The sequence below is a fragment of the Danio aesculapii genome, chromosome 11, assembly GCF_903798145.1.
Source record: "Danio aesculapii chromosome 11, fDanAes4.1, whole genome shotgun sequence".
Lineage (NCBI taxonomy): Eukaryota > Metazoa > Chordata > Actinopteri > Cypriniformes > Danionidae > Danio > Danio aesculapii.
In genome coordinates this window covers 22541853-22686031 of record NC_079445.1, presented here as the reverse complement: position 1 = coordinate 22686031, position 144179 = coordinate 22541853, and the positions used below count along the sequence as shown (strand labels likewise).

General features: G+C 36.1%; 3 protein-coding genes across 5 annotated transcripts in view; 2 read left to right on the top strand and 1 right to left on the bottom strand.

Annotated features, from left to right (window-relative positions):
• Positions 1-14962, bottom strand: part of ppfia4 (PTPRF interacting protein alpha 4) — a 187616-nt gene extending 172654 nt beyond the window's left edge. The window contains exon 1 of the mRNA XM_056468039.1: positions 14693-14962. Coding sequence (XP_056324014.1) covers positions 14693-14941 — 249 coding nt within the window. The 5' untranslated portion in view covers positions 14942-14962. The remainder of the gene's footprint in view (positions 1-14692) is intronic.
• A 3386-nt stretch (positions 14963-18348) lies between these two features.
• tmem183a (transmembrane protein 183A) lies at positions 18349-27356 on the top strand. Its single transcript, XM_056468628.1, has 8 exons — positions 18349-18545; positions 18632-18721; positions 20679-20843; positions 21125-21284; positions 22601-22781; positions 22885-22965; positions 23040-23195; positions 26138-27356. The coding sequence occupies exons 1-8, from the start codon at positions 18482-18484 to the stop codon at positions 26333-26335; spliced, it is 1095 nt and encodes a 364-aa protein (XP_056324603.1). The 5' UTR covers positions 18349-18481; the 3' UTR covers positions 26336-27356.
• Positions 27357-30261: 2905 nt separating this feature from the next.
• tfeb (transcription factor EB) lies at positions 30262-102617 on the top strand. Of its 3 annotated transcripts, none has more exons than XM_056467957.1 (10): positions 30262-30475; positions 55263-55356; positions 79797-80062; positions 89455-89742; positions 90394-90486; positions 93919-94036; positions 95774-95824; positions 98598-98673; positions 98776-98923; positions 101607-102617. In XM_056467957.1, exons 3-10 carry the CDS (start codon positions 79862-79864, stop codon positions 102111-102113), a joined length of 1482 nt encoding a protein of 493 aa, XP_056323932.1. In that variant the 5' UTR covers positions 30262-30475; positions 55263-55356; positions 79797-79861; the 3' UTR covers positions 102114-102617. The 3 variants fall into 3 exon arrangements, with proteins under 3 accessions (XP_056323932.1, XP_056323930.1, XP_056323931.1); XM_056467955.1 differs by having other exon boundaries at positions 95768-95824; XM_056467956.1 differs by lacking the exon at positions 30262-30475 and adding an exon at positions 51717-51862 and having other exon boundaries at positions 95768-95824.
• Positions 102618-144179: the final 41562 nt, after the last annotated feature.

Genomic DNA, 144179 nt, shown 5'->3' with positions numbered 1-144179 from the left:
ACGTTTTTCCAATCTTCTATTGTCCAATTTTGGTGAGTCTGTGCGAATCGTAGCCTTAGTTTTCTGTTCTTAGCTGACAGGAGCTGTAGCCCACCTGCCTCAGGGTTTGATGTGTTGTGCGTCCAGAGATGCTCTTCTGCATACCTCGGTTGTAACGAGTGGTTATTTGAGTTACTGTTGTCTTTCTATCAGCTCGAACCACTCTGGCCATTCTCCTCTGACCTCTGACATCAACAAGGCATTTGCGCCCATAGAACTGCCGCTCACTAAATATTTTCTCTTTTTTGAACCATTCTCTGTAAACCCAAGAGATGGTCATGCGTGAAAATCCCATTAAATCAACAGTTTCTGAAAAACTCAGATCAGCCCGTCTGGCACCAACAACCATGCCACATTCAAAGTCACTTAAATCCCCTTTCTTCCCTATTCCAATCCTCTAAACAGCTATTAATGCATAAGTCATTTTTGCATTGAAAAAAAATTATGATACAAGGTAATAGAAGAGAACATAAGCAACAACCTGTAAATAAACTAGAACTGTAAGTTTTCTGCAGCATACATGTCTAAAGTTCCAGTTTAAGTTCCAGCTCCAAATACAAAAACACAGGGCACCTAATGGGATTTTTTTAGGTTTGTTCCAGCAAGGAGCCTTCAAAATGCTTCTGATTAATCAAATAACATCTTTACTTAAAGTTAGACTTAATTAAAACAGCTTGACGCAAGTTATTTTTTCAAGGAACACAGAAGCATGATTCTTCTAACTTAATTGCACTTGCAAAGCTGTCTGGGTAAAAGACCTTAATGGAAAAGTGTTGTCAGAGATCATGTTAGAATATTGTCCTTTTCTCCGGCACTTCTGTACAGTCAGCTGTGCACTACAAGCTTGACTGCACAAATGACTTCAGACATAAGCCGACCACACGCTTCGGGGTGCTCCATTTTAATTTAATTACATGCAAAAGGAAAAAAAGACAACAACATAAAATCTTGAGATTTAGCAGCAGAACAAAAATGACATGATGGGGTGGAACCAAATTTATTTTCCTTTCAATCTGCTGCAACAGACGACCAGCTGAAAAAGATTCCCAGGGCTAAATGCCTGAGATACTCTAATGTCAGGGTGGTCTACTTTAGGCTGGCTAGTCACACACAAATTGTGTACCAGTTTGCACACACTCCATTGACACATGGCCAAGAGAATAGTCATGGAAATTCTCGACTGATTTCTTTTGTATTTGTTTAATAAAGTGAAACATTTAGCATCCGTTCACTGTCAGTTAAATGAGCAGACTGTAATATAAAATCGAGGGCATGTACGGGATTTCTGCATGTACTGTATCAGCAAGTGTGTAATGTTTTTAATGTTCACGTGTGAATGGGCAGACTTCTTATATTTACAATAGACATATGCCAATATTCAATAATTTAATATATTAAATAATTAATATGAAAAGTAATAAATCAATAATCAATAGTAATGAAAAAATTATGCACAACATTGATATTGTGACGTTAAACGTTTGAGTTTGGGGTGCAATGAAAATTTGTTTTTATTAATAAAGTGATACAGGGACATATAAAGCCAAATTATGTAATTTACGTAAATTCAATAGGTGCACAAGTTTGTTTTTATATTATTGATGCTAAACAGAGTATAATCTGAGAACATAATAACTGCAAAACGATGCACGCTTGAGTTAAAAACTATTATTAGAATTTAATCAAGAGGGAATACCAATTCATTTTGAAAATAGAATTTAAGCACAATCACACTTTTTTCACCAAAGCTCGAATCCATTGTTTCCCAAACATATTTCTAAAGGGGCATTTTTCATGAGATAACTATAACATCTAAATTAATGGAGTAATAACGGCACAAGAAAAAAAAAAGTATTGAGCACACGAAGAAAGGAAGTTGTAAGAAGCATGGAAAGCCGTTATGCAGTTATGCAGCAACTCTTCCACTTGTCAGTGTTAATGAATATTAGCTTCTTTAGTCCCAATCCGGACAATACCAAAAATTATGAAAAAGAAACCAGGGTGGAAATTTCAGCAAGACAATGATCCCAAACACAACCAAGGAAAATTTCAAAAAGGTTTCAGAAAATAAAATAAAGCTGCTAGAATGACCCAGCAAATCGCCTTATTCTGAAAACGTAGCCCTATGTACATTTCTGGAGATTGCAAATTATGTAGCCAGAAGTACGTATGGCTTCATTTTGTCTTTAAACCGAACGCTATGGGGCGGGATGACGGCGTTCTTTTTTGTGCTTACCTGCTGATTGTTTAACTCCATATGGATGGCTTTCCCGCTGTTACCAGTTTGTCTAGTTAGCTCGTCATGTACGTCGGTGGACATGAGACACATAGGGGAGTTGACCGCGACGATGGGCTCCGAGTCCGGCAAAGAGTGGTTCCAGAAAGTAGGTAAAACAAAAACGGAAGCCAAAAAAATAAAATAAACAAGTAAATAATAGGGTGAGAATGTGGTAAAATCTAAAAACGCAGTAGAAATCAGGCGAGGGCTTTTCTTTTTCTGGATTGCATTTGAAAACTGTTGGTTGGGTTTAGGCAAGAGGGTAGGTGGGTCAATCGGTTCTTTTGAAAATACTATTGGTTGGGTTTAGGGGAGGAAAAGGGTGGGTCAGTTGATCGGTCAGTCAGTCAGTCATTCAGTCAGTCGACAGTGGTGGATTTATGCAAGAACAGTAGGCACGAATGGCACTCACAAAAGAAATCCGAGATCTCAAAAAGCATACTAGCGGCCTCTGGTGGATTCGCGAAACCAAAAACTGGATGTAATTGGTGCTCTCCAGAAATGTATATAGCGGTATGTTTTCAGAATAAGCCTGGGTTGCAATTCTCCATTCAAGATATGTCATCAAGCTGTCATTAGCAAATATGCCTTTTATACAAAACATTAAATACATTTCAGTAGTTCAGTATAGTCTCATTTTATTGTTATTAAAATTAATTAACCATATTTTTAACAAACTGAAATGTTTTGTTTTGTTTTGTTGGGTTTTATTTGCATGTTTGGATTTTTTCTTACCAAAATCATTGTCAATTTCATGTCAACAGCTCCTTATGAAATATATATTCCAGCAAAAATCCTGAGTGCTCAATACTTATTTTACATGCAGTATACAGTACACCGTGCTTGATGAAGCTTGATGAAGATTGATGAAATATTAGTAAATGTAAACCACTAAAATGAAAGAGTGTCTGTTTGTCCAAAACAAAGAAACAAATTGAAACGTGTGCATGTGAGGTTAAATCAACAAATCGCCCGCAGCTGCTGTGGGAGGGTCCGGCAGCTCAGAGGTGTCATGCTGGAGATTACGGCAGCTGCCAAAAGCCATGTGATGCTGTTTTCACACCTGTGCTGGCACCATACCAGTCTGCAATAGTGTGTGAGGAAGGATACTTGAGTTCAAGCAAACAAAGCCGGTACTGTTCCTTTCTCAAATTATAAACAAAATTAAACAGCACTTTTTTGTGGGGAGGGATTTGGCGAAACCTAATTATCAGTTCTCCCAGTAAAGAGAACAGCAGTGGCATTTTCTGCATCATTGTCTCAGCTGTCTAAAATTAAACTGTCTGCTGGGTCGCACTGTTCTCTGGGAGTAGAGTGTACATTTTCAGAGACTCTGCAAAACTGAGACATCCTCCAATGAGGGCAGTGATGAGAAAATAGCATCTATTGATCAGGCTCATCTATCACTGAGAGCTGGGGAATGCTGAGTCGCTCAATGACGGGGGACGAAGTTCTGCTGTTAGTCAAGTACAGCAAACGTTATTTCAGGGGTTAACAGGACAAGAGATGTTCCATGGCTTGGTATTTTGATAAAAATATTAAAATCATGACAGCGGTATTGGATGTAAAGATTTAGAAACGCTGAAATAAATACATAATGTTGTAAAAACTAAATAAAATTATATATCTATGATCAAACGCTGAATATCCAGTTTCAACTCTCACGGTCACAACTTGACAGAGTGCATTTCAGACACAGCACCACAGATCATGCAAACCCTGCTAGGACGATAAAATGCATCCCTTTTACTTAGTAAAGGTTATTATTTGATGTCATCTTTGCACAACTGCTTGGTGGACAAATAAAACAAAACAATCCCGCACTTGACCTCCATTCTACATGAGTGAGCAGATGAGTCAGGATTTAACTGCTCAACTCAAGAACCATCTCCACATGCCAGTTCCCCTCAACATCACCCAGATAAACAGCGGGCAGAGCTCCGCCTTCAGCTGACAGAGACAGACTGGCATTTCTCCTCGCTCAGTGCATGGCATTCGGCCAGTTCACCAGCCCTTCTTCCCTGAATGGACAAACGAGCTTGACTGACAGCGCTGCTGAGAAGCCAACATCCCTGATAGACTATAATTCAGGAGCGAGGAGGAAGCTAACTCTGCACTCCAAAGCCCATGTGCCCACAGGACACATTTTTCAGTCAGCTGTCCTGGCCAGTTGTCTTTAAGATGACTCTGCAGGATGAACCCAGTATCTGCCTTTTTACAATGTCCCATGATGCTTTGCGCTAATTGTGAGCGTAGCTTCCGATAAATTGCAAACAATCAGTGTAGGGTGTAAATTTTTTTTAACTTTGTACAATGAGGTGGTGTTATTCTCTTCACAGTTTATCCATTGAATATAAAAAGGAAACATATCTAAATTAACAAATTACTAGGTGATGGGATTTTCAGATCATTTTACTGACTCGGACTAGAGTCTCATTAATTGAGATAAACAAACCTTTAAGTCATTACGTTAATTTCAGTCAATTTACCAAAATAGTATTAAAATGTTACAAGTTGCTTCCGAACACATCTACAGCTAGCCCAAATGTTGATCACACTACAAACAAATCTTAACTAGAATACTATTAGAAAGAGAAAATAATCATTCATTGTTTACCTGGGCTTTTTGTCTTTGTTTAGCTCAGCTCACCTCTTCTTCAAATTCGAGTCGTTCATTCACCTGACACAGACAGTCCCATACTGTATAAGCTCAACCAGTGCACACAGTCTGAGCCGAAAGGACCCATGATTAGTTCACCTTTTGAGTCGTCATCACATGACAGCATGTAAAGAGAAGACTCAAAACCGAGGACTCAAGAAATGAACATATCAAATGTTATTCCAACTCTGACTGCATTTGATTGGCCTCTTTTTGGTCTTTTTCATGTGTTGAATGAATGACTCAAACCGAGGACTCGAGAGATGAATGGATCAAATCTTTTTCTGGCTCTGACTGCATATGATTGGCTTATGTCTTTCACTTGATGAACGAATGACTCAAACCAGATAGGAATGAACTAATTTTCTTCCCCACCCAGGGGCAGAATAAGCGAGGTAGGCAGCTGCTTAAGGCCCCGGGTAATTGGGGGGTGGCGAACAATGCCAAGAAGCTAATATTAATCATATAGCTCTTTTATAAAATTTCTATCATGTGTTGTAAAATCTATAACCATTAAAGGGCTCCTATTATACATTAAAATGGGGTCATATTTCGGTTTTATGGGTATCCAACAATATACTGATATGCATGCAAGGTCAAGAAACACTTTCATGGTCTTACAATATCAATATATTTTTAGCTAATTATCCCAGCGACTCCCATATGAATCGTTCTGTGATTCATTTGTTCCCAAACCCCTCCTTAGCGCGAAGCTAATCTGCGCTGATTAGACCGATGACAGCCTGTTGTGATTGGTCGCCAGCGCGAGACAGTAAAATGCCCAGCGCGGTTTGTCAAGCCCCTGGTTCGCCAACATTGGTAAAGCATCCGATGGCAGCGGACGCTCGAAACACGCTTCATAGTAAAACTTACTCAACAGTGTTATTCAGACACCTTACCACCAAAAGCAGCGCAGTTAAACACCAGCATATTGCTCCATTTTTTACCATGATACACATTCAGTATTAATCCACACAGCAGCAAAAGCTAAACTATTCTGAACCTCGATAGCTGGACGTGTGTAGGAACAGCTGACGGTGGCCATAGCAACGACAAACGGCAGTGGAACGAGAGCTCACAAACGCATAAAAATCCGTAAAGAAAGCGGCACGCGTCGCATTTCAACGTGGCATTCGACATGATATAAGAATATAAAGAGTTAACCTGATACAGTACAAGTGGTTACAAGGAACAAAACACAATTAAATACATCATTTACAAGCTAGAGAAAACAAGGAGGCAGCCATTTACTTACACTTATGGAGTGTGTCGTGGGCCAGGTCTGATTTCTTTAATTATCTTTTATTTTTTTCTCCCTTCTCAGCTGTGATTTAGATCATTTCTATTTGCAATCATCGCTGTGGCACCTCTTGTGTGAAGTGTTAGATGTTCTCAGGGCTTACCTGTACTCTGCTTTGCCCAGAGATCACATCCCCAGCCTGGGGTTGTAGCGCTCACTCCTCAGCGTGCAGCAGCCTACCTTTGTGCCTAATAAACTGGCCTTATTTTGCACACACCCCTGGTGTATTGTCCGTCCATTCGTCTCACAAGTCTCATACATCAGTAGTCTTTTCTGATCCTTCCTCAACAAACAAATGAATCACCAATTTCCCTCACACTTCCAATAATATCCAGGTAAGGACAGCGTCTTCATGACTCATGATGACTTCAGGATCTGTTAGTATTTGCTGCTGGCTTAGTGGGCAAGGCCGCAGGTTTAAATTTTCCCGGGTTTGTGTGCGCAACAATTGGGCGGGGCTTATGTTTTGCAGACGATTCATTCTAACCACTGTAAGTCGACTCTTTTTTTAGATGAATCAATATTTTTAAAAACTGTCCACTTTCAGATTTAAGCCTTAGCTGGATATTTCACTCTACTTAGAGCTGTGTTACACACTACATGGAATGTCATTATCAAAAACGCACAATAGGGGCTCTTTAAGGTGTTAACATTATTACTTCTTTTCAAAACCAGGGGCCCCCATGAACAGCCTAGTGGAACGTTCCTTCTGTATTGCACATACAAATGTTAAAATCTAATCACTAATATGGCTATTGTTGTTGAACTTGTTTTTTATTTGAGTAGTTATTTTACATTAAGAAGATAAAGTTACACTTGAAACATATATTTTAACATGCAGTTTATTTCCAAAAAAAAAAGAATCTACAGAGAAAAAAAACATATCTATAGAGAAAGAGAATGTTTTGAGTTTCAATGCTAGGGCCCCATACCTGGAGTTGCTTAGGGCCCCTGAATCACTAAGTTCACCCCTGACCCCACCTGCACAAATGTGCGCATATGCGAATGAATGAATTACTCCCTGGGAGGACTCATTGTTCTTGAGTCACATAAAAGATTAGTTAAAAAACGACTTGTTGAAGAATGACCCATCAATTCAGCAGACCAAGAATATGCACAAAAACTCCAAACGACTCTTACTACTGCAATATTATGAACATGTGGATTATGTCCCCATGTAAACGCAAAAAAATGCATTGTATTGTCAAAGGCATCCCGAATCAATGTACAGTGATAAATCCTCAGATTAAAGTCATGTTGGCTCACTTTAAATCACTTTAAACAAACTATACATTTCAAGAATGATGCGCAGCTGTGGCTGGAAAACAATGTTTTAATACATTGCAATTGGCGAAGGCGTAAAGAGGAGGCCTGAATTAATTTAGCTAAACTGCGACATGGTCATCTTCCGGAAATATTATCAACGTTTAAAATTTACAACTCTGTTTAAAATTGTTGGTAAAGAGCTGTCAACAAGTATTTTTCCTCCAAACCCTATAAGATGGGACAGCGCATAACGGACTACCACAGCTGGATTAGACCAAAAGGCTCAGTACTTTTTGCGGTTGGGTCTGTTTTAGTTCGGATCATGTTCTCACCACAAACGAACCGCTCCAGGGTTCGTTTGAAAGCGTACCCAGACCACCTCTTCAAGTAGGTCTCGGTACGCTTTTTTGGTCCACTTTTGGTGCGCACTCAAGTGAAGGGCCTTACTTGTGATACCAAGTGTAAAAGTATTTTCAAATTTCCAAACATACCTCTCCCTCAGTTTTCACTGTACGGTATATGGGTAATTTGTAGCACAACCTCATTATCTGAAATGATTAGTTTAATTTCTTTCAAACAGAATATCCCCAAAACAGCGCAATCCATCATTTGAAATGCAGTGACATGCAGAAAAATGTGGATAGTGTTTATGCATCTTCACCACCATTAAAATGATCATCCCGTGCATACTCATAATCAATAACACAGTGGCAATGGATTTCCAAGGCTTAACCAAAAGAATAAAAAGCACATGATTTGTGTTTGAAAACCTTACTCATACTTGCTGCTGAACAGCAATTACAGACCACCAAAACAGAAGTGATCAACCATGGCAAGGTATAATTAGCTTTATACACTATGAACAGAAAGAAACGTGGAGAGCACTAAATGACTATCAATGAAACAGTCTACTGCCTCTACAGCAGTCTGTGAAACTACAAAACTGAAAACACAAACTTATTCATTGGATCATAGAGCGACAAAATTGACAGACCAGATGTTTTAGCTTTACATGGAAATAAAATAGAATCAATAACTTAACATACGTGATGCGTACAGATTTAAGGGGTTTAGCTGCGGTCACTCTAGAGTTTAAGCTTCGAAATTCTGTTGTACGGCTCTGCGAAAATGGGCGAGATTAAACAAGATAATTAGACATTAAAAAACGCAAGCGATTGGTCCATATTTTACATTTCTGTCCAGGGGTCATGTTTTGATCCTCGGTTGGTCTCACGTAGTCAAGTGATGTGATTTCGCAGGTCAGAGTTCACCAAGCTTGAACTTTGCACTGCAGCGACCTGCGAAACGTGACGCATGACCCTGCGTTTCTGGTCTGACGCATTCGCGTGTGTATGAATGTAAGTCTATAGGGAGAAAAGCCCAGTTTGACCGCAGATTTAGTGTCATTTTAAACCCCTCTGTTCGTCTTTGGAACACAAATTAAAGGTGCAATATGCAAGTTAGACACCGAAAGGGTGAACTAGGTATTGCACACCTGGTTCAAAACAAACACAAGCGCAGGTTGCCAGATTGACGACACCAACGGTAATGTGCCGACTGTCGAGCCTAAAGGCTGATTTAAACTGTTCTAAATAAAAGCAACGGCACCAGATAGAAGAAATATTTTCCATATTAAAAGGAGTTTTTGTTCTAACCAACACCTTAAACCTTATATTTTAGAAACGGCTTCTATTTATTGTAGCTGAACAACAGAAAACTGACAATGATCACCTCAGGTACGCCTCGTGTGCTTTTTTTAGTGTTAAATGTTAATAATGCGAGTTTGAATGCTATTTTACATGACATGTATTGCCATACTACTGAAAACAGCAGCAGATCCCCTTAATAAAATAAACCATTTGAAATGGAACTTCAGTGCAAGACAACACAAATCAGTGATTCAGCATGTATGTTTAATAATGTTAAAGAGGTTTAATATGTATTAATTAGATTATAAACCTTTCTATTTTATTGGAGTGTAGTAAATGCACATATTCTGTGCTTCTAAATGGCTGGATTTAAATTTCTGTCATGTTTTGTCTGGTGCAAACAGCCGAACTGCTTATCACTGCAAATCTCGTCATGTAGCGTGTTGTTAGGACACGGGGTTACAATGTAACCTGCTCACCTAATGTTTATGCTAATTAATAACCACCTCAAGTGGAACTCTGTGTCTCAATTAGGAGGCTGCTACTGTCCACCGGAGGTCGCATTTCAGTCATGGATGCGTACTTTGAGAGCCTTTCTGATTGAATGAATCAAATATGCTATTTTCCACAAAAACATTCCGGGGTATTGAAATATAATTGGCTAAACTAGCATTGGCTAAACTACCAAAACATAGACAGACATTCCGGCACTTAACGCACATTTAAAATTTAGCTAGATTCTTAAATATCTGTGAACATATTATGTTATTTTTATGCTTCAGAAGAGTCAAAAACTTACATACAGCTTACATAAAGCAACTTTAACATATTTTGCATGAAATCTGAGAGCTTCTTTATATTCCATCGACAGCTATGGTCTTTTCTCATTCAAATCCATAATAATTTGGAAAATATCCTCTTCAAAACAGACCACATGGGTTCTGTTCAGACCAATCTTCTGTACAACACAAAAGCAAGCTATTTTAAGGAAAGCTGAAAATTTGTAACCATCGACTTACATAGGAAAAACAAATACTCTGAAAGTCAATGGTTACAGGTTTCCAGCATTCGTCAAAATATTTCCTTTTGTGTTTAACAGAAGAAAGAGACAAATTAACATTTGAAACAAATAAAGGGTGAGTAAATGTTAAATTTTGTGTGAACTATCCCTTTAAGCTTTTCATCCTTATATGCATCATCTTAGTACCCTGTAACTCTAGATGGAAAAAAAAATAATAAGAAAACAAATAAAACAGAAAACGTATGAAGATGGCCAATAGGTTTAGAGCTTGCCAGGTCAAGAAAGTGCTAAGTTTGCATGTCATTTGAGGATAAAACTATACAGGCAGTAAGTTAAATCAGGGGTTTAAAATGTAAACGTTGGCTGTAAACTAGATTAATTGGCCTCTTAGCAACAGTCTCACATGCATCAGAGCATCAGATGAAAGCAGGCATTTTGCTTTGAACAGTCCTAGACATGCAAGCACCAAGAGAGGAAGTCCAATTTTCCTCCAGAGACAGAACGGTGAGGCGTCTATCAACTACAAAACCAGTCCCCGTCTCTGTTCCCAGAGTTCAGTCACCTCCTTTTTAAGACTCGTTTGCATTCACTGAAGTCATAAAATTCCCCCACAGGCAGAGAAGTCTTGAAGATTCGTATTATCCCATCTATTAAGTGTTGAGATGAGCTGGGTGACGTAAGTGGACAAGTAAGCTGCTTTTGCATCACTTGTGTGGGGACGAAATTAAAGAGAGGGTGATGGAGGGATGATTGATGCGGGATACTCAGATGAATCGATAAATATCACTTGTGTCCTTGGCGAATGACCAAAAGAAAGATCATCTGTGCATATAGCCCACTTTTATATATGTTTTGCAAAAATGTAAGGCTTTTATTTAAATTGTAACCTTGTTGCCACTGACATTTCTGGGGCACAAGAAATTCAAGTCAATAATGCACCTTTGTGAAAACAAGCGTTTACCGGGTGCCATCAGCTCCTCAATGCGTGCCCTATAATTGTGTGGATGCCAGAAAGTGCAGCACAGAGCACATCCAAAATGAATAATAGATCCCTTTTAGCTATTCTGCCGAAATGGTTCAATTGGAAACATTTCTTCTGAGAATATTTGGTTTAAAGAACTATGCTTGCAAAATATTTGCTCAATACTGGAGGCTTGAGGTGGCTATTCAGCAGGGACGTGCAGTCAGGGGAGACAGGTGAGGCAGTGCCTCATCCTCACCTGCCATCATAGGATGTATACTACTGATAAAATCAATATTTGTGCACTGATCTATGCTATAAATGCAATTTCTGTATGAGTTAAATAGTTTTAATCATTCTTATTATCAAAATCGATGTATTCTGCGTATTTTCTGTTCAATTAAACTGGGTTAAGCAAACTGGGTTAAGCGCCTGCCTTTTGCTTACTCAGTGAATGCGTCATTAAAATGTTTTCATACACTGTAGACATTTTTATTGTATGTCCTCACTTTCCATATAATAGGTAATGTATTTCATGTATGGATCTGACATGCAGCCGCACTGAAAAGACATGAGGTGAGGCAGGCAGTAGCTCTGCCGCGATGAAGAGGGCGTGTGTAAGCTCATGGTTATTCTTCTTCGGTGGTTGCTCTTCTTAAGTAGGCAAGTAAAGTTTAAGTTTATGTTTTCCCCTGACTGACTGCAAAATGGCGGATGTTAATGTTAATATTTCAACTCAAAACTGATCAAATCTGTACTTTTAATCAAATCGTGAAGTAATAAATAATTGACGACCAATGCCGGAGCTAAAGGTCTTGTTTCAAAGGATGGGACAGAACATAACTCAGTCATTTCAAGACTTCATTTACAAGTAAAAGTAAGACCAGTGTGCGAATCCTGTGTGTTAATAAGAGAGAGAGAAAGAAAGTGCATCTGTGTGTTCCTTGATATTTGTTGCTTGAACTTTGTAGTTTTTGGGAGGTTTATCAAATCGCTATACATTTCACATTGTTCCTTGGCCCAATAGGCCTAAGTACCTGCTATGTGTATAGAAAGAATACTGATATGAGATATGAAACGCAATCATGTTGGCAAATATATTAAGTGCATAAGTCAGTGCCTCACCAGCCACAAACCTCACCGCACGTCACTGCTATAGTATGTAAGACTTTTCATTAATTGTTGAGTTATTATTAGGGTTCTTACACCTTTTCCAACTTCAAATTCCAGCACTTTTCAAGCACTTTCAATGTGTATTTTTATGCTTTTCCAGCACCTAACAACCATGGTAAATTATGTTTACTGTATATATGCCGCATGTACTTTTTCACATTTAAATCCATTGTGCTATTTTATAAACACAATATGACATTTCAACTTAAAGTGTTGAAAAATGAGCTTACAATCAGATTGAGTTAGGGTGTAGTACCAAACTTTCATGACCAGTCATTCATGATATTTCATGGGCATTGCTATTCAAAATTCATGTAACAAAATAAATACTTATGAGTTGAATATTCAACAATTTGCACTCACACAAATGCAAAGTCTGTTACAAACCTTCTATTCTATGTTGTCTAAAAGCTAGTAGACTAGACAGATTTTCTTACAGTACAGAAATATGTACACTACCGGTCAAAAGTTTGGGGTCAATGGGATTTTAAATGTTTTAAAATAAGTGTATTTTGCTCACCAAGGCTGCATTTATGTAATCAAAAATACAGTATAAACTGTGAAATGTTATTGCACTATAAAATAATTGTTCAAAAGTGGTTTATAATTTAATTTAATCATTTTTTCCAGTGATTTTAATGATGAATTTTCAGCTTCATTACTTCAGTCTTCAAAGTCACATGATCCTTCAGAAATCACTCTAATATTAATTATTATTGTTATTATTATTTTATTTTTTATTTTATTTATTTATTTATTTTTTTGCTGACACAATATTCAAGATTATGCAGAAAATGCCCATTAAAAAGCATTGCATGAAGCTCAGAGGCTGTTCCTCTCTGAAAATGCAGTTATGTACAGTAATGTCAATGTGCCACGAAAAGAATTGAGATTCGTTCTAACTGTAATCTCACACAGCCAGGTCTACAGTTCTCATCCACATTTGCAGCGGACACCACCCATTCTAATCTATAGGGCAATTTTGAAAAAAAAACTTTTTTATAACCATTTTAAATGTTGACTACTGTATTTATTCTATAGTCTCAAATACAATTCATAAAAAATGAACTGTGTAAAAATAATGTTTCTAATCTGTCAGAATGTGAATTGATGAATTGAAGAGCTTCTGCAAACACATCCATACTGCTATGATCAGATCATTTCTCACCACGGTCTTTTTTTCTTGAGCATTAATTTAACTAGAAAAGAGCACATCACATATGCATATATCCATCTAAACACTGCTCTTAGCATTGTGGACAGCATTTTGATGTTTAAAAATGTTCATGACTCATCTCGCACTTAGGGGCATACCCAATTTTTTATCCAAGAAAAATGCTGTCTAAAATGACATCATTCAGTTGTCATTTGCATTATTTCACAGACTTGTAGATCCTACCCTCAGTAAAATCATTAAGTACCTCTTTTTGTTGTATTTTCGTATATATATATATATATATATATATATATATATTTGTTGTTTTTGCTTCAACTTAACTAATGTTATGATTAGCCTCATATTCTGCTCGTTTTCATTTTAAAAAATCCTATGGGAAAAATGGAGCCAGCATGGTGGCTCAGTAGTTAGCGCTTACAGCAAGACGGTCACTGGTTTGAGCCCCGGGTGTGTCAGTTGACATTTCTGCGTGGAGTTTGCATGTTCTTTCGTCTTGGTATGGGTTTCCTCCGTGTGCTCCCATTTCCCCCACAGTCCAAAGACATGCACTATAGGTGAATTGGGTAAGCTAAATTGTTCGTAGTGTATGTGTGTATGTCCTGGTCCTCCAGGTTGGGGGTTGAGCATTAGGCTAATGACCCAACCTTATAAAAATTAGACATTTCGAAACACCAACATACTGCATTTAAATATCAAATTCGATATAAGCAGCCCTGGGAGTAAGCAAGCAAGTATGGAAAAAATGTATCAGAAAATAAATACACATATGTACTTCCAGAACCAAGGCTGCTCAAAAGTGATTTACAAAAAGGAGCAAACCCTTCAGCACACCCAATCTCATCTTACTGTTTCAACAGGAAATACTGTACATCAAAAACAAAAACACACAGCAAGCGATATCACTGGACACATCTGTAGGCTGAAAAAAGAAAAGACCTTTTTTTGAACCTACTTGGCTGATCCGTTAGTGACCATACTTTCTTTTTAAATAACATTTCAATGACACTGCGCTTTATATGACAAAAGGAACACTAAAATGATCTTCTTGCACTGATTGAACATCTCATACTAATGTATTAGAGATTTACATAAAAAAAGAGCAATAAAACATAAACCGTGCAAGTCATTACGCAACTTCCCGTGCACCTGTGTCAGGTGTGTGCGTTTACCTGTGGTAAGGCGGAGTTGAGCTGTCTCTGAAGCACATCCCTCTCGTGAAGAACATCCTGGAGTTTGGTCTGTGACTGGATGAGGGTCTCCTGCGTCTCCCGTAAAGACTCCAGCAGCTTATCTCTCTCATCCAACATATTCACCATCAGCTGTTCAAAATTAGACTCGGCATCCGTGCCATTCTGGGAGCCTCTCTGGGAACTCACCGAGTCACCCTCATTTATGGTTGGCATCACTTCGCACATCATATTGCTTAGTGTACTACAAAGTCTAAATCAAATTAGAAATTGCTTTGAATTTTTTTTTTTTTTTTTTTTTTTGTATATTCAAGATTGAGGTGCACTACTGATATTTAGTGCCATTTAAATGCACATCAAACATGTCCATGTGTTTTAAAACGCACATGCATCCTTTCATTTGACTAATTGCATCCCTCACACACCTTGACCTCTCTGGTCCATGACTGTCGGCCTCTTCCGATCTGACATTTTCCACCTAGTTTGACTTGGAACTCAATGCATTTCGCTGCACGCCCATCACAGCGCTCGCCACATACATATTCCGATTGGAGTTGATTAAACCTCGCCTTAACATCCACCAGTTGCCATTAACCTTTCAGAAATCGATGAAATTCGCGTCTGCCGCATCCTCCGGATCCCTCAGCCACCACCATCATCATCTCGGTGCACGGCGAGCCGAGCCGAAGCGCTCCTCCCTCTACGAGCTCATTCCCCGCTTACAACACAGCGATTATTCCGCTATCTCCACAAACATCCGAGCATGTTTTAAAAGATGAACGCACCGACGCTTTGGGTGGACGTAGAGGTTGAATGCCTCCCACGTCGTCGGCGAAGATTAAATCCACCCGGCGTGGCTTTGGAAAGCTCGTGCAAACAGCGTAAAATCGGAGTTCCTCACATCAGCACCACGCGACTACATGACTGTCATGCACGAGACGCCAGTGTGAGAAATGGTGTCACGCGCAGCGCCCTCTGGTGGAAGGCAGGTGCACAGAAATGTTTTGAGTTTTTTTTTAAGCTAAAGATTACACAAAAAAGCATCCATTTTTTAAAAGAATTCTCATGTCAGTGCTTTTGAAAAAACTATTAAACTATCAATTAAACTATTAAATATTAATTATATATATTTAAAATATATTAATTTATTTATATTTAGATATTTTTATAGTATTATGTTTATTTGGACAATTTATATTTTAATATATTTTTATGAACAATTTTAATCATTCATTCATTAATTTTCTTTTCAGCCTTGTCCCTTTATTAATCAGGGGTTGCCACAGTGGGTTTAACTGCCAACTTATCCAGCATATGTTTTACACAGCGGATGCCCTTCCAGTCGCAACCCAACCCTGGGAAACACCCATACACTCTTGCATTCACACACATACACGAAGGCCATTTTTGCTTATTCAATTCACCTATTGTGAATGTCTTTGGACTGTGGGGGAAATCAGAGCTCCCGGAGGAAACCCACGCGAACACGGGGAGAACATGCAAACTCCACACAGAAATGCCAACAGACCCAGCCGGGGCTCAAACCAGTGACCTTCTTGCTGTGAGGCGATCGTGCTACCCACTGCGTCACTGTGACACACTGAACAATTTTAAGAGCAATGTCCTGTAATTCAAAGCTGATTTAAGCATTGTTACAATTTAAGACTTCAGTGTCAAACAATGCTTCAGAAACCGTTCTAATATGACGAGTTGCTGCTCTATTATCATTAAATTTATTGGTTTATTATAATAAATGTTAAAAAAAATTCCTATTTCTGTGAAAATCTTGATACATTTTACTTTTAAGGATTCTTTGATTTTAAATAAAAAAATCTTAACACTACAAATCTTTACTGTCTCTTTGAATGGTCTTAACAAATAAAATGCTACTAATTATGGTAATCATGGTTTCTAAGCAAAAAAACAAAAAAAAAGCTTTCACAAGCGCAACTATTTTCATTGATGTAATCAGATTTTCTTTACCCCTTTTTGGAGAAGTAAATCTTTTAAGATATTTAAAATGTTAAATGCACATTTTAACATTTTTGTAAACATTTTAACTGAAATACTGTGGCACAATATTGCTGTATTTTATTTATTTGTTTGTTTATTTATTTATTTACTCTAACAAAAACATGGCGAGTAGAGGGGAAAGCTAAAATAAAATGTTTAATAAATATACAACAGCTTAGTTTAGCCAAAACTGATTTTGTTTACTATCTGCATATTCATAGGAAACAATTGAACAATTTCTAAATAAAATGTTGCTACATGGTTTCATGTAAAAAAGTGGTCTCAAACTCAATGAAGTCTTGAGAACTCACAGACTTTTAATTTCAGTCAGCCCTAGGGCTTCCGGTTATTTGTCATCCCATACAAAATTGCCGCGTTTAAGATCTGATTTATTTAAAAAACAGCGATCTTCACTGTCTGGCTGAGATGCGATATAAAGTGGGCATCACACAAAACAAGAAGCATAGCATTAAATTATATTTTTCCATGTCATGTCTTTAAAATAAGTTCTACCTTATTATTTTCCAAGGAATTTTGCACACATCTGCGGCTAATAACGGTGCCTGCATTTAAAAGCTCTTTTGTCTCTCTTTACACTTTAACAATTAAACGGATGATTACATCTGTTTAACTGAATGCATTGTAATTACATTACAACATCGCTGCTGTAAAAGAAACCGTATGAAAGTGAAAAAAGTCACATAAAGCTCTCACCAGAAGTTCATTATTGGCTGAAAAACACTAGCAGTGCATATTGACCTTATTCTACAATGCGGAAGTGCGCTCGTTTTTGCAATTATTTTAGGACTTCCGATTCAGTTGCCTATGGGAGAAATGACTAGAAATAATAAACGGCAACATAAAGCAGCATTACGAGCTGTTTTTAACCTCTAAAAATGAATGGACATGAACAAGACCGGAAGTCTCGAGCCAAAAAGATTCAAATGGCTGCGCCCACTCATACGCAAAGAATAAGGTGAATAGCCTATTCCTGGAGGGCCGCAGATCTGTGTAGTTTAGCTCCAACCACCTCCAACTCACAGCTGCTCAATAGTCTCTAGTAGTCTTGAACACCTTGATTAGTTGGATCAGCTGTGTTTGATTAGGGTTGGAGCAAAACTGCAGAGCTGCGGCCCTCCAGGAATCGAGTTTGAGACCTATGATGTAAAACAACTTGCATTAGTCTTTGTCAAATGTTATTATGCTGAACCATCATTCGATGCCTCCCATGAATTTTTAGTAAAAATGCAGATGTCATTTTAATACAAGGTCAACAACAAAATTAACAGAAAAAAAAAAACAACAAAAATGATGCAAAGATGAATTTTGGATGGCTCAATCTTATTTTTTACTGTTTTTACTCTCGTCCTATATAAGCTGTTTGTTATTTATATAATTCTTTGTGCTCCAAGACACACACATCAAAATTAACAGCTGAGATTACGTCATTGTTTGTCGTATTCAAATATATCCATTTTTTTCTCTGAAGCCTGGAGTTATGAATATACACCGTCTGATTGGAGGAATCTCCTCACATATGATATCTGCGTCCAATAAGCGCCCAGTCTGGTGATTCGTTTGCTCGCTGAGATCTCGCGAGAATGTACGCGACCTTGAGCGTCAGTTCCATAATGGCTGAAGATCCTGGAGGTACTTTCTTTAATTTCACCCTCATTTTAACCGATTTTCCGTTACCTCTGCTGGAAAGATGGCAGGGCTAACAGCCTCGATAAACGGCCACAGACCTTCGCTGTCGTCATGCCCAAGAAAGGGTACCGAAAACGGCTGAAATTTAGAGCCGAGGATGTTTGCTCGGAGTCAGGTAACGTAAATGATAGAGCAAGGCGGGCTAATGTCATGAAATGTATCATCGCCTATAACAAAGTATTCCTTCGTATGTTTTTACAGTAACTGTGGCTGACTATGCCAATGCCGATCCCGCCATCGTGAAGTCGGGAAGAGTTAAAAAGGCTGTTGCTAATGCAATTGAAAAAGAAGGTAAATTATGTAATAATTACGTATGAGAATATTTTCGATAACTAATCTTATAATAGAAAAACTATGCTTTTACATATCATAATATGACAAAACTACATTAAAGTTTGTCCCAGGTATGACTTGTGATAGAATCAGACTTTCTCATAGTCCTATAAAAGCCATTTATTACAATTTATCTTTTAAACTTAATTTTTTAGTCAAAGTTAACATTTTATTCCAGACATCTATAAAGTAATTAGCCCTTTAATGCTTCCTCACAACAAGTGGAACGTTTTTCAGTACATATTTATTATATATTTATTTTTGTATCTAAACCTGAACCTATCTGGACAAACTATATATGATATGCACTCAAAAAAGTGGGATGGCAGTTAATGGGTTAATAAACTCAAATAAATAAATGAATAAAGTCATTCATTAACAAGGATAAACTCGTGTAGCTCTTTAGTTTAGTCCAGTCCTCTCTTTTACACACCTGTCAATTATTAACAGCGACCCCAAATGCATGTCATCACTTCATTAGCTGATACAGGTGTTTTAAATTTAAACTTAAGCTAAAACTGCATGATGATGAAGCTTCAACAGCAGGAATGATCAGACTAGCTCAATGATGTTTATGTCTGGTATGTTGAAATTATAAGTATGCATTTATTGTATGACATTTGATGCTTAATGGGTTTTTAATTACTGGATAGGCTTAGTTTGATTGTATACTAGCACTATTAGTGTGGTTCATTTGAATAAGTATGAACGCTGCCATCTGAACCTTGTTCACAAAAACAGAACTGTTTCGGGAGTCATTGACAACGTTTACATGGACATCAGTAATCAAATTATTTGCCTTAATCTAATTAAGACAATAATAAGATTAAGACGTTTACATGAGTTGCTTTTTGAATGTTCCTTTCATGATCCCGTTTTACATGTTACAGCACATAACTTGAATAATATCATCGCATCACCACGCTATTCACATTTCCTCTGGAGTTTCATTTTTTTATTTGTCGACTTTAACTGCAGTTTGGCACTTTCATTCAGGATCATTTCATGCATGAAATGCCGTGAACTGCTGGAAGAGTGTTGTTTTAATGCAAGTTCATACTGCATGCAGAATGGAAGCAAAAAACTTCTGCATTTCACGATGCAGGTGTCTCTGGACTGCACTGACTCTGTGCAGAGTGTCAAACAGCCGTGTGTGTGTGGACTATCCTGTCGCAAAACACGGCAAATAGTCCTATAATGACGATAATAGTTCGACTAAGGTGTTTACATGTCCCCACTGCCCTTCTGTAATGCGACTAAAATCGGCATACTCCACATGTCTTAACTCAATTTCTATGTATTTCGATTGTTATTAATCAGATTAAATTAATCAAAAATCGCTGTTTGCATTGTAGACTCTTAATCAGAGTATTGTCTAAGTCGCATTAAAATCAAATTATTGGTGTCCATGTAAACATACTCCATTACTATGTGAACAGTGTGAGCTCTAATTGAACCAGGACTTCCTTTCTTATGAGTGCTAGAAATGTCATTTTTGCTGTCATAATAATTTGTGAATAAATAGGTAATAATAATTCAACTTAAGTTTTTCTTTACATTTTAAAATATGAGTAAAATGCAATATGTGAAGTTGGGTTTGGGACAAACATGCTATCAAAAATAAAATTCTAAACTAAACCACTATACTGTACTTCAGAATACTGTAACAATAGCATCTGGTATGAGGTATTATGAAGTAAGTAAATATGTAATTTGCCACACTTGTAATGGTTTGAAAATGCATCTGGAAAGTGCTTTTACATTTCTTAGATTTGACTTTGAAAAATGTGTAAGAACTTTTTTCCTATTTAAAAAATATGTATGTATGTTTAGACCAAAGAAACTTAATAAATGAGCCGAGCTGAAGTGTTATGAGAGCAAAAAAAAACAACTCTTGCTCTTTATATTGATTCAGTGAAATTACTCTGTGGACTTGAGGCATCCCAGGGTCCTGTGCAGGAAGTGCTCTCCTCTGCAGACTGTGTCAAAAATGTAGCCCATGAGAGTAGTGATGAACAGGACTCGGAGGAAGGGGACGAAATCAAAGGGTCCCGCAAAAAGAAAAACAAAAGACGCAAAGGTAACCACATTGAATTTTACAGTGAGATTTTTTTTCCTTTGCAAAAACAATTGGGAAACCAAAATATATGAGTTGTAGAAATGTTAAGAATTACTTAAAGTAACAAATATTACCTGTGTGTGATATGATAACTTAATGGCAGTCAGATGTGTTGAACTGAAATATTAAGATCCTGTCAAGAGTTACTTTAGGTGACTAAAAAGTTTGGGAATCCATGTAATGCTCTAAATGTATATTTTCCTGAGTTTGGGATTTTAAATGACTTGTTTTTTTTATGTTAGAAAACAGCGAGAGCATAAATGGAGAGGAGTATCCCATCGATATCTGGCTTGTGCTTGCTGCATACATTCGTCCAGAAGATGTCTGCACATTTTCTTTGATCTGCAAAAATGCTTGGACTGCCACTTGCACGGCTGCATTTTGGTCACGTCTCTATAAAAGGTAGGCAGGCAAAAATTCTAGAACTTTATTTAAAAGAATTTTGAACGTACAGGAAAATCTGTCACATGGAAATATACTTGTCAATAAATCATTGTAAATGTGAAATTGATTCTGTACATGTAAAACAGGAAGGTAATAGGTGAGTTTTATTTTAAACTTTATTTTTGTAAAGCAAGCCGGAGTAGTATTTAAAGAAAAATATTTGCAATAAATACTCCTGTTGTCTTCTGTGCCTATACTTTAATTTTTGTTTGATAGATTCAAAATGATTGTTTCTTTGAGCAGGTAAAACATAAAGATGCAATTCATATATCCGACTGCTTGTATTAAAAGACAAACGTGTATTCTTGTGTTGTGAAGTAAAAAAAAAAAAAATTAATAATAATAATCATTTTTACATAAAAAAAAATTAAACTGCTTTTATTCTAGCTGAAATAAAACTAATAAGACTTTCTCCGGAAGAACAAATATTATCAGACATACTGTGAAAATTTCCTTGCTCTGTTAAACATTATTTGGTAAATATTTAAAAAAGAAAAAAAAAAATCAAAGGGGGGCTAATAATTCTGACTTCAACTGTATATATAAATTATGTTATATTATATTGATAGTGGATGGAAAGCATTGTCCCGAGATACCAAATTGATGACATGAAAATTGTAACCAAACCGAAAAATGAGACCAGTGCACATTCACACCCCTAGTGTTTAGTTATTGAATTTATTCATAATTACAGTGACCATTTAAAAGTAATGTTTGGTTTGAATGTGATCTGGCCGTATTGCATTCACATTTTCATTATTATAACATGACCTACAGTTCTAGAAGTCAATGTGTAACTTCACTGCTATTTGCAAATAATTTCCTGTGGTCTCATGAGACTGTGAGGTGTGCGTTTATGGGCAATTTACAACTAACCGGAAGTAGTGATCAACATCTTTTTGCATACCCCTTAATCAGTGGAACTGAATTCAGACACACAATGTTTGTGAAATGCATATTGTTGTCTACTTGAAATAGAGAAGTATCCTATAAAATACTGTTGCATTAATTGTAAAGTATGCTATTGATTGCATTAAAATAGGGATTTCCACTACAGGCCTAAATCAGCCAAGATACTAACAAAAATAATAAGCAAAATTTTATTTATCATTGCAAAAATATTGAGATTACTTGTTTTCAATATTGCACACTTGTGTTTTGGAACCAAAGCCACTGGAGAAATTGGACTGGCACTTTATTAGAAATTGTTCACCAACCAGAACATTCAAACATGACAAAAATCTTGTGTTTGTGTTAAATAAACCTTTCCCTAGGCACTATAATCTTGAAGCAGACCTCCCTGATCGCCTTCAGCCTGATTCTATCACAAGGATGCATTGTCTTCGTGCCCGTGTGATTCGCTCTCTCTTTCACTTATATGAGCCCTTCAGCTCTCGAGTGTCCAAAAGCCCTGCTCTCCCCGAATCTACACCCACTACACTCCTCAATTCCAAGGTGTGTATACATACATTCTCTTTTAAACCCCTGTGATTTGAGCATTTTTGTGTTGATGTGTTTTTCTTTCTCTCTCTCTCTCTTTCTCTCTTTCTCTCTGCAGTGCTTGTTGTTTTGGGTCAACAAAGTGTCTGGAAGTAGGTCAGAGCAGATGTGGGAATTCAACTTTAAGTTTGTGAAACTGGTATGCTCACTATACATCCGTAAAAGATAAGAGATGACTCTGTGGTCTTAATTTGATCGTCTTTCAATTTTCAGCCAACCAAGGGCAAAAATGGATGTGATTTTGCTCTTCAGCTACCCAAGCAGTATAAGGATGTTCACACAAATCCAGACTCGGACTGTTATCTGTTGCGGGTCACTACCCTCAATTTCATTTTCACTTCTGTTGTGATGGGCATGACTTTAACTTTGGTGAGTGTTGAGAATCTGTTATGTTTTAAGATCATGATTTTTTTTACTAGGGATGCTTTGATCAGGATTTTGCAGACAATAGCGTGTATAGATCCCTTGTCATGGCGATCGGACAATACTGAGTACCGATTCGGATGCTTTATAATGCATATAGCACATTTTCCCTCTAAGCATGATGCTTAAATACTTACCTAAGATCACAAATTAAGGATGCTACATATAATCCCTTAAACACATCTCTTATAATCATTTAGATGTGAACATGTCATGGTCAGAAGCAGCTTTACAGAAAATAATGGATGGCACAGATTTTTTAAAAAATGCGAAGAAAAATTACGAACAATGCTATTTGGGAACTTCGCAAACAATTCAACATTTGGAGCACATATTTGATGCATAATAAGTTAAAATGCACACCTATGAACCGATTACTTTACTAAAAGGAAATGGGTCAATAAACTGTATAAACAGAGGTCGTAACACATCTGTATATAGTTTAGCTGCTGTGACATGATCGCTCACGCCCCCACGCATCATTTACCTCCTTGCGAGTTGCACCTGCTGTATGTATAACCCGGGTGCGCATGTGCATATTCCCCTGCTTTTAAGCTTGTAAACAGGGACTGACTTAGGGCCCTAAGCAATTCCAGCTATGGGGCATTTTTGAAAAATAAACTGCATGTTAAGTGTGTATGTGTGGAATGTGGATTTATTTTATATTGTTTAATAAAATACTATTATAAATGAAAATGGTATATTTTAATAATACTTAAAGCAATAAATTTACAAATTAATTCCCGACGTACAGTTAATTGACCCTTTTTGTGATTAGGCTTTAATAGTAATAATAAAAAAACATTTAAACAAATTAAATTCACAATCCATCAAACTAACCATTTTTCATATGAATTGAATGATTGCTTTTTGTGAATCGGTGGCCAATTCACTGGGAATGTTTTTTTTTTAAATGGGCCCTTTTAACAAGCTCGTAACGCTCATTATCTGACAGGTGTTTCGGCCAGACAGCAGAATCGCAGAGGAAGCTGAGTTTCGTTGTTTGTTATATTTTTACTTTTTTTTCCCCCAAATGTTCTCAAAATTCTCACTCCTGCACACTATACCTACCTCTACTCTGATCACTGGCAGACTGGTGTCACTAAAATCTCTGTGATTTTTTTTTTATTTTTTATTTTTTTTTTTTTTTAACAACAAGAAAATAATAAATGGTCCATTTAAATTATTACATTTAAAACAAGGAGAAGCAGACCAGTTTGATCGACCAGGGTAATACCTCACAGTCGTGGAATGATCTGATCTCAGTGCTACAGATGTGAAAGGCGGCTGCGTGGCACTGTGCTGCCTTTGAGTGCTCTGAGGCGGGGGAGAGACCAACGGCAGCTTGTTGCGATGAGTAACGTTAGGAACAGTACAGCATGGGCACATGAGAGTCTCTAAAAATCTCCAGCAGCACTTGAAGACATTTGCTAGTCACTTTTTTATTTATTTATTATTATTATTATTATTATTATTTTTTGGCACTGGGAGGGGCTGAAAAGTCGCTAAGTTGCTAACACTGGCTGGCAGTGTCTGATTGAAGCACTCACACCTCGCACATGTGCAGTACAGAAAGAACATTCCATTATTCATCTGGGCCCCCGGTTTTGAAAAGTAATAACGTTTAAATCTTAACAGTTATAGACATATTTTACTACATAGGATAGAAAATGTATAAAAGAGGTATATAATTAATATAGGCTTCTTGGAATTGGTCAGGCCCCCTAATTCCCCGGGACCCTAAGCGACTGCTTGCCTCGCTTATTGGTTAAGTCTGCCCCTGCTTTATAAATAGACACGTGTGATTGTTTCATTCATGAGATCGGCCAGATCAATGAGTACTGATCGAGTTAAAAATGTGATTATCGGCCGATAACGATCTCTAGACGATCGATCAAAGCATCCCTAATTTTTACGTTCTTGAGTTATATGTGGTAACATCATGTATGTAATTTAATACGGTGTCCATTGAATTTCACCAGAAGTTAAGAGTTTGTTTTGCCTTTTATTTTTAAACACTGCAGATTTTGTCATTACTCTCTTCACAATACGGTTTGGTGTTTTTTTTTTTTTTTTTGTTTGTTTTTTGTTTTTTCCAAAAGTTCAGAGACAAATTTATCATTTAAAATTAATTGAAATATAATGTCATCGTTGTTGTTGTCAATAATAGTAATAATAACGATAATCACCTATATTATAAAATACCTCATTTATATAGTATTTTACATATTTTTGTTGCCTGTATAATTATTTGTGGGCAAAACATTTTCTTGAGTCTTTTTTGCCACATTTGCCAATGGTTGACTTAAGTAATCTAATATAAGCAATGAATCATCCCAATAAATAAAAAAAATTAAGTAGAATAAAGCAAATTAAAAACAATTAAAATTGAATAATTGAGAAAATGACTTAAGAGTTGAGAATTTAGTAATGCAAGTTTAAAAAAAAAGTATAATAAATATTTATAATTGTTTATTTAGATGTATAAAATAAAGATAAAACACTGGCTCAGTTATACAATAAACTTTATTGGGCGCCCCTTGCCATGAAATTGATCGTATTTCCAGTGTCCATTTAGATGATTCAAAAAACTTCTGGTGTTGTCAGTTTTACCCATAACCATTTACAAAGTCAGCAAATGCCTGATGTCTAATTTTTGAAAATCTGCTCCGATTTAGTAAGCTAATATTTGGTCTAAGCTGCATGGTTGTCCCTTGAATTTTGCAGTGTTGAATCTTTAGCTTCAGAGGAACTTGGAAAGTGGAAGTCGAGTCTGATACCCAGCAGCATAGACCAGATGAAATGTCCACATTACTGCTTTAGGTTTTACTTGTAGTGAAAATGCAAGTCATTCTGCTGTCATAAAGGAATCATTCTTTGTCTTTCAGTTCACCATTAATGTGAGCACAGACATGAGGCATCACCGAGTTCGCCTGGAGTTCCAGGATTCACCAATGATTCGGGGAAAGAAGCTCAGGGGTGAACAGGGGGTGCAGGTGGTGCTGGATCCCGTCCACAGCGTGCGTCTCATGGACTGGTGGCATCCTCAGTATCCCACATCTTTTCAATCGCATCAATTAAACTGATGAACTCTCATCAAGCTTTTCCATTATAAAAACAATGCAGAAGGCAATTCAGGCCTGTTTCAACCAATCCAAAAGTCTTGAGTAGTCTTGACATTTTATTTTTTTGTTGATAGTACTATTAGTGCGCTGCTTTTATGGACACTTAAGTTTTGATCGCTAGTCTTACCTTAAGGTTTCAAGCATTGGAGATGGAAATTGACTTTTGAGTAGTTTGGGTAGGTGCCATGTTTAATTCCACACCAGTTACAACCGAGTTGATGTTCAATGGATTCTGTAGATTCACCGATTTTGTTTGTGGTAAAAAGCTTTTAAATATGGCATCCACTTCTGAAGTGCTTGACATGCTTTTCTTGCCATTGTAGGTGATGCAGAAATACTTTCAGCAAGTTATAACCATAGCAGTGTAGGGTTTTGCATGAACCTAACCTTGAATCATGTGATATAAATAGTCAGCTCTTTGTGTTTTCTCAACTATAGCATTCCCATGGTTCATCTGCATCTGATTATTCTCATTCTGTCCCTGCAAATGTAGGAAACTAGATAAATAATAATAATCAACTAGATAAAACAATAATAATAACTAGATAAATATAATATAAATATATCAGTATTAAAAAAAATACAAGACCTGTTAAATCTGGACAGATGACTTGTAGCCTGAATGCCTTTAGCTTGGTGTTAGATTTAGGGTCAAAAAGTCTGAGATGATTTTGTGTTGAGATTTTTCTTTGGGGCCATAATGTGTTCAGCTTTGCTACAAAGCATGTTTGCCATTTCTTCTAATTGAATGCTTTGGAAAAAGAGATTCTACATTGTTGTGGACATTAAATCATAGATAAGAATGATGTTCTCTGTGATTAAAGTTATTAAATATGTAGATGAAATCAATTGAAATATATTTTATTGGTATCAAACCTGGAAGTTATACTCCTTGATGTAAAATTCTTTTTTTTAATGTGTGTATTTTGTTTTAAACTGCAAAGTTGCATCAGTAGATCTGGGATTAAATTGATATATCGTTTATTATTGTTATTATTATTATTTAAATGGCTAATAAACAAAACTCCATAATCAACATGTTTTATAGTCCTGTACAAAAATAAACCGGATTAATACTGACACCCTGTGGCCTAATCTGAAACAACTATTTAACTAATCTACAAATGGAGTTTTTCAAATGATGAGACGTTTAGGCTGCTTTATTTGATTTGTGGTACCACAGATATGTTCTTTGATTTACACACAGGCACATGTAATTGTATAATTTGAGAGAAGTATGGCTAAGCATTGTGCCTAAAACAAATACACGTAGTACTGCAATTGACCAATCAGAATGAAGTATTCAAGAGGTTTGTGTAACAGCACAACAAGTAAAATCTTAAATTATCTCCATAGGAAAGCAGATGTTTAACAATAACTGATAATCCTTTAAAGACAGCTGTTGTGAGCTCCAAGGTTGTAAATTGATTGTTGTTTTGTTGAACACATTTTTCTCATTAATTCAGTATTTTCGTAATAGCACTTCAATAGTGGAATTTGTAACCGCTACAGTCCCCATGATTCTATACAGAAAGTCTACCAATCATGTGGCAAAATATATTTAACCCCACCCACACTAGAGCTGGGTCATTAATCGAAAAGGAAATGAAATTGACATTCTGAACCAATAATCGATCAAATTTTTCCAGGTAATTTTTTTTTTCAATTAATTGTCTTCCTGCGTGTGGAGTCACGTGACCCTCCTCTGTTTGATACTATTGTGTTACATTGCACTACATTGAAGATTGACAAAGCTGCGCCAGAGATGCCTTGAGATGGCATACTTTCCATTACATTAAATGTATTATTTACAATAAAATATTTGTTTATAGAAGACCCCAGAAATGCACGGTTTAAAATATTATTTACAGAATATGCAAGAATTATTTTATTTTAAAAAAATGCTGCTTATTTTCTACTTTAATATGAAAAAAACATTGGAAATAATTTATTTTGTTTCCAAAAGTGCAAGTTATTTATTTACACTTTTTTTTTTTATAAGAAAAAAGTGACTGTTGGTTTTAGGCAATGTGTGTTTTAATTTCAGTTGTTCAACGTTGATGTTGAAATAATTATAGATAGTAGATAGTGTGTTTGTGTATTCTCCTGGTCTATTATAGCCCCTCACGTCCACTACACTCGATTAATTTTGCACAATTGATTATTCCTAGAATATCAAAGTCAGCTGTAGGTAGTAGATCTTCCTCATATCTGGCACCTAAACTCTGGAACAGCCTTACTAGTACAGTTTGGGAAGCAGACACCCTCTGTCAGTTTAAAACTAGATTAAAGACACATCTCTTTGCATTAGCATACACATAAAACACAAATGCTTTTGAAATCAAAATCATTTAAAGGATTGTTAGTCTGCATTATTAGGGTGACCGGAGCCGGGAACACTTCCCAAAAGACATAATTTGAACAGCATCTGCGCTTATGTTAGTCTGTTATTTCCGAGGTTTCCATAATCCTGGACCCGGCTGTATCCTGAGCAGCTGCTGTGATGGTCATGGAGGAGTGGAGAGCATGAGACTGATTCCTGTAAGACCCCAGCGACAGACGAGTTTTTGCATTGATCCTGAAGGGCCAGCTTGTACACCAGCCGGTGACCACTCCCACCTGCAGCTTCTCCATGATGGACTTGCAGCATTCTTCAGCCTCCGGCACTTAGACTGCAACTCTGCACAAGACATATTGCCATAGGAGAAATGGTCGTGCCCAACTGAGCCTGGTTTCTCTCTAGGTTTTTTTTCCTTCACTTTCGTTAATTGGTGAAGTTTGTTCCTCGCCACTGGTTTGCATGGTTCAGGACTTGTGGAGCTGCGCATCGATGAATTTGCTCTTCAGTGTTTGGACTTACAGCAGTGAAAATGAAACCATACTGAACTGAACTAAACTGAACTTCAACTCTGAAAACTGAATTGACACTTTTTCAATTAACTATAATCTTCTATGTTAAGCTGCTTTGACACAATCTACATTGTAAAAGCGCTATATAAATAAGCATGAATTGAATTTAATGAATAGTTTTCTTCAATTATTTTAAAATCAAGTAATGTGCCCTTCATTCAAAAATCTCTCACTTGTAATATGTGAGCATTTTTATAGGACAAAACCTGTCAGTGAAGGGCAAAAAAATGTTTCATTAATCGTAATCAAGTTAATATTTTTAAATTTTTTGGCCAAATCGCCCAGCCCTAACCCACACCAATGAAGCACTTCAAATGATGAGTTTGGGTCACCCACGAAACTGATATTACATATTAACATGTCCTTTTGCAGTGCTTTATGCAAAAATGCAGCATTTGAAGTGCATCAAAACAAATCTAAATTGTCCTAAGAATGGGTGGTGTTCAGTAGTTTTTGGAATATTTTGATAAAATGTATTGATCCACTTATACTGTTGTCTATTCTGATAATAGCAAAGTGTACAATCTCACTTTGTCACTTTATTCACTGTCTTGCCAATTTTTTTAATGTTTATTGCCATAAAATGGCAGCATTTAACTACATAGGCTACAAAAAGTCAACATTACTTTGGCAATTAAGTGCATTATCTGACAAATTTGATGAAAAAGATATATGAATGTGGTACATACTGTATATGTACCAATATGTACAGTTTGTACCACACTCTCTGATAGCTATATTTAATTTTTTATATTTGTTTAGCCCAAAATATGTTTTAATATTTAGATTTTTTTTATCCAAGCATATTACACATGTTCCATCTACAATGTTTTTACATGATTTATTCAGTAATCTACTGTCACATATTGTTATGCGAATGGATGAACTACGTTACCCATGATGCTCTGATCACGCTGTGATTGGTTCCCGCGGCTGTCACAAGCGCTTACAGGTGACTGGAGAAGAGCGCTGTCACATCACATCGCAGCGAGAAAACAAATCGCACATCACACAGGGGAGTGAGTGAGAGTTCTGCTCAAATTATCGAGAAGTTGTAAACTCGGCTCTTTCGCAGTTTCGCTTCCATACGAATGTAGAGGGAACTGATACCAGCTTGACTTAAAAATCTGCACAACTGCCGCTCCTGCACCAAAACTACGTCCCAACTTTGTACTTTCTGACCTTCAGCGGGTAAGTGATACAGCTCATTGCGCTCCACTCTTGAGTCTAAATAAGTCTGCCTCTGCTTGAGTTGCGCTCTTTTCCAGATTATTCCATAGCGACAGTATTTGACATACTTTACATGTTAACAAAACACTACCGCAGTATGTAGACTTTTTTTTAATTAAAGTCATTGAATTTCGCTTGAGAGAGATGACTCAAAACTGGATAACGCTAACCACAGTTATGCTTGTAATTAGTATTCAATACATTAGGTTTCATATATTTGGACGTACAGTAAACGTATGGTTCTTCCAAGTTGAATATGCTTTTATTGTTGGCACAAAGCCATATACTGCTGATACCTGATCTGTATAAACTCCAAATATGTATAAACAGCGTTGGCGATATGTCTTATGTAATGCGAACAGCGCAGTTAAAACCCCCACGGATGTGTCCCCTATAAAAGTGTTAGCTAGTTACACTTAATGTTCAAACATAGAGCACAACCTATTTATAGGGAGCATAAGTAAGGCCTGCGAACTGTGAATATACTTCCTTGTCTAAATGAGACCTTGCCAACAACGTGTGTGTGCAAAAATGTAAATATTATAAATTGTAATATAGCTTATAGTTGTGCATGTATGTACTGTAAGTGCTTTCATTGTTGGTCATAGTTTCAGTATGTTTACATTAATATCTGTAGTGTTTCTTTGCATAACGCTGTCACGATTTCATTATACCTGTTGTAGAGGTTTCTAATAACTAACTGTGTTTTCATGGAATTGCTTTTAGTTTATTCAAATATCAGATAGCACAGTACAAGCTGGTATATAAAGGTGCCTACAGTATAATCCAGTATTCAGATTTAGTCAAGCAAAAAGGTGAACAATGTAGGTTGTTTTTTTTTGTTTTGCTCAGTGCAACTGATAGTATCAAGTTGATCTTTTGTTTGGTCGTGGTTTCGTGTATTTCCCTTCTGCTATCATAATAATCATTCAAAACCAAACTTCATTAGTTACCCTACAATAATAAAAAAGTATGAAAATTCACTCACCCTAATGTCATTCCAAACTCGAAAGACATTTGTAAAACAGATTAAGGTGTTTTTAATAAAAGACTTCCTCATTTAAGGTCTGCTCATGCAAAACACTCAAAAATATATAATAAAAAAAGTTCTATGTAAGATAGGATAATATAGATTTGTATACTGAACAGGTTTATTTTAGCCTTAAACATTAATTAGCAAACATAAACTGAAGATTGATTACCTGCCTCATTTGAATGCTGCAAACATTGTTTGGTGGTCACGGTTTATACTGTATTTTAATAAAAACCTAAATTAATTAAGCATTATAAAGGATTTACTATAACTGAACTGACTTATTCATATTTGTTTAGCTCATTACAAATGTTCTGAACCATCAGTGTTTTCTGGGTATATATATATAATTTTTTCAAATTATGTTTAACAGAGCAAGGAAATTTTCACAGTATGTCTGATAATATTTTTTCTTCTGGAAAAGGTCTTATTTGTTTTTTTGTTTTTTTTTTAGGCTAGAATAAAAGCAGTTTTTAATTAAAAAAAGGTCAAAAATATTAGCCCCTTAAGATATATATTCTTTGATAGCTATTATTATTAGTATTATTGTATTAGTATTCAATAACGTGCCTAATACCCTAACCTGCCTAGTTAACCTAATTAACCTAGTTAAGCTTTTAAATGTCATTTTAAGCTGTATAGAAGTGTCTTGAAAAATATCTAGTCAAATATTATTTACTGTCATCATGGCAAAGATAAAATAAATCAGTTATTACAAATAGGTTATTAAACTATTATGTTTAGGAATGTGTTAAAAAACATCTCTCCGTTAAACAGAAATTGGGGGAAAAAATAAACGGGTCTAATATTTCATGGGGGCTAATAATTTTTATTTTTTATTCAATAGATGGACAGAAATTTCTCAGATTAGGTGAAACGATATCTTCATTGGTGTCCCAGAGAGGAGTGATTTTCTCATGGGTTTGGAATGACATGATGTTGAGTAAATGATGACACCATTAAAATTTTGAGTTGAACTAATCCTCTTAAGTCAATGCAGTTTGACTTGGCTGATGCAATAAAGAAAATACATTTTTATAAAAGCTTAAGACGAGGTATATATGGGATGATAACCATTTTCAAGGTATATCGCGGTTTGAAAAAGTCAAGGTTTTAAAACCGCCAAATTTTTCTGTAATATTGTTATGGTATATGTATGATTTTTTTTTAGAACAACAATATTTGTAGCAGAAAAGATATTCAAATATGCTGTTTTAAATTGTAAAGAAATCTGTGTTTTTGAAACTAATGAAGACAGCAGAATCAAAGATTCATTTGAATTATTTAGCCTGACATGTTTACTGCTCCAAAATACTATAAATGTTTCTCAAAATAAAATATATTGTGTACAAAGAGGAAAAAGTTTTAGTTTTTTACCCAGACATTTAAAAATAATATATTTTAGAGCAGTAAATGACAATACTGTCAAACCGTGATTTTTATCGGAAGGTTATCATAACGACAGAATCATATACTGGCCCATGGCAACTTAAGACCCCCAAATACATATTGTGATTAACATGTCAGATGGTTTAATGTTGATTCAAAAAGTTTTCTTGTTAATCAAGTGGAAAGAAAGCCTCCTGTACTACTTATTGAATAGGGTGGGCTTGTCCAAATGCTTCCTACTACCACTAATATAGTCAAGCTGAATCATCCATAAGAAAAAATTTCTGACATGCAAGAAAATCAAGTTCACCCGCAGGTCATATCAGAAAGAAGCCAGTAGCTTATCTGTCCTCTCTGATGGTAAGAGATAAACACAGGTGTGGCCTTGTCCGTCACACGCGTCGCCACGTTTGACAGGTGCATAATATCCAATCAGGGCATTAGGCGTCAGTTAGGTGTTTGTTTTGATGCAATTGAGTGACTCAAATCAGATATATCAACCGAGAGGAAGACAGTATGGCTGATGAAAGGTAACTCCAGAACTCTCCCACGCATATAAACACTTAGCAATGATGACAACGGTAAACTCATTTGTTGCTGTGCACTGGGATTTTGGTTGGCTTGCTTTTACTCTGTTTCCATTACATTGCCTTTGGGTCGAGCATTTTGGTTGAACATAAACTACACTTGCGTTAATTGTAGACATGACCCCGTCGGCTAGGTTGAAAATGAGCTGCTACTGAATGAAGGTACTTTAGTGGAACGATACGTTGGCGTACATGAACAATGTGCTGAAATCCTTCCTTTTTTCCAGTATTGGCTGTGATGTAACAGACAAAAGGAAAATGACATTTGACTTGTGCTTAGATTTACGATTTGATGTGATTCTGTATTGTATGGTTAATCAACCGACACCAAATACTTAGACCAGCATCAATATTTTTTTAATTCTTGCACCAAATCTTGCCCCAAAAGCCTGCTTTGTCGATGTAACCCTTTCCTGTAAATGTAAAACCAAATTTTGTACCTCTCTGCTTGTTTTCACAACGCTACTCTGAGGCGATACTTGAAGCTGATGGAGCGTGGAGAGAAAGAGCAGTGGGCCATTTAATGCAACAGCTGTTCTCAACAATGACAGAGGCATTGCTGACTGAGAATGCAGAATGTAATGTGGACATGTACAAATACAGGTTGCCGTTCTGTTTCTGAAGCTCAGTGAATAGATTTAAAAAAAAAAAATTTCAAATCTGATACAAATTACAGGAGCTGTAAAAAATTCTGGTCAAAAATTTGCGGTCTTGGTGAGCTGAGTGATGTAGGCAGCGTTTACATTGTATTAACTCTTTCAAATGTAAGCTCTAAATAATTCCACTGACCCCTTGCATTAGTTTTAAATGTGAACGTTAATTAGAATGCATCCTTTTAAAGCAGTGGTCGCTAACATTTTTAAGCACAAGATAACTAACATTGACTTTACCGAAAGGCAAGATTTACCCATTAAAAAAATCAGACAAAAAATTAAACAAAGATTGCATTTTCAAATTGAAAACCTTTATGAACAATGTAAAGTCATCAGTTTAACCTAGTTTAAAATTGTAGATTTATGCAACCAAGAATATCAGTGATAATGCACATGGATGACATTTGGAGGATTGAATATTTGCATGACAACGCACTGTGACATTAGTAGTAATCAGATTAAGGGCCACTGCAAATAACAACAAAAATGATTTTCTATTATAATTCTGCAGGTACTATGGCATTTTATAAATGAAAAATAATACATTTATAATAATAATAATAATAATAATAATAATAATAATAATGGGCATCACAGTGGCACAGTGGGTAACACAATCACCTCACAGCAAGAAGGTTGCTGGTTCGAGCCCCGGCTGGGTCAGTTGGCATTTCTGTGTGGAGTTTGCATGTTCTCCCGTGTTCGCGTGGGTTTCCTCTGGGTGCTCCGGTTTCGCCCACAGTCCAAAGACGTGCTATAGGTGAATTGGGTAAGCTAAATTGTCCGTAGTCTAAGTGTGCGAATGAGGGCATCCGCTATGTAAAACATATGCTGGATAAGTTAGTGGTTCATTCCGCTGTGACAACACCTGATTAATAAAGGGACTAAGCTGAAAAGAAAATGAATGAATGAATAATAATTATTATTATAGTAAAACCAAAAAAATAATAATATTGCTAAAACATTGTACATAATTCATGAATTGTAACTGTAGTTTTGTAGCCTACCATATTCTGCAGCACCAATTCACAATGTGATAAGGCGCAAACTGCTGCTTGCATCTAGATATTATTGTGGTAGCTTAGAACCTGATCACACCGAATGCATTGTGGAAAAAAGAAGTGCTTTTTTTAAAAGTTGTTGGTAGTATTCTATTGGTAGTGGGAGTTTTGTGCCTGTGCTGAGCTCCCACATAAGCGATGGACATCATTTTTGATTATGAACCCTTTTTACATTTCCGGGTTTCTCAGTAGCGGAAGTTGCCAAAGTTGGGTAAACCTAGAGCGCAGTGAATACAACAATTATTTTATTTACAATCCTATTTGCTGAAATAATAAAAGAAAAACTCTATGATGGTGTTACCGAGACTTTCAGAAAAAGGAAAAAAATTGTGGGAGACTGATAACGGCAACCAGAAGAGAGAACAATGTTAAATTTACTGTCTCATACTGTCTCATAGACAGTTCATTGCTCATTACAAACTTCTTGCACAAGCGGTAATTTGTTTTTGTCTAATTTGATGCAAAGATGATATAATCCATACATAAATACATCTAAATGTTCATACATTAAAAACAAATCAAGATCATAATTTATTTAAGGATTTATGATTATGAATTATAAATATTAAATGCATCATAACAGTCTTGTGAAAAGGGTCCATCAAATTTTCAAACACATAGTTAAAATGTGCTTCAAATTCCTATCAGGATGCATGAAGTTTGTGGCACTCTGTACACCCAGGGAGTTATAGATGTTGTTTTTTTTTATATTTGATATTCCAGTTCTTAGATTTGTGTAAGAACACGTTCTACATTGTTTAAACAGCTTAATAATTATCATATTATTTGATCTATGACAGCTGATGGACACCATCATGTCAGCTCACACTGCAGTGGAGAGATTAGAGCTGCATATGTACAACATGCTAATTCATCAATTTCTCCCGAATTACATGAAAGTGAGTGGCTGTGAATTTTGTAGTGTGTGTCTGAAGTGGACAAAGCACATCGTCAGATCATGTGTAAAATAATTATTATGACCATCTCCATAGACATCAGCATGTAATTTACAAACGCTAAATGTTATGTTTTCCTAGTACGAATGTGTATTTCAATGTCTGAAAGTTCAAATACACGTTACTTGATTGAAAACATTGATGAATTGTGATTTATGACAGGCGCGAATTGTGATTCTAGCTCAGCGCGAGTCATCATGGGAATGCAGATTTGAATTTAGCAGCTGATCACATCGCATTAAATTGCACTGATTGTGTACTTCAGGAGCCCGCCAGGGCTGATCACACCGATGTGATCGTACACGTGTAAAAGTGTTAAGATGCATTTTCATCAATCCAATCACAAGTGGCATTAAAACAGATGTTAACAGATGCTAAAAACAGATGTACACAACGTCTAAAATGTCAGATTTGAGAAATTGAAATCTACAATAATTACTTTGTTAGCGCACGTTACTATTTTTGTATTAAACAATTAGTCAATGCAAGTTATTAATAATAAAAAGGACTTGCTTCCATTTGTAAAGTTGTTTGTTCTATAATTTTGTCAGTTTGAAGATTTGGGAAAACGTTGACACATGCATTCTCTGTGGTGAAAAACAGCAGTATATTGTCATACAAGAAAGTCCATCATACAACATGGCTGATGTCAAATAATTTAACATGCCAATCAATCAATTAATTTACAGTGCACACTCATTGTAGGTGATAAAATTGGACCCTAAATAGTGGTCTTACCCAAAAACTAAATCATCATGAACACTAAATCATCATTTAATTTCAAACTTGTATAAGATTTTTAATTATATCAAATTAAATTGCCTCAGTGTTTATTCAGTTTATGCAATAAAAGTGAAAATGATCCAATGTTGCTTTGGAAGCCACCATAAGGACAGAATCCACTGAACTAATCTATTGTTTAATTTTACTTAATGTGCAAACTGCATTATGGTTTCCTCTAGGCAGATGTTGCCATCCTATTTGAAACGAGACCAGGCGGTCCTGTTCTTATGTATACAGGAACGTAATATCCTGTTTAACTTTTAGCCTCATCCTCACTGTATGCATTAGCAGGGAGTGAAGATAATATGATCAGTTGCATCTTCAGTCTTTAGGATGTGAATGATAAGGTAATGAAAGTGAACGTGTAAAGCATGGAAACAGCAAGGGATGTATTGTACTCTATGTACTGGTGAACGTGAAGGTCACGCTGTGCAGAATGATGTTAGTTCCAGAGGCACAGGGCCAGACTTTGTACAGTGCATGCCCTTTCACAGCACATTCAGATGGATCCTGGGACACTTATTAGTGTGCAACAATAATTCTAATGTATTTTAGGTTTATATAGAACAATGATATATTGATGTTGTTCCAGTTTTTGTAGTTGGTATCCTATTCCTCTAAAATGCAAAAAAAAAGAGCCTTGAATGTAGCTGGCATATAAACAGCTGATATGACATCTGTAGTGATATCAGTACGTAACTTAATTTGAAGTAGAAGATAATATGGTCATTAAAAAGGTCAAACATATGTGTTCTATAGTAGTTATACATTGTAAAACCCAAAGAGTTAAGGTAACTCAAACCATTTGAGAAAACTAATTGCAACAAAAGTTCAGAAACTAATCCTAATGAGTACTGTGAACTTAATCTATTTTAGTAATCGAAGCAATTTGAGCACTGTAAAACTCAATAAATGGAGAACTCAAACCAAGTGGGTACTGTAAATCTCAATAAGTTAAGTCAACTCAAACTGTTTGAGGAAACCGATTACTACGTACAAACCATTTGAGTTAAAAAACTAATCTATATGAGTACTGTGAATTTACTCCGTTTAATCTGAAGTAATGAGGTATTAAATTAACTCATTACCTTCAACACTGAGTTCAAAACTCTTTTCAAATGAGTAGAATGAACTTTCGCCAAATTCTGAGTTAACTAAATAATTTGATAAAGTTGACTGTTGGGTTTTACAGTGTAAGAATTATAATTTCTGCATTGTGTAACTGTGCAAATCTGGATTGGTGGTGTAGTCCAGCGTTTCCCCAACAATACATGGACAAAGGCCCACTTCATGGGTGTTTTTAAGATGATTTAGATTTGATTGATTGATTGATTGATTGATTGATTTTATGTATGAATGCATGTATGTATTCATGTATGTACAGTATATGCATGTAGAGTTGAAGTCAATATGATTAGCCCCCCCTGTGAATTTTTTTTTTTATATTTCCCAAATGATGTTTAACAGAGCAAGTTTTTTCCACAGTATTTCCTATAATATTTCGTCTTCTTGAGAAAGTCTTATTTGTTTTATTTTGGCTAGAATAAACGCAGTTAAAAAATTAAAACAATTTTAAGGTCAATATTATTAGGCCTTATTATTATATTATTGTCTACAGAACAAGCCACCATACAATGATATGCCTACTTACCCTAACTTGTGTAATTAACCTAGTTAAGTCTTAAAATTGCAGTTTAAGCTGTAGAAGTGTCTTAAAAAATATCTAGTAAAATATTATTTACTGTCATTATGGCTAAGATAAAATAAGTCAGCTATTCGAAATTAGTTATTAAAACTATTATGTTTAGAAATGTCTTGAAAAAAATTCAGAAACCGGATAAAAATATATACAATAGGGCTAATAATTCAGGAGAGACTTCAACTGTATATGTGTGTCTATGTATTATTGAGTAGAAAAAACTGTTTGTGATTATCAGTATCTAAGGGGAGCTACAGTGCGAATATTGCTTTTGATAATAGAGAGCTCAAACAGATAAAGAACCAGCGATTTAGTCTTTTAGGGCATGGTTTGCCCACAGTCTATTTCCTGACCACCTGATGTGTACAGCACACAAAAATGGAAAGTGTTGATTTAATCTCTAGCTCCTGTCTGATTGATTCAATACAAAACAAACTGTGTTTGGCTTTTATCCAGAATAGGCCTTTACAGTTACCAGAACTTATGCTTTTTAGTCAAATTAGCATAATCAGTGTAGAGTTGTCCTCCATTGGCACTGGCTTGCCATGTTGCATAATAATAACAACAAATGAAATGTAATTTGTTTGTCTTCATCCTTATGTTATCTATAACTAGCGTGCACAATGTTTATGTCCGTGTCACCCTGTACATTTCACAATGGCTAAACATGGACATGGTTGCTTTCTTTACCCTCTGACTAAGGTCCCAAAGCATCCTCTCTCTCTTTCTCAGCCTTTCTCTCTCCACACATGCCAGATAGGCCAAAGGCTGGCATAGTTGCCATACCATCAAGTAAACGCTGTTAGTTTTGAGTGGAGGAGACAGGGAAGGGAGGTGATCTTGTGTTGTAATTCTAATGCTGCACACGTGAATTAGAGACACTGACAATCGCAAACAGTGTTCTGCCACAACCAGCACTCCAATAACCTCAAAACAGATCTTACAAAGACTCTGATGGCTGATCTCAAAGCATTTCTTTGTTTGAAATACTTAAAAGTAAGTTAAGCCTGTGGTATTCCTCACTTAGTGTTCATATGATCATTATTGGTCAAAAAAAGAAACGGGTCTCGGTTTTTCTCGCAGAATTGCACAGAATGTGTGGAGGCAAATTAAAAAGCTTATGGAAAATCAATTTGTAGAAGTTAGTTTTGATATTATGGTGGGCTGCCACAAATAATTCATTGCATTGGAAACATAGAAGCTACAGCATAAGAATAAGAAAAGAATTTAGCATAGTATATACACTTATGGAGGAATCATATAAGGACGCAAAGACTTGCAGAACATAACACAACACAGTAAAATTTGATTCAGAACATACAATATAGCCTAGTTAAGCAACATGGCCAGATGTCTGTTTTTGCAAATTTCAATATGATTGCGTAGTTGGCTTTGATTTCATGTAAGTTTAAGTGAGTGGTTAATTAATATTATATGACTTAAAATTTAGACATAATATACGTTGACTGTGTTATATATTTGTTTCATTAATTAAAATGGTTACAAACAAAGATTACAAGAACTGCTGCACTTCCTGAGCAACATAGTGGTATTTTGTCACTGAATGATTCAACATTTTAAAGCAATGAAGTCACTGATTCAGTGGCCCATTTATAAAGACATGCACTTGATTCATCTTTAAATGTATCAGTCATCTGAACGAATCAGTTGAATGAAAGATGGACTTTGTTGTTCTTATTTGATTGATCCAATAACCCTGTTGTGTTGTCAAATATTAAATTAGATTACCAATACAACTTAGGAATTTGACATGAAAGATGACTCAAACATTTATTAAGGTTAAGTCAATTAAATATTGAAAATAAATATTTAATTACATACATTTTAGTGCACAACAGTCTACTTTAATCATACAAAACCTAATTTCTCAACAAGAATTTCCCAAAAACATTTGCCCAGTGATAATGCAAACATCAAAAGTGAAATTGAAAACCTAACTCAACCAAACCTAGCTTATGATTCTGACATTTTTATTTTAACAGTATGTACCCCCTAATAATTATGTTTTTACATACTGTAATGTTTCAAGTGTGACAGTCACATTTAAATACAAGAGTAAATCCCTTAAATTATCATTACATATGTGTACAGAACACAATTCACTTCCACAATTATGATGATTGACATCTTATTTGATTAGTGACCTGAACTGTTATTTCTGACCAAAGTAATATTGCATCAACAAAACCTGTTATGGTTGTCAATTTAAACTACGCCACCATCGACGGGGGCATCAAGTTTTGTTTATGTTAGAGCTGCTATGCTAAGCTCACTTTTGAAGTGTTGCCAGGTCCACATACTGTATAAACAACGATTAGTATGTGTATTCAAGCTTTTTCTATCCATTTAATGGACTAGGCAGGTACAAGTTGGGGTTTTTAAGTAAGTGACATTTATTTCTATGACCATTTGAGTTTTAAGTACATTATAGGCTTTTTCTTATTTTTACATTTTATTCCAAGAAAGATCTGGCAACACTAAGTAATGATGTATTTCAATACCACTGACTTCTAGCACTCTGTACAGTATACAGAATACAATAACAACTCAGATGGCAATTTCAATTTCATCAATAACTAGTTGTTAAGCTCAGTTCTGTAAACACTGCACAGAAAATATTTTACCTGCATATTTTTTTTGAGAGTTAATGTGGTTGTCAAATGTGGTTCAAGTCAAGTCATCATGGATTTATTGTCATTCCACTATATGTGTAGACATAAAATGCAACGAAATGACATGTCTCACAGGACCACTGTGCTACATAAATAAACATATAAGCCCTAGTCTATGTTACAGTTTTTGTCTTGCTTGTGTACTGTATTGGGTTTTTTATTTATTGTTACAGTATGTCAGTTATACCTATTGTTATGTCAGTGACTGTTATGTACTGTATGTCAGTAGCTGTTTTTTATTTGTATTGACTCCTATTGCTCTTGGTCTATCTTAATTGTACAGTATAGCACTTTGGATCAGTTGTTTTGTGAAAGTACTTTAGAAATAAGTAAATTAAAATGTAAACCTATAGATAGCGAACAAAATGGAGTGGTAAATTATAGGGCTGCATGATATTGGAAAAACCTGATATTGCGATTATTTATTTCTGTAATAAACATTGCTGAAATGAATACATTTTCAAAAGATGGTTGGAATCCACTGTAAGTATTTGACAGTGTTTAGGTAGAGATATTGAATAATCAACACAATATAAAAATGCTTTTCTTGCTTTGTCTCGTTTCTAGTCCAAATATTAAAAAAATTCTTGGTTAGAAAAAAAATATGGTTTGTTTTCAACTTCAGAAGAAATAAACCAAAATTAAGAGTTTCCTTAAAACAAGCTAAATTATCTGCCAGTGTGGTAAGTAAAATAAAAGTAAAATGTAGATATTTGGACTAGAAACAAGACAACAATTCGAAGCAAGAAATAGAGAAACATATTTTTTTTTTGCCATAAATCGGATAAACTCCCTATAAATAGAGTAATTAAATACAATTCTGTAGCTCATGGTCAACTATAATTCAGACTCAACATCGAATATCTTACGATGTGATTATTGCGAATGAGCACATCGAAATTTCGATGCTGAAAGAATATATTGTGCAGCCCTAAACTGAATACCATACAGTAAATAGTTAACTATACACATAATCTAAGACAGACAATAGTATACAAATACTATTACATAATGCAGTACAACATTGTGCATGATAATGTGCCAAAAAAGTTATTTACATTTTAAAAACAAGCAGTGCAATATTATTACAAGTAAACAGTAGTTTGTTTTTCTTAATGAGTCCTTAAAACATTTACGAAAGTGTCTGGTGCATATGGAGAGATGTTTCTACAGGTGGTTAGTGATTTTTGTGATTTGTGCTGTCACTAAAGGTATAGGATTAGGCACTAAAAAATGACGTGAACACAAGTGTTGCCAAGTACTGTGTTATATTAATTTTTATTAGACAACAAAATGATTGCCTGGGTGCCCCATTTTCGAAGTTCTAAAATCCAACAGGTTAAAATGGGAGGTTTTATTTCAGATAAGATGTGTACTTCAGCTCCCAGGGTTGTGTTTTATCTCTGTTATTATTTATTTTATATATAAATTTTTGTATAAGTTCATTTAAAAATAGCAATATTGTAAAGTATGCAGATGATACCGCTTTGGTGAGCCTTTTAGATGAAGAGAAGGAAGAACACGGGCCTGTTATTTACTTCTTTTTAGACTGGTGTGAAAATTCTCCTAAACATTCCTAAAACTAAGGAGATGGTTATTGACTTTAGAGAGAGAACACAAAGTAAAACTCATCCCACATTAATTAAGCAAATTCAGTTAGTAACAAATAATGAATATTTGGGTGTGATGTTGGACAATAAACTTAAGTGGGAGGTATGGACTGACTGTAAAAGGAAAAAGCTTCAAGAGAGAATGTACTTCTTAAAAAAAATTATGTCTTTTAATGTTGACAACACATTGTTGATCATGTTTTATAGTACTTTTATTGAAAGTATTGCAACGTTTTGTGTGATCTGTTGGTATGGAAATGCTTCTGAGGCCCAGAAGAGGTCACTGGGGAAGGTGGTAACAACAGCCAGTAAGTTGTTGGGAATAAAGTTAAAGAGCATTGATAGTGTATACAAAGAAAGAGTACTAAATAAGGCTATCGTGATTGTCAATGTCATCGATGTTGTGTTCCCAGGTGTGTAAGAAATCATTTGTACCCCAAGCAATTCAAAATTTTGAATTCCTCCTCCCTCAGTAGCAGTTGATGGCTAATAGATACAGATAGATTTATATGCCAAATGTGAAATGTCAGAAGTGTCTGTAAGTGTATGCTGCAAATGAAAATTCCCTATGGGGACAAATAAAGTGAACTAACTAACTAACTAACTAACTAACTAACTAACTAACTAACTAACTAACTAACTAACTAACTAACTAACTAACTAACTAACTAACTAACTAACTTACTTACTTACTTACTTACTAACTTACTAACTTACTTACTTACTTACTTACTTACTTACCTACTTACTAACTTACTAACTTACTTACTTACTTACTAACTTACTTACTTACTTACTTACTTACTTACTTACTTACTTACTAACTAACTAACTAACATTTCAATTTTTTTTTTTTTTTACAAAATTAATTAATTAAAGTGATAATAATAATAAAACATTGAATTTTTGTTAGTCCAAAATGCTTAAATACCTCCTGAGGTGCAGGAAGTACTGTACAAGGTGGGCTTTAAAAAAATAACCAAAATAATACTTCTGGTCACACTGGTCACACAATAATGTTTCATTAGTTATTGTTAGTTAATTTATTTAGTAATAAGCAATACAGCATTTATTAATAAGTATAGTTCAACATTTAATTATGTACTGCGAGTTAACAAGAACTAACAACAAACAACTTAATTTTCATTAACTAACATTAGTATAGATTAATAAATTCAGTAAGTAATGTATCGTTCATTGATTGTTCGTGTTAGTATATTAACTAATAAAACCTTATTGTAAAATGTCAGTTTAAATAACTCTTTAAAGCACTCTTTAACTAGCGGACCATGAATACGTAACTTTGGCATTCCCCTCATGCATCTTAATTGCAAAATGCTTGAGTAAGTTTTTAGTTCCCTCCTGATCAGAAAAGAATAGAAATGCCAGAGCAGCCGGTTTTGACACAGTCAGGTCTAGAAATATCCTCCTTTCCATAGGCTATTGTCAAGAACACAACAGCTCCTTGGTCATAAACATGACCTCCTACACAGGAGCCGAGCACTGCAACAGGCCCGCAGCTGTTCGGACCAATGAAATACAGTTTTGTCTCTGGCGCTCCTTCTTCGGCATAAAATACTAACTGTAAATACATTGTTGTCTGCATTTAGTTTATTAAACTGCCTCAGTGTGTGCGCACAAGGCTGGTCTTGTCTCGCATGTTGAATGTCAACAAGCCGTTTAAACCGCTTTTGCTACACTTCGCATCTGCGTAACTCTTTCTGTCTGTGTTTATCGTTTCAAAAGCCCCCCAGCGAGGTCTTTTTGGAGGAAAGGTCACCGGTGGTTTGAGTTCTTTGCAGAGGTCACAGCACATGAATGGAAATGCATGGAGCCTGGCCTTTTATTACCCATAATGCACCTTCTAAACAAAGCCATGACAAAAACAGCTTTGAATTGATGCTAAAAGCCCACCGAGAAGGGAATCTTAGATACTGTGGAGATTTTAAAGGGATAGTTCACCCAAATCTGAAAAGTCTGTCATCATTTACACACTCTTTACTTGTCTGTTCATTTTTTTATTCTTTTCTTTATTCTTTTGAACACAAAAGCAGATAGTTTGAAGAATGCTGAAAACCTGTAACCATTGACTTCCATAGTATTTCTTTTTATGGAAGTCAATGGTTGCTTCTTTTATATTATGAAGATATTTTGAAGAAAGTTTAACATAAGAAAGAAACTCAAAGTTTTTTGACTGAAGCAAAGGTGAGTAAATAGTGAGTAAATATTCATTTTTAGGTTAACTATCACTTTAAGAATTAAATAATAATTATTTAAAGAATAATTACCTGCATTTGAGAGTAATATGCTTGCTTTGATGGCCTTTTATTACCCATAATGCACCTTCTAAACAAACCATGACAAAAAAAAAAAAACGCTTTGAATTGATAAAAGCCCTCCAAGAAGAGAATCTTAGATAGAGTGGAGATTTTAAAGGGAAAGTTCACCCAAAACTGGAAACTGATTACACACACTTTATTTGTTCAAAACCTTGTGTTCTTTTCTTTTTTTATTCTTTTCTTTATTCCATTGAACACAAAAGAAGATCATTTGAAGAATGCTGAAAACCTGTAACCATTGACTTCCATAGTATTTGTTTTTCTTTCTATGGAAGTTAATGGTTGCTTCTTTAAACTTTCTTTAAAATATCTTTATAATATAAACATATCTTTGTGTTCAACATATGAAAGAAACTCATGACGTTTTTGAAACCAGGGTGAGGGTGAGTAAACTTAATTTTTTAGGTGAACTATCCCTTTAAGAAAGAAGAAATCTATTTAAAGAATAATTACTTGGATTTGAAAGTAATCTGCTTGCTTTGGTTCGTCATTATTAAAACTTCATGACATTTCAGAGCTGTGTTAAAGGGATAGTTCACCTGAAATACTTAATATTCTGTCTTAGTTTACTCACTTTTTGCTTGTTCAGAAGTGTTTTAAGTATTTTTTTCTGTTGAACATGAAAGCAGATTTTTGAAGAAAGATGAACCCTGTAACCACTGACTTTTCATCTATGGAAGTCGATGGTTACAGGTTTTTCCTTTTCATCAAAATATCTTGTTTTGTGTTCAGCAGATTAAAGAAACTCAAACAAGTTCTGAATAAGTGAAAAGAGAATAAATAGTCAGTAAATTTTCTCTCCTTTTTGGGTAAACTATCCCTTTAAGCAGTTTCACAATTGTTTGGCAACAAAACAGAATCTGAAACTTCCATAAATGCCCACAGACGTTCTGCTGTCTCACTGTAATTCTGCTAACTTTAGTTTGTAACCATGCTGAACCAATCTTTGTTGCGTGTAATTCACCTAAAATGCTTGTTTAACTTTTCTAGAAAGCAATGCATACACACAATTACAAAGCAGTCTTTGCAGTTTCCTAATATATTTAAGCATATGTTTTCTTTGATGTAAAAACAGAATATTTAGCAACAATTTTTGTCAGTCTGTCACATATTTTTTTTTTTAAATCATTCTAATATGCTGATTATTTCTGTTATTTTTAATGAGAAAGCTATATTATTCAGCATTTAATGATCTATGATTCTATTCTATGAACAGAAAGATCAAAACAATAGTATTTATTTAAAACAAAAAAAGTCATACATGTTTTTATTGTCACTTTTTAAATGGTATTATATGCATTGCAGTCCATCGTAAACTTAACATTACACACATACTTTTAAATAATACATTTTTTTCTTTGCCTAAAAAAATAGGGGTGCAGAACTCTAAAAAAGCTAAACCCAAAACCCCAAACTACTAGTTTACAAGCAATAAATGGTTTCATAACAAAATTCGTAGTTTTAAAATGGCAATCTAAATGTCACAGAACCCCATAATGCTGAAATTAATTCTTTTTTTATTTGCACATGATCTAAAGCAGAGGTGGGAATTATTCAGGCATAATGCAATACTCATTTCTTGTAAATAACATCTAGCTTCCTCTTCATTCAGTTTATCACAAGTCTTTGCTTTGTCTGATTATGATTCATTGGTGGCAGTGGTTGATAATCTCTGAGTATTTCTGTATTAAATTGGTAAACTGATGGCCCACTGCAAATCGTACTGTCATTCCTTTAAATGCACATCTGGCCTTTACTACTTGAACAAAATAAATATAAACAGCTTATATAAAAACATTAATGTCTGTTTTTATAACCACTAGGGGGAGACACGGTGTCACAGCTGTCATTTTTATTCAACAGCAGTTTCTTTTAACATTTCACAAGGTTTTGGTTTAATCTCACATATTAGAAAAGCACTCTTTGTATCATGTTTCTTGCCTTCCAGCTATTGAACTTCCATTATATCAGACTTTTCATTAGCATTTCTTCGCCTTAATAGATAAATATTAAAGCATTTGCCAACTTGGATTTAGAAAGGCACGTTTATCTAAAAGAACATTAAAAGTTCAGCAGAATACTTCGTTTGTTGAGAAGTTGTTTGTCATATTTTCTGCAGAAAAAAAATGTATTTTATATATATATATATATATATATATATATATATATATATATACATATATATATATATATATATATACATATATACATATATATTGAAGAAGGCTAATGTAAAAACAGGAATAAATCACCTTAACTGTCGCCTCACAGCAAGAAGGTCGCTGGTTCGAGCCTTGGCTGGGCCAGTTGGTGTTTCTGTGTGGAGTTTGCATGTTCTCCCTGCGATCGCGTGTTTTTCTTCTGGGTGCTCCGGTTTCCCCCACAGTCCAAAGACATGTGGTACAGGTGAATTGGGTAGGCTAAATTGTCCGTAGTGTATGAATGTGAATGAGTGTGTATGGATGTTTCCCAGAGATGGGTTGTGGCTGGAAGGGCATCCGCTGCGTAAAACATATGCTGGGTAAGTAGGCGGTTCATTCTGCTGTGGCGACCCCAGATTTATAAAGATTTTATAAATTTCTCTGTTTTTATTATTTATTTATTTATTTATTTATTTTTGGTGTACAATCTCTATTACATGGAACTCTATTATATTTCCATTACATGGAAAAGGCAAGGCAAGTTTATTCATATAGCACATTTCATACACTATGGAAATTTTAAGTGTTTTACATAAACAGGAAAAAAAGAGACTAACAAAAACAATAAGAAAATAAAAACAAATTAAAATGTGTTAAAACAGGTTATAAAAAAGTGAGAAAGAAAAGAAAGACATAATAGTGCGATCTGTCGACGTAGCAGAGTGCTCATTCAGTAAAGGCACAGCTAAACAGATGTGTTTTCAGTCTTGATTTGAGTGTGCCTAATGTTGGAGCACATCTGATCATTTCTAAAAGCTGATTTCAGCAGTAGGGGGGCAGTAGCTGAAGGCCTATTTACCCTGCTTTGACTGAACTCATGGTATTTATAATTTATTTGATCCTAATGAACTGAGGGATCTGTTAGTTTTGTATTCAGTGAGCATATCTGTAATGTATTGAGGTCCTAGGCCATTTAGTGATTTACAGACAAGTAATACTTTAAAATCTATTCTGAATGTAACTGGGAGCCAGTGTAAAGACCTGAAGACATGTGTTATGTGCACTGATTTTCTGGTTCTAGTCAGAATTAAATTAGAAAAACATTTTACAACGTTGCTGATTAGTTGCTGATTAGTTGCTGATTAGTATTTTGATGTAATTCCTCAAAAGATAATGGGTTCTGAGCAACATGAAGAAGCAGAATATTTTTTTTAAGTTGTGACTGAGAAATCACTGAATGATTTCTCATTTTTCAGAAACATTCTTTGAACTTTGTGTTTATCAAAAAGTCCTGAAGAAATGCCATGGTTTTTTCAAAACTATTAAGCTATTACTATTAAAAGGATTTTTTCAGGATCATGTGAAGACTGGAATAATGATGCAAAAAATTCAGCCAGCAGAAACTGGACCATAATGTCATCTATTTATTATGTAAATGAAGCTAGCAAAACTAGGTTCATGGGTTTTCACAGGAACTGGATTTAATTCTCTCTTGTTATAAACTTCTCTGCTAAAAAAATTACTAGTGAAATGTTTGTGTCAGTAGCTTTTGATTTGTATTTTATGACCACAAAGGACACAGTTTGTGATTAAAAAAAGAAAACCATTACAATTATTTCTAAAAATGCTAAATATAAGTTATAAGCAAATTACAGCAAATTTTTGGTTATTTAAAAAACTAAATTTATTGGTCATCTGTTTAAGACCAAATTCCCCAGTAACTCAACATCAATAAATGAGTTTACATTGGCCTTTTAGCTGAACAAACTCCTAAGATGCACAGTAGGTTGACAAACTAACAAACCCAACCTGACATCTGGGGCCTGTAGTACCAAAGCTAGATTAGCTGGCTGGCCAGTTAAGTTTCAGTTTAGTTTGAACCAACCTTTAGGGTTTTAGGTAACATGAAGGCAGCTGGACATTAATCACTTTTTGTTGCCATGGTATTAGGGAGCAGCTGTGCTACCTTCGTGGTACCTAAAACCCGGAATTGGTGCAAACTAAACTGAAACTTACCTGGCTAGCCAGCTAATCTGACTTCATTGTACATCTTTCGGCTTTCTTCATAATATCTTCCTTTGTGTTCAACAGAAGAAAGAATCGTATAAAGGTTTATACACACACAAAGCTAAACAAAAAGTGAGTAATTTTTGTATGTTTTTGGATGAATTATCCCTTTAACTCAAGGTTTAAGTCAGAGTTTGTGATTAACTCCGGACCACATGCACCTGAATGCAGAACACATGCAGAAAACAGCGAATCACTCAAAATATAAGCATTACAATTGGCTTCATTTTTCATGAGAGAGTCGGTGCAATTTACTTTTATGTTGAAGATCAAGACATACTGTAACATTATCTGAAATATAATAGATCTACAGTAAACACATTTACAAGGCATGAAACAAACACTTGAAGACAACTTATATCAAATATTGTTATATCAATGCAAATCAGTCAACTGATTTTAATAATGGAGGTTCACAAACAGCTCAAAAGAACATTTAAAAAACTCTATGAATTAAAGCAAATTTATGTGTAAATGCTTAAATGTAAATTTGGTCCCATTTTATATTAAGTGACTAACTACTTGCATAAAAAAACGTACAATGGACTAACTGTATTCAGATTGTATTGCACAGCCCTTATGGTGCTGTAGAGGAGAATTACGGGTAAGTTTAAGGACAGGTTTGGTAGTTTGAATAGGTTTAAGGAAGGGTAAATGTGTAAGGGACGGATCAACAGTGGAATTATAAATGTAATTACAAAAATATTAGAAAAACATACATTTTTTATAAATATGAATACCATGTAAAAACACGTATCTGCATAGTTTTAATGTGAGTACATAATTGAGGCCACTTAATATAAAGTGGGTCCATACATTTTAATCAAAATTTAATCTAATACAATAGATGTAAAGTAATGTAATGTAATGTGTGTGTTTATTTAGCACATTTATTGTGTATGACCATACACCTAAATCGATTCACAATCTTGAGGGGGGGGGGGGGGGTGTCCTCTCCACACCACCACCATCCACTTGGATGATGCAACAGCAGCCACAGGACAGCGACGCCAGTGCGCTCACCACACACCAGCTATAGGTGGAGTGGAGAGACAGTGATAGAGCCAATTCAGTGGATGGGGATGATTGGGAGGCCATGACTGGTAAGGCCAGATGGAGCAAATTTGGCCTGGACACCGGGGTTACAACCCTACTCTTTATGAGAAGTGCCATGGGATTTTTAATGACCACAGAGAGTCAGGACCTCAGTTTAACATCTCATCCAAAAGTCGGCACTCACTGACAGTATAGTGTCCCCTTCACTATACTGGGGCATTAGGGCTGCAGGTTGAATGCCCCCTGCTGGCCTCTCTAACATCACTTCCATCAGCAACCTAGATTTTCCCATGTGGTCTTCCATTCAGGTACTGGTCAGGCTCTGCCCTGCTTAGCTTCAATGAGTAACTGGTCTTGGTCTGCATGGTGATATGGCTGTAAATCTATACAATTAGGTCCATACAATTTAATCTAAAATTACTATTAATGTTATTTGACCATTCAAAACCATTTGAATATGCAATGTAATTGTTATAATATTAATAGGATAGTAACAGTATAATAGTAATATTATTAGCAATAGACATCATATACACTTTACTCACAGCTGATTGGTCATGTTTAGGTTTGCAATCACTAGCCTAGAATAAAACCTTCTCCAGAGCAGGTTAGCAGTGTACTAGTAAGTTACCATGGCGGTAAAACCAACCCACCTTCTTGAGTTTGCTTAAACTAAATTCAGACTTACCTGGCTAAAGTCCGAAACTTACTTTGTGCGACAGGCGTCATATGTGGTGCTGGTGTGGTGTTGTGAAGCATGTTTATACACGCAATTCACATGAGTGTTTTGCTGACCCAGCCGAACCAGTGAATCACCGCACTCCTCCAGACTCATTACATACAGCGGCAAAGTCAGATGAGGCGGAAGAGGACTCGAGGAAAGGGTGCGAGGGGACAATGAAGTCCCCTTGTTCCTCTCTCTCAGAGACGCTCACAAGGTTTGGGTCATTTATGGGAAGTGGAGGAAGCAATTGACCAAAGTAGAGAAGTTGTGGACACTGTAATCTAAGACTTCATGACTAAGGATTTCCCTGTGACTCTTGCTCGCTCTCCCTCTCTCTTTTTCTTTGGCTATTGGTCACGAGTGATGGCGCTGTCAGCTAACACAGCCTCTGGTATAAGAGAACCGCTTCAACATGAAGGCTCAGTCTTCTGTTAGGACGCCACCGGGGTTTGGACTTACATGAGGATTGTGTATTATTTTCGTGACGAATAGGACGAGATAATCAATCATTGACCGGCTTTCTTTATTGGCACTGCCTGTCTACGGCTTCATTTAAGGTACGGAGGGTGAATCATTACTAAGATTTGGGTATAATTTGATATTAACGGCTCATAACTGGCTTGATTATTGACTTGGTGGACACACATACTGTATTTATTGGAAGGCCTGTCAACGGTCAAGATAACTGTTTTATTTGGCTTGACTGAGATGTTCTTGGCTTGTCATTCAAGTGTTGCATTGGGTTTTGTTTGGCATGTTTGGTCTTACCATGGTTGTGCTGCTATTTAAATAATGTTTAGGTGAATATGAATGAATGGCTTTTTTAGAATAAATCTGTGACAGTGACACATAAACATGCAAGGGAATCCGTAAGTGCTTGTTTTGGACAGAAAGCTGCAGATTAGGTTTGAAGGGAACGCTCACTGAGAACTGAAATTTATGTCATCATTTACCCAACCTCAACCTTGAAACTGTTTAAGTTTCTTTCTTCTGTTGAACACAAAAGAAGATATTTTGAAAAATGCTTGAATACTGTAGCCAATGCCTGCAATAGTATATGCTTCTCCTACCATAGAAGTCAATGATAACATGTTTATATATAAAAAAAAATACAATATTTTGTGTAGAAAGAAAATCATAAAGGTTTTGAGTGATGTAAGGGTGAGTAAATAGTGAGTAACTTGATTTTTTGGGGTGAACTATGCCTTTAAATAGGGTAAGCTGAGAGTTTGACAGTGATTTATATTAATTTATTCACTTTGGGAAAATTATTGTTGTCAATGCTATTTCATTTGTACTCACATGGATGTAATATTAAAACACAAAAGCATAAAATATGAAAAAGCACAATGAATTCGGCCAAATATTAGATAGACAAACACAAAATTTCAGCTGAAGTGCCTTTTGTTTTTGTGTAACTTCAATTAATATAGCGTTTAAATATTTCTAGTATTATTTAAGAACTGTTCGTTAATCATATATCAAGAAGTAGAAATGTGCGCACATCTAGGATTCTCAAAGGCAGGTGCTTGATCAAAAACAAACACAGTGGCAAAAGATCGGCACACTGCCACTTTAGCTGTCAATTTTGTTTCGAGTCATGGTCTTCATCAATTGTTTATCCCCTTTTACTTTCATAAGTATTATTTAAATGTTCTTTAATTACTTCTACAGGGAACATTCGCTAATACTTTTTATTTTATTTTATTTTTTTATTAGTGTTCAACAAGACAATACATCATAATATACAGTCCAACATAGGAATAAAGATTACAGATTGTATTATTTTTCTGATTTTCCCTCTATCCCCTCAAAATAAAATAAATAACATTTATGAATTATAAACAAACATATCCTCTGAAAGAAAAAAATAAATATTAATAAATAATAAATATAAATTAAATTAAAAGAAATTCTTTTAAAAAATAATAATAAATGTGCAAGATTACAATAAAAGCTATTTTTTTTGTTCACATTATAGAGTCAATATTTCCTCTTTCCAATTAATTACTGTGTATTAGATCTGATATCAACTGAACAGGGTAAGCCTTTGATATAGTCTAAAACAGGCTCCCAGGTCTTGTAAAAAGATTTGAGAGATTCTGCAAGTAAACATCTTAATTTCTCAAGTTTTATGTAACTACAGATTTCTCTGATCCACATGTCATGTGATGGAGGAATAACCTGTTTCCAGTTGATAAGAATGGCTCGTCTAGCTAAAAGAGTAGAAAAGCAATAACCTGGCGAGATGCAACAGTCAACTCTCTCTGAAATTCCAAAAAGGGCTGTCAAGGGTTTGGGTCTAGATTTATATGAATAGATTTATTAAGTATGTCAAAAACACTGGACCAGAAATTTTTCTTTATCATTTTCACATTTTCGTTTTGGTCTGTGTTATTAGCAGTGCATTTTTGTATTCGTATGTGTTGAGAGTATTTTCATGCATAACAATCTATAAATACAATCAAGAAAAAGATACAATTTAAATAAAATGTTTTATCGTTTCCCGAGTCTAAGAGTATTCAAGTACTGTAACTGAATGATAAATATAATTCAATAAACTTAATCATAGTTAAGAACACAAATGGTACAATTTCTTATACCTGAATGCTTTTAAAATCATTATATAATCACATGCATCAAAAACACATGAAAATGATCAATTATAATACAAACTCAACATTGCGTATATCTTGCGATCTGACTATTGCAAATGATCAAATCAATGCTAAAACGATATATTGTGCAGCCCTAATTTAAATATTAATAATGTTAACTAAGAAGTACATTTGCAACAATGTAGTCCCTTTAATTTTAACTTATTTATTTATAATTTTACTACATATAAATACATGTACATATGTAGAAATATTAACATTTCATATTTAGCAGTACAATTTAAATTGTAGCTCCTTTTGATGACATATTTTATACAAAAAAACATTTTATTTTGCTTTTATTGTTTTACATGCACGTATTTACAGTAAATATTAGCATATACAGTTGAAGTCAGAATTATTAGCCCCCCTTTAAATTCTTTTTCTTTTTTAAATGTTTCCCAAATTATGTTTAATAGAGCAAGGAAATTTCACAGTATGTCTATTATTTTTTTCTTCTGGAAAAAGTCTTATTTGTTTTATTTCGGCTAGAATAAAAGGAGTTTTTTAAAACCATTTTAAGGTAAAATTATTAGCCCCTTTAAGCTATATCTTTTATTAATATTCTACAGAACAAACCATCAATATACAATAATTTGCCTAATTACCCTAACCTGCCTAATTAACCTAATTAACCTAGTTAAGCCTTTAAATGTCACTTTAAGCTGTAGTGTAAGTGTCTTGATAAATATCTAGTAAAATATTATTTACTGTCATCATGGCAAAGATAAAATAAATCAGTTATTAGAGATGAGTTATTAAAACTATTATGTTTAGAAATGTGTTGAAAAAATCTTTCCGTTAAACAGAAGTTGGGGAAAAAAAATAAACAGAGGGGCTAATAAATCAGGGGGGCTAATAAATCTGACTTCAACTGTACATATTTGCAGTATTATCTAAGAGATACAACTTTTTAAAAACTTTTATTTATTTAAAACATTTTAAAATAAATTATTAAAGCATTATTGTTATAGAGAGTAGAAAATATACATATATCTACTTTTTAATATCTATTAACATGAATATTAATATGGCTTCAATCGACCTCACTGTCTAGAATATCTTGACTTTAATTAAACATTTCACGGTTTAACCCAGATATCAAATGTACGTATAAATAGCCATATCTGCAATGCACCTGTTGCCCTATTACGTTGACCGCTAGAAAAAGCACAAGCACAACTGCAGCCTTCCCATCATTCCCATTCATCCAGTCACAGCCAGGCCGGACACCTCTTCATGTTACTCACAAATGGACAAACGATGACCCCTAATGCACATCTCTGTGTTTCTCTTCCAGTTTTTCAGCCCACTCATAAGCAGGCACCCAGTCATGTAGAGAGCAGCGCGTGGAGGACACCCAGATCACTTTCAGCAATTTTCAACACAAAGAGGTAATTGTGAGTTATTTCTCACAGAGGGAAATGAATAAAGGCACAGAAAGCGCTGGAGAATACGCCATTCAGCACATGTCCTAGCACAGCTGGGCCTGTCTGTTAGGAAAATCCATCGGGACGTTTGTACATTTTACCGTAAGCAGCGTCAAAGATGGAAGTTGCTTTCGGTCGTTATTGATTTATGATTTCCTGTTGAGTAATCGGTGACATGGGTTGAGTAAATCTAGCGAGTCATCTAAATGATTTATAGGTTAAATACATGTAATAAGTCAAATATATAGCTTTTAATTAGGGCTGCACAATGTGTGCATTTGAAATAGTCACATTGCAAAGATATGCAATGTCCAGTCTGACTTATAGTTATCCAGGAGCCACAGAATTGTATTTAATCACTGAATTTGTATGGAATTTATATGATTTATGCCACAAAAAAAAAAAATGGTAACACTTTATAAAAACTACACACTATGAACCATTTATTAAGCATTAGCATATAGTAAATTCATTATTTGTTAAGCATTAACTCTACATTAAAGGGCCATGAAATCCCCCTTGTCTCAGCAGGGTGTTTTCACACCTCTAGTTTGTAAAAAGTCAGGAAAGTGGGTGAGTCCAGCTTTGTTTAGGTGGGAGTGTCGGGGTTGGGAAAGAGGGAAGTGTTTTCATAAAAATGGGAGTTTTCGGTTCGAACACGCGTTGATTTTCACAGAGGCAAAACAGCACACAGACGTAGGGGAGAGAGAAAGTGACTGTTTACATGGACATCAGCAATCAAATTATTTGACAAATTCTTAATTTGTTACCTTTAACTGCAGTTTGGCACTTTCACTTTCATTCGGGAACATTTCATGCATGCCCCCGTGGAAAACAAGTTATTGGATGCGAGGAACTGCTGGAAGAGTGTTGTTTTAATGGAATGTTTGCGACCGCATGGCAAATCGGAGAAAAAAAAAATCCACATTTTTCGGTAGCTTAGATGCACTCGATAGGTAGACAACGTCAGAAAGCCATGTGTGTTTAGACTATCCTGTCACAAAATGCTGTGAAAATCCTACACGACAGTAATAGTTTGATTAAGGGGTTCACATGTTTACACTCGGAGAGCAGAATTTACAGCGAATCTAATATTGTAGTGATTTTAACATACAGTAAACTTAGTAACTAAATCATTTTGACTAAGGTATGTCTTGAAAGAGTACTGCTAACTTTGCCATCTGAATAAACATAAATGAAGCACACTGATCACACACTTACCAAATCTGTAGAGACAGGACAAACAACACCAACTGGAACCGCATCTTTTTTTAAAAGAAGATGAGCAGCTAATCCGGATTTTATCATTTCCAGATGCGAAAAGCTCTTGTGTAAAACTTCACAGTTTCCTTATAAACATATTTCTGCGCTCTCATAGCAGGAAAAACAAAACCTTGGTTACAGCAAATATATAAACACTGACGACCCATGTCTCCAAACAATTCTTCTTCTTCCACTTGTTTTAATTATGGTTGGCAACACAACATGCGTCTCCCTGCCGTCTGGACACTGTGAATTTGCTCGAAATAACGCATAAACAACCAATGTTTGCTTTTTTTTGTGAAATATATGTGTACTAATAGTGTTTTAGCAGCGTGGGACACATATAAATGATATGTCTTCTGACGGTTAAAACTAAACAATATTTTGACTTGGTCTAAGATTTGTTTTTTGATATTTGGACAAGAAACAAGACAAAACTAAGTAAGAAAAGCAATTTTTGCATTGTGATTATTCAATTTCTGTACCTGAATACTGTTAGACTCCCCAGAAAACCGTCAAATAGTGCTTTTCGAACTATCTTCTGAAACTGTATCACGATATTTATCACAGAAAAATAAAAGATCGAAATATCAGCTTTTTTCCAATATCATACAACTCTAAATACATTAGAAAATATCAAAAAATAACATATTAAGGTGAAACTCGGCAGGCAAAAAACACTTTTTATGATTTATCAGTCTAATTTAAGGAAAACTTTTTATTGCACTTTATTAATTTGTGTTAATACACTATTTTAAAACTCTCAAAATGAGCTTTTCTCTTGTTCTCGGCCATAAATCTCCACTTTAGCAACGCTTGCTGTACATCAGGGTTGCCCAAACTTTTTCTTATTAAGAGTCAAAAAAAGGTAAATTTACCAAACTACTGCATTAAAACTGCCATAGTAATTTAGTAATATTGAAAAATAGATAGAAAAAAACTTCAATCATATTAATAATTCTACATTTTAAATTTTTTTTATAATGAACTTCTTTTTTTTGTTATTACATTTTTATTGATTTTTAAAATTTTATTGATTTCATGTGTGAGTGGTCACAGAATATTTACAATTTTCGTTCAATAAACAAAACAAGATTTACTCCTCAACCCCACCAGCCCACCCAAAAAAACGCCCTCCCCACCCCCAGCGGTGCCGAAGTCCATGCCATCCAATATAATGAACTTCTTACAATAAAAACATAAACAAACGTTTATTATAACACAAAGGTGTTCAATGCTAAATACACGAGTCCCAACCTGCCTTTGCCTTGATTTGCTCGTTGATGTCTTGTGTATTGTCCTCTATCTTGGAGTGACAGTATTTACCTTTTTAAAAATCTGATTCACCACATTTCATTGAAACATTTCATTTAATTTCAGTTGACTTTTTTTGTAGCTCAACAATTAAACAAACAAGCAAAAACAAAAGGTTACAATAAATATAATTGACGATCTCTGTTGAAGACATTTGCTGCAACCTTCGTTTTATTTCTTCTCAGATGGGATGGCGGGCCAAATGAAAGATTACCATGGGCCAACTTTGACCCGCAGGCCCTACTTTGGGCATCTCTGCTGTACATACAGTACACCAGACTTCACAGTTGTATCCAAATCTGCTTAAACATTTTATTCTGTAAAAATTGTGACAATAAATTTGTTTTCATGCGTCTTCGCAGTACTGTTCATTGAGTGATGAAGCAAGATTCTGGCGGCACAGTGGCTTAGTGGTTAGCACTGTCACCTCACAGCAAGAAGGTCGCTGGTTTGAGTCCCGGCTGGGCCAGTTGGCACTTCTGTGTGGAGTTTGCATGTTCTCCCCGTGCTTATGTGGGTTTCCTCCTGGTGCTCCGGCTTCCCCCGCAGTCTAAAGACATACACTATAAGTGAATTGGGTTAAACAAAATTGACCATAGTGTAGGAGTGTGTGTGAATCCATGTATGGTTGTTTACCAGTGCTAGATTGCAGCTGAAAGGACATACTTTGCGTTAAACATATGCCAGAATAGTTGGCTGTTTATTCCGCTGTGGCGACCCCTGATAAATAAGGGACTAAGCCCTAAAAATATTCCAAATTGACTCCAATATGTCAAAAAAGCCAAAAAAATAGAATTTTGAATCTGACTTCATCCAGCGTTCAGATTTTATGCTAAACAGATAAAATGTGCTAAAACATATTTATGCTGTATAACATTTAATGAAATAATGCCTCTATTTGCATATTTAAAACAATACTTAAGAAAATATGTAATACAAAAACTTTTACATTTGTTTTATTAACTGACAACCGTTCATTTTTTTACATTATTCACCTGCAAATTTTTAAATATAAAATGACAAAATATAGCAAACAACGCATGGGAAAACAAACCTTTGTGGTTGTTTTTAAGTCTAGAACAATCTAGACCTTTACTTCGTTGTTTCTAGCCTGTGAAAAGCTCTGCACGTGGCTCTGACTGCACGCCACTGCATTTACCATGTTGGATGTTTTTATAAACAAACTTCTCAATAGCAGCATTGTTGGATAAGAATACACAAATATATGAGAGTCAAGAGGTCAGATCGTAATTGGCATGGTAAAGACTGTAGAAAGCAGGCGGTCGTGTTGTTTGTGTATGTTTTGAACATTTTGAAAGAAGTCACTTACAGGTCATTATAGTTGATGCGTTAGAATCTAATCAAGTTAGACTACACACTCTAATTGAGCCTGACAATGCTGTAGATTTTATTAAGCATAACGTGTTTACAACTGTGACATGTCAAGAATTTGAGAGCGTCATCCTCATTTTTGTATTTCCACTTTTTTTAATATAACTTTACCACTTTTTATTGAGAGGAAGCTCTCGGTGCTATCAAAAAATATATCAGTATAGTAGTTGTTGTTATATAATGTTATATATAAGATAATACAATTAAATTCAAGCAAGATATTGCAAAAAAAATTCAACTAAATTTTTTTATTTGTTTGCTTCTCTTGATTTTTTAAAATTTGTATTTAATATTTTTCTATATTATTGGATGTACTAGTTTTTGGATCGTTATCTTAAGTTATTTTGTTGGATAAGCTCCAGATTTGGCTTCAGTACTGACTAATCTAATGTATATGCACTAACATAATATTCATAGTATAACTTCCTATTAAAAATATTAATTTAATAGATAGATTTGTGAGGGGTGTACCTATATATGCTGAGCACTGTATATAGAATTTTAATAAAGTTTGATATAAAACTCAGCATTTACCCCCTTATTTTTTGCCATATTGGCAATTTTTTAACCAACAGTAAAACGAAACTGGGCAGATCCGTTTTGTAGTGGAGTGAGAACAGCAGAATCAGTGGCTATAAAAGCAGAAGTTTGAGTGATGTTTATTTACTTGGTTGCAAGTGTTTGTGAGTGATGTAATCGCTGTGTTGATCCCTGCCCAAAAGGCATGACCGTACACATGACATACGCATCATTTGGGGATTTTTTCTTTATTTTCTTGAAATCACGGGACAGGAAATGATATTTTCTGTGCATTAATGAAGTGGAATGGTTTTTTTCTGCAATAACTGTTATTTATTGTACTATATTTATAAACAAACATGAGATACAGTATCCTTACAGAAAGAGCACATGAACTTAATGATATTAAATTCATACATATTGTTAATAATTACCTTAAAAAATCAAACATTCAAGAGAATAGTTAAATGGTGATTATAAATATATAAAAAAATATTCTGCACAATATGTGTATGTTACTATGCCTTCTGTCTGTATTTAATGCAAGAATAATTACTCCATTATGCTTTTTCTGATGCTACTTTAGGGCATTTTCACACCTGTAGATTGTTTGCTTTGTTGCATAGCATTACTTCCTTGCCAAACCTATGTAGGTTTTAACAAATTTGCATAATTCAAGTCTCTGGTAATCCCTGACTGTCTGCAAACAACACATTGTTGAACTCTCAAACACTGTAGTTGAAGCTGAGGCATGGAAGAGTTTGCAAAATGCAGAAAAAGATGCCAATTTCTCCATTGTGAATGCAAATTTGCCTGCACCCCGAATGATGTGGATTCAGTGTTCAGATTGACAGTAAAACCGGCACCATTCTCACTGTTCCTGTCAATGTTCACAAGTGAAATTCAGATATTGTAATGAGCATATGGTTTCCAAAATGTGCTGTAAACATTCGGCCAATCACAACAGATCGTGCCCTCTGACCAATCAGAGTAGATTATGCTCTTAAATAAAGAGACTAGATTGTTGCCCAAACTTTTTTTTTTTTGGGGGGGGGGGGGGGGGGGGGGGGGGGCAGTGTCAAATACTGGCTTTTTTTCTGTTTGTGCAGATCATTTTTTGAAAGCATTGATGTGTAGATGTAGAAAACAAGGGATAAACTTTTTTCTTTTCTGGCTATGTTGTTGTCATGTAAACGTAGGCTTAAGCTGCGGAAATATGGCGCTTTTCACCCTATCGATTTCCATTTAATTGCACGTGAATGCGCCAGACTAGAAAAACGCAAGCTCATTCAACAAGTTTTGCATGTAGCTGCGTTCCAAATCTGAACCTGGTGCCCTCTTACCTGTGAAATCGCATCACATGATCAAAATGTGACCTCTTTATTAGGGTGGCACAATATATCGTTTCAGCATCGATGTCGCAGTGTGATCATTCATAGTAGTCACATCACAGAATGTTCAATGATGACTCTGGATTATAATTGATCATTCAAGGCCTGTCATTGTATGAGGATTTTAGAAGCATTCAGGTATAAGAAATGGTACCATTTGTTATAACTAATTAATTGCAATTTAATTTAATTGTTTATACAACGAAGACTATTTCAGTATTATTTTACATTTGATTATTCAGTTTCTGTATACCTGAGTCCTTAGAAAACAATGCAACGCTGTTATTAAATTAGTATTGTTTTCTTTATTGAGTTTATCTATGTAGATTGTTTATTATATTTTATGCAGATTCACCCACATACAGAATCATCCCAAACAATCTAAAATGGTAAATTCTTTCCAAATAGTTCTTCAAGTCATTAAGTGAAATTGTATTCACATCACAATATATATCGCAGAATAAAAAATATAATGTTAGATTTTTCCAATATATACCTACTCTCTACCATTTTATCGGTGTTGCGTAATCTTGTTTCATCCTACTCTTTTTCACAACACCATACGACAGAATTTTGCATGCTCAATCTCTAGTGTAACTGCATCTTTAGACATCTTGTGACAAATAATCTGATGTACAAAAGAGGCACTTTAGAACAACTGACATTTTAACCACTTTTTATCAAATATTAATATCTGCATTGGTCATTATCAACTACAACTTAATTCTTTTCATTGTTTCTGACTTCAAATCGAATCTCAAAAGGAAAGCTTTTTAGCAGAATTCCACTCTTGTTTATCTTGAGGCAAAAGAGGAAGGAAATGGGTGCTGTGAACGCAATACCTAAGGGTTCACCAATCGACTTGAGTTCTTCTTTCTCTACCCATCCCAACTAGCACTATCCCGCTGAGTGTCAATCCCCCTGTTTGAGTGTAAATCCTTTGAACGTGTCAGATAAGTTGGCCAGAGCATGAAAAGTTCACTGTGTGCTGCAGAGGCCTAGAATTTACTCAGTGGCAGTCAGTTACCCCCAGGGAACAGGGTGTCTCTGCAAACAGGAACAGAAAGTGTGGGTGTTATTTTTGGTTCCGCTTGCCTTGTAGACAGGGCGAGTGGTAAATCAGGGGTGGGCAGAAACAGAAGAACCAAAATAAATTGGATCTTTGACAGACCCCTCCACACCCTTTCAAAACCCTACAACCACTGTCAATTGCTAAAAGTTATAGTCATATTTGCATATTAACACAATGTTCAGAGCTGGGGTGGAGTTTGCTCTCAGGCCCATAAACAGTGCTTAGCCTAAACCTAGGCCTTTGGAAAATTAGGATATTTAAGCTGATTTAATAAATTTGCATTAGAAAAGTACATTACTATTGTACATCTTGAGACAAAACAGCCCCTATTATTCATTATAAAAGGTCATATTTTGGTTTTGGGGGTTCAGAGCAAGACAAACGCCCAGAGCAACTCGGAGCAAGAGAAACGCCCACCACAGCTATGTAGTAGCACAGAGTATGTAAGAGCCCAATGCAGGAGTGCAATAAAGCAATGCAGTTAAACAGCAACATATTACTCTACTCTTAACCCTAACCCCAAGTAATAACAATAATAACTGGTCCATATGAACTGTAACAGTTACTGACAAAGTCCCTGTCAAAGTCTGACAAAGTCCCATACATAATAGTCTCTGCTGCTCCTTCCTTCAATTGAAAATGGCCGACGAATCCTGCACTGCAGCGTAGGTTATTGAATAAAAAAACAGAAAATTGACAGGAACAAACACAGCACTAGGTTGGCTATACTGTGGTATTGTGAAAATGAATTTTACCCCTTTATTTCCCCAGCCAAATCTCCATCTGTCAGTGATCATCATCTTCATGTCATGATCAGTCCTGTGATCCCCGCACTCTGCAAGTGTCTGAAGGGAAAGGCACGTTCACGTTTTACCAGATCCGGCACTTCATATTTGATGATATATTTGATGATGTACCATATGGACGTCGACACATTCAGGCAAAAGATCCAAATCCAATACGGTTTATTTATTCGACTCTTGAGTCGGCTATTTCATTAAAGAATAAATAGCTTTGCACTTTCAGATTTAAACCTCAGCTGGATGTTTTCATGAACTTAGTGCTGTGTTACACACTGCATGGAAGGTCATTTTCAAAAACCCATAATAGGGGCTCTTTAAAAGGTATCTGTGCAAGTTGTTTTAGGTAAGACAGCTCAAACATGCCATTTAGTCTGAGATTAGCCTTAAGTCTTGTCTAAGAAACTGGGAGTTAATAACACAAACTCAAAATAATTTTTCTCCTTTGATATTTTGGTCAGGAAACAATACAGCTCATTCTAAGTAAGACCTGTCTATGCTAGCAATTAGCATTTCCATTCCAATGAAATGTCTACTGTGCTATGTTCAAACAGTTGCTAAGTTGTTATTTGTTTCAACTGTAAACTTCTGACTGGTTGTCAGTCCATAATGATGTGTTTGGTGAGGTTATGAATATGATATCTTAGGGCTAGCTGGAAAAGGAATTTATGTGTTTTGATTGTGTTTAAGACTCCTTTTTTTGGAGTATCAGTCTGGTGATGCGTGTGCTCTTGAGCGTTGCACAATGATGCTTGTGTAGGCAATGCTAGTTTTATTCTGAAGTCATGATCATAGTATTGTTTGGTGTACTGAAATCTTTATAATTTACTTATATTATTATTATTTTGCTCATGCAGAAAGTATAAAGTTTGAAATTACTAAAAATAAGAATAGGGGCTATTTAAGATGTGTCTGTGCAAGTATTTTTGAGTTAAGACAGCTCAAACATGCTTTTAGTCTGAGATTAGCCTTAAGTCTTGTCTGAAAAACTGGGAGTTAATACCACAAACTCAAAATAAATTTTCTCCTTTGATATTTTGGTCAGGAAACAATACATGGTGTTATAAGTAAGACCTGTCTATGCTAACAATTAGCATTCCCATTCCTTTGAAATATCTACTGTGCTATGGTCAAACAGTAGCTGAGTTTCGAATTGTTTCAATTATAAACTTCTGAATGGTTGTTGTCAGTACACGATGATGTGTTTGGTGAGGTTATGAATATGATATCTTGTATCAGGGACTAACTGGAAAAGGAATTTGTAGTTCAATTAACATTCCCATTCCAATGAAATGTCTACTGTGCTATGTTCAATCAGTTGCTAAGTTGTTAATTGTTTCAATTGTAAACTTCTGACTGGTTGTCAGTCCATAATGATGTGTTTGGTGAGGTTATGAATGTGATATCTTAGGGCTAGCTGGAAAAGGAATTTATATGTTTTGATTGAGTTTAAGACTTCTTTTAGGAGTATCAGTCTGGTGATGCATGTCCTCTTGAGCATTGCTCAATGATGCTTGTGTAGGCAATGCTAGTTTCATTCTGAAGTCATGATCATGATCATACTATGGTTTGGTGTACTTAAATTATTATATTATTACTTATATTATTATTATTTTGCTTATGCAGTAAGTATAAAGATTACTAAAAATTTGTATTTTAGGTCTGTAGATAGATCCATAAAGTATTGTGTCATCAAATTAATCTTGTTCCCAATTTGACTGACACGATTTTTGCTATTAAAAACTTGCTGAATTACATTTTAGTGGGTGTCTACAAGGGTTTATGTGTGATAGAGACATACATGATAGATCCTCGTTTATTCACAGAAGCAAAAACAGGGCACATTGTAATATCTGGGGGAACCTATATATATATATAAGCTGCCTTACACACTTATTGTGTTAATGCTTGCAAATCCCTATTCATCTTTGACCCATGTACTGTAGCAATACTAAGTTTAGCTGTGATGAATGCAGCACACAAAACATAGTTATTTACAGAATGTTGTGAATCTTTGTAAGCATGCAGGTGTGCGTGTGTGCGTAAAATCTTTGTGGCCAACTTTTTAAAAAAAATTTCTAGTTCTTTGATGTAGAGATGCCATGAATTCACTGGCTACTGTGACAATGGGTGACTTTGATAGCTGGCTCTGTTTGGATGCGTCTCCATCGGGGCAGTGTATGCCTGGCATTCTGTGATGGGTGGTGTGGGAGAGCAGCGTCACAGGAGGAGGTGGTGTTCGCACAGAGCAGCGTCAGTATATGGCCAGTAGATACGTCACTGAGTTCAGGGCAGGGCTTCAAATGCTCTGTTGATACAACAGTGATATGAGAATGGCCAACACGGGGACTTTTGATAAACAATCAAGCAATAAGACCGTATCTGAGCAATTCCATGCAAATGTCAACCTTGCCATGAAAAAAAAATTACGTTTTCACCAAAATAGAGAAACCGTTTCTACAGTTTTTGCCTAAGCAAGTATTTTACAGTACTTTAAAAATACTCATAAATGTATCTGTCGGTGTTTCCAAACTATTATATTTAGTTTACCAAAATCACACAAGTGGCAATTTCACAGCTTTCACATCCATAACGGAAAAGTGTCACATCCATAATGACCCTTTTTCCTCATAAATGCAAAAATGTCAATTAAAATATACTCAATCATCTTTGTTTTTTAGTCAGCCGACTCATATCTGTTTGATTATCATTGTTTCTTTTGGGTTGTGCAGCTTAATTCACAAAATTTCAACAAAGTATGTTGTATACTGTAAACTCCCAAACTTTTTTTGTCACATCCATAACACATGTTTATTTTCCTCATTTGAAATATAAAAAATGTTTACAGATTGATATTTTTCTCATCTCATAAATCGGTGATTAGTTGTTTTGGAAAATATAAACAGGTGTGGCAATAGAATGTTAACATTTACTTTCTATGTGAATTCATGTTTTGAGTTTTTACTGCAAATGTCACATCCATAATTGCTCATCTTCATCAGAAGAATAACTAATGTTTGCCAGTTGGTTGACCAGTTTTAAATGACCAGTTAGACGGAAGTAGCTACTCATACTTCCAACTGAAGTGCTTCATTTTATTTTGGACTTAAATATAAAATACTTCTCCCTAAGCCACTCATTCTCCTGATTTGTGATATGTTGATGTACTGTTACAGTAAGTGCTTTTAAGGGCTATTGACAGTGGGGAGTATTTGACATTTTACTGTGTGTTCTGATTTTCCCACTTTTACATTCAGATTGATTGATAAGCAGACAGTTGCAATCAATGTGTTGGATGCAGAACGAATAGGCAGGAAGTGATTTGACAAGGCCAAAACTGTTATGGCAAGGCAACTTAGTCAGAGGCAAGCCTTGAGGGTTTCTCCTACAGCCGTGGTGAAAATTTACCAATAAATGGTCTGAGGAGGGATAAACCACAAACTAGTGACAAAGTCCAGTGTGCCCGAGGCTCATTGATGCAAGAGGGCAACAAAGGGTGTCTCAGATGGTCCAAGTCAACAGAAGGTCTACTGTGGCACGAGTCACAACATTTTAACAGCACTTGTTGAAAGAATGTGTTGCAATGCTATGATGATTCCTGTCAACTGTCAAAGTGCAAACATATGCAAGCATCAGACATTAGAGCTCGGAGCTGTTGATGAAGTTGTCTGATAATGAGTGTCAATCTCTCTTTACAATGTGGGGAAGTGATGTTCTCCTAGGAATCCCGAGTTATTATTTTGACAGGTGCTATTGGTACATATTAAGTTCAGGAATAGACTGCATGTGATAAAGAGTTCAAGATGTTGCCCTGGCCATGTCAGTTCAGTTAAAAATATATAAATAAACATTATTTATGAAGCACAATTAAAAAGCATTCGGTGTCTACAAATGTGCAGTTGCGCTTTTCTTTTTACATTTCTATGCACATAATAAACTCTTAACCCGCACACACATAGCAACAGTCTTCTTGCAACCTATAAGTGACTTGTTTGACAACACAAATAACATTCCTGCAAACAAAAGTACACAAATCCAGTCAGAGAAAATATCACAGAAAAATAAATAAGTAAACAGACAAAAAATAACTAAATATATTCAAATAAAAGGGTAAATAAGTACAAAGAAATAAAGTATAATGTGCTTTTGTTGGTCAGTGGAGTAGCAATTTGTCATTAGGAGTATTAGGTAGTTGGTCATAAGGAGTAGCAATCCAGTTGAACATGTTTATGTTCACCACCTCGCAACTGACAGGACTTGAAGGATGTGCTTTCAAACTTGTAGAGGTTAAGACCTTGTAGGTCTTGTAGAGTTCATGGCTTAATGCACTCATAAATAACTTTTGCTGCTTATTTAATGTGAGTTGAACCAACACAATTTGTAAATTTTTTGGCGACAACGAAAGGCTGATTTATACTTCTGTGTCAAGCGCACGCGTATACTACGGCGCAGCCTACGCGTGGACGCATAGTCCCTCGCCATAGCCGTCGGCGTCGCTGATACGCACCTCTCATAAAATGTAACGCGTGAGCATAGCACAATCTCTGTGATTGGTCGACTTGGTAGCGCTGACGAGTGTGGGCGGAGGTGAGAGCTGCGTGAGCGTGATGCAGCAGGTGTTTACAAGTGTGGAGTCCCATAAAGGAGCTCCGGATGGAGACTGCTGTTTTGTGTTTACCTTATGCTTAAAGTTGTTGCACGTCCGCCGGTTCCTGCCTCAAAATGAGCGAATTTGAAAACAAAACACGCGCGAAGAAACTCGACATAGAGAAACATAGACACCTACTGCCAGCTAGCATTTCGGAAGTGTATTGCAGAGCAACAGAAACAGCGCGCAGAAGTATAAATGCGCGGCTACGTGCGAGGCTTGCGCCATAGGTCACGCGGATCACTTGACGCAGAAGTATAAACCAGGCTTTAATCGTTTTATGTTCAATCCATTCAGGCTCTGTGATCACTAATATGTTTTAGTTTTTAAAATGCATTTTTGAATGAAAACGATCCACGTCCACTCTGGTGTTTCACCTAGTGTTTCTGAAAAGATCTCCATCCACACTATGCGGCTGAAAATGCACATCACGTGACCACACACACACTCTGGCATGCGCTGCAGCATATGCGGACATCTGAGCCCCAGGCAGGCAGTCAGCGGGTGCTTTGAGCACACCTCCCCAGATGAGAGCAGCGCACGTCAGACAGTTCATCAAAGATTTTCCGTTAACATGTTTTGGCTGAGCGCAAAGATAAGTTAATATATTAATTAATTAAACCACGTACACTGATTCTGCACATTTGACTGATTGCTTGTCTATATTGTAAAAACTTGTTATTGTACGTTTTGGCCAATATTGATTAATAAAACTGATATTCAGCAAAAGAGGCAGGGTATTTTTCGGATTTTTCAATGAAAATGAAAGGAGGCAGTCATGTTGTAGGCTCCATTTTGTTAAAAATATGCATACAGTGAAGATGACAGTCATATGTAGCTACATGATGCCTCAACATTTTTAGTGTCTGTTTAGTTAATATAAAAGTGAAAATAGTAGCATTTCCTTATATCATGTTTTCATTTTATTGTTAAGATAGTGAAACAGTGTAGCCAGGATGATGTGAATGATGTCATAAAGTACACTGTTCCCTTTGAAGAGTTATCCGAGGTGTCCTCGGGAATTTGTTTTCAATATCAAACTTGCAAAGTCTGAACTTACGAGGAAAGGATGCAAGACTGAACTTTGTGCACTAGCCTAAAAGGAAAAGGCCCCAATCACAAAGGTGAATGTCTGCAACCACACCTCCGTTTTCAGATGTCTCCAACATGGAGCAGCAGGGTTTTAAAACCAAAACAGCCTCTTCAGCGTTTTCAAAATGCTCCATTTTCAGGGCTCTAAAGCTCCTGGGGTAGTGTAGACTGAAGGCATAATGATAGCAAAATGTATGCGTTTTAAAACTAAAATATATTAGTATAAACAAAGTTAACTTTGTCGATTTGTGTTGGGACAACATGAACTAATTGTGTGGAACCCACAATTTTTTTGCAGTGTGGCTTGGTGCTGTTTTAGCAACACAAAGACATCCAATAGCATACTAGGCAGGTGGCGAAAATAAAGTTTTGGTTCACCTGTGTATTAAGGAAACCTAAACATTTTACCAACCACAGTAGTAACATGATACAGTACTAGGCAAGCTAATATCATACTACTGTTGTTTACATGACTAATGTAGTTAGTGCCCCCCTAAATACTCACTCACTCACTGGTCAAAAACATCAAATACCAGCAGCAAGTTATTGACTAACCCAATGGTTCGTTTGTGAAACAGCACATCTCATAACTGTCACTGAGTTGATCTCCGGCAAGCGCCCTGGTGTTAAAGCCTGAAAGTGTCCACTGATCAGAGTCAACCACAAAGCTTGTAGTGTGTGTGTTCCCCCTCCACCACTGAAATGTACACTGTGGGCTAAAGACTGCTACAGTCCCATCTCAATAGGAGCTGCTTTGCTTATTGTACCTCTAGTACAATACGCTTTTCTACATAGGCAGCCCAGTTGTCCTTTCCTTGATTGTACAGTATAGTTCAAGATTTGAAGCAACTGAAATGTGGCTCAATTGGCTGTATCTAACATCACTTAGCACCCTATCTGTAACAATAACAACACTAAATATCCACTTTGTGTCTGTATCTTTCTCGCAATATCTCTGATAACAGCAAAGTCATGCTTCTTTGCATATTGGTCGTCAGTAGCACCCTGAAAAGAGGAACTCCTTCAGTTCGGGACTCCCCAGGACAATAGAAGAAACAGGGTGTGGGTCTTTCTGTGTAGCGGGGTGAGAGAAGGATGTTTTGGAGGCACTTCCAAATAAAGGCAACTCACATGAGCTGTAAAAGAAAATCAAAACACCACCTGACCCTCACATGACTTCCCCATCACACTCATCGTTACTTGCTTGTGGGATGGAGCATCACTTTGAAGAAATGCTATAGGCTGTTTAAATTTTTATGGGAAATTTGTAGACATTTGATGGCAATTCGAATGCATCATATGGTGGTCAGATGAAAATACCTACAATTCTCTAAATGTATTTTTGTATCATTATTTTTATTATAAGGAGGAGTAGTAGTATTTTCAGAAATGCCTCTTATGTGAATAATGTTTTAGGTTCCTCATTTCTTTATATTTTTTTCTGTTATTGATATTAACTGTAGGCTTGTAGTTTGATTGTACCTTGTAAAGAAGTTAAGCTGCAGAACACATATTATTAACATGTTTATAGAGATTATGTATATCTATTGTTCCCCTTCGGATGGGGAACTCCAATGCTATGTGGAAACTTCCACTATGGGGATTTCGTCAGAATCCAATCATCTGAAAGAGTATAAAAACGGGCCAATGAAATGCCAATGAGTTGGCAGCGTCAGCGTGCACAGCTGGCGTCAATGACAATCAGTCATGCTATAAAGACGCAGCCAGTGCCATGCTCGACATCCTTTCGCTTTCAGAGCCTTTCACGAAGCTTCTGAGAGAGTCTTTGAGGGTATCTCCAACCTGTGTCTACAGAGAGAGATCGAGAAGCAGCTTCTCCCGGTCCAGAGCGCGTATACGCAGTGGCAGATGGTCGAGCTGGGTATTTCTCCCTTGCCTGGCGTCCTTTGGGTCCGGTCCTCCAAGAGCGGTTTGTATATAGGAAAAAAGCTTTCCTAAAAGAGCAACACGGTCGTGCAGCGCGTCTTTTTCAAGACGTCACTCCGACCGTGCGTTTCTGGATGCGGTGGTTTCCTATCCCCGGATGATGGGCACGAGCACAGCGTTTTCATGTCTGGGGGTCCAGCATGTTAATGCGGTGCTCGCGGGCAGTGCATGCCATCACTGATGTCATGTCTGTTGCGCAGTTAAGATCGCGGCTCGCTCTTGCAAAAGAGCCACCCACCCCAGTTGTCCCCCGCACTGCGGTTGGCACTCGGGCAGATCTGAGGGTTTCAGTGAGAGTAAATCCGCCGCCCCCGGGCCGTGGACCTCTCGCTCCTCCACGCGCTCCATCCAAGCTTCAGGTGAAGAGAAGCGCTCCGTCCTTGGATGGTCGCTCTCTCACCTGATGACACCGGGGGTCAGATGTCCATCGCTGCATCGGAGGATGGGCTGTCATTGTCTGATGAGGATGCGAGCCCGCTCGCTCCCTCCCTCCGGGGAGGAGAGCGCGGCGTTAGCATCTAAAAAGCAGACGTGATGGCCGTGCTTTCTCGGGCTGCTTCGGCCGTGGGTCTGGTGATGGTTTATCCCCCAGCCCCGCGGCCGGACCGACTAGATGGGTGTATGTGGAGGATATAAGGAGGCAAGACCTTCAAAGCCTCCCGTCCCCTTCTTCCCGGAAGTGCACAGTAAGCTCACGCTGTCCTGAGGGCACTTTTTTCTGCCCGATCTGCGTGCGCTTCCATCCTCACCATCCTTGGAGGTTGGGCTGTCAAGGTCTGACGAGGATTCGAACCCGCTCGCTCCCTCCGGGACTTTGAGCGCGGCGTCGAATCCAGAAGCAGACTTTGCGGCTGTGCTTCCCCAGGCTGCTTCGGCCGTGGCTCTGGAGATGGTTTATCCCCCAGCTCCGCGGCCGGACCGATTAGAGGGGTGTGATGTGGAGGATGAAGGCGAGACCTTCTAAGCCTCCCCATCCCCTTCTTCCTGGATGGGCACAGTAGGCTCACGCAGTGGGCTGCGTGCGCCTTCCCCCTCACCATGCACGCTATGGCCACCTACCAGCGCTACCAAGCGCAGGCGCTGGCCCGGCTGCGCGAGGATGGTTCTGACCCAGGACTGAGCATGCGCTCCGCACCGCAACCGACTATGCTCTTACAAAAAAAAAAAAAAAAAAAAAAAGTCGGCTGTGTGTGCCCTGGGAAGGACGATGATCACATCCGTGATCCAGGAATGCCACCTCAGGCTAAACCTGGTGATGTGCGTGACGTTGACAAAGTTCGCTTTCTTAACTCACCCATATCCCAGGCTGGCCTGTTCGGCGACACTGGCGGTGAATTCGCCCAGGAATTCACGCCGGTGATAGAGCAGTCGGAGGCGATGGGCGAGGTCTCTATCGGCGGGATTGTATGACCGCTCCCCCCCGCCGAGCCATCCACATCCACTGCTTTTTCGCCGAGGACGCCCGCCCGCAGCTTTGCTTCGCCGCCCCCGCCTGCGCCTCCGGCCACGCGGCTGCGCCGAGCATCGCGCCGGCAACCAGCGTCCCCCGCCCAGGGCGCCGCTAAGTTCGGTAAAACGGACCGCGAAGCGTCCCTGAGGCGGGCCATCTGGGGAGGAGGGAATTTGCTCTTTCCCCGCTGGAGGGCGGGGCACGTTATTTAAAGGCGTAAAAAAAAAAAAAAAAAAAAAACGCCATCAAAATCCTCAGTGAAAGAGCACTTTTCCCCTCCTCCGGATGTGACAGCCCGAACACTGCCAGTCTGGGACGCTATGCCTTCCAGCTCGCAGGATCGGTGCATTTCGCCAATGGCTCATGGAGCACGAGAGAACGGTCTCCTTTCTCTCCACTCCCAGCCCCTCTCCTGGAGTTTGAGTGCGAGACGAGAACATCTCCTCTCCTGCTCTCCTGTGGGACCCCAGCGCTCCCCGGATGAGCCCACTCACTCCACGCTGCCCCGCCGCTGGCACGTCAGCGATCGTGCGGGTGGGACCATTTGCGGGGGCTCTGCCTGCCTGGTTAGCGCGGGCCAGCCCATCGCAATGGCTCATCCATACGACCAGACTCGGCTATGCGATTCAGTTCGCTAAACGGCCTCCCAGGTTCACGGGCGACCAGGGTCAGTCCTGCGTCCGCCCCTGTCTTGCGAGAGGAGATTGCTGTCCTCCTGGCGAAGGATGCAATCGAGCCGGCCCTCCAGCCGAGATGGAGAGCGGGTTTTACAGCCCGCACTTCATCGTGCCCCAAAAAAAAAAAAAAAAAAAAAAAAAAAAAAAAAAAGCGGTGGGCTATGGCTAATCCTATATCTGCACATTTTGAACCGCTGCCTTCACAGGCTGCGCTTCGGAATGCTTACGCAGATGCGCATCACGCGATGCGTTCGTCCTCAGGATTGGTTTGCAGCAATAGATCTGAAGGACGCGTATTTTCATATCTCCACACTTCCACGCCACCGGCAGTTTCTGCGGTTTGCGTTTGAAGGTCGAGCGTGGCAATACACGGTCCTCCCCTTCGGGCTCTCTCTGTCTCCGCGAGTTTTCACCAAGCTCGCGGGGGGTGCCCTCGCGCCCCTTCGGCTCGCCGGCATCCGCACGCTCAATTATTTCGATGACTGGCTGATTTTTAGCCCACTCTCGGGAGCAATTGATTATGCACAGAGACAAGGTGCTCTGGCACCTCCGCCCGTTGGGGTTTCAGGTCAACCGAGAAAAGAGCAAGCTCGCCCCCGTGCAGAGCATCTCCTTTCTCGGGTTGGAGCTGGACTCGATCACTATGGAGGCGCGCCTCTCACGAGAGCGCGCCGAGGTAATGCTGAACTGTCTGAGAGAGTTCGACAGGAAAAAAAGTGGTCCCCCTGAAATTATTTCAGAGGCTCCTGGGGCATATGGCATCCGTAGCCGCGGCCACGCCGCTCGGATTGCTCCATATGAGACCACTACAGCATTGGCTTCACGATCGGGTCCCCAGACGCGCATGGCACGCGGGCCCACACCGAGTGACTGTCACTGCGCTGTGTCACCGCACCCGCACCCCCTGGAAAGGACCCCTCCTTCCTACGGGCCAGTGTGCCCCTAGGTCAGGCGTCCAGGCAGGCTGTCGTTTCGGCAGATGCCTCCAGTATGGGGTGGGGGGGCCGTGTGTAGCGGGCATGCTGCTGCGGACCTGTGGAGGGGAACCCAGCTGCATTGGCATATCAACTGCCTAGAGCTGTTGGCAGTGTTTCTCGCTCTGCGCCGCTTTTTACCGGTGACTGAGGGGGCAACACGTGCTGGTCAGGACGGACAGCACGGCCGCGGTAGCGTATTCCATCCGGATGGGGGGTATACGCTCCCGCTGCATGTCTCAGCTCGCTCGCCGTCTGCTCCTCTGGAGTCATACGCGGCTGAAGTCGCTGCTTGCTATTCACACCCCGGATGGGCTCAACCGTGCGGCCAACAGGCTCTCACGGCAGCTCCTTCCCCGGGAGAATGGCGACTCCACCCCAAGTCATGCGTAAGTATGCACTCCCCCCAGTGAGCCTACTCGCGCAGTTTCTGTGCAAGGTCAGGGAGGACGAGGGGCAGGTCTTGCTAGTTGCGCCCCTGGCCCAACCGGACCTGGATATCAGAACTCTCCCTCCTCGCGACGCCCCCCCTGGCGAGTCCCTTTGAGAGAGGACCTACTCTCTCAGGGACAGGGCACCATCTGGCACCCTCGCTTAGTTCTGTGGAACCTCCACGTGGGGTCCATAAGACGCGACGAGGAAGACTTAGGTAACCTACCGGTGGCGGTGGTTAATACCATCACTCAGGCTAGTGCACCCTCTACGAGGCATGCCTACGCCCTGGAGTGGAGTCTATTCACTGAGTGGTGCGCTTCTCGCCGAGAAGACCCCCGATCTTGCCAGATCAGTGTTGTGCTTTCTTTCCTTCAGGACAGGTGGAGCGAAGGCTGTCGCGCTCCACACTGAGGGTTTACGTGGCCACCATCTCCGCTCATCATGATGCGGGGATGGCGGCACCGTGGGGAGGCATAACCTCATCATCCAGTTCCTCAGAGGGGCGAGGCGGATGTTTTCCCCCGCCCCCCTCTCATACCCTCTTGAGATCTCGCGGTAGTGCTACGAGCCTACGTGGGGATCCCTTCGAACCACTCGACTCAGTATCCTTGAGATTTCTGTCCTTGAAGACAGCTCTGCTGGTCGTGTTGGCATCGGTTAAGAGGGTTAGGTACCTGGAGGCATTTTCGGTCAGTGACTCGTGCCTAGAATTCGGGCCGGCCTACTCTCACGTTGTCCTGAGACCCCGGCCCGGCTATGTGCCCAAGGTTCCTACCACGCCGTTTAACAATCAGGTAGTGAGCCTGCAAGCGCTGCCCGCGGAGGAGGCAGACCCAGCCCTTTCATTGTTGTGTCCTGTTCGCGCTTTGCGAATATATGTGGACCACACTCAGAGCCTTAGATCCTCTGACCAGCTCTTTGTCCATTACAGTGGTCGGCAGATGGGAAGTGCCGTATCTAAACAGAGGTTGGCCCACTGGGTAGTGGATGCCATCTCCCTCGCCTTTGGGCCAGGGTGAGCCGTGTCCCCCGGGGGTGAGAGCGCACTCCATTACGGAGCATCGCATCCTCCTGGGCGTTAGCACGCGGCGCCTCTCTGACAGACATTTGTAGAGCTACGGGTTGGGTGACACCCAATACATTTGCAAGGTTACAATCTGCGAGTGGAGCCGGTTTCCTCAAGGGTATTAGGCAACCCTTGGTGATTGAGGAAACGATTCGGTTGAGGTGTCGAAACACGCTTGCTGCGCCACTCTCCCTAACCCGGAGATACGTGCGCTTTTTCAGCTTTGTCAGTTTAGTTCCCCATTTCTTTGGCGAACCCTGCAGAGTTCCTCCGAGGCCCCCAGCACCTGACTCAGCGGAGGAGTCAGGTGTTGGCCCGTTACGTTGTCGGCATGCCCGCTGGTCAGCCCGCGTTCTGGGTATAGGTGCCTGCTATGTGTGATCCCCGCTGGCGATCCCATACGTTCACACAGCCACGGTATAGTCCCCCCTTTTTAGGGCAGGCTCGTGTCTTCCCTCCCCGCTAACCATCCTTATGCTAGGACCCCCCCATCTCTGGGCTGGTCCATAGATTGTCACCAGGTCTCCCCTCTGGGTAGCAGGTGAGCTCCGCAGCGTCCTCCCTATCGGGACTGAACGCTTTCCCAACGTACTGTCGTATCAAAACCTTTTTACAGGGTTATTGCGACTCCCCGAAAAATATAACCGTTTCTGAACAGGTAAGTGAGGGCCAGGGGACACGTTGGAAGACTGTGTCTCGGGGCGTTGTAGGTGCGCTTGCTCTACTGCGTGGCACACCCTTCGCCAGGGGCGCAGTAAGGTTCTTTCGTTGTGGCGTTTTCCATAGATTTCCCCATAGTGGAAGTTTCCACATAGCATTGGAGTTCCCCATCCGAAGGGGAACGCTACGGTTACTAAAGTAACCCTTCGTTCCCCGAGGGGGGGAACGGAAATGCTATGTTCCTTCGCCACAACGATTGTCCCTTAGCTGTTGAGCGTGAAAGTCTCTTCAGCTAGAAAAGGATGTCGAGCATGGCACTGGCTGCGTCTTTATAGCATGACTGATTGTCATTGACGCCAGCTGTGCACGCTGACGCTGCCAACTCATTGGCATTTCATTGGCCCGTTTTTATACTCTTTCAGATGATTGGATTCTGACGAAATCCCCATAGTGGAAGTTTCCACATAGCATTTCCGTTCCCCCCCTCGGGGAACGAAGGGTTACTTTAGTAACCGTAGCGTTTTAAGAGATCATCTTTAACAAAGTAACTGTGTTTTAATGTATAAAAGGGCTGTGCGATTTGAGGAAAATATCTAATTGGGTTTTTTTTTTGACAAATATTACGATTTCGATTTTATTTGCAATTTAATTTTGTAGCTTCAGCTCAATTATCTGTATTGTAGCTTCTCACTGCTAAAATGCAGTGCGTGTTAAAAACGAAACTGAAAAGATATTAACTTACTTAAATGTTTATACAAGTTTATTTTGAATATTCAGAAATTAAACGCTCATTTTTCTCTAGAGCAAACCGTAAACATATATAAAATTACCTTTCTGTAAACAAGTTGAACTTACATTTTGGAGATACTGTATCTTATTACAAAAAAATAATAATAATATTTATAATTATAAAAATACAGAACACTTGGCTGAAACAACTCTGAAATTCCACTTTGCTTGTTACTAGATTGAGTGTCACTGGCAATACTTTCAGTTGACTTTTTAGCTAGACACTCCTCATATACAAGAGCCACCTGTGGCGCTTTTTTGGGTGCTGGTTGTTGTATTTTCTTGTGCTGTTGCAACAATTCTTACAAACTACCTGTTTTTTTTTGTGTCTGGGACTTTGAAATCAAAATATTCCCAAGCTATTAATGCTTCTGAAGCGGCAGATGCCATCATCCCACTCGCCTGTATGTTTGTTTGATTGTTTGTTTGTTTGTTTGAGGCAGAATGAAAGTGAGCTCACTCAGTTGGCTAGTAAGACTGTCACACACAGACGGCAGTCACACATTTGCTCTGGGTGAGGAAAATTAAACAATACAAATATATTTTATATCGCAGCCTCTTGCGATTAGCTATGCGCAACTTTTCAAATCTTGATTCGATTTCGATTAATCGCACATCCCTAATGTATAATGTATATTATCTCAATTCTAATACTAATGATCATGATTATTCATTCATTCATTTTCTTTTCAGCATAGTCCCTTTATTAATCCGGGGTCGCCACAGCAGAATGAACCGCTAACTTATCCAGCACATGTTTTATGCAGCAGATGACCTTCCATCTCTGGGAAACATCCATATACACTCATTCACACTCATACGCTGTGGACAATTTAGCCTAGCCAATTCACCTGTACTGTATGTCTTTGGACTGTGGGGTAAACCGGAGCACCCGGAGGAAACCCACGCGAATGCGGGGAGAACATGGAAACTCCACACAGAAACACCAACTGGCCCAGCCAAGGCTCGAACCAGCGACCTTCTAGCTGTGAGGCGACAGCACTACCTACTGCGCCACTGCGCTGCCCTTGATCCTGATTAGAATAAAAAATATTAATAATATAATAGGGCTGAGGCGACGCAGTGGTGCAGTAGGTAGTGCTGTCTGTGTGGAGTTTGCATGTTCTCCCTGCGTTCGCGTGGGTTTCCTCCGGGTGCTCCGGGTTCCCCCGCAGTCCAAAGACATGCAGTACACGTGAATTGGGTAGGCAAAATTTTCCATAGTGTATGAGCGTATGTGTGAATGAGTGTGTCCCAGAGATGGGTTGCGGCTGGAAGGGCATCCACTGCGTAAAAACGTGCTAGATAAATTGGCGGTTTATTCCGCTGTTGCAACCCTGGATTAATAAAGGGACTAAGCCGAAAAGAAAATTAATGAAATCAATGAATAATAGGGCTGAAACTTTAAATCGAATTATTCGGTTTAATTGATTACAAAAAATTATTGATTCAAATTGTAGTAATCGTCGTAAATAAAAAATCTCCATATAAGGCATCACTTCCTGAATCGGTAAATACTCGCATGGTTGTTTAATAGTAAAAGTCATGGTATCAACAGACCAGCTGACCACAGAGAAAAACGAAAGTGTAAAGAAAAAAAGTAAGACAGCCAGAGTAAAGAAATAATCTCAAGCATAACACGAGATGAAAAGCCGTTTAAAAGCAAGCACTGTGTCAGTTTGGCTGAAGATCATTTGGCCACTATATGTAATAGCCAGCCAGTGTTATCTTTTTTCCCTTCTTTGGCGCTGTGTTGCATGTTTAGGCTAACGCTAGCATTATGCTAACGAACTAATGTAATGTCATGAAGTTTTTATTTCTTTCGTGTTGAGACATGTTAAGGCTAAATGCTAATATTATGATCTAATGTAAAGCTGTAAAGCTTTTTTTCCTCCGCACTGTTGCGTGTCATGGCTAAACGCTAACATTAAGATCTAATGTAAAGTTATAAAGCGTTTATGTATGTATGTAATGTTTTAATTGTTATGTATGTGATGTAGGACTTATTTTAATTAGCATTGATTGTGTTCAGCACTTAGGGCAATGTTGTGTAGTACACAAGTATGTGTGTGTGTATATGTTAAACGTTCTGACTTGTACACTTTACTCTTCTTATCTGATTAATCGATCAATTTCAGTGGTAAATCAATCAATTATTAAAATAATCAATAGCTGCAGCCTTATAATATAATAATTATTAGTTGTGCAGTATAATACTGTTATTATTATTATTATTATTATTATTATTATTATTATTATTATTATTATTATTATTATTATTATTATTATTATTATTATTATGTTTGTGTTTATTAAAGGAAGTGAATTTAAGCAATAGATCATCCAAAAATAAAAATGTAAACACTATTTTTTTTAAACTTCTAAGAGTCTTTTTTTATTATTCTGTTGAACACCAAATAAGATGTTTTGAAGAAATTAGGAAAAACACATACTATGGAAGTCAATGGTTACAGGTTTCCAGCTTTCTTCAAAATATCTTCTTTTGTGTTCAACAAAAGAAAGAAAGTAAAACCTGTTTGGAACGTGAGGGGTGAGTAAATGATGACAGAATTTTCATTTTTGTGTGAACTATCCCTTTAATTTATCAATTTACTTCGTCTGTTTGTTCATTTATTCAGTCAATCTGATCATTTATTATTTAATAGCTGTAATGTTTTGAGCTGGTGCTCAAGAAAACAATACCTACTTTTTCATTACCATTTTTGTGGAAATAACAACTTAAAATTTCCAGATCCATACCAACAGATCTGCATTATGTTCTGTATTGTAAAATGAATTTACAATGAACTTGATGAACTTACAAATGAACTTGTCACTGTTTCTAATTCAGTGTAAATATAATTGCATCCATCCATTTACTTTATAATCATTTTCTCAAACTATTTTCTTGACAGACACCCCACCACTTTTCGGGCTGGACTGCGCGGCGACAGCAGCCCGCCCCCCGCGTCCCCCAGCCATGTCGTCACGCATCGGCCTGCGCCTGCAGCTCATGCGGGACCAAATGCAGCAGGAGGAGCAGCGGGAGCGGCAGCAACAACAAGCAGCATCAATGCATTACATGCAGCATCGCATGCCAGGCCCACCTGCGCCCACGCCAGCCATCAGTGCACCAACACACTTCCAGGCCCCCATGCAGGTTCCTGTTGAAGTGCTAAAGGTATGTATCCATCCGCCTGTGTATCTGAGTTTAACTTAAAGCATATTTTAAATGAATCTTACATTTATGAATTTAGTAGAGGCTTTATGCAATTCATTGAAGCCAATAATACCTGTAATACACAAAACCACGTTTGTTAGCCTGACCATTTTTAGCAGCACGAGTTATCAGACAATGCCTGTCATGAGTGCAAGAGAACTCGAGAGTTCCCTTCTCACAGGCTGATGTGTTTTCCACAGTAATTAAAATCAGAAATGTAATGCATTTTATATATAACAGCACATTTGGGACCCTGGACCACATAATCTTATTTTGCACAAGCATCATTTTTGTCAAAAGTACATTGTATGGGCCAAATTTCTAGATTTAATGCCAAAAATCATTATAATATTAAGTAAATATTGAATATATTTAGAAAAGTTTCTACTGTGGATGACGCAGTGGCATAGTAGGTAGTGCAGTCGCCTTACAGCAAGACGGTCGCTGGTTCGAGCCTCAGCTGGGTCAGCTGGCGTTTCTGTGTGGAGTTTGCATGTTCTCCCTGCGTTCGTGTGTGTTTCCTCCGCGTGCTCCGGTTTCCCCCACAGTCAAAAGGCATGCGGTACAGGTGAATTGGGAGGCTAAATTGCCCGAAGTGTATGAGTGTGTATAGATGTTTCCCAGAGATGGGTTGCGGGTGGAAGGGCATCCGCTGTGTAAAACATATGCTGGATAAGTTGGCGGTTCATTCCGCTGTGGCGACCCCAGATTAATAAAGGGACTAAGCCGAAAAGAAAATGAATGAATGAATGAATGAAGTTTCTACTGTAAATTTGTCCAAATTAAGTTCTTAGCAACGCAAAATACCAAAAAAATCTGAAATATTTAAAGGCAAGTTTTTCAGTAATTTTAAGAGCTCAGATTCCAGAGTTTTATATAGTTGTATCTCGGATGAATACTGTCCTATCCTAACAAACCCAGAGGTGTAAAGTAACAAATTACAAATACTCAAATTTTCCCAGGAATTGTAAGTTACTAAATAGTTTTAAAAATGTGCACTTTTACTTTTTGTGCTGTATCAGTACTTTTAATCCAGTATTTTCCTTCAGTCTGCAGTCACTACTAGAAAAATCAGTTCTGCGATTCCAGTCCAGTCGAATTTTAATAATGATTTTGCATCCTAATGAGCAATTTCAAGACATGTTTGGAAAGTGTCCAAGAAGATGTCCAAAATCTTTACACACAATTACCCAGAGACTGCATGTCACTAATAAGATGATGGATGCCTACTGTATGTTGACTGAAATCGTCAAATGGCCTATAACAATCACTAAATGCACTACAGAATGTTATGTTTACACACACACACATGCACAAACTGCATGTAAACTCATCAACCTTTCACAGTGTGATACTCAATACTCTCTACTCTTGAGTACTTTTAAAAGGGCTACTTTTTACTCATACTTTTGAGTTATATTTACAACAGATACCTTTACTCTACTTGCACTAAATTTTTGGGCAAGTAGTGGTACTTTAACTTGAGTATGATTTTTCAGTACTCTTTCCACCACTGAACATGTCATGCGGTAAAATCTCAATATTAGTATTATTACAGTATATTGAGTATTATCTCAATATACTGTAGTATATAAGATGTATAACTCTCAATAAAAAATGGCAGAAATGACTGGTTATGTGGTTCAGGGTCACGTTTTTACAACTCCACACTCTTTAAAAAAAGTTTATTTTCAAAGTTTCTTTAAAGAACCTTTCCTTGTTTCTTTGTTAACTTCTTAATAACTTAAAGAACCTTTGTACATCGTAATGAATCTTGGAAATGGAAGAACGTGCAATGGAAATGTAATCAAACCCTCTACTTGTCTCTATAGGAAAGCATTGCAAATTAAGTCAAATAATTACATTTTTGGCTTTTGGATGAAAATGAAATAGAGTTGCTGAATGTTTCATTCTAATAGTTGATGAGTTTTTAATGTTTTAAAGAATGCATTCAGGGAAATGTACAGCTAAGGTACTACCAGCCAGGCTTTGAGCTCTGTCCTATGTGACGTCACCCAGTGATTTGGTTCTGCAAGAGCAAAAAAAGCAAACCCACGAAAACATGCATCAAAAATCCTGAATAATATCTTGAAACAATATATTAAAAATGCTTTTAGGTGATATATTTTTATACTCTAAGACTATATCCGAGTATTAGGCCCCATTTACACTAATACATTTTAGTTTTTAAAAGGCGTTTTTTTTTACGCCTTTTACTAAAACGACCCACGTCCACACTGGTGTTTCACCTAGCTTTTTTGAAAAGATCTCTGTCCACACTATACTGCTAAAAACGCACATCACATGACTACACACACACTCTGGCATGCGCTGCAGCGTATGCAGACCTCTGAGCTCCAGGCAGTGAGTGGGTGCTTTGAGCACACCTCCCCAGATGAGAGGAGCGCATATCGGACAGTTCATCAAGGATGTACCACTAGATCTCATCTCACTACAGTTGTTAAACCTGATATTTAATTAATCTTGTGTCTATCTAACGACATCTTTTGAATCTATTACATGTACTCAGGTAACGTGTTTTATGCTGAGCGCAAAGATAAGTTTTATATAACCATGTACACTGATTCTGCACATTTGACTGATTGCTTGTTTTTATTTGTTATATTGTATAAACTTATTGTACGTTACACTTTTCTAATGGCCTATTATTGATTCTTAAAACTGATATTCAGAAAAAGAGATGGGATATGTTTCATATTTTTCAATCAAAATGAAAGAAGGCAGTTATGTTGTAGGCTCCGTTTTGTTATTATGCATACAGTGAAGATGGCGGTCTTATAAATATGTAGCTACAAACTTTTTTAGTGTCTGTTAAGTTAATATCAAAATGAAAATAGGCAGTTCCCTATATTTTTTCGTTTTGATATTAGCAGAGTAGCCAGGGGGATGTAAAAGACGTTATAAAGTACACTGTTACCTTTGAAGATTTACCCGAGGTGTCCTCGGGAGTTTGTTTTCCATATCAAACTTGCGAAGTCTGAACTTACAAGGAATGGATGCAAGCCTGAACTTTGTGAACTCTGCCTCAGTTTTCAGATGCCTTGTTATCCCCATCCACATTGACACAGAGCAGCAGTGTTTTAAAACCAAAAAGGCCTCTTTAAGCATTTTCAAAATGCTCGGTTTTTGGGAATCAAAAACTCCAGGATTGTGTAGACAGAAGGCGTAACTGTAGCGAAACTTATGCATTTTTAAACTAAAACGTATTAGTGTAAACAGGGCCTTAGAAAAGTGATGGACACACATGGTGTAACGGGACACACTGCTTTTTGTCTTTAGTGTAAATTGTACCACCTAGGGTCAACAGCTTCTAAGAACCCTTATTAGATTAATTAAAAAACATGACACAGTTGTGTATTGAAGGTAGGAAATACCCTCTCTCTTAAATCTAGCCAATTTCCCTCTAATCATAGTGCAGCTCTTTGTTCTGGGGTATCTCCATGAGACCCTATTCCTACTGTAACTTTCATTGGGAAATTCAGCACTCCGGCCACCCTAGTGGTCCCAACTGGATGAATGAATTCTAAGAAGTGCATGAAGACCAAATTAGGCAAGATTAGGTACTGTAGTAATCTCCTCTCTCGTGCTGCGGTGAAAGAGTAGTGGGCAAAGTCCAGAAGTCAGTGGGTCGTGCAGGACCGACCACAGCTTTAGCGCGCTGAATTACATTTCAACCGAGATCAAAAACAAAGCCAGAAATATTTGTGGAAGAATGCGGTGGAACGGTGGCCAGGTAAGCGGAAAAGCATAGAAAAGAGCAGACACGGTGACATGACTTATTCAGATCGAACACAAAAGAGAACATTCTTACAGGTGACAGTTTCTTCCTGATTGAATCAATGTGTGTGTGGGGTTTTTGGGGATTGTTATCTGTTATTTAAAAGAAAGCAACTTTGAAAGCTCACTTGCAAATTTGTTGTGTGTGTGTGTGTGTGTGTGTGTGTGTGTGTGTGTGTGTGTGTGTGTGTGCGCGTGCATGTGTGTGTGATGTTATGTTATGAAACTTTGTACAACACTTTCAAGATGTTTTTTTTTATTTCATTCCGCTTTCAGAGTTTTACAAAACATCCAGAGATTTATAAAAATGAAAGTTTGGGAAAGTTGTGGAAAATACAGTAGAGAGGGTTTACGTGCTGTAGCTTTCTTTTTTTGTGTTTGCTTCTTTTGATTAAACAGTAACAGTCTCTATTATCAATTCAATAACTTGCTCAACATCTTTTTGTGTAGTAGGCGACTGAAAACATTAAGGCCTGTTCAGGATCCTTCAAGACATTAATCTCTGAGGAAAAAAATAATCATTTAAACAGAGCCTCAGATTTAAGGAGTTTTCACATAATAAACAGAGACTGATAATCATTTTAAAGCAACCTAGAATTTTAGTGTACATTTACTGTACATGAATATAATGTACTAAAAAAAGTGTTTCCTAGGCATTTTTCCATTTACAGAGCAATTAGCTGTCCCCATTCGCGCAGATCCATGAAAATGATTTTAAAAAGACGGGATTATGCATGCCAGGCTATTCACTTCATAAAGAGAAACACTTCGTACCAGTGCACATGTGTTCTTTTGGTTGTCAATATGAGTGCATGCTTGAATGAGCAAAATGCAATCATATGCACATGACAGGTTTTTTAGGGGGAAATTTAGTAGTTTTCATAGTATTGTCTTTACAAACTGGGAGTTTGAAACATGCTTTCAGCTCTGCAACATATAGTTATCTTGTAAATGCATAAAAAGTTTTTAGTTTTAGTTGAAAATTGTGTAATTTAAATGCTTTTGCCATTTCATTTGTCATAATTGAAAATAACCTGCGTCTTTATTGTAAATTAATATTGTAATTGTATGTAATATTCACTTGTTAAAACCTGTTTGAGTTTCTTTTTTCTGTTGAACACAAGTTATTTTGAAAGTATTTGGTTTATCTACTAAGAAGTCGGTGGTTACCGGTTTCCAACATTCTTCAAAATATCTTTTTTGTGATTAACAGAAAAAAGAAATCCATAAAATTTAGAATATGAGTAAATACTGACTAAATATTTATTTTTGTGTGAACTATATCGCTTTAAGAGTGTAAAACCTCCACTCCAGTGTTTCCTGAGTATAAGTGGCAATAGCTTCTGCCGCTAGCATGTTTCTGCTGCCCTCTAACGCAGCCAAACATGTGTCATCCTAAGATTAAGCAACAGTGGCTCATGTTTCACACAGTCCCGTATTATTTAGATAGACATTTACCATCACCGTTCCTAGACTGAATAAAAGTAAGAGCTCCATGTGAGATGAGCTTCTAACAACAACTAACCCTCTGTAATTTCACCTCAGAGAGCTCAGAGCAGCTGGCGCTACCCGGAATGCCTTGACATAGCCCTCATGCAGAGATTTACCACCAGGGAAATGCCCTTGCAGACAGTGTCCCCACTTTACAGCTTGTGTGTAAATAAGGCCTGTATCCTTCACTTAAACTGCCTATAAAAGTTTTACTCGCTCCATCGTGTTCTTTAATCTTCCAGTTAAATAATGCAAGTGATTGGACTGGGATTGAATTCTTTTCCAAAGGCTTTCATCTGCTAATCCTGAGGCTTGCTTTCACTCAGGAATGCAGTTGCTGTATTATTGCTAATATTTTACGTCAGTATCCGCACACGAAAAAATGCCACTTTTCATATTATGGGTTACACTTTCAGTTTGGGGAACTTCCATTCAGAAGAACTGAAACAAATGATTTTAGATAATGAATTTGTGCTTCAAATAATTAATATGCATAGTGAAAAATTAATTGGAGTGCGTTTGGCTTTCTGTAGTATTTTTATCAGTTATAAAATAAGCTTGTTTTTGCTTTCCGTATTTTGTCAATCCAAATGATTTACTTGTTGTATTCCCTACAGTACAGTACTGTTCAGTTTATGTTCAGAAAGTTGTTGCAGAAATGTTTGAGTTTTTTATTTACTTTTTTCATGGACAGCTGATAGTAATTTGTTAATTCTAATAAGTTGCATTTTAATATTGGATGCATACACTGTGTACAAACAACTCTTTGTACCCAGTCCCTTAAAACATTTCACTGATTGTTTACAGTCATACAGAAGATAATCATGTAAGTTGTGCGTAGCATTATGGTGTGTGAGAAAAGGGTGAATTCAGGCATTGGAGCTCTGTTTGTTTATACTCATTCATATATAATGCGTAACTGCACAGAAAATATGTTGTTTTATAACACATGAAGCCATTCTCCTCTCATTGTTGTGCATGTTTTGGGTGCTACAGTTGAAGTCAGAATTATTAAACCCCCTGGATTATTAGCCCCCCTGTTTATTTTTCCCCGAATTTCTGTTAACGGAGAGAAGAGTTTTTCAACACATTTCTAAACATAATAGTTTTAATAACTCATTTCTAATACTGATTTATTAAAATTTTTGTTATGATGACAGTAAATAATATTTGGCTAGACATTTTTCAAGACACTTCTATACAGCTTAAAGTGACATTTAAAGGCTTAACTAGGTTAATTAGGTTAACTAGGCAGGTTAGGGTAATTAGGCAAGTTATTGTACAATGATGGTTTGTTCTGTAGACTATTGAAAAATTATACCTTAAAAGAGGCAAATTTTTATTTTAATTATTTTTAATTTTTATCTGTAAATGGTTTTTAAAAAAATGTAAAACTGCTTTTATTCTAGCCAAAATAAAACAAAGACTTTGTCCAGAAGAAAAAATATTATCAGACATACTGTGAAAATTTCCTTGCTCTGTTAAACATCATTTGAGAAATATTTAAAAAAGGAGGAAAAAAAATCATTAGGGGGGCTAATAATTCTGAAATCAACTGTAAATCACTCAATTAATCTTTGAAGTGAAAGAACGAGGCCAGTCCAATTATACGTCATACCCTTTTTGAAGCTCCATCAGCAGGTGTCTGTGTGATTCAGTGAACGTCTGGAGGCTCGTTCTGGCCCCTCTGTACCCTGTACATAACACGCATTGACTTAAACCCCACAGTTACATAACTATCTTTGACTGTGGCTCTAAAACAGTGCTGGCTCCGCCTGAAGGCTTTGGCTTGATGTTATTTGTAGTGGTGACAGTAAAAACACTGTACTTGCTGCTGGAAGTGTAAGTCATGAGACATGATGGCAATAAATGGTACTGGGATTTTGCTTAAAACAGTTTGTGGGTTTAGAAGGTGCAAGTCATTGCATTCCTGTAGTTCTTATCAAATATATAGTTCCTTTCAGAAGTTTTTCTGCTCACCAAAGCAAAATTATTATTATTATTATTATTATTATTATTATTATTATTATTATTATTATTATTATTATTATTATTATTATTATTATTATTATTATTATTATTATTATTATTATTATTAGCCTTGAATTTCTAATTATTCTTTACATTTATTTCCTGGGTGATTTTTATTACCAGATCATATTTTCACAGTACTTACTATATTTTTTTCCGGATAAAGTATTGTCTTATTACCTCTCTTTGGCTGGGATAAAAGCAGTTTTAAAATTAGTTCAAATAATTTTGAATGTCATTATTATTAGCCCCCTTAAGATTTTTTTTGTTTATAGACAGAACAAACCACTGTTGTCCAATGACTTGCATAATTAACCTAACCTAAGTCTTCTGCAATGAATAGACATTTAAAGGTTCAAGACACCCACGAGTACTTAAAAAAAAAGGAACAGGTTTGTGTGTGTTGAGCATAAGTTAAGACAATGTTAGCACCTGTCAGCTTTAATTGTGGTAAACACTGGATAATTTTGAGCTTTTGTCCGCTAATTTCATCTTGTGGGTTTAAAATAATTTTTGGGGTGGGATCAAAATAGGTGAGGTAGCGCCGATCTGCCTGTCCAGAGATGACGTTTTGGTTTTTCTTTATTATTAATAGTGGAGTTTTCTTATCCCATGAGAAGACCCTGCTTCTTAATTATTCATGACTGCACATGTATTCCGAAGGCAAGACAGACCTGCCAAGCTGTGAGACAGCGTCAGCACACAGCACGCAGTATTTAGTCATTCATGATGGGTCGTAAGTGTTCATATGACACAGAGTTTGTTGCATGTTTTACTCTGTGATGCTGTCAGGGCGATACAGTAAAGCTGTTGGTTTGCAGCAAGCATTTTTGTCAGGAGAGCTGTAAGAGAATTGTAGAATGGCAGACTTTGTCTTTTATCAGTTGAGTTTGTTACCATTCAGACACATGGCCTATATCTGTGCTGCTGTGTTTGCCCATGTTTAAAATCATACAGACTAATGGTTGAAATAGATTGGACAAGAGAGCTGCTGCTGCTCCACTATGTGTGCATTCAGACCCTGAAATTTAGGAGGAGGGAAGTCCTCCTCATTTATAGTGTTCATATAAGCATGACTATCTTTATAATGATATAACAAATTGTGGTTATATGTAAAATCTTGAATAACAAATGTAGCAGGGCATTAAGTTACTTACTGTTAATTTCATTGCATTTTAACTTCGTAAACTATACAATCATGGGTCTCCTCACGGTTTGTGTCTCATTTTGTGAGCCAACTGATAACAGTTGTTCGCTCCCCTCTTTTCCCCTGCCCTGCTGGCCACAACCACTCCTCCCTCTCCTTGCAGCACTCCACGCCCATCCGGTGGCTTTTTTTTTTTTATTCTGAGGTAGACTTGAACTGAAATAGGGAGGTTTCATGACTCTTTAACTTTGTCCAGAATTTTTGCAGAGTGTAGCAAGTAAAATGAAAAATATCTTTTATCGAAGTTGTAAATGCATTTTAAACAGAAAGTGAGTGCCTTTTATAATCAATAAAGCATGTTGATAGACTGTTCAAGCAACTCTCATAAAAAGGTTAAGGTGTTGAAGTTGTGCAATGAATACCTTATGTACACCGTGTTTACACATTGTTAGTTACAATGAAAAAAGTTACAAGCAGTCATGGTGTTGCTCTGAATGAGTTTGGAGCAGACTGACTCTGATTTGGTGCTGTTTGCAACACTGTTAAATACATTATAAATAGAAAATGTTGATGCTTTTCATAGAGCACACACAATTAATTTGTTTTATTCATTTTTACAATGAAAATATTGTATATTAAGCACCGTTCCTCAAGAAAGTAAATGTACACAAATGAGCCCAAACGATAGTTGTCATTAGTAGAGTCACTTTGCCAGATGTTATAGACCTAAAATCCAGCAAAAATATAAATTCAAATTATAAACAAGACTCAGATATACAAATAGTCACAGTTACATTTGAAAGCAACATTTATCAACTGACATACTCAGGAAACGAATAAAAAAATTGCATTCCATTATATTTTTATTGTTACATTTATATGACAGGTGCAGACCCATCTTGAGAACCCCACAGACTACCACATCCGACAGTCTCAGCGGCAGCAGCTCAAGGAATACCTGTCCACCACATACGCCACCAAACAAGCTGTACATGCCGTCACGAGCTTGGTTCAGCCCTCTCCACCCCCCATGGTCCAGGCTCAAAGCGGAAGCGCCCCACCGAACATGCACTCTCCATGCATGCGCACCGAGCAGCTCATGAACTCTGCTGGAAACAGTGCGCCCAACAGTCCCATGGCCATGCTCAACATCGGCTCCAGCCACGAGAACGAGGTACTTCAGTTTTCTTAAGAAGCATGTCTAGACATGTTTGAAATAAACACTTTTCCTGTAACATATCTTCACACTCATTGTGATTCATTTTGATGTCACAACATGTTTAATTTACCATTCATATATCCATTTTTATATTTAGTAGCACAGTTCCTCTCTGAGTTCACAGAAACCCAATGTTTCAGCAAATGACAAAGTCTTGCTCATCTCCCATAACCCATATGATTTTATTTGTGGTGGGTGTTATTTGCCCAAGCGCACACAAAGGTCAGGGTGTTAACTAACTTAACTTCATTGTCATTGGAGTTTAAGTGGCCAATTATGGCTGTGGAGGTATAATTACAGATTAAAGAGTGACAGGGAACCCAGGGAACAAAGCAGACTTTGGTCCTTTTTCCTCCCTACGCTCTCAATACCACCAAATCCAATGCGATCCTAAGCGAATATGTGCATGTGGCACAGTGACAACCTTTGTGAGAGGGATTATGTCTGTCCAGCTGTTGAGAGGAATGCATCTTTCATCTGTAATATCTGTCGATATTTCCTTAGCATAGATATATTTGAAGAATGTATAGAAAAACTCTTCAATAATCAATGAAAAGTATTCATACTTAGCGTCTAAATTCTCCTTATGTGTTTGTTTTTGACAAGATGGATGAGGTAATTGATGACATCATCAGCCTACAGTCCAGTTATGATGACATCCAGGCTTACATTGACCCTGTGGTCCAGATGCCAAACACAGTAAGTAGCCATTCGCTCAGCTCAGGCCTTTTAGTCTTTGCTGTCTCTAAGTGATACGGAATCCCAGAAGGTAAGTGAAAAATTGAGTGAATAAATTCTTGTTTATGATGCACAGGCTGTGCCTTATTGCTGCTGAATAGTTCTATTTTTGAAGCCCCCGTAACCTCTTGCTTTGACAATGGAGGAATTATTCTGGATCTATTTGTTGTGCTGCTTTTTTATCAGGCATATAGGGATGAAAAGCATCTTTGTCTGATTACCAAAAGTCACGTCTAATTATAGCGAAGCACCGTCTCAGGAAAATGATGCAACTGTTTTCTCTCTCATGCGACCTCGAAATGACTTATTTTTGACTTCAGACTCTTCCAGAACTCTGCCTGTCCAATTATCTGTTCAACCAATATTAGATCCTTGCCAGCTTTCTTCAGGGGGGAAATGTTTTAAGTATGTTTAATTGACTTAAAACTGTGGCCTGATTCACTCAAGGGAAGACATTGCGTGGGGAATCAGGAAAGTAGGAGCACTGTGCTTTATATTTAAGCAACTGCCCGACATTAACAATTAAGCTGCTCTCAGTTAGAGTTCAACTTGTTTACAAGGCATTTCGTGAAGGTGGGGAAGCAGGAGAGGAGGGGGGGGGTGGTTTGGAGAAAGAGAGGGCCGGGGAGGGGAGGCTGAAAGTCCAGATAGGGGAAAGTTCAGTGTTTAGTGCTTAGGAGAAAGTAGAAGAGAAAAGTTCCCGGTGTGGTTCAGGTTAGTCTCTTTGGAGAGGTGGAGGGAGAACGACAAGTGTGTGCAGCTATGAGAGATTCAGACGCCAGTATGAAAGACACTAATAAAACCTATGCCATCGTGGAGGTTATCGATGGAGAGAAGATTCAGCTGGTAAGGCCTTCGTTTTCCTATCAGTGAGGGGTGATATTGGGTAGGAAGCAGGGGGTGGGGTTGTTTAGTCTTGCAGCAGTTTGTTTCTGTGCTTCTTATTCTTGGAAACTGGAGGTACTTGAAAGAAACAGGGGAATGCTGTGGGCACTTTAAGGACACCTTGTCACACATTTAGCCAAACCCTTGTAGCATGTTGTGCTCGTATATCTGTAAATGACTTGTTGTTTATGGCTGTTATTGAGGTGAGACTGCAACTGAGTACTGCTGTTTCAACTGCTAAAAGGCTTGTTCACGCATAAACAAAAAATTCTGTCAACATTTTGTCACCCACGTGGGATTTCAAACTTGTGCACATAATGGAAGTCAGCGGGGTTCAATGTTGTTTTGGACTCCATTGATTTTTGTTGTACACTCTAAAAATGGTGGGTTGTTGTGAAGCAAATTTGAACCAAACATTGATGACCCACTTTTTGCAGACAAAATATTCAAAGTGTGTTGTTCAGGAGGAAAAAGTAATGATGATACAGATTTGAAACCATAATGACATGGAGTAGATGGTAAACGTTTTTGTCTATTGTCAAGTTTACACAAAAACAAATATGTATACAGTTACGGCTCTATAATCTGTTTTATTTTGGGGTTTTTTAGCAGTGATATGTTTGATTGATATTCTTATTGATTTTTTGACATCTGCTTTCTAATGTAATGGTTGATCTTTGGTTCATTGATAGCTCATGCATTTAGTGCGTAAAGATCATACATACGGAAATACTACAGTTTAATGAGTCTTGTAGTTTGCCATTTTCCTCTACCAAATCTTTTCTTGATGAATGACGTTTTATTCTGATCCACAAAACAATTAAATCCTTAATCCTGACCCAGGAACAGCAGCAACCAGTCTCAATGTTGGTGCATATAAGGTAGAGATGCGCAAACTAGGGCCTGCAATTCAAAGTTGGCCCATGGTAACCTTTGATTTGGCCCACCATCCCATCTGAGAAGAGAGGGAGAATTATGAGGATGCTTTTTTTAACCTTTTTTGTTTGTTTGTTTGTTTGTTTGTTTGTTTGTTTGTTTTATTGCTAAGCTACAAAAAACTAACTGAAATGAAAAGTTTCAATGAAATGTTGTAAATAAGACTTTTTAAACTGTACGTACTGTCACCTGACGGATAGAGGACAATGCAAAGACATCAGTGAGCAAATGAGGGCAAAGGCAAGATTCTGCTTGACTAGTGTATTCAGCATTGAACTCCACTGTGTTATAAAGTGTTTATGTTTTTTATTGTAATAAGTTATAGTTAAAATGTATACTGTATTAGTTAATACAATTTAAAATAATGTTTTTGAGTTATTTTGAAACATCCTAAAACAAATGAGGAAATAACCAGTGGCAAACTTACGGCCCATGGCTCTCAAAGATATTTGGTTTTTGGTCCTTCTAATGAAACAGTTTGTGCACCCCTGATATAAGGGCAATATTAAGCATGTAAACTATATATTGTTTTTTAATGGTGCATTAGGGGGGATTTAAAGTTTTAAAGGTTGGAAGAAACATGGGGGTGGAGAGGTGGGGTTTGGACTCCTAATGAGTCTGCAAAGGCCTCCTCTGACCCTGCTGACCATGTCCTTCCTTTGATCACTCTTTCTTTGATTAGTGATTAAAGCTTCTCAGAATGGAATTTCCAAAACCAACAGAGCGTCAAAGACTTTGCATAGTACATACTTGTATTTTCAATCATCGCCATTGTTTGTCAGAAAGCAGCGCTCGCACCTTCTCTTACACCCTCTCGTCGTGGTTTATCTTTGCATTTAAAATGCTTAATGAGCCATTTCTGTTTTCTCAGTATGACACTGCAATCCGCTTCACTGAATTAGGAATTGCAGAAAAGGTGTAATGTGATTCCACGCGCAAATTTAACGGCTTCGCGCAATGGTTTTCCCTCTTTGACTTTTTTTACTGTTGATTTGTGTTTGTTTGGCTTTGTGTTTCACAGTAGCTTCTGTGATAAGATATCTGAGCTGATTTATCTGTCACGGCTCATTAGGAGCTCAGAGATGGCTTGCTTACAATTATACTGAAACACCGAGATGGAATAAAAGATACAACTGGTATAAAATCATAAAGACCCAGATAAGAAAGAGCATAGTCAATCATTCCTCTCACCTAGAAGCAATAGCTTGTGATATTTTTTGTGTTTTATCTTCATTATCTCTAGCGTTTATGGCTTTGCTCTGGAGATAAGCTGAGTGTTTATTGGGTTTCTAGTGATTGTGATGATTTACCAGAGTTACGCTGGATATGGCTTCATAAAAATGCCATTTGAAAGACAAACTAGTTGTATCTTTTCCTGCAAGGACAGCATTAGATTGCAGCTGGGCATTAAGGAGTCTTCAAATCCATGGTCAGAGAATTAATTATGAATAAAACACTGTTTATTTTAATTTAGTTCAGTACTTACTTGATGCTAAAAAAGATTTTTTTGTACATATTGCTGTTGTCTTCCTACTTTCCAATACTCACATTAGTATTTTCTGTGCACTGCAGCTCCCATTGTCAAGCAGTCATTTGGATGTGTACACGGGGCCCGGTATGTCTGGATCCGCAATAGCCATGACCAGCAACTCCTGCCCTGCAAATCTGGCCATCAAGAGAGAGTTGTCAGGTAGTGTGATCTTTAATTTCTTACGGAACAGACAGGGCAACTCTAACTATGACATGCACTGGTATATTTAAGGGTTAAACATATTCTTCTTTTAACATTATTCGTTAGGTTTATTTATAGTTTTAGGTATTTGTTAGTATTTTACAGCAATAGCGAAGACAACAATTAAGGTAAATGATACAACAAAAATATAAGAATTGATTTGTTAAATTAAAATAAAAATTTTGTCAAACAACTTAGGTTTAAATCATTTTTTTATCTTGCATATTTTTATTTGGTCAAATGCAGTGTTTAAAAATAAATAAATAAATAAATAAATATTTTAAACTTGAGAATTTTTTTTTCAAAGAAATGTATATATAGGATCCATATATGATCAGTCTTATTTTTTTAAATAACTGAGTTACTGCTATAGTTTTATTAATCATTTACATTTTTAATAAAAAAAATATTTGTTTCTTCTGAGTTTTTTTTAAGCATGTCTGTATTATTTCAACTATTTTATTTATATTTATATTAGTTTAATTAGTATTTGCTTAAAATTTATTGGCTAACTATTATTATATTATATTATATTATATTATATTATATTATATTATATTATATTATATTATATTATATTATATTATATTATATTATATTTTAGATATATTTTATTTTATTATATTATTAGATTTTTTTTATTATTTTACATATTATATTATATTATATTATATTATTATTTTATATTATTATATTATATTATATTATATTATATTATATTATATTATATTATATTATATTATATTATATTATATTATATTATAATATATTATATTATTATTTTATATTATTATATTATATTATATTATATTATATTACATTATATTATATTATATTATATTATATTATAATATATTATATTATAATATATTATATTATTATTTTATATTATTATATTATATTATATTATATTATATTATATTATATTATATTATATTATATTATATTATATTATATTATATTATATTATAATATATTATATTATTATTTTATATTATTATATTATATTATATTATATTATATTATATTATATTATATTATATTATATTATATTATATTATATTATATTATATTATATTATATTATATTATATTATATTGTTTGATTTTTATTTTATTCTTATTTTTTATTCTTTTACTTCAAATAACAAAAATAATTTTAGTTTTGTGGTTTAGTATTAGATAACAATAATAAACCTGTAGGTCTTATTACAACATTTATCATAATTCCTATGAAATAAATTGAATGTGAAAATGTTTTGTGATCAGATTGACACAAAGTATAGGAAGCAAACAAGACATCAGCATCACAAGAGAAACTGATAATACATTTAGATCTTATTCCAAATTTTCATTGTTGTTGTTGTTGTTTTTTTCTGAATTGCATCTTTAGCTATCTTGACCCAAGTTTTAGTATTTTTTTTACTGATATTATAATGCATTGACATACTAACCTAAAAATAAATAGACAGAATAAACAGAAAACCGAGCACAGCCTAAACTACACTTCTCTCACAGGAAAAAATGAGGGAAAGTTTATTGCATAACCCTGCTGGATAAAATTTAAGCAGTGCCTCTGATCACCGCTATTGCGAAGTCTCCTAAATCCAGTTCAGACTGTATTTTGTGTGAAGAGCAAAACCAGTTGATAATTATAACAGTTGACTAAAAGTCTTTTGTTTTTGGCAAGATGTAGAAGCTCGTGCAATGGCTAAAGAAAGACAGAAGAAAGACAACCACAACCTGAGTGAGTATGCTCTTTTTTTTTTTCTCCCCTCATTTCTTTCGGTTTACAACCCCTCACAGTTTAAAGTACACTAGATCCGCTAGTGCCCTGCCATTGACATCCACCATCGCCATCACCTTCAGGCACATTCAGCTGACAGCGCACTATACTTTGGTCTATCGTTAACTAAGACAGATCCTGCTGCTGTGGCATTAAAATGTAATTGCCTGTGACATTTCACAAGTATTGGAGTTGGACAATAATTCTGCAGAGCTTCGCTAAGTTTGGCCTGCTTCCAAGTACTTTGATATAGGAGGGTAGAGCTATATCCTGTGCATTATAAAAACGGGCAGATTGCCTTATTTCCTATAATTAACAGAGGTATGAGTCAAGAAACAAACAAAGGAAATTATTACATGATGGTCAAGGTCAGGCAAAAAGAGTCTTCATTTGAATGCTTTGGCTACTCTTTTATCACATACTGTATGTACAGTTGAAAACAAAATTATTAGCCATCTTGTGAATTTTGTATTCTTTTTCAAATATTTCCCAGGTCATAGAATAGTAATAGAGCAAGGCTTTTTTACAATTATTTTTATCTTCATATTTGGGAATATTTTATTTTGATGGTCCATTTGAGTATTAGTAGACTGTCTGCTTAATATCTGTTGATACTGCTCTTTCAACAGACATTCAACGGACTATAAGAAACTTTGCAAGTACATGTCAACTTACACTAACCCTAACCCCAACCCTAACAGTTTACTTATAATCTAATGAGAATTAGTTGGCATGTAGATGCAATGTAACTTAATATCAACAAACGGGCCATCAAAATAAAGTGTGACCAAATATTTTCTTTAATTTTGGCTGAAAAAAGATTAAACAAACCACTGTTGTCCAATGACTTAGCTAATTAGGTAAGACTTTAAATGGCTCTTTAAGCTGAATATCTTACAAAATAACTAGTAAAATATTATGGACATATTATGGACTGTCGTTATGGCAAATAACTAGTAAAATATTACGGGTATATTATGTACTGTCATCGTGGCAAAAACAAAAGCAATTCATTATAAGAAATTAGTTATGATATTGTTCAAACGTGCTGGAAAACTCTTCTCAAAAAATATTTCCCATTAATCAACACTTGAGAAATATTTGAAAAGGAATTCAAATGTCAATGGAGGGCTCATTATTTTGTCTTTAATTGTTTTCAAGCATCAATACAAAATATGTAAGTGTATCATAATCATACATTTGTGTTAATATAAAATATTTGATGAAGTACTTATATGAATAATAAAAATATACATAATTACTTCTGTATGAATAGATTTGGAGACCACATAAATGACCATCGCTCTGTTTTACTATTATTATATGTACAGTAAAACACCTATACATTCTTAAACATTCTTGTCAAGCATATTTAGAGCTAGAATAATTTGATGACATATTAAAAGACTCATTTAAGGATTACAGTGCAACCCAGAATACTAATTATTAGTATTTTTTTTAAATACTTTGCCACTATCCCTAATTCAAATCATTAGGTTTTACATATTTTTCCATCAAGTTTTTAATCATTTAAAACAAAGGTGCCCAAGGTAGGGCCCATGGGCCAAAGCCCGCCATCCCATCTGAGAAGAGAGGGAGAATGATGGGGAGTTGGTTGGGACAAATGCCTTTGACAGAGATCATCATTTTGAATTGAACATAATCTTTTGTTTCTTTGTTTAATTGAGGAGCTAGAAAAAACAGCCAATTAAATTAAATGTTTCATTTAAATGAAGTAAATAAATCACACTTTTAAAATGTAAATACTGTCTGATAGAGGACAATGCACAAGACATCGGTGAGCAAATCAAGGCAAAGGCAAGAGCAGCTCGACTTTTGTATTCAGCATTGAACTCCATTGTGCTATAAATGGGATTGTTTATGTTTTTACTATAATAATTCATTATAAAACTGTAAAAATTATACTGCATCATTAATACATATGTTTTAAAGCAACATTTCTAGTTATTTTTAAATATTAGCAAATAAAGTAAGAAGTTATCCATGGCTAATTTAATGATATACGGTTTGGTATATTTAACTTCGACCCACAACCCTCAACCAACTTTGGTTTTTGGCCCTTTATAAGAAAAGATTTGGGCTCCCTTGATTTAAAATCAACTGAAGTATGAATCAAATCAAATATTATTTTATATTTTATAATAGGCATTATTCTGAATATGTATGTCGGTTCGGTTTTACATTCAAATCTTACTCTGAATGACAGCAAAACAGTACTTTAACCAAATCATTATAACATTGTACACAAAAAGTGCACTGTACGCTGTAAAAATAGCTGAGTTCCATGTGAACACAAGTTCCCCATGTTGTCTCAACACCAATTGATTAAGTTAACTTAATTGATTTTACAAATTTAAGTGGATTTAACATAATTCTTGAGTTGTTTTGGGACAACTTAATTGTTTTGTGTTGATTCAGCTCATTTTAAATAAGTAGTTTGAACAATAAATTTTTTTGGTGCTTGTTGAGAACGTTTAACATGTTCTCTATGATATTTTGAGATAAGAAGGTGCATATAAACACATTATAAACATGCAGAGATAGTCCGTTTGGTTGCCTCATTTCCCATCATTAACACAAGAGTGAGCCAAGAAGTAAACATAAAACTTATGACCACATGACTGTCAGGGTCAGATAATAAGAAGCTGATTGCTCGTTCTGTCCTAATACTGCTCATCTTCCAATTTAAAACCCTGACTTGTTTTCCTTTTAGTTGAAAGGAGGAGAAGGTTTAACATCAATGATCGAATTAAGGAGCTGGGCACCATGATCCCCAAAACCAATGACCTGTAAGTCTGATCTCTCAGATCTGTGCAGATGTGAACTTTCCGTGTGCTTTTAAATGTGATCTTCAAGTAAGCACTTGACCATCTGGAACCTCTTGTGTTCAGGGATGTTCGCTGGAATAAAGGCACTATTCTGAGGGCCTCCGTGGATTATATTAAACGAATGCAGAAGGACGTCCAGAGAACCAGAGAGGTGGAGAACAACTTCAGGAGGATGGAGATGGCCAACAAACAGCTGTGGCTCCGCATTCAGGTAAGTTTTCTTTCAACATATACACATCAAAACAAACAAAGTGTAGGATGCTATTTTTTTCTTACATTCTGATGTGTCCTGTTTAATTGTATTGTTTGTTTTTGTTTTTTGTGAGACATGATTCAATTAGTCCTAATCTACTATTCTTAAACTGATTCACAAAACAAGTGACAGTCAAACAGGCTCACAAGACACAGGCATACAAAACAGTCTGAATGAATCTTTAGGGAATCAGTCTGAATTTTAGAAGTTCTTATCCACTAATCTTAAACTGGTTCACAAAACATCCTAAAAGATTCAATAATGAAATTTATTTTGCTAATTTTGTTCAACTATTTTAAAACAGGTTCACAAAAATATCTTACTTATTCATTACTTAATCAGTCTTTTTTTTCCAAGTCATTTCCCCTAATCCTAAACAGGATCATAAAACCGAATCAGTGATTCATTAGTGAATCAGTCTGAATTTTTTATAAGCCCTTATCTGCTAATCTTAAACTGGTTCACAAAACATTCTGATTGATTCATTGGTGTATTTTAAAAAATGGTTATCCACTGATCTTAACCTCGTTCACAAAACCTAAAAGATTCATTACTGAATGAAACTCATTTGCAAGTCTTTTTCGGTCACATTTAATTTCGTTTGTGGAATTTACTGTATGTTACATTGCATCTACAAGCCAACTAATTCTCATTAGATTATAAGTAGACAGTTAGGTTGGGGTTAGGGTTAGTGTAAGTTGACATGTACTTGCAAAGTTTCTTATAGCGAGTTAAATGTCTGTTGAAGGAGCAGTATCAACAGAAATTAAGCAGACAGTCATACTCAGATTGACCATCAAAACAACAAATCTTAAACAGGTTAAAAAAACTGTCAAAAATCTGTATCCCCTAATCTTAAACTGGTTAACAAACAAACAAAAATGAAAATCACACCTATTTTCTCATGATTTACAGAAAACAACACACACTAAAATGTCTAACATATAGCTGTATTTTATATACGCAAGTTTATGTCCAGTTTGATGTCATGTGATTGCATAATAAAAGACGCCAAATGCTATTTAATGTCATTTTATATATTTATACTTTGTCTGTATGTGTTTTTCCCATTTTCAACAATAAGTGTAAATAATATAAAAAAGATACAATTAAATGTAATATTGTCACGTATTCTTTTATATATTTTAACAAGCAAAGCTCAGAATAACCGTTGTTTCATTATTTATAAATATGTTTGTTGTACTAAATTACAAGCATCATTTCGCTCGTACTTTGGCATTTTATTTGTTTAAGCAGACACTTAACTTGCTTTTAATGTGCTTTTTTTGTTTATCACACATTTTGTCGATTTAATTTGAAGCGAATAGCAAAAAATCCACTCCGTATACACATTTACTTACATAAAACTTGTCTTTTGAACTTCATGTTCATCATCACTTTTTATGTCAGAGCCAATAAAACAATAAAACAATTTTAAACAATACAAAGGGAAATTAGGCAACACATTAAAAAAATATTACATTTTGGTGTTTGTCTTACAAGTTATTATTAGTGAATAAATAATGATTAAAATAACTTTAAAAATGATTTTTAAATGCAAGCAGAGGTAATCTAAAAATAAATATGAGCGGGATTAACCCTGCTCCATAATTATCTGAAACTAAAATGCTTTACCTTAAAACAAACGATTAGACAAGCCTGAAATAATTCATACTCCTGGGTTAAATAACTAAAAACAAAAGTAAACTGTATAAAAAAACGTAATTAAAATCTAAAAACACAAAACAAATCGATGAAAAAAATGAATACTTTTTATTTAAAAATATATGTTTATAAAAACTGCCAAAATGAAGCTAGTATAGAACAATACCAACAAATTAAAAACAAAAATCCAGTATCACATACATATCATAATTGCTACCAACATACTCCAAGCCTGGGGTTCTCAAACTTTTCAGTTTTTCTCGCGACCCCCTCTATGCTCGGAGGTGGTTATAAGCATACACACACACCTATGGGAACTATATAAACAAGTTTATTGACGACACAAAAAAGTACAACAGTCTATTATTTCTAATCATTATTCATTTGTTTAACTTAATATTAACCTCACTTAATGAGAATGGTGAGCACAATGTTTACAGCACAAGACTATTCTTGGTTTAATTTGGAGACTTGGAGCCACTTGGAGATCATCCTCCTTGTTCAGTCCTGGCCTCTTTTTTTAATGTACAGTATGTGAATGCCTTTAAGGTGTCAACGTTTAACATTGTACCGTAAAATCAATCTGCGGCAACAAATGCTATTGCTGTGGTGTTTATCTAGCATAATAACCCCAGGGGTCGCAATCCAATGGAAAAAAAACTTGAAAGTCTGATGACTTTTTATTTGCATGTTTTTTTAATGTAACTATTAAATATTACCTATAAATTAAATATATAATAAGTTAAAAACTATCTTTATATTCTGCAGGTTATGGATAAAATATGATAGTTCTAATAGTTTAATAAAATATATGCGATTTTTGGAAATCACCAAGCGACCCCCAGGGGGTCCCGATCCCCACTTTGAGAAGCACTGCTCAAAACAACACAACAAAATATATAAATTAAAGTGAAAACATTCAAATAATCATCCCTAATCAACCCTAATCATCCATCTCATTCCACTCACCCTTCAGGAGCTAGAAAGACAAGCCCAAATCCACGGCCTCCCCAGCAACTCCCCGTCTGGCCTGACCAACACTGACCACCAAAACCCCTTTATCAAGCAAGAAAGCAGCCCTGAGGAGAACCACCTCCAGCACCAGACCCATCTGCCTCCTCACTACCCCCAGCACCACCCCCAGCCTCAACCTCACCCTCAGCTCCACCAGCACCAGCACCTCCACCCTCAGCCCCAGCTGCAGTACCCAGCCGTGGGCAGCTCTCAGCACTTTGACTTTGCCCAGTCTCTGGACTTGTGCGATGGAGGCATCCCGGGATACCAAGATGGCCTGGGGGATCTGGGGTCTCTAGGTGGAGGCCTCGCGCCGATGGGAAAGAAGAGCGAGCTGGGCTTCTTGCTGATGGAGGAGGCTCTGTCGCCGCTGGGTGGAGACCCACTGCTGTCCGCCATGTCGCCTGAAGCGTCTGTGGACAGCAGCCGGCGTAGCAGCTTTAGCATTGAGGACTCAGATATACTGTGAATTGGACATGCATTTAATGCACACACACACACACACACACACACACACTGATACTGCAATTAGTTTGGCATATTGGGGAAAGCCATGATAATGATTTATTAGGAAGTTAGAAATGTTGGTAACACTGTGTTTATAATGCATTATAAGGGTATTCTGAATGTATTAAATGCATACTTAATGCTTTATAAACAATGCATTGTATAATCTGATGGATAATCGTAACTTTTAGTTTAATTGTTACAATAATTGTAGCATTTTATATATTTTTATTAATATCTTGAGATATTAAGATGTAAACAGTATCGTACCGTATTTTACAGTATTTTACTGCTTAAAGTGACACAAAAGTTGTCTTTTAATCATAAAAATTGTATAACGTGCTCATGATATGGGCACAATTGATTGCTTATTAGCTGTTTATTAGTACTTATTTGACAGTTTTACACTTAATATGTATTAGTGGTCTGGTCTGCTTTAAATAAAGTAAGGAAAGTTGTTGTTTTAGACAGCCGTAAGATATCATGATGTGGTTTCAAGACATTTCCCTTGAGCTAAATTAAAATTGTGAATAATATTCCACTCATAAAAATGCAAAATAGCAATGTTTTGCACTATTATAATGCCTACATTATAATGCATCAATAACACTTGTTGATCTGTTGTTATGATTATTTATCAGATGATACAACATATTATACGGTTGTTTATAAGGGATTATGCATGCCATTATAATGAATTAAGAACACCCATGTAAAAATGTTCTTTGCACTGAAGTGCAAATTAAGAACGTGCTTTTTGTGAAGTCATTTTTAGCACCATAACTGAACAAAACAGAACTGATATGCTTGAATTCTGTCATCCAGAATTAGCTTATATTTAGCCTTTTGTACTACAGACATAGACCGATTGCCTTAAAAAAGTACAAACTTTTCCATTACCTGGGATCAAACAGTAGATCCCTTTATATTTTCATCTGAAAGAAATTGTCTTGCAGTCTAAAAAAGTTTCATCTGATTTTCAGACGTACATATTTACCCCCTAGAATTATAAATATACAGTTGAAGTCATAATTATTCGCCCCACTTTAAATTTATTTTTTTTCTCTTTTAAATATTTTCCAAATGATGTTTAACAGAGCAAGGACATTTTTTCACAGCATGTCTGATCATTTTTTTTTCTTCTGGAGAAACTTATTTGTTTTATTTCCGCTAGAATAAAAACAGCTTTTAATTTTTTTAAACAAACTATCATTATGCAATAACTTGCCTAATTACCCTAACCCAGGGGTGGGCAAACTCGGTCCTGGAGGGCCGGTGTCCTGCACAGTTTAACTTTAACTCTAATCAAACACACCTGAACATGCTAATCAATGTCTGCAAGATTACTAATTATCTATAAGCAGGTGTGTTTGATCAGAGCTGGAGCTAAACTGTGCAGGACACCGGCCCTCCAGGACCGAGTTTGCCCACCCCTGCCCTAACCCATGGGTCACCAAACTTGTTCCTGGAGGGCCGGTGCCCTACAGATTTTAGCTCCAACTCTAATCACACACACCTGAACAAGCTAATCAAGGTCTTACAAGGTATACTTGAAACATCCAGGCAGGTGTTTTAAGGCAAGTTGGAGCTAAACTCTGCAGGGACACCGGCCCTCCAGGACCGAGATTGGTGACCCCTGCCCTAACCTGTCTAGTTAACCTAATTAACCTAGTTAAGCCTTTAAATGTCACTTTAAGCTGTGTTAGATTAGTATCTTGAAAAATATCCAGGAAGATATTATTTACTGTCATCATGGGTTTAATGAGTTATTAAAACTATTATGCTTAGGAATGTGTTGAAAAAAAACTTCTCTCTGTTAAACAGAAATTGGGGAAAAATATAAACAGGGGGCTAATAATTCAGGGGGCTAATAATTCTGACTTCAGCTGAATATGTTTTTTTTGCTGAAGCATATGTCAGCCATTTCCCACATGTGAGACTGTCACACTCACTCTAAATTTAAACAGAGGTTATTATTGTTTTTTGTTTTTTTAAATGAATTAATAATTGTATAATATTATAATTCTATAACTGTAGTTAAAAGTCATGCAACGTTTAGTCATTTATTTTGCTTTCAAAATAGTCTGAATCATTCATTAGTGAATCAAACTGAATTATTCCTTAACCATCCTTAATTGGTCTGAAAGATTCATGACTAAATAAGTCAAACGGACTCACAAACAAACTTCATTAGTGAATCAAGCTGCATTTTAAAAGACTCAATAATCTTAAACTAGTTCACAAAGATTCACTGAATCAGTCTGATTTTTCAAATCTTTTTCCACTAATCACAAACAGGTTCACTAAACTGTATGATTGATTCATTAATGAATCAATATGAATCAGTTTGATTTTAAAAGGTTCTTATAATCCCAAACAGGTTCACAAAACTAGTAATTTTCTATAAAATCAATGAATAACAAACACCCACGCCACATCTGAATGATTCATGCTTCTGAATCGTTTCCCAATTAATTGCACAGAAACTGTAAGAGTCAAGAAAATTCGCTGGTCAAAGATTAGAAACTCTGTATAGTTATCAATGCAATGAAATACAAGAAAAAGACATGTTTTACCCTGTTTTCGCTAATCAGGTGACTCTCCACTAACAGAGACACACTTGGAAAGATAGTTGGCATTTTAGCATTAGCTTTACACATGCCTTTTTTTAATATAGCTGCTGTTTTCATTGTTGAGGATGAAACAATGATGCCAAGCTTGTGTTTTTATAATAGAGAGCAGGTGCTAGTGTGACAGTATGTTCAGTGGACACAAGTTAACCAGTTAGTCCCAGTAAGCAGCCACAGAGTTCACTCAAAAGTTGTTTTTAAATCATTATGGCTGAGTTTCATATGTTGAAGACACCTTGAAGAAAGCTGGAAACCTGTAACCATTGACTTCTATGGTATTTGTTTTTATTACTATGGAAGTCAGTGGTTACAGGTTTCCAACATTCTTCAAAATATCTTCTTTTGTGAAAGCGAACTGTTATGTTGGCATGCCATAAAAAAATAAAGCCAACAGCTGTGAGCACCGTTTGCCAAACTCAATCTCAATCTCATACAGCTCAAGGTGCCTTTCAGGGATCCTGGATCAACAAGAAATATGATCCAACTTTTGAGCTGTACAGTGAAGGAAGTGGAATATGTAGAAAATGTACATGTATTATTATAGGTTTATTATTATTATTTTCTTCCCAAAGCACTGGAAAAATATATATATATTTTAATTTTATTGACTTTATAAAGTTTATATTTCAAATGCTTTATACCACTAAGCCACTTAAGTGTACTTTACCTGTCCTCTTTTTATTTTATTTTAATTTGTTCCACAGAATATTACTGCCGAGCCATTAAAATGTACTATAAAACTATTTCTGCCATTCTATTATATAAATGGCAAGTGCAGAGCCATATTATATATCTAAATAAATAAATATATATATATATATATATATATATATATATATATATATATATATATATATATATATATATATATATTTCTTTTTCCTTTTGTACAAAATCATTAAAAATATTAGGCTTTTAAAAGATTAAAAGAAACTTGTAAAGTTGTTTTTATATTGATTCTATTCATTTTTAAGAAAGAAAAAACTTGTGAAAAAAGCGATGCTCTCTAATAGTGATTCATTGTTTTCATGCAATATTAATAAAACCTTTAGTTAAAACTTTTTTTTTGGAATGTGAATTTTACGTATTGTACAGTTAAACTATGGTGGCTTGTAAACTGCCTGTTGTTGAATATGAGCTTTAATAGAGTACGATACACCTCCAGTGTCTTATTGCCTAACCACCTCTCCCTGTTTTACTGCTTTATTGTTTTAAAGGTTTAAAAGTATGCTGAAACGGCGTCATACAAACCTCATGAATTAGCATCGAGAATACAGGAGAGACACCATTGGGGATAGTGTATTTTATGCATTATTAGTATTATCTAAATGCACAGCCAAGTTCAAACCAGCCAAATAGTTGGTTAACTCTATGCAAATCTTTGACTTGGTTAGCTAGAAAATAGGTGTAGTAAAAATAAGTAAGCAAGGGCATTTTAGATAGTATAGAAAAGCAGGAATGGGGCTTTTCATTTTGCTTGTGTGTTTTCTTTTTTTTTTTTTTTTAGCCACGCACCAGGAATGAGAAGGTTTGCCGTTTTAAATATGGGGATAAATCACTTGAAGTAAAGAGTATGCTTTGGTAAAACATCTTGATGATTCGAAATAATACATTTAAAAAGTATAATAATAGTAAAACTTGCTTTTGGCATTTGAGTATATACAGCGTGCTGAAAGAGGACAATACAAGCCTAATGTGTCTCAAGTTTTTTACCAAAACCCTCTGAAGGCCTTGAGAATGTTTCAGTACTGTGGATCTGTGTCATGTTTTGCTGTAAATTAAATGACACCTCACAATAAATGTATTTAAGATTATGGCATTTTGACTGTTTTGTGTGATGATGTTTTATTGTATTTGTATTGTATTGTGTTTTTGGGGACGGTGAGTATATGAGTGTTTCTCTATAGTGCCATAAGAGGGAGCCCTACACCAGCAGAATGAATTAAAATGACCTTAAACTACATTTTCTGCCTTAGAAAGATGCAGCATAATGCACACTACTGTATGTGTATATATATATATATATATATATATATATATATATATATATATATATATATATATATATATATATATATATATATGTATGTATTATATATATATATATATATATATATATATATATATATATATATATATATATATATATATATATATAAATACAGTTTAAAATTCAGTGTGCTTCAATGAAATGAGTGCAGTTAACTCAGAATTGTCTGAAAGTTAATTCTACTCATTTAAAAAGAGTTTTGAACTCAGTGTTGAAGGTAATGAGTTAATTAAATACTCATTACTTCAACCTAAATGGAGTAAGTTCACAGTACTCATAGATTTTTTTTTTTTACTCAAATGGTTTGTTGCAATCGGTTTCCTCAAATGGTTTGAGTTACCTTATCTTTTTGGGTTTTACAGTGTAGTGTGATAAATAAAAATGCATTATGATGAACAGTTAAACAGTAATATTGTCTTGTCAGACAATCTCATTTCATTGTACTAAATATTCATTTTAAACTTAAATTAAATGTAGTAATTTCTTGTTCATTCTGAATTACTTATATTTTTTAAATGTTATATTCTCATTCAGATGTCAGTTTACTTGTGTTATTTATTTATAATTTTTAGAGTGTAACCACTATTCTGAAAGACACTAGGTTTTATTCGTTTGCCAGCAAGACAAATATTAATGCTTATATTTATGAATACAGCAGAATGAACAAATACTTGAATATTTAATTAATTAAAAAAATAACAAATATTGTAAAACCATAGCAGTACAATGTTGCCACATGATCTAATTAAATAGTTTAATTCATACAGCACATTGTAAAACTATATTTATGACAACTTATGTTTTATGTTAGTTATTGTTTATTAAACGAAGTTATTCATATTTCTGACTTAATGTTTTTTTTTATTATGCAAGCTGTTTTAAGTCAGTTTAATGTCATTTAAGTTAAATGAATGAAATACTGTATATTTATATAACAGTTCTGTCTGGTTCTTGAATCGGATTGACTGATTCTGCCAGTAACAGCACTCGTCCAGCCTCCTCACCCTTCACCCTTGTGTATTACTCCGCCCACACACAGCAACAAACAGAGGACACTACAGTTTGACAAATATTGCTACTGTTGGGCAACATAAGGTAATTTGAGGCTTTTTAGTCGATAATATAGTTGTTTAGATTGCAACTATGCAGTTTATAGTGCCTATTTTATCTTATTTTTTTAAATTTCTGAGAGACAGCGCATCAGCGGCCATTAGCCTGTCTTTGAAGACGGTTGATGATGTTCATCCACAATGGCGACAGAGACCGCACAATATAAGCTCTAAGAGAAAAACTGTAATTTCAAACTACAGCTGATCAAATCATTATTAAACAGGTAAGTGACTTTCTAAGGCGATCTTTCTCTTTTGTATGTAGTAGTGCTGTTTTTGTACCATAGTAATATTGTGATGTCCCAATAGCACTTTAAATATTACGCTAGAGAATCATTCAAATACTAGGTCTAAAATGACATTGGTGAATGAGCAATGGTTTCTGCTGTTCTGACCTCAGCTGCTGATGTAAATGAATTGCGGAAGAAAGTAGTTCCTCATACAAAAGGGTTTTGAGAATCTCCGTGTTTGATTTTCTTTTTTATACACAATTTATACACACGATTATGCCGTCGAACTGTTGTATAAATGTAATATCACACTCGTAGCCGTGCGATGTTGCTGTATATCATTACTAGTGGGACACAAGATGCCTCCCACCAGTGCCGATATACAGCCACATCGCCCTGCTACTTGTGTGATATTGCTAATGCTCAAATATATATGTAAAATCCAAAAATAAACAATTAGCTTAAATATTAGAATAAAAAAACTTGTTTTTCTCATCATGTTTTGTCCCTCACAACATCATTAATAATTACCTTGCATTACCAGATTTTTGTATTACATCAATAATATAAACAGCAGATGGTGTGGTTTGACACAAACTGTTAGTTTTAAGGTAAGACTACAGGTGAACAGGGTAAAAAAATCACCATATTTCCATAAGCCTTGATTATTTGAGATTTGAGAACAGGGTATTTCTAATTTGCATATATTTCTAGCACAACTAGGCTATTTGAAGTTAAAATGTGTGATTATTTTTTTTACAGAATTCAGAAAAGGATCCAGAAAAAAAAAACTATGTAAGTAAACAACCTTTAAAAACATGTGATTTAAATCTAAATACACAAACTAACGAAGTGTGACAAAAGAAACCATTAAATGTGTATTTTGGACACACTTAAAAAGCCAAAAATCTCAAAATTGACATGAAGCATTTAAAAAGATTAAATGTGGACATGGACTCATTACTTAATTCAAGCATCAATCTTGAGTAATCTGCCATAACCACTTTCCCATACACTCATGATTCACGAGATTATCTTCAGTGGGAAGTATGACTAAAGCAGTCAAAAAATAAAAATAAAATCCCCATGTGTCCTCAAGGGGGCAGCAGAGATCCGTCAAACTCCCTCAGCGCAACCTCATTTATTTCCTGTAACAATTACAGAAACGGCACTGCAATGCAATTAACCTATTTTTAAATACCATTTTATTAGGGCAGTTTATCCCAGATAAAGAGAGGCTTAAAATAGGACGAGGTGAGGAATAATTAGCTTGCAGTCATCTTGCCACCTCACGCATACGAAGCCGTGTTGCTTCATTAAAATGAGTGAACTGTAAACAGAGACCGGAGAATTAATCTGCTCTTATTGCATGCCGTCAATTAAAATGACCTCTTGATATACCATCTAAAGAAAACAAACAGGAATTCAGCACATATCAAAGATAAACACGACTCTGTTCTTATGTAGAAAAAGATCTAGGCTAATCACATCCAATTATCGTATGTTAGGCCTTGATCTAGACCCGGGTAAGCATGCTAACTGAATACAAACATACTGGGTATTCAAGATGTAAATATAGAATATTTTATTCATTTTCTGTGCTCATATAAATATATATATATATATATATATATATATATATATATATATATATATATATATATATATATATATATATATATATATATATTGTTAATTTGAATATTGAAAATTATAATTCATTGACAAGCAGCCTCCCCTATATTTTTCGGTGATCATCTACTCTTCTCTGTTGATGCCCCTGACCTTCTTTCTGCTGAATCTGAATTTCACAATCTGAATTTCTGGTTTTGAATTTTTTGAATATTGAATTAGATTTTCGGAATGTCTTCATCTTTAAAACTTGAAACTGTATTTTTACAAACTGGGTATCTGCAGTCTATGAGTTCAGAACACAACAAAGTTTGAAAGTACACCTATAAAAAAATCAGCTTTAAAAAAATGCAGTTGTCTTAAATTTCAGATGTTCAATATTCAAGTTATAAAATTCAAATTCAAATTAGGAAATTCACATTAAGAAATTCAAATTTAAAACTATTTGTAATGGCATATAAAATGTATTAAATTACAATAGTCAATAATTCAAATGAACACAATTCAAATTCAGATTGTTTTGGCATATTATTAGCCCCATAGAGGGAGGGCAACCGCGCTTCGGCAGGGTTCAAGGCAACTGTGCCTAGTGTGAGCACACCCAAACACATGCTTTAAAAAACAGATAAACACCAAAAAGAACGCTTTGGCTTTTATAGGCTGTAGAAATAAATGTGTAAAATATGATTGATACCGTAAGCTTATTGGTTTTAGCAATGGGAATCTGATAATGAGAGAAAAAAAGTGTGGTCCATGGTCTACAATGCAAAAAAGAAGAAAAAAAAGGTCAAAAATCAGCAATTTAGAAACAAAACTGGACCTGGATGTGATGTGAAGCTAGCGTGCAGTTTTCTAGATATCCAACAGTGAAAGTGTTTTCTATTTGTCATCTGTCAGAGAATAAGGTATAAGAGATTGAATCTTTAAAACCAAGGTATTTGCTCATGCTGTGCATATGGACTAACAGGCACATTCACACACACACACTCAAGCCACCATCTGCATCAAATTGGACATTGGCATGAAGAAGGTGGTGCGTGAGTGTGGGCTGTTGGTGGTCTCGGTTCTCCCGCCCCATTATTATTCACCTTCCCTCAGACTCTGAGTGCTGAAGATGCATATCTGAGTTAAACAGCCCTTCCCGGGTTTAAATCAGACAAATCGGCTTATTCAGATTCAGACGTCCATGTGTCTTTAAGCTTCCTCAGGCCCCAGCGCCATTCTCTGCCTGTTCTTTATGATGCTAATGGACTTCCATATCTAATAAATCCCTGTAGATTTGAAGTGCGGAGATGTTATGGCTCGCTTGTAGGAATCCGACCCCCCTCAACACACATGCACCTTTATTCCTTCATTCATCCCTCCACTCAGTTTCATCCCCTTGCTCCTCGTCGTCAAAACACACAGCGAAAACGCCTGACCAACACATTGTGGTTTCCTGGCGAGAAAATAAAAAAAGCTTGTAAGTGTGAGGAAGAGAAAAATCAAACGTGAAAACATAAATTACGGTGAAGGAGGGCTTGTGTTACGCCACAAGGTTTTAGCAGCACTGAAGCATGTCTGCCCTGAAGGTGGCCTGTAAATTTCCTGCCTGCTCTGGTGCTTTGGCAGAAAAGCCTCTTTGGGGCTCTGGAAGAGCTTTCGGGTGGCATGCGGAAGTGGGCTGGAGGATAATGTGTAGGTAAACACTCAAAAAAAGGAAAATAATCAAAGCGGTTGCTTTATTGCTCTAACAAACAAGGAAATCCATTCATGGCAGGGAATGTGCTGAGCTGTATTATGTGTCAGATTAGTTTCTTCAACTTTTATTCGGGCAGTTTTCATTTCGTCCTCCCTAGAGAAAAATAACCATGGTTTTAGTCTTTTTTTTTTTTGTAAAAGTGTAGTTACCATGTCTTTGCCACATTGTTTCCCCTTTTTACAACCAGTTTTATTACAAATACTTACTTACTCCCAGGGCCGTTTATATCTAAGTTGATATTTAGCCGCACCTAGTTAGTGTTTCATAACATCTAATTTTTAAGAGGTGGGTTGTTAGCCCAACGCCCAACTTGGAGGACCAGTACATAAACACATACACTATGGAAAATTTTGCTTACCCAATTCATCTATAGTGCATGTCTTTGGACTATGGGGGAAACCGGAGCATCTGGAGGAAACCCACATGAACATGCAAACTCCACACAGAAATGCCAATTGACCCAGCCGGGGTTTGAACCAGCAACCATCTTGCTGTAAGGCGACAGTGCTAAACACTGGGACTCCGCACCGTGTTTTTTTTTAGTTGTTGTAAATCCATGCTTAATTTCTGTAAGGGTCATGTAGGGTCATAACACAACATGTAAATGTGTTGACATTAGGTGCAAGATGCTGAATATTACCTGCAAAAACAACACTAATATGAGCAGTTTTAAGTCTACTATTCTTATTATAGCTGGCTTTAAAGGAGTTTTGACTACTTTTTTTTGTGAAACCAGACGTGAACTAGCTAAGGAAGTTTTGCCAGGTGGCAAGAATGAAAACTAGTTAATTCCAGCCTAAACCACACAACACCAGCTTCCTTTAAAGTGAAAGCTTACCCAAAAATAAAAATCCTGCCATAATTTACTAACCCTTTACTTTAAACACAAAAGAAGATATGCAGAAAAATGCCAGTAGCTGGCACACATGAACTTCCATAACGTCGACAGCAACCAGCAGTCTTTAAAATATCTCTTTTGCATTCAACAGACGAAATAATTCTATAAAGGTATAAAACAGCATGAAGTAGAACAAATGATGAGGTCTTTTTGATTTCTGGGTGAACTACAGTATCACTTAAATGTGTTAAATATTTGTATAATGTCCACACATGCAGTATTTAATTAAATTTAATCTATGTACTGTAGTAATTCAGTTTTATTTTATTTATTTTTACTTCAACTGTATTTAAATATTTCATGCCCACTAATTAATGTATTGATAAATAAATTTGTCTATATATGGAATTACTTAAATTATGTTTATTGTACAAATGTCTTTCTTTCTTTCTTTCTTTCTTTCTTTCTTTCTTTCTTTCCTTCTATTCAACATATTTTATATTCTGTATCCACATCCTTATTTCATGTATTTCGTTATACATGTCCACATATGTATTTATTTAATTTGTATTTAAAATACTTCATAATTTATCGACTGATTCATTGATTCATTCATTAGTTTGTTTATATGTGTATTCATTCATGCATTCATTCACTTTCTTGTCGGCTTAGTCCCTTTATTAATCCGGGGTCGCCACAGCGGAATGAACCGCCAACTTATCCAGCACGTTTTTATGCAGCGGATGCCCTTCCAGCTGCAACCCATCTCTAGGAAACATCCACACACACTCATACACTATGGACAATTTAGCCTACCAAATTCACCTGTACCGCATGTCTTTGGACTGTAGGGGGAAACCCGGAGCACCTGGAGGAAACCCACACAAACGCAGGGAGAACATGCAAACTCTACACAGAAACCGCAACTGTCCCAGCCAAGGCTCGAACCAGCGACCTTCTTGCTGTGAGGTGACAGCACTACCTACTGCGCCACTGCATCGCCTTTATATTGTCATTTAGTATATTTAAAAGTTCAATTACCATGAAATTATTTATTTAAACTTTATGGAATACATTTCAGTTTCATCCATATGTATTCATTTATCAGTAAAAAAAGGAGCATCTGTGTTTATTCTGTCACATCCTGATGCTTCAAGGGCTTCACTTGAACTCTGTCCATCCTCAGTAGAGCGGTGTGTATCGCTAGAGTTTAAACCCAGAGAGCAGAGGGCAAAAATCTGCTGATTGAGGTAATTTAGCCTCATGATGATGCATGGGCACTGGAGACCACACCATCTTTTTAATAGGCATGTGTCAAGATTAGTAAGGAGGAGGAGGGGGGTGCTGGAGGCCATAAAAGCTGACAGACTGGGATCAATTTATTACGTTTTGTTCACAAGACAGTAAAAAAAACTTTTATGAACACAAAGTGACATTGCGAAGTTCGTAAAAGGTTTATGCATACTGCCTTGTTTTAAAACTTGTGATATTGCTTATTGATCCAACACTTATCCATTACCGCACCATTCATCAGGGCCCTTTTTATGATCTTGTCTTGAGAAATTGACAGCTCATTTTCTCCGCCATGACACAAAGCGCCGAGCGTCCGGATTCGGAGCAAAAATTGAAGGTTATGTATTCTTTATGGCGTAATGATCAATCGTAACCCCTGTCTGTCTGCCGAGGCCTATTTTAATGAGGGAGACGAGAGCAAACTCTGTGTCCTGAGAGAAGAGCCTCAAAAAGAGAATAATAAAGTTGGACAATCGACACATGGAGGATTGTGTCAGGGAAGTAAATGGGCCCTCTTTTTTCCTCTCAGAAAGGTCAATTATGTTCGGTGACAGCTTCCTCTCAGGTAGTTACCCTGTCATCTTCCTCTCTTCCCTCACTACATATTTAATACTTTTTTTTTTGCCCTGACTTATTTCAATCCACCATCAGACGGAGGCCCAAATTGGCAGGGGTGAGAAAAGAAGGTGAATAATTCCCTTCTGCATTAACATGGTTGGGAGACGGATTGCCCTTTCGCGTCTGGAGAACGTAAGTGGAGGCCAAAGGAGCAGAGGTGAGAGAAGGTAGGAAAATGACATTGTTCAGCCTTGAGAATGCTGGCGCTCTTTAATCCGGCACAGATCGCGATTCTCCCTCGCGACGCCGACCACGACCCGCCGATGTCTCGCGCGGTTCTTTCTTCTTTTTCGTATAGGCTTAATTAAGTAAGCCGGGCTTGGAAATCAGGAAATAAGAGGTCAATTTACAACTTACAGAATGGAGAGATCAAATCAACTCGCCGGCAATTAACAAGGGAACGAGCGAGAATAAAAGATGGGATTCTCTTTTAACGCGAGTGCCGTTAAGGATTAGTCAGAAGGTCATCTGAAAGCGCAGAGTGACCTTGAAGATTAGACCCCCATGTAGACTCTATTCTGTCCCAGTGTAACCAATCTAGGCTGGCCCGAAGATGGATCTGAGGGCCTATATTGAAGCTCTTCTGTGTGTTAGATCCTGCGCTGATCAACCTCTGTCATTGTGTCGTTTATTGGATGAGTATTGCTGAAAGGTTTTAAAGTGCATAAATGCATTTCTGTACTTTTTTCTTTTGCTTCAAATCAAGTTTTTGAAAATCAGTGAACACTTCAGGGCAAACTCCTGATCTAAGCTCATCTGCACAAGCATCATGTGACTAAATCTGTCTGTTTATACTACATACTTGTGCATTGCTACATATGTGTGGCTGTCATAGTGGTGAAAATGAAAAGAGAATCAAATCTTTAATTTTTCATTTATTTTTTTGACATGAAACTGTATGTTTAAAATGTTAAGTTTTGTTTAAAATATTCTAAATATTAGGGGTGCTCAAACTTTTTCTTATGAAGGGCCAAAATCTAAACTTCATTGAGGGCTGAGGGCTGAAGGCAAATACAGCAAACTGTATAACATTAAAGTTATTTTTCCCCCAATTTCTGTTTAACGGAGAGAAGATTGTTTCAATAGATTTCTAAACATAATAGTTTTAATAACTCATTTCTAATAACTGATTTATTTTATCTTTGCCATGATGACAGTAAATAATATTTGACTAGATATTTTTCAAGACACTTCTATACAGCTTAAAGTGACATTTAAAGGCGTAACTAGGTTACTTAGGTTAACTAGGCAGGTTAGGGTAATTGGGTAAGTTATTGTATAACAATGGTTTGTTCTGAAGCCTATTGAAAAAAAAATTTAGCTTAAAAGGCTAATAATTTTGCCCTTACAATTTTTAAAAAAAAACAGCTTTTTTCATTCTAGCCGAAATAAAACAAATAAGAGTTTATCCTGGAGAAAATCGATTATCAGACATACTGTGAAAATTTTCTAGCTCTGTTAAACATCATTTGGGAAAAAATTCAAAAAGAAAAAAATTCAAAGGGGGGCTAACAATTCTGACTTCAACTGTATAATGAATGTATTACAGTAAAAACAACCAAAAAAATAAAAATGTTTACACAATGGAGTTCAATGCTGAATACACAAGTCGGGCTTTTGCATTGATTTGCTATTTTTGTCCTCTGCCCACTAAGAGACAGTATTTCTTTTTTTTTTTTTTAATCTGATTCATTTACAACATTTATTGAAATGTTTAATTTTAATTTTCTTTTTTGTAACTCAACAATAAAACAAACAAACAATAAAGGTTATGTTAAATTCAAAGTGACGATCTCTGTTAAGGGCATTCTCCCCAATGCTCCCCATCATTCTCTTTCTCTTCCCGCGGGCCCTAGTTTGGACATCTCTGTCTTAGAACAAAATGTCCTTGAGTTATTTAATGTGCCAGAGTTATACATTACAAACTAATAAGCTTATATCCCAGTCTTCCATAACAAATGGTACATTGTGGCATTCCTTTGAGGGGAGAAAAAAAAAGTGTGATATTTTATATATCCCATAAAATGCCCAGGTTTAAAAATCACAGAATTTCAAAGTGTCTGTTACATTTATGAATGAATATTTTTAAACATATGCACATATCTGACTGTTCCAATGTGTAAAATGTACGAAGTATTATTTGTATCTTGTATATATATATATATATATATATATATATACATTCATTTTTCTTCAGCTTAGTCCTTTGTTTATCAGGGGTCGCCACGGTGGAATAAACCGCCTTATATTTTCAATTTATTTATATTTTTGCAAAGTGATATAGTTCAGTTCAAAAGTCTGGGAAATAAATTTCATTTATTCATTCATTCATTCATTCATTCATTTACCTTCGGCTTAGTCCCTTTATTCATCAGGGGTCACCACAGCGGAATGAATCGCCAACCTATCCAGCACGTTTTACACAGCGGATGCCCTTCCAGCTGCAACCCAGTACTGGGAAACATTCATACACACTCATACACTACGGACAATTTAGCTTATTCAATTCACCTACAGTGCATGTCTTTGGATTGTGGGGGAAACCGGAGCACCCGGAGGGAACCCACGCTAACACGGGAAGAACATGCATACTCTACACAGAAATGCCAAGCGACCCAACCGGGACTCAAACCAGCGACCTTCTTGCTGTGAGGCGACAGTGCTAACCACTGAGCCACCGTGTCGCTGAAATAAATTTCACATTTATTTAAAAATGTGGATTAGTTTAAGAATTCTAAAATATTTCTTTAAATAAAATAAAAAATGTTTAAAAAATAAAGAAAAAATAGTCAAATTGGTTATTTACCTACATACATTTATAATTATAACAATGTTTGCAGTCTAATGTGCATGATTTTGTTTGTTTGTCTGTGCGTGTGTTTGCGTGTTTAAATGTTACATGATGGATGTTTGTGTATATTCTCAGACGAGCCTCCAGCTGTGTTTTCCTGGGCCTCTCTCTCTCTCTCTCTCTCTCTCTCTCTCTCTCTGGATGAATGAATCTCCAAACTAAATAAACCAGAGCGGAGCCTGATTAAGACCCATATTCCTCCCTGTGGGCCTTCCAAACAAATCTTTTCACCTGAACAACAATATGCAGATGAGAGACTAAACACACCATCTAACTACCAGAAGACCAGAAACAGCATTCAGAGATCCAACAGGGGGAAGCAGTGCTCCGTAATTCACTGTGTCTTTGAGGTCAGTAAATGATGGCTGAGGGCAGAATGGTGCAACTGTATATATTACACATACATGTTTTATAGATGTTTGTTTTTAAATTCAGTTTAATGGATATATACATCTGACATGCACTTTTTAATTGTTTTTGCAGCACTTTGTGAATTTTTGGCAATATATTTAAATTACAGTACATATTTTGAAGGTGTTTTTACCTTACACTGTGCTATAAATTTACTCTTCAGCAACAAACTTTTATCTGTATCTATATTCAGAAGGTCCATATGTATGTCTGATTATATACAACATTATATTCTGATTTTTTTGTCCGGCTGTTCTCAGTATTTCATATATTATAGAGTTATTATCTGAATTAAAGATATTTACAAAATCCATATTTGACTGTTTATCCCTCTAAAATATGCCAAGAACTCCTTTATTTATTTTTTTATTGATTTATTTTTAAATTTAAGGTTATTTTTACATTGATTATTATTTTAAAGATATTTATAATAATGCATTTGAACATTTAACGTTAAGATTTTATAAATCATGAAATATAAAAGAAAAAAAATAAATAAATAATTGCAATTGTTAATGACTGGGGAGGTATGGTGAAAAATATTAATATTTTTACTCTACAAGTATATTCACCTGTTTTATCTAGACACCAGACATAAGTAATGCATTTTTTTCAGTAGTAGGTTATCAAGACTATAAGATTGAACATATAGGTGTTTGACCCTGAGTGGATAGACAAAGGAAAAGAAAGGATGATAAAGTGCTCATACTGTATTTATTCAATTGATGATTGACCTCAACCACTGCTTAAAGTTGAAGAATGCAAGAAAATAATTGTGCAATAGTGCCTCTGCCAACTCTAACAGAAGCACATGAAATATCTTTCCCAATATCGCCATTGCTAAAACTTTCTCCAATAATTACTGTTTACACTTGATATACCATATTGAAGTGGAAAAGAGAAACAGCTGTCCAAGCTGAACCATGAATGTTATATTGCATGGAAGATGTGTACAAATAAAAATAAATAATGGCTGTCAGTTTTACACTTTAAATTGTGAATAGTTTGTAAAAAAATAGAAAAAGCCAATCATGCCCCAAACTGTATGCTTATGGCTTTTTTTATCCCATTACAATTTCCTATGTTCAATATTTTTCAAAACTTGAATATATATATATATATATATATATATATATATATATATATATATATATATATATATATATATATATATATATATATATATATATATATATATATATATATATATTTCAATATAAATACAGTTGAAGTCAGAATTATTAGCCCCCCTGATTTATTAGCCTCCCTGTATATTTTCTCCCAATTTCCGTTTAACAAAGAGAAGATTTTTACAACACGTTTAAACACAATGGTTTTAATAACTCATTTCTAATAACTGATTTATTTGATCTGTGCCATTATGACAGTACATAATATTTAACTAGATATTTTTCAAGATACTAGTATTCAGATTAAAGTGCAATTTAAAGGCTTTGACAAGTTAGGGTAATTAGGCAAGTCATTGAATAACAGTGGTTTGTTCTGTAGATAACTGGAAAAAAAGCATAATAATATTGAGCGGAATAATATTGAAAAACATTTCAATTCAAAACTTCAATAATATTTAAGAAAACATTTTATAGAAAATCCTTTTATAATACTTTATAAAAAAATCCCCTGCTTTGTTAAACATCATGTGGGATATATTTGAAAAAGACGAAAAAAAATCACTAGAGGGCTAATCATTTTAAATTCAACTATATATATATATATATATATATATATATATATATATATATATATATATATATATATATATATATATATATATATATATATATATATATATATATATATATATATATAAACACCACATACGACACCAAGAAGCTCTTCTCAACTATTATATATATATATATATATATATATATATATATATATATATATATATATATATATATATATATATATATATATATATATATATATATATATATATATATATATATATATATATATATATATATATATATATATATATATTATGTATTATTTTAACTAACGCTAAATGTTTATTAGACTTTTTACTTAATTATCGTTTTATAAGCAGTTACTGAATTATTTAATAAACAGATTCGTTCAAACAAGATTTTAATTATAAATGCATATTTATGAACGAGTCATTAATTCATTCACATAAATGATTCGTTTAGACTCACATTTTCAGGCTATTCAGAAGCAAAACCATACTGCTATATACTTTGGTCTCATCATTTCTGCCATACAGGCTACAGTTGTTTCAGAAATATGTAGTATTCCTTGTTGTTTATCGCATTCAAATGGTTAAAATCTGAGCGAGTCTGTGAACGACTCATTTAGAAATGAAGCTCCAGTGACGTGTTACTCGTGGACGCGCACGTGCGCAGCAGTTGGTGGTTTTGTTTTTAACGTTAGATCTGTTTGGAACTATTTTATCACGCGGAGAGAGAACAGACGCAATTATTAAACATATTGTGCCTAAAACGTAAGATAGCCAATATTAACGTAGTCTTTGTTGCGCTGCTTACTACAAATTTGTTAAAACATTTACTACAATGTGTTCGTCTGAATGATGTCACTCAAATCAAATTTCGTGTTGTCAACAACTTATGTGGTAACATATTCTGAAATTTTCAACGTTTTGTTTAGCAAATTGTAGTAACTTTTAGCCACTTTTTTGTGGTTTCTCTCTGATACGTTGTTGGCATTGCTATGTTTCATAACGAAATGTAATGTTATGTAATGTAACGTTAATAGCACGCTACCTTCTTTTGAATGAACACTTTAGAGGTCAATACACCATTCGACCTTGGTACTAAATCGGGAATCTGAAGTTGGCCTTACAGTGATAAACCTCACTTATTTGAGTAGCAATCCTCAAATAAAATTAAGCATAATAAAGTCTCCTACATAATCCCTTTCTTATTTCTGTCGATTTAAAGTCTTGGACAATGCTGCCACTGCTGGGATCCCACTTAAACCCCCTTTTTCTTTGCTCAGGAGCTCAGAAACCAAACCTCCAGAACTTCAGTCAGAGTCGGTGTGTACCAAAAGTGTTGGGCCGGATCCAGTCTTCCTCGGAGATACGTGGCGACTTAAAGTTGGATTCCATTTTCACTTTCCAGGTAATAAGAAAAGTTTCTTCTTTCGTCTGTGCCGCTCGCAGGAGATAAAGCCCTGGAATGACTTTGTGGCGAAGAGATCTTAACACCACATACGGCACCAAGAAGCTCTTCTCAACTATTATTACAGCTCTCGAAAAAAGAAAGGGAGAAGATATGGAGAGAGAGAGCGCGGAAAGGGAAACAAGTTAGTTCATAAATGCAATGGAACCTGGTTACAATTAGAGGGCGATTTCCAAAAAGGTCAATGAATTCAGATAATATCCTTAGAGGGAGGAAATTTAATACCCTTTTTTGCTGAATTAATTAATTGTAATATTAGGCTCACTCATGGGGGCTCTTTCTTGAGTGATTAAGCGAGCACATATCTTTAAAAGAGTCCTCAAACCTCATGGGTGTTGTGCCTTTGAACCCAGGGTGTAGGATATATTTATATATAATGCATGACTCTAAAATAATATACATAAATGTGATCTCACCTCCATCGGAGAGATGCTGAAATTATTCAGATGAATTTCTTTTCCTCCTTTAATCTTCAGCTTTATCTGGACACATTTTTGGTTTGTTGATTCATTTTTGCTTTTCACACTGATTTGTTTTCATATCAGAATGTTAAATGACACAACCCAAGACTTTGAGATTTAGTGGATTTAGTTAAATAATAATTTCTAAATAATAACTTTAGTAATAATATTAATAATAATAATACATTCATTCATTCATTTTCTTTTCGTCTCAGTCCCTTTATTAATCAGGGATCGCCACAGCGGAACGAACCACCAACTTATCTAGCATTTGTTTAATGCAGCAGATGCCCTTCCAGCCGCAACCCAACACTGGGAAACATCCATACATTTTTGCATTCACACACACAAACACACTACGGCCAATTTTAGCTTATTCAATTCACCTCTACCGCATGTCTTTGGACTTTGGGGGAAACCGAAGTACCTGGAGGAAACCCACGCCAACAAGGGGAGAACATGCAAACTCCACACAGAAATGCCAACTGACCCAGCCAGGGCTTGAACCAGCAACCTTCTTGCTGTGAGGCGATCGTGCTACACACTGCACCACAGTGTCACCCCAATAATAATAATAATTTACAACTGAATAATAATTCACTACTAATAAATATTGTTACCATTAAATAATGTTACAAGTGAATCATGCAGTCATGTCACTGTTGTGCTAACAACAACCTGAAATCTCAAACAGAACTTTAAGACATTTCAAGACTAGATTTGATCAAGAGATTTTTATCAGATGTCGTATTGGACATACAAGAATAACCCATGGTTTTTTGGTCAAAGGTGAAGACCCTACTTAATGGTTGTACTGCAGAATTCCTCCCACAGTAAAACACATTTTACTGGACTGGATTTTTTTATGAAATGAACTCTCTTAAGGACATTTTTAGTGACACCAAGAAAATGTTTAGAATTTTTATCATGTATTAGTGCTAAAATATCTTATATAACTTATGTATTAATTTGTTTGTTGATTTTTAATTATATATTAGTTATTATATATATTTATTTATATTATATTTATTTATTGAAATGTTCTTGCCATGAAAATAGCTTTTGGTATAGCAAAATTAATAATAATGATTGTTTAATTATTACTGATTATTATTAATCAGTGTAAATAATCAATTTACAGTGCATTCGGGAAGTATTCATAGCGCTTCATGTTTTCCACATTTGTTATAGCCTTATTGCAAAATGGATTAAATTAATTTATTTCCTCAAAATTCTGCACACAAAAATTGCTAATTTATTGAAAATAAAAAAACCTGTAAAATCACATGTACATAAGTATTCACAGCCTTTGCTCAATACTTTGTTGTTGAACTTTTGGCTGCAATTACAGCCTCAAGTCTTTTTGAATATGATGCCACAAGCTTGGCACATCTGTCTTTGGGAATATTTGCCCATTCTTTTTTGTAGTGCATCTCAAGCTCTATCAGGTTGGATGGGAGGCGTCGGTGTACAGCCATGTTCAATAGGATTTAGATCTGGGCTCTGGCTGGGCCACTCAAGGACATTCACAGAGTTTTTGTGAAGCCACTCCATTGATATTTTGGCTGTGTGCTTTGGGTCAATGTCCTGCTGAAAGATGAACCGTCGCCCCAGTCTGAGGTCAAGAGCACTCTGAAGCAGGTTTTCATTCAGGATGTCTCTGTACATTGCTGCATTCATCTTTCCCTCTATCCTGACTAGTCTTCCAGTTCCTGCTGCTGAAAAACATCCCCACATCATGATGCTGCCACCACCATGCTTCACTGTAGGGATGGTATTAGCCTGGTGATCAGCGGTGCCTGGTTTTCTCCAAACATAACGCCTGGCATTTACTTCAAAAAGTTAAATTTTAGTCTCATCAGACCAGAGAATTTTGTTTCTTATGGTCTGAGAGTCCTTCAGATGCCTTTTGGCAAATTCCAGGTGTGGAGTGGCTTCCGTCTGGCCACTCTACCATACAGGCCTGATTGGTGGATTGCTGCACAGATGGTTGGAGCACAGACAGAGTGACTATTGGGTTAATGATCACCTCCCTGACTGACTCCCTTCTCCCCGATCACTCAGCTTAGATGTCCAGGCCAGCTCTAGGAAGAGTCCTGGTGGTTGCAAAAATCTTCCACTTACGGATAATGGAGGCCACTGTGCTCATTGGAACTTTCAGAGCAGCAGAAATTTTTCTGCAACCTTTCCCCAGCCTTGTGCCTTGAGACAATCTTGTTTTGGAGGTCTAGAGACAATTCCTTTGTCTTCATGCTTGGTTTGTGCTTTGACATGCACTGTCAACCCTTGGACCTTATATAGACAGGTGTATTCCTTTTCAAATCATGTCCAATCAACTGAATTTACCAAAGGTGAACTCCAATGAAGCTGCTGAAACATCTCAAGAATAATCAGTGAAAAGAAAATATACCTGAGCTCAATTTAGAGCTTCACGGCAAAGACTGGGAATACTTATCTACATGTGATTTTTTTAGGTTTTTTTTATTTTTACTAAATTTTCAACTATTTCAAAAAATCTTTTTTCACATTATCATTATGGGGTATTGTGTGTAGAATTTTGAGGAAATAAATTAATTTAATCCATTTTGGAATAAGGCTGTAACATAAAACGTGGAAAAAGTAAAGCGCAATGAATACTTTCCAGATGCACTGTTATTGACTACATTATCCACTAAATAATAATAAAAGTTTCACAGGTACAAACTATTTAGTAATTTTAGTATTCAAACAATTCATTTTATTCTGTATCACTTTCTACACTTTGAGGACCCTGCTCTAAAAGCCATGGGTCTAAGTATATAATATTGGCTTTGATCATTGAACAAACTTAAGCATTATTTAGTGAAAGTGTCAAACTCAACTCAAACTCTTCTCCTCATTTAATAATCAAACTTAATATTCTAAACCAGCCAACCTATGTGTTTAGTCCTGCCTGGCACATTCAAAAAACTCAAATACAGCAAAGCATCTCCTTGATGTTACTTTCATGTTTCCATCATTGTACGCAGCCCCCATTTTTTTCACCCACTCTCTGTTTTCAGGGTTCTGTGTTGTCCCAGTCCCCCTTTCCTGTCAATTGCTTTGCCCTGGGGAGATTTACACAAAGACCTGCAACATGACAGCTTCCTTAACCTGCTGCCAACAGTCCCCAATCAGCCTCTCATAATGCGTCATGTCCAGCAGGAAAATAACCTCACTCATTCCCGCAAACGCGTCAGTCACTCCCGACCCACTGATATGTCAATCAAACAGCTGCTTTTGAAATGCTGCTGGGCCTTTTTTTACCATCCTATGGCTTTACAGAACTATTACAAAGTATCATCATTCAGTTCGAATTCTGTTGGCATCTCATCATGGCACTCTTTTTGAGAGCTTGATCTCTCTGTTGGTTGTCAGGTGGGATTTTATTTGTGCTGGGTACAAATAGACTCTGAAGGCTGGAGGCATGCCATGCTCCTTTCGCCCACATTTATGGGTCCCAGGGGTACAGCAGGTAGCTTATTTATATGAAATGTTCCAAATATTAGGGCTGAAATGGGACATTGAATTGTATTTAGTTAAGAGATGGATGTCTCAATGACATTGCACGCAGTGGGCTGTCTTGGTTGGGGGGTATTGTCTTTCTTTTTCTAAGTTTGATGAAAATATAGTGAAAATAAAACTCTTAGGATATAACTCTCAGGTCGATGGTTTCTGTGATAAAATGCTGGGCTGTTTTAAAGGGATAGTTAACCCAAAAAAGAAAATTGTCACAATTTACTCTACCTTTACTAGTTTCAAAGCTTTGTGAGTTTCTTTCTTCTGTTAAACAAAAAAGAAGATATTTTGAAAAATGTGGGAAACTGCTGCATTGTAGGAAAAACAAACAATATGGAACTCAGTGGCCACAGGTTTCTTCCAGCTTTCGTCTAAATATCTTTTTTTGTGTTGAACTGAAGAAAAAATTAATAATGGTTTGAAACCACTTGAGGGTGTTTTTGAATTTTCATTTTTGGGTCAATTATCCTATTAACCCAACTATAGGTAAAATATGAACAAACCCAAACATTTGAATTAAAATGTGTTATTTAAATTTAATTGAACAATGTTTTGTTTTAGCATTGGTCTGACATCCGAATGAACACTTAATATGTCTTGTTTTGGTCATAAAACAGGGTTGTTGCTAGATCAGATACGGTTGCAGCTGGAAGTTAACGAGAATTATATATATTATTTTATATTATTAAATTTCTCATTTATTGTATTTTATTAAAATCTACCTTACTAACGTCTGCCCTAAACCCAACCATCACAGTACTGTAAAAAATATTAAATATTGTTATACAGTGTTACAAAAATGACGTTATATTGATGGTATATCAGCAGCTGTATCTTATTTAGACTATACCATAAAACAGTAGCCTTGTTAAAATACATAAAGTCATAATTTCGGGGTATTTGTACAAGTCAGGATTCGAACCCAAAAGTAATTTGCAGCACAAAATCTTTGTGTACACACACAGTCCACTAGACTATATGAGACAGTTTTATTCCGATCATGTCAGTCAAATCCAGTTTCGCCAGGTCTTGAAACGCTTCTGAAACGATGAACGCTTTGAACCGCTTTAGTCACGTGATCTGGTGTTTCGAATCATCTTAGTCACGTGACCTGTGTGTTTCGGATCATACTTCAGTACAGTGTTTCGAAACACTTGCGCTTCGAGATCTCGACACTGTGTCGAAACATCAGTTTCACGTCAGCCATCCCTACAAACCAATCAATCAATCAACCAATCAATCAATCAATCAATCAAAAACGCTGCACCAAAGAGGAGCTCTCAAATGTCAACAGCTGTGTTTTTAGGAGACAATGGTGTTATTCCCTAGCTAATAGTTCTTTAGTGCAGTTTTTCTCAACCAGGTTCTGTGCTTGGTTAAGGAGACATGGAAAATGTGCAGAGCTGGTGGTCCTCCTGGAACGTGGTTGAGAAACACTGCTTTAGTGGACACGCAAAAACCAGCCTACATCTTTTAAGTCTAAAACCTAAATTAAAATGGTTATGATAACTTTCTGTAGGCCTAACAATAAACAGCAGCATCAATATTAACTATCCTCTATGACAGTTACAGTGACTTTCTAAAACCCAGTTCGGGGTTAATATTTTGGTGTTATAAACTTTTCTCTTTTGAATGAGCATTTGTTGAGCACATTCCCAACCTTACATTAGTTGTTTTTCCTCTTCACATATCCTCTTCTCCACTTTCCACATCTGACGCATCAGGTTTCTTCCACCGGTAATGATCAAAGTCATATTAAAACGATGCTGGTTTCACACAGAAGGAGGGTAGGGGCCAATGCGTGTGCCTCCAGCTTCGGTTCCTGAATTAATTTCTAGATGAAAATGTTGGTTTAGTGCAATCAAGTGATGTTATAAACATCCCTCCATACCTCGGGCGTTGTGCTACCATTCTCTGACCTTGCTAAACATTCAGGTGCAATTAATTATTTCAGCGAGATCTAGCGACTGCTTCAAAATGATTAACCTCCCTGGGGGGGTTGGACATTATTTTAAAAACACTTTCTCATCATGAATTTTAATCATCCCAAAATGTATCGATTAATTATTAATTAAGCAACTTTAAGTGATGCCAGGTGGGTATAATTTCAAAAAGAATTGGAAAAATCCTTTTGGGGGTGAAGACTTTAAAGTACAGACGCTGTGAATTTATGAACCAAGTGTTGGCACTTTGGTTTCTTTCATGTTCAAAACACTTTTTTCCCCTCCCCAAAGTGGTTCTTTGGTCTTGTTTGGACAGAAGAGACTAACTATGGATATTTTTTCACTTGTTTGCACGGAGCGCCAGTTCTTCGCTTTTTAGCCCCTGAGATATATTTAATATTGAGTGCACTCGCTGTAAATGACAAGAGTTGTACTATTTAACAGGTGCCACTGAGAGCCAATATGTGAATATGGGAACTTGTCTGAAAGTAATCTTGTCTGAAATGAGTACTTACATAAAATTAAATACACACACGCTAGCAGTTTTTTTGCCCCCAATTAATTGAAGGTGTCCTTATAATCTACATTTTAACCGTTGAAGCTTAAATAAAAGAAAGTTCTCTGTCGTTTTATAAAAGCCATCAGATGCCTATCAGTTTGTTTTTATTTTTTATTTTTATTTTTTTTTTATTTTAATTTATTTTTAACCCTCTACTGCACACATTATGATACATCTATGAAAAATATTTCACTGTTTTTCTTTTCTTAGAAAGGCTTAAAAATTCTGATAATTTTTTAAGGTACTTTATTATATGTTGGCATATGGCAACAGTGCCCAATAGTGGAACTAACTTTGAAATTTCTAACTTATAACTTTCATTTCAATTAATAACTTTGTTGAAATTTAATTTAATTTAGTTTCATTTAATTGGTGTTGCAGTATTATAAGCTTTAACACAGAACTTATAATTAACACCTTAAACATGCTTTCCAACAACTTCCAACAATTTATTCCATTCTTTTTGCTGAATACTATTGAAAACAAACATAATATTGTTTTATCATGTATACAACATACAGTAGATATAAATATTTCCTCCAGTAAATATTATAGCAAATAAATAACAAGTCTAATATATCCAAATGCATCAGAATAATGTAGCTACTAGCTAACAATGTTTATATACTATACTACGCTTATCTGCCTCTGAGCTAACTTACTTGAACTGTCTCCATCACTGCTCTTATCAAATGTCCAATCTGCATCATTCTGATGGTCACTAAAACCCATCCCATCCTTACTTTTATCTGTGGGAAGAGCCAATTCTGTTCTTTTTTTTCATTTACCATGGAACATAGTGGTGCTCACTAATACACTGTTCCCTGTATTTATATCTAATCAAATGTATTGCCTTTAAAATGTAATTGTATCCATAATACAAATCAATTAACATATGAATAATCACCATTATATTACGAGCATGGGCTGTTATTGTTACAACTTAAAAGATTACAGCTGACCTTGCTATTGCTCAATGTTGCCATTTGGCAACACATACATTTGATCGATTTACAAAAAACGAATCTGATAAAAACTGGTTTGAGTTGTGAATATGCCATCATAACTTACTGGAGGTGATGTCTTAGACTTGTTTATTTTTTGTGGATCTGACATGAGTTGATCCTTTAGTTTTATTGATGCTTTCATTTGCATTTAGCAACTACTGAAAATGCACCACAGAAAAACACTGCACGTCATGTGACTTAACCAAAGCACATCATTGGCTAAACTAAGGTCTCCTCTTTCTAACAAAAAAATTAGAATGTTGGTGTTTAAGAAACAGTGGCAGGGAAATTAATATAAATATCATGTTGCCATATGCTAACACTGTGCGGCAGAGTGTTATATGTACATTACAATTTAAAACATAGGGGCTGAAAAGATTTTTAAAACACATTGTTGAAAGAAGAATATTTATAGAAACCATGATACATTCTTGATATACCATTTCATCTTAAACAAAATAGAAGGATCAAAAGAATGATGTGATTGTCTTGCATTTTGATCAATGCATCTTTGCTAAAAAATAGATTAAAAATAACATTACAGTGTTGTAGCACGAACTTGAATCAGTGTATACTGTACAAATTATATGTGTATATATACAGTTTGTATTTTTAAAATAAGTTTGGGATTCTTTCTGTTTTTAAATAACACTTTTAATTTGAAGACCAAATCCAAACCTTTAATTATTTAAAACACTGCATTTAAATCCTGTGTGTGCAGATGTATGTCTAAGTAAGGCTGTTGACAAATATTTATTAGATTCTAATCCACATTTCTATGTCATAACTTGACTGATTGTCCTAAAAAATATTTTGATTTGGTGCAAACACTAAATGACAAGTTATTGAAATGTTCCTAATTGCATTATAAATAATAAATATATAAGAATCCCTGGTAAGTAACGGTACTTGTACTTCAAAAAATCCCCCAAGTTTTGTTCAAATAGATGTATATTAACCTATGCGGCAGGTCCTGGGTGAAAACACAGCAAATTACAAATTACCTGCCTGATTATGGCTGACCCCAAATATCCTACAGGCATGAATATTCATTATGAAATATATCCCAGTCTGGAAAAATTATTAATTTCTTCCTTCTCTATCTCCCCTCACTCTCTCCCTCTCTCTTCTCATCTGGCTGGACTGTGAATAAGAATGATTAATGAAATTCTCACACATACAAATTCATCATTCTCAGGGAGCCGGAATGGTAATAAGGATCCAATTAAAGACACAGTAGGAAAAGAGCAGTGGGGGCTTTAGATTCACACTGCACTCTGACTGCGGCGAGGGCAAGTGAGATAAAGAAGCAGAATCACTTAGTTTGGCACAATATGCTTCGAGGTGCTGTTGAAATGCTTCTTTTATGATACACAGCTGTTTATGCTTCAAGGTGAGTTACTGCAAGATAATAGGGTAAAGAAATTTAGGTAAATACTGTATTTTTTCAACATAGTTGCCCTGTTGATTGATTATTGTCAAGAATTGCAATGTGTTTTTTGGTTTACACATTTTATAAAATGTTATATTTAAATATGCACACTGTTTTGTTAAATATGAGCTAATTGGTATATGTTTCTAGCACAAAAATCTGGACATTGGATGAAGTCAGGTTCAGAATTCTTATTTAATTTTTTGCCATATTAGAGTTGAAAGTTTTTTGAGAGGGGCTTTTTGGGAATCTCGTTTTATCACTGCATAATTTGGAAAATACTGCTAACAGCCAGGAAAATAGTAGAATAAAATGCTGTATATAATAAGGCAGAACATTTATAAACAAATGGTTTGGTTGGAATATATAGAAAGTAAAGTTGGTGTGTAAATACGTTCTCATAAATTATGGTTTCATATCTCACTGCAGTAGAAAAAAAAATATTTTATGAAAAAAGCTCTTAAATATCTGTATAGTAAATGAAAGCTATAGATATGGCCAATGAGAACACTCGTTCAATGATGACTATCTTGCCAGTATGTTCACTGTTACATAACTGCCCCCTGCTGGTCATGTGTTTCTTGTGTTTGACCATTTTGTGCTGTGCCGCGCAGTACTGCAGCACTGCAGCACTGCGTGTGGTCACGTTCATTCACTCGCACATTCTCAGTAGCCACATCTGTACAGTTTCAGACTGAAACTGTGTCTTGTGGGTGTTTTTTTTTTTTCTTGTGGGTGTTTTCTGTATTTCGTGATTCTTTTTTTTTTTTTTTTTTTGCTTTAAAATTGCATTATGGGATCTTGATCTTTCCTCCAGCAGCTTTTGATATTTAAAGTTGTTGTTGTTGAAAAAAAGCTTTTTATTGAAACTTTTATATGCTGATAAAGTATGAAGTAATATTAATTGTGTGTATTGGTGTTATAAATTATGAAAAAAATACCTGGTAATACCTTGACAAATATTTATGATTTTCTAATTAAAAATTTTATGTAATAACTTGACCGATTGTTCCAGCTTGTAAAGAATATTTTGATTTGGTGCAATCACTAAATGACATGTGTTGATGAAGGAATATTAATTGTATGTATTGGTGTTCTAAATTATGGCAAAAAAATACCTGGTAATAAACTGCCAGCACTTTTATTTTGTTTTACAGACTTAATTCTTAATTCTCTCTCTCTCTCTCTCTCTCTCTCTCTCTCTCTCTCTCTCTCTCTCTCTCTCTCTCTCTCTCCCTCTCTCTCTCTCTCTCTCTCTTTCTCTCTCTCTCTCTCTCTCTCTCTCTCTCTCTCTCTCTCTCTCTCTCTCTCTCTCTCTAATATGTCTATCCTCTCTGTATTTGTATAGTATTTCAAAACTACTTAAATGTCAAAAGTTAACACAGCAAAGACCAATGTCCCATAATGCAGTTCATAACTGTAAATAAGCAGAAAATAATTGTTATTCTAAGAAAAGGAAAGTGTTAATTAGCAGATGTTTTTACAGTGTAAAAAATCACTTTAGGTTTTCTTGGTTTTCAGTGTCTTTCCCTAAAGTTTTAACTCAAAAAAGTAAGGCATGCCATATAGTAAAATGGCAGTTATTGTGCATGACACCTTCGACCTCCTCCGCTCCGCACCTTTACCACCCACTTCTGTTGTGTTTACCGAGGCCTAAATCATGTTTTCGGTTGCTCTGCACCCCTGCCTGTCTGCACACCGCTTAATTTCATGTTCGGTTGGATTCTAAGATGGCTCATCCGCCAGCCAAATATTTGTTGTGAGTCGGCAGGGTAATCTGTGGCTGAGTACATACACTTATCTTTGAAGCTGCCACCGGAAAGGAAGGACACTGGAGTCATGGAGGGTAGGAGGTTGTGTGCGTGCTGAACCCGGTGATAACAGCTTTTTGGATAAATCCTCTGCACTGCCAGTACTGCTTCATCCATGAGGCATTAGGGCTGAAGCACTCTTTGAGACCGCTCTCAAATAAACCTCAGGGTTCGCAGTGGGATGCTGGGATGATGGTGCTGTGGCAGAGCAAAGGTTATGTTATAGTCCTATTTGGTCTGTTCTGTACTTTTAGGTTGGTTATTATTTTTAACAATATATTGGGATGTTTCAATCTCGATGATGTGATTTGTGTGTATATAAAATGTCAAATGTGCAGCATATATTTTTGTATTAATTTTAGTATGTACAATAATACTCTAAAAATATTAACAGTTTCCCTAATTTAAGATTTATGAGTTGCACACTGTAATAAATGCCTGGTTCCACACAATCGATTAGCGTTGGGACAACATGAAGAAATTAAGTTAACCTATTAGTTTTTTACAAAATTAAATGGATTAAGCATAAAACAATTAAGTTGTCCCCAAAAATTCAAGAATTGTGTTGTTTCAGCTCATTTTAAATAAGTAGTTTGAAAAAAAACATTTTTGAGTCCATTATGGGACCTTGATTTCTGCTTCAGCTCAAAATACCTTTCAGATTATTTATTATAACCTCTAGAGTTTGCCCGTTTTGATGTCTGAGTATATTATAGCTGTTTTTGTAGCCTGTGGCTTTAAATGCAAATGAGCTGCTTCTCCCCGCCCACCGTTCCCAGGTGCTTCTCATGCGTTACGTCAGGTAAATAACAGTGACAGAGACAGACTCGGATAAATCTGAAATACAGCTCGTTAGTCAAAAATACCATGTAAGATTATTTCATGTATTTGTGGTGGACTTTATTCAAGCCTTTCTGAAATGATGAGTCTCACACAAATGCCGTTTGCAGTACACACATGAACATATTAGCGTTTACTGACTGTTTACGGCTGTGGTGATTATAGTGGTTAAGAATGACATATCGATTTTAATGTCTTTATTACAAACATGCTCTTTTAAAAATGTTTTAAACTTATAAAACTTATAAAAATCACAGAGAGTTGTAGCAAATATTTGAATCCCAGTTTATTTGCAAAAAAAAAGTTCTGTGCACAGATGTATACATGTTATTATAAAAAAATGACGCCTGTTAATCAATTTGGTGGGTGAGGAAAACCGCACTCCTACGTCACGTTGTGGTGGGCCTCACAGTTGTGGTGGGCCTCACAGTTGCAGGGATTTGGGTTCTATTTTAATATTAGGAAATTAAAAAAAGAGAGTTGCTGGGTTTATATCACTCCAATATGACTGTGGACACACTATACCTACACACAGATCTGTCCAAACAGCTTATAAAAGTTGATTTTCATCATAAGTGCCCTTTAACAAAGTGACTGTTATTGACATTTTAATAGTTTGAAACAATATATTGTGTAATATATATATATATATATATATATATATATATATATATATATATATATATATATATACATACATACATACATACAGTAAAGCTTGACTGTATATAAAAAATATGTCTGTAAACCTAAGTAACAGAAAAAGTACTGGCAGTTTATTATCGGGTTTTTGTACCAAATTTTACAACACAAACCCAGAAAAGATATCACTTTAAACTATTAAAAATATAAATAATTGTTAATATCAAGAGATCAAAGTCCCATAATGCAATTCAAAAGCATAACTAAACTAAACAAACAGAGATCACAAAATTTGGAAACTGATAATAATAATAATAATTATAATAATAATAATAATAATACATTTTTATATACCACCTTTAAAACTTAATTCTCAAAGCACTTTATGAATGAATAATTTATGGATTTTTTTACAGTGTATATGCACATGTTCGATTCTTCCATCTGAGCAAAAACAGAACTATATAATGTATTATGAATTGTGATGATGAAGCTTATGATGCCACGTTTCAAATAACTCAAACTTAAGCAGAAAATATGAATGAACAAAGTAAAAAAGGATGTTAAATGAGAGATATTAACATTTGTTCTGTTGTGTGCCTCTTTCTGCCACACACACAATAACTTTGCCTGTGCTAATTAACAATTAGCAAAGACTCGTTGGCTAATTGTGTTATTCCTCGTAATTAAGGGGCTAATTACTAGAATGTCAATTTAGATTTAATTACTAAGTGCTTTGGTAATTCCCAGAGAGCATAAGTTACCATTTTCCGACCCTTTTCCCTGTCTGTGCTTTTGACGGGTTTTCCATACCTCGCTCCCTTTGGATAAAAAAAAAGGAGAGAGGGGAAATATGTAAATAAAAATAAATGAGAGAGGTGTTTGAGATTCCCGAATCTGTTATCAAGACTGTAAAGCGTAATGATTAATGAAAGGCTTTACCTCTGGGCCTCCAATTAGAGATCTTTTTTTGGGCTCAAATAAAAAGAAGAGTGCCACCAGCATTTTGCCAGCATCTGTTGAGGATATTAATCCGTAACGCTTCGTTTCCACTAATTCTGCAACATGTATACGCAAAACCTGTCCTCCCAAACTCTCCAATTGACCACTAATGGGTGCTATTGCCTTAAACATGGTCCGGTCCACGTGAAATGAGCAAATTGGCACCGTCCTACAATTCCTCCAGCGCTCCTGTTCCTTCCGCATAACGGCTTTGATTTTCATCCTAACTGTCTGACTCCCTCAAACCGCTGCCAAAATACAATAGGACAGGGTATAATATATATAATTACACCCACTTACATTAGCCATTATGCCAGTGAAGCATTCCTTGGAAAATGACACACGACCTGTCAAGACTTCATTCACGCCATTAATAAGCATCATTAGTGTCTAGTTTGAATACCTCTCTTGCACATTGCAGTCATTTCAACATGTCATATATTTTAATTTGAGGCCAAAAATAGCTGTGTGGATATTATGCACTCTCACTGCTAGTCTTTGTGATCTCTTAATGGCCAGGAAGTTCAGAGTTTGACCTTGGATTTTTGCTCACATTGGAATAAAAAAATATATATATATAAAATTAAAGAGATGTGTCCTTGTTGTTGTTTATGCCTTCAGTTGTAGTGATCAAAAAACCATTTGCATCATAACCGTTCGCTCACTTTTAAGGAAATGCCCTTGGGAATTGCTACTGTTAAATCGAAGAGGAAAATAAGATTTCGTAAACCCTCCCTTGAGCTGGTTCTCAACGCTGGTTCTTTCTCTCTCTTGAAATCTCTCCATCCAGCGTCTCTGTCCCCCAGAAGTGGCTCCGCTGCCCCTGATGACGAACTGATGAAAGGAAACATCTCCGTTCTGCCGAAGCGCAACCGAACCTCCCACAGGTACTGCTGAAAAATAAAGACAATAACTCATGCTTTGATCTGAGTAAGTCATTAACTTCTCTTCGCCTTGTTTACCGCCTTTGACAAAAGCAGCTTAAGGGGCTAATTAATTGTAAAAGTGGCGCACAATGGTTAATTAGCCCAGCGTCTGTTGTCAGTGATGTACCTTGGCGGACTTTTGTAAGAGGCCTCTCTGTCGTTTTCCTCGTCCCCTGGTGAGGGGTGCCATTTTTCATTTTGGGAGGGGGGCGGCATGAATGAGGCTGTCTGACATTTTGGCTGGTAAACCCATGGGACGTCAGCATCAAGAACGCTGATGTGTCATGAACACGCAGGGCATCTGAGGTTCAGGGGTAAATGGATTCACATATGCAGTAATTGACTGGCAGTAACTAGGTTAGAAGGGCAATTGCAAGTGCTGTTTAAATGTATAGCACATTCAGCCGTGTGCTCCTGCTTTTGTTGAGAGAATGAAATGTGGGATGGATGTACTGTAATAGTGTTATGTACTGTATACTTCGTTTAAATATCTGACTGGTAGTCGTGTGCGTTGATGATTTCGGAGTGGATCTTTGATGTTGATGGTAATAAGTAAAGATAATGAAAGTAACTAAGATCTTCGGCTGGACGATACTTTAAAACATGGGTCTTCAAGAGTGGGTCACACATATAAATTACAATCATTGTAAGAATACAAATATACTTAAATGAAATATGAGCCCATGAGGGGGAAAAAAAGTAACCCCGAAAATCCCAATAGACATTGATTTCTAGATTAGAGTGTCCTAAAAGTTTGGGGGTGGGCTCATTTTACCCACCCCATCAAGTTGGTATTAAGTAGTGACATTACAATTTTGTAGACACTACCTAGCAACCACTTATAGCACTCCAACAACCATATAACAACATTAACAAACCTTATATCAACACATGAATGTCATAGAAAGACAGGGTTTGGGGTTTGTTTTCAATTAGGCTGATAAAATCTAATGTTTTCACCCATTAAACTGCATTACTACAACCTAGCAACCATTTCAAATACCCTAGCGACTACATAAACACACATTTGGCCATTTCTTAGCACTTCATTGCTTTTGGCCATTACAGTAATTCATTTTACCCCAATGATTTGCCACAATAAACACCACTCACATTTTCTTTAGATAAATAAATAGAGCTATGGAAAAAAAGAGAGCATGGAAAGGTTCTTTGAATTTGTTTAAGTAACTCGATATTTCTTTTATAGAACACAATTCTAGGTGTTATTATTATTTTAACATTATACTCATTCATTTTATTATTAAATACAAGTAATATAAAAATGTCACAATTTAAAAATAAAATCAAGATTTAAAGTTTCCTTTCTAAAATTTGAAGCCTAAATGAATGTTACTTATTTATATTTTTAAATATTTTATTTATTTATTAAATATTTTTCATCATTAGTTCATTCTAAAAGCTAATATTAAGGAACATTATTAAAGAGTGTTAGCATGAATAGTTAAAATAAATATGTTAATGGCTTTGCAATTATCATAAACTGTTAATATAGAGCAGAATTTAAAATATAAAACTCGATTTGGTCTCTTGGCCTGCAAATGATTGAACATCTCAATTGAAACAGCCTTTAACAAGAGCAGAAATGCAAAGATAAGTATGTGTGACTAAATATTGCAGTTAAATAAAATTAACCAAACTGCTAAAATTAATAAATCTAAATTTTATTACGTTTATTTTATTACTAAATTTTTTTACTTTATGTTTTTTTTTGTTCATGCATCATGTCCCTGTAAAGTCAGGTATGGATACCTATAAACAAAATAACAGAAAGAACAGTTGCTGTTTGCATTCTGCTAGACTCCTTCAGCTCTGAATGAGTGCCAATTAAGCTGTTATGACTTATCACCTCTGCGCTCATATGCTCGTACGTCCCAGCATGCTCTTACCCTTACCCTGCCCCACACTGCATATTACTGCTTACCGCCCACTGTGGAGAGCTCATGTCTTTCATTAACCCCCAGTAAAGTGCTGTTGTGTTTTGAGGAGCCATCTATAAACAGCTATTAGTACACTTTTTTACTTGGCAAGATCCAGGAAAATCTTGAGTGTGTGTGTGTATTTATAGATAAATACATAGAGGTATGGAAAGAAAATATTAAGAGACCATGGAAAGTCTCTTTGGATTTGTCTAAATAACTATTTTTTTTTAACATTAATTTCATTCAAATTTCAAGAAAAAAATGTTTTAGTTTAGAACTTCCTTTTTTCTTGCTTTCAATGTTTTTAAAAAACAACTCATTTTATTTCCTGTCATTTGAAATTCAGGTTTATTTGACCAAATATGGATTTCTTAACTCTGGGTTGTCAAAAGATGAATATAAACATCTGGAAAACGGCACTTTTTTTGCCATTTGTGATTTCAATGCTCTTAATCACATTTTTTTATGTTAAATCTAGAACAAACTTCATGAGTTTTTAGAACAAAACTACATAAATAGTAAATGTGGGGAATATATTTGCATACCTGCATATAATAATGTGTTTCTTCCATTTAAATTAATATTTTTCATTCAAAGTTGCACCTTCAAAGTTCTTAAAAAACTAATCAGTCTGTATTTTTCAATAGAAAGGCATGTTTTTGTGAACTGTCCTTGAATCAGCTCTGTCCATTATACTGCGCCATAACTTGAGAACCTTAAATACGCCTCTCCCTCCTAATTAGAAGGAAATAATAAAAATCCGTCTCCAAGACAAACACCTCATGACCTTTCAAAGCCACCCTGGAGAAGTGTATTTTCCTTTGCTTTTGAGGGTGGTTGAGACCACAATGAAAGCACAGTCATGTGGCACACGGAAATTCACTCTGCAGTCTCACATGCTGCCATTTATTAAGCAAGAAAATAATAATAATAGGTAGATAGATTGTGTGTATTCAGTTTGTGTATTCTGTTTGCTAGTTAAAGGTTGCAGAAGGTCAGTGCAGTTTTAAATATCGCCCTGAGGGTTCCTCTGTTTATCCAGCTGCCATTTTGTTGAGAGTTTTAGTATTTTTCGCAGGGATTTTTCTGAGAGAGAGCTGACAAAACAGGTTTTTATGAGTCATCTTTGATGGTTGAATAGTTTAGAAGGCTAGATTTACAGTACATCTACTACTTAGTATGTATTTTTAACAGTCGATTCAGAAAGAACAACAGAAAACTTACTCAGCTTTTGTTCAACAGCTCTAAATTCTTATTTAAATAAAAAATATCAGGCCTATTTTTATTCAACTTACCTTAAATGTTACTTTTCTATGATATGGAAATACAGAGTATGGCAGTGGATGTTTCAGTTAAAGAAAAAGGTACATACAAATCTAGAATAACATAAATATTCTTCTAACTGTGAAGTTAATGATTAAAAACAGTACATGATAATAACCAGCTCTGTATAATAGTTTATTTTTTTAATTGCATATTAATAATATTGAATATTTTCCTTAAAGCCAAGCCTAATCCTAATAATTACATTTTAATAACTTGACACACTTTCTCAGTTCTTGGCTTAGCAATCTCTTAATGTAACTCAAAAGTATGACTGACTGAGAACATATATATAAATGAAAGAATTAGGGTGGGGGTTGGGATGGAGGTCTAAAAAAAATTACATTTGAATGAGAAAAGGCTCTAGACAGCCGTTTTTTTTTTCGTGACGTATTTCTCCCATTACAGCAAATTAAATTCATTCAATTAGGGCACTAATCTTACAGCTTCCTGTTCATCAGCTGAGGTGTTATGACATGTCTGTTGCATTACAGTGTTTGTTTTTATGATTTGCAGCATCTCATTATAGATAAGTAAGAGACAGACAGACAGACAGACAGACAGACAGACAGATAGATAGATAGATAGATAGATAGAGAGAGAGAGATAGATAGATAGATAGATAGATAGATAGATAGATAGATAGATAGATAGATAGATAGATAGATAGATAGATAGATAGATAGATAGATAGATAGATAGATAGATAGATAGATAGATAGATAGATAGATAGATAGATAGATAGATAGATAGATAGACTTTAATATAGTCATAGGGCTGGGCAATATGGAAAGATAATATCACGATATTATGTTTCATATCATTCGATATTGATAATTATTTAATATTCTTAACAATACATTTAGGAATATTATAATTTTTTAACCACTTTATTATTATTATTATTTTAATTTACCAACATTACTAAAGCAAATAGTTTTAATAGTCAAAAACAAAAATATTTAAACAAAATATCTGATCTCTTTATAATAAAATTGTTAAAGAGACTTTTAAGCTTAATAAATAAAATGTTACAAAGTGTGTGTGATATAAAGGTAGATCTACATCTGTAAGGTGTTAATAACAATAATGCAGTAAACCTCAAACTCTGTAAACAAAACAAATTCTGATAATAAAATTAAAGTAAAGGTCTTTTCAAGTAAAAATCTTTCAAGTAAAGTAATTGTTTAAATACACATTGAACATTACAAATTGTGAAGTTGAATAACTATATAACCCCCCATGTTAAAAACATCTTTCAGATGGGGTGCTAGTGGTTGGGATGCACAAGCAAAGACACCAAAAAGCCACTCTGGCGACATCCTTACATCCTTTTTTATCTCCTTACTGCTGCTATACAGCACTCATTTCCGGATGTGTTGTCATTCTGACCTGAAGTGACAAGTGCAAGCGTGTGGTTTCCTTCACCATTTTCTATGTCGTCTCTCGTAACTAGGCAACCGTTTTCTCAGAGGATAACAAGCGGACAAACCATTGCTGCAGCTCCGATGCAAGTTTATAGAGAAAAGTAAAAAGCACTGCAGTGTTTGTGTGCACTGTGTTTGTCTGAGGTAATTAGTCTGCCGTTACTACTGAAATGTGTATATTTCAGATTGGTTAGTTCTACTTGCATGAATCGCGGTGCACTCGGGGCATTTGGAAAAGTTCCGATGTTTTTCAACTAGGTGCAGCTGGAAAATGCGCACACATCTGCTTCTAAGGCCCATACTCAGCAGCCACATTTTAATAAAACCATAACGCTTCATACCGAAACTTCATACCAAACTTATTTTATTATCGATATTGACAATGGTGTTTGTTCAATATATACTGATATCGTTTTTCTCGCCCAGCCCTATATAGTCATCACATTTTATTTAAATGTTCAAAACATCCATATGAAACAGCATGAAATGTTCTTTAAAAATCTTTTTAAAAAATAACCACTATAAAGTGTTCAAGACAAGCAATTCTCATGATTATTATTTCACACAGCACTCTTCACTTTTACTCAGCAGTAGTTCATTTGAATTTAAAAAGACATACACAAAAAAGTGTGTTTGGTTCTGCCCGAACTGGTACATTTATAGCATGGTCTAATAAATGATCCATGAGGTATTTTGGAATTTTGGAAAACACATTTACAGACATAAAGACATATAAGATATAAAGAGATAATATAATGAAAAAAAATCTTTATTTTAGGAACTGTTCATTGTAAGGTACTTTTATTTTGTCAAAAGTACTTGTTTGACATCACTGTAAAAAAGTCTTTTAGGAAGCTTGATTTTTAAAAGTGAAGTAGTGCTCAATGTTTTTCATGCAAGTATTGTCTGTAAAGCAGACGTCAGGATATGAGGAGCATTCATATTGAACTCCAAGGTCAAGGAGCTGCCGCTGATTATCTGAAATTAATCAAAGCCCTGAGGGCAGCCTGCTGTAAATAGACTCGCGAGCGCATCGGGGATTTTCACCACGTGAAGCTGACTGCCCCGCGTCATTTTCATATTCAGTTTTGGATATTACGATCTGACAGGATCTTGATAATAAGGGTGTGAGCGAGTCACGCATCTGCCTGCCGACTGAAAATAAAATGGATGTCATCATCTTCTCTTAAAGCTTTAATCATTGGTGTAATTGAAAGAAATGCTACAGTAGGCACCACACACCACGTCTTTTGATTCAACACCTATATGACCATTCATTTTGTGTGTATGTGTGTGTGTGTGCAGGGGTTTCAGGAGTTAAACTGTGGGGATAAGAGGGGTCCTCCACACCGGGGGGCCTGACGCACCCGCCACACGCTTCCCATCTCCTTCAGCTCTCCTCTAGTGTTGCCGTGATTGGCAGAGATGTTAAGTGCCATTTGACACCTGAGAGGGTGAAAATTTGTGCGAGTGGGCAGTAATGAATTGGAGACGTCTACGCAATTAAAATCACTGTTAATTTCTCCAGGGAGATGGGAGGCCCCCCCTGAGCCCATGAATCACGGGACAGGAGGAGGGATGGAAAGAGTGAAGGATGAGTCACTGGCTTTCCTGGATGGAGAACAACGAAGGCCCCCACTGCACGTGAAGCGTATTTGATTAAGAACTCGCTTGATTTTTGTTCTGCTTCTCATTTGGTGGAAATTACTCTACTTTGGTTATCAATCGCATTCGGATATGATTGTAGCACTTGTGTGATGTTCTAATCAGCCTTCATTGACACTGATTGAGATATGCATTGTTTCAGAGGGAAGGAAGGAACCCTGCTTGCTCGGTTATGTCGCTTCGTTTCATGCCAGATACTTTTGCTCGGTTTCTTTCCCTACAAAAGTTACAGGAAGATCCTGTCACTTTGGTTTCCTGGCAGATGAACCGGGAAATGTCAGTAACATTATAAACTGGGAAAGGTTTCAGTTCACACATGGGTGTTTTTGTTTGCACTTGGCTAGCATTACACTTTCCACATTTCCTTCTGTTTGTTCTGCTTGATTCTTTTGCAGTGACACAAATAACATGTTTTATTGTCACACAAGTGCTGAATACTCCACAAGAATTATTTTTTGCTTTTTTGTTACCATCTTCAGTGCAAATAGCTGAACATTTCTACATCCATATACATTTACTTCAGAAGCAGAAAATTAATGTTCATTATTAGGATTGGAGGGTTTCATGCAACATTTAAAACACATGTTTTAAACACAATATATATATATATATATATATATATATACATATATATATATATATATATATACATATATATATATATATATATATACATATATATGTATATATATATATATATATATATATATATATATATATATATATATATATATATATATTTATACATATATATTTATATATATATATATATATATATATATATATATATATATATATATATATATTTAGATATTTATTTATTTATTTTTTTATTTTTATTTATTTATTTTTTTTTAATATGCTGAGTTCAGTCTGGATTCATTCATCAATGTTTATGATGTATAAAAGCAATCATGTCCCTTCATAATACTTGAATTATACCATTTAATGTATGCCTTTACAACTGTTTTGAAGAGATTTGAGTGTATAGACTTTCAATGAAGGGATGTAAATCTTTCAAATTTGTTCAGAGATCTCTTCACTCACTGTATATTTCAAAGATTCATATAATTTCATATTTGGGGAATAAACAATCACAGACATCTCATTTTGGGGTGAATTATCCATATTAATCCACTCAATTCCTTTAAATGAAAAAACTAAATGTTCAAAACACATTTACAGCCTTGGTGGGTGTCTGTTTTTGGGTGCACTTTGCTAACTCTACACATTTCACATCCCTGTTCTGGTTTGTTCTGCTTGATTGGCTCGCTTTGACACAATGAACTTGTTTTACGATGCATTTGGTATTCTTTCAACCTCAATAATGTCACCCAATCGCTGAAATTATTTATGAGGAAATGTAGAAGTGTAATTTCTGTCAGAGTTCAAGCCAATTAATAAAGCCTGTCAAAGTCTTTCCTTCCTTGACCAACAAAGTGTTCTCGGAGGAGGCCCGAACGGTGACCTTGGCGAGCCTGAGCAGCCCTGCTGCTGATCAGAGTGTCACCAGACTCGGGCGTTCTCTGACTGCCATGTGTTTAAATTGCCTCCCACTGGCATTCAAATTACAGCCCATATCTCATCTGTTGAGATCTGGCATTACAGCGAGTCCACCATCTCCCTTCACACACACACGCCACCCAAGCACATAATGAGGCAAAGTCATCTCCTCCTGAATCCCCACTGGGTGTACCTGTGAAGTGTAAGGCCCAGATGCGCTATTTTCGGATCTCGCTCTTTTAATTTATTTCCATGATTTGGTGATAATAATAATAATTGTGCTGTAGGTGCTGCATTGAAATTAGCTGACACTTCCTCGGGCGTTATCGCTCAGCCATCGCATCCAAAAGTGCCTCTCGCGTGCCTTCACTTCTTCATCTCTCGCCGTGCGCTGACACAAAGGCTGTCGAAGCAGTTCTTCCTTCATTTTCCTCTCCCCCTTTTTCAGCTTATTCAAATCAGGTGTTTGAAAACTAACCTTGTTTGAATTGTAATGCCGCAACGGAGGGTTTACAATTTACTGATACAGCAGCATAATAGGAAGCGGAGCGGCTCTGAATTTGAAATGAATTAAATTTCTGCTTGTCTGTATTCTAATCACAATGTTACATGATAGCTTACAAGAGTGTCTTTGAGAGCGTTTCTAACTAAATAAATTTGATTTTGAAAGGGTGTGTTTGGCAGATTGGCTGCTGCATATTTTCGCCGCCAGCCAGGTGCTGTCATGGATAAAGTAGCTAGTTTATTGCGCATAATAGGATGCAAGGATTGCAAAATATACATGAATTCTATTTGACGGAGAGAGAGAAGCAATATCACAAAGACTCCCGCCTGCCTGGAGATGGCATTTACCCACCATTCAGATTGCCCATGACGCCCACACTGGGCATAGATTAATCAGTATGCTAAATAGGAAGCTAACCATGTACATGTGATGCGTTTTACCCTCATTCTGAGCTGAATAACAAATTGAATTAAAATAAAGTTACAATGCAAAATACTTTTCTGAATAAGTTTTTTTTTATTCTTGCAAAAGTACTTTTCCTTGTTTTTACTATTACGTGTTTTTTTTTTAGGTATTTCAGTCAATATTGTTAACTTATGAAGTTGTCATTGAAGTTGTCATTTGCCCAATATTTATTTTGAATTTAATGAAACATGTTAGATGAACATGAAGAGGAAAAAGATGTTAAAATTACTTGGCAAAAAACAGCTCAGCAAATGAAATAATCATTGACTAAAATATAATCAGTTATTAGTATTTAAATGGCTATATTTTTGTATTTAATTCACACCTATTCTTTTTCTTATTTAATCGTAAGCATGTTTTATTATGTTGTCACAAATTAAGAATATCAGAATCAGAAAGAGCTTTATTGCCAGGTATGTTCACACATACGAGGAATTTGTTTTCGTAACAG

What these genes read in the sequence shown, in the direction of transcription:
- tmem183a (XM_056468628.1), top strand. Translation starts at nt 18,482, where the DNA reads ATGCCCAAGAAAGGGTACCGAAAACGGCTGAAATTTAGAGCCGAGGAT. An exon ending in GGATGTTTGCTCGGAGTCAG is followed by an intron (nt 18,546 to 18,631) that starts GTAACGTAAATG and finishes ATGTTTTTACAG; the next exon opens with TAACTGTGGCTGACTATGCC. An exon ending in TGGTCACGTCTCTATAAAAG is followed by an intron (nt 21,285 to 22,600) that starts GTAGGCAGGCAA and finishes ACCTTTCCCTAG; the next exon opens with GCACTATAATCTTGAAGCAG.
- tfeb (XM_056467955.1), top strand. Translation starts at nt 79,862, where the DNA reads ATGTCGTCACGCATCGGCCTGCGCCTGCAGCTCATGCGGGACCAAATG. An exon ending in TTCCTGTTGAAGTGCTAAAG is followed by an intron (nt 80,063 to 89,454) that starts GTATGTATCCAT and finishes TTTATATGACAG; the next exon opens with GTGCAGACCCATCTTGAGAA. An exon ending in GAAAGACAACCACAACCTGA is followed by an intron (nt 95,825 to 98,597) that starts GTGAGTATGCTC and finishes TTTTCCTTTTAG; the next exon opens with TTGAAAGGAGGAGAAGGTTT.